This window comes from Peromyscus maniculatus, chromosome 22 (genome assembly GCF_049852395.1).
Source record: "Peromyscus maniculatus bairdii isolate BWxNUB_F1_BW_parent chromosome 22, HU_Pman_BW_mat_3.1, whole genome shotgun sequence".
NCBI classification, from domain to species: Eukaryota; Metazoa; Chordata; class Mammalia; order Rodentia; family Cricetidae; genus Peromyscus; species Peromyscus maniculatus.
Genome location: NC_134873.1, coordinates 12,552,544 through 12,692,409, shown reverse-complemented (window position 1 = coordinate 12,692,409; position 139,866 = coordinate 12,552,544). Strand labels below are relative to the sequence as shown.

The 139,866-nt window shown below is 39.6% G+C and overlaps 3 protein-coding genes, 1 long non-coding RNA gene and 1 pseudogene across 12 annotated transcripts; 3 read left to right on the top strand and 2 right to left on the bottom strand.

Annotated features, from left to right (window-relative positions):
* Positions 1–19,648: 19,648 nt before the first annotated feature.
* Positions 19,649–34,433, top strand: LOC102921798 (uncharacterized). Of its 2 annotated transcripts, none has more exons than XM_076559086.1 (4): positions 19,649–19,852; positions 30,476–30,602; positions 30,811–30,868; positions 31,857–33,224. In XM_076559086.1, the coding sequence occupies exons 1-4, from the start codon at positions 19,835–19,837 to the stop codon at positions 33,106–33,108; spliced, it is 1,455 nt and encodes a 484-aa protein (XP_076415201.1). In that variant the 5' UTR covers positions 19,649–19,834; the 3' UTR covers positions 33,109–33,224. The 2 variants fall into 2 exon arrangements, with proteins under 2 accessions (XP_076415201.1, XP_006991362.2); XM_006991300.4 differs by lacking the exon at positions 19,649–19,852 and adding an exon at positions 20,224–20,391 and having other exon boundaries at positions 31,857–34,433.
* A 16,136-nt stretch (positions 34,434–50,569) lies between these two features.
* Positions 50,570–52,391, top strand: LOC143270169 (uncharacterized). Of its 4 annotated transcripts, none has more exons than XM_076559084.1 (3): positions 50,573–51,581; positions 51,988–52,125; positions 52,176–52,391. In XM_076559084.1, the coding sequence occupies exons 1-3, from the start codon at positions 51,220–51,222 to the stop codon at positions 52,213–52,215; spliced, it is 540 nt and encodes a 179-aa protein (XP_076415199.1). In that variant the 5' UTR covers positions 50,573–51,219; the 3' UTR covers positions 52,216–52,391. The 4 variants fall into 4 exon arrangements, 2 of the variants coding, with proteins under 2 accessions (XP_076415199.1, XP_076415200.1); XM_076559085.1 differs by having other exon boundaries at positions 50,582–51,671; positions 51,962–52,125; XR_013047157.1 differs by having other exon boundaries at positions 50,570–51,616; positions 51,988–52,391.
* A 120-nt stretch (positions 52,392–52,511) lies between these two features.
* On the bottom strand, positions 52,512–110,769 carry LOC102920979 (uncharacterized). 4 transcript variants are annotated; one of them, XM_076559081.1, is made up of 5 exons: positions 92,471–92,625; positions 65,023–65,106; positions 61,786–61,912; positions 61,508–61,565; positions 52,512–60,688 (listed from the first exon to the last, which is right to left on the bottom strand). In XM_076559081.1, exons 2-5 carry the CDS (start codon positions 65,023–65,025, stop codon positions 59,287–59,289), a joined length of 1,590 nt encoding a protein of 529 aa, XP_076415196.1. In that variant the 5' UTR covers positions 65,026–65,106; positions 92,471–92,625; the 3' UTR covers positions 52,512–59,286. The 4 variants fall into 4 exon arrangements, with proteins under 4 accessions (XP_076415196.1, XP_076415198.1, XP_006991361.2 ...); XM_076559083.1 differs by lacking the exons at positions 65,023–65,106; positions 92,471–92,625 and adding an exon at positions 110,684–110,769; XM_006991299.4 differs by lacking the exon at positions 65,023–65,106 and having other exon boundaries at positions 92,471–92,614.
* An 11,240-nt stretch (positions 110,770–122,009) lies between these two features.
* On the top strand, positions 122,010–123,381 carry LOC102927871 (serine/threonine-protein kinase STK11 pseudogene; annotated as a pseudogene). Its single transcript, XR_013047155.1, has 2 exons — positions 122,010–123,062; positions 123,166–123,381. The product of XR_013047155.1 is annotated as a serine/threonine-protein kinase STK11 pseudogene (transcript).
* A 7,022-nt stretch (positions 123,382–130,403) lies between these two features.
* LOC121824994 (uncharacterized) lies at positions 130,404–138,794 on the bottom strand. The gene is made up of 3 exons (XR_006067015.2): positions 133,086–138,794; positions 132,612–132,698; positions 130,404–130,583 (listed from the first exon to the last, which is right to left on the bottom strand). It is a non-coding gene; the product is annotated as an uncharacterized LOC121824994 (long non-coding RNA).
* Positions 138,795–139,866: the final 1,072 nt, after the last annotated feature.

Genomic DNA, 139,866 nt, shown 5'->3' with positions numbered 1-139,866 from the left:
TTCACAATATTCATTGTAACAGTCTATTAGAATGGGAGAGTTTTTCAATTTCTAGTGTCTTTTTCAGTCTGTTTATTGAGATACTAAAAGTTTTATTGTAGAAGTCTTTTACCTCCTTCACTGGGTTTATTACTAGGTATTTTGAGGCAATTATGAATTAGAGTGTATCTGTGATTTCTTTCTCAACATGTCTGTTGTTGATGTATAGAAAGACTTTTTGTAAGTTCATTTAATTTCCTACCACATAGTATTTCTTTTTTTTGTATTTATATATTTTTTAAAAAGTTTTTTATTTTACATGCCAAACCTACTTCCCCTTTCCTCCCCTGCTCCTGCCCACCCCAACTCTCCCCATCCCACCCCCCATCCACTCCTCTGAGAGGGTAAGGCCTCCCTTGGGGAGTCAAAAAAGTCTGGCATACTAAGTTGAGGGAGGACCAATTATCCCTCCCCTCTGTTTGAAGGCTGAACAAGGTATCCCACCCTAGGGGATATGTTCCAAAAAGCCATTTCATGCACCTGGGATAAGTCCTGGTCCCACTGCCAGGGCCTGCCCCAAACAGATCTAGCCACATAACTGTCATCCACATTCAAAGGGCTTAGTTTGGTCCCATGCATGTTTCCCAGATGACAGGTCAGAGTCCATGAGTTCCCACCAGCTTGGGTTAGATGTCACTGTGGTTTTCCCCATTATGATCTTGACTTCATTTGCTCCTGTGATCCCTTATCCCTTTTTTAAACTGAAGTCTAGGAGCTCAGCCCAGTGCTTGGTTGTGGATCACTGCATCTGCTTCCATCAGTTACTGGATAGAGTTTCTATGGTGACAATTAGGGTAGTCACTAATCTGATTATAAGAGAAATTCAGGCACCCTCTCCATTGTTGCTAGGAGTCTTAGCTGGTGTCATCCTTTTGGATTCCTGGGGATTTACCTAGCACCAGCTTTCTCCTTAACACCCTCATGGTTCCCTCTACAAAGATATTTCTTTCATTGCTTTCTCTCCGTCCGTCCCTCCACTCGGCCATCTCAGTCCCTCCTGTTCCTATCCCCATCCCTTCTCTTCTACACTCCCTCCCAATTTAGCCAGAAGATCTTAACTACTTTCCCTTCCTGGGCCCCTCCATGTGTGTCCCTCGTAGGGTCCTCCTTTTTACTTCTCTGGGGTTGTGGATTGTAGCCTGGTTATCTTTTGCTATGCATCTAATATCCATTTAAGAGTGAGTACATACCCTGTTTGTCTTTCTGGGTCTGGGTTACCTCACTCAGGATGATTCTTTCTAGTTCCATCCATTTGCCTACAAATTTCATGATGTCATTTTTTTGTTTTTTGTTTTTGTTGTTGTTGTTTTGTTTTGTTTTTTAACCACCGAGTAATACTCCTTAGTGTAAATGTACCACATTTTCCTTATCCATTCTTTGGTTGAGGGACATATAGGTTATTTCCATGTTCTGGCTATTACAAATAATTCTGCTATGAACATGGCTGAGCAAATGACCTTGTGGTATGATTGAGCATCTTTTGGATACATGCCCAATAGTGGTATTGCTGGGTCTTGAGAGAGGTTGATTCCCAATTTTCTGATAAACCGCCATACTGATTTCCAGAGTGGATGTACAAGTTTACATTCCCACCAGCAGTGAGTAGTACTTTACTTACTCCACATCCTCTCCAACATAAGCTGTCATCAGTGGTGTTTATCTTAGCCATTCTGGCAGGTGTAAGAAGGTATCCCAGTGTAATTTTGATTTGCATTTCTCTGACGGCTAAGAATGTTGAGTAATTTCTTAAATGTCTTTTGGCCATTTGGTATTTTGATGTCTGGTTTTTTGAGTTCTTTATATATATTGGAGATCAGCCCTCTGTCAGATGTGGGGTTGGTAAAGTTCTTTTCCCTTTCTGTAGGCTGCCATTTTGTCTGATTGACCACATCTTTTGACTTACAGAAGCTTCTCAGTTTCAGGAGCTCCCATACATTAATTGTTTTTCTCAATGTCTGTGCTACTGGTGTTATATTTAGGAAGTGGTCTCCTGTGCCAATGCATTTGAGGCTACTTCCCACTTTCTCTTCTGTCAGGTTCAGTGTAGCTGGATTTATGTTGAGGTCTTTGATCCATTTGGACTTGAGTTTTGTGCATGGGGATAGATATGAATCTATTTGCATTTTTCTAAATGTCGACATTATTTCTAAATGTCTAATTATGCCAGCACCATTTATTGAAGATGCTTTCTTTTTTCATTGAATAATTGTAACTTCTTTGTCAAAATTCAGGTGTTCATAGATGTTTGGATTAATGTCAGAAACTTTGATTCCATTTTATTGATCCACATGTCTGTCTGTTTTTATGCCAATACCAAGCTGTTTTTATTATTATAGCTCTGTAGGAGAGCTTGAGGTCAGGGATGGTGATGCCTCCGGAAGTTCCTTTATTGTACAGAATTGTTTTGGCTATCCTGGGTTTTTTGTTATTCCTTATGAAGTTGAGTCTTGTTCTTTTGAGGTCTAGAATTGTGTTGGGATTTTGATGGAGATTACAATGAATCTGTAGATTACTTTTGTTAAGATTGCCATTTTTACTATGTTTATGCTATGTATCTAAGAGAATGGAAGTTCTTTCCATGTTCTGACATCCTCAATTATTTTCTTTAATGACTTAAATTTTTTGTCATACAGGTCTTTCACTTGTTTGGTTAGAGTTACTCCAAGATATTTTATGTTATTTGTGACTATTGTAAAGGATGATGTTTCTCTGATTTCTTTCTTATCTCATTTATCATTTGTATATAGGAGGGTTACTGATTTTTTGTTGTTGTTGTTAATCTTGTATCCTGCCACGTTACTGAAGCTGTTTATCAGTTGTAGGAGTTCCCTGGTAGAATTTTTGTGGTCACTTATGTATACTTTCATATCATCTGTAAATAATGAAAGTTTGACTTCCTCCTTTCCAATTTGTATCCCCTTCATCTCCTTTTGTTGTCTTATTGCTCTAACTAGAACTTTGGGTACTATACTAAATAGACATCAAGAGAGTGGAGAGCTTTGTCTTGTTTCTGATTTTAGTGGAATCACTTTAAGTTTCTCTCTATTTAGTTTGATGTTGATGGTTAGCTTGCTGTATGTTGCCTTTATTATGTTTAGGTATGTTCCTCATACCCCTAATCTTTCCAAGACCTTTATCATGAAAAGATGTTGGATTCTGTTGAAGACTTTTTCAGCATCTAGTGAGATGATCATGTGGTTTTTCTTTCAGTTTGTTTATATGGTGGATTACATTTACAGATTTTTGTATGTTGAACCATCCCTGCATCTCTGGGATGAAGGCTACTTGATTATGGTAGATAATTTTTCTGATGTGTTCTTGGATTTGGTTTGTCAATATTTTATTGAGTATTTTTGCTTCAATGTTCATGAGGGAGATTGGTCTGTAATTCTCTTTCTTTGTTGCTTCTTTGTGTGGTTTGGATATCATAGTAACTGCAGCCTCATAAAAGGAGTTTGGCAATGTTCCTTCTGTTTCTATTGTGTGGAACAATTTGAGGAGTATTGGTATTAGCTCTTCTTTGAAAATTCTTGTAGAATTGTGCACTAAAACCATCTGGCCCTGGGCTTTTTTCTTTTTTCTTGTTGGGAGACTTTTGATAACTGCTTCTATTTCCTTAGAGGTTATAGGTCTATTTAAATTGTTTATCTGGTCTTGATTTAATTTTGGTATGTGGTACCTGTCCAGAAAATTGTCCATTTCTTTTATATTTTCTGATTTTGTAGCATACAAGTTTTTGAAGTATGACCTAATTTCCTCATTGTCTCTTTTTATGTCTCTTTTTTTGTTTCTGATTTTGTCAGTTTGGATAGCCTCTCTCTGCCTTTTGGTTAGTTTGGATAAGGGTTTGTCTATCTTGATGATTTTCTCAAAGAACTAACTCTTTGTTTAATTGATTCTTTATATTTTTTTCTTTTGTTTCTATTTTGTTGATTTCAGCCCTCAGTTTGATTATTTTCTGTCACCTACTCCTCCTGGGTGAGTTTGCTTCTTTTTGGTCTAGAGCTTTCAGATGTGCTTTTAAGTTGCTAGTGTGAGATTTCTTCAAGTTCTTTATGTAGGCACTTAGTGCTATGAACTTTCCTCTTAGCACTGCTTTCATAGTGTCCTATATGTTTGGATATGTTGTGCATTCATATTCAGTGAATTCTAGGAAGTCTTTAATTTCTTTCATTTTTTTTCCTTGAACCAGTGGTGATTCAGTTGAGTGTTGTTCAATTTCCACGAGTTTGTAGGCTTTCTGCCATTAGTGTTGCTTTTGAATTCTAACTTTAAGCCATGGTGATCTGATAAGACACAGAAGGTTATTCCAATCTGTTGAGATTTGCTTTGTTGTCAGTGTGTGGTCAGTTTTAGAAAAGGTTCCATGAGGTGCTAAGAAGAAGGTATATTCTTTTGTATTTGGGTGGAATGTTGTATAGATGTCTTTTAAGTCCATTTGAGTCATATCATGTGCTAGTTCCCTTATTTCTCTGTTAAGTTTCTGTCTGGCACACCTATCCAGTGGTGAGAGTGGAGTGTTGAAGTCTCCCAGTATTAGTGTGTGGGGTTTGATGTGTGACTTAAGCTTAAGAAAATTTAGCTTACAAACTTACTTAAATTTTGTATTTGGAGCCTAGATGTTCAGTATTGAGACTTCATCTTGTATTTTTCCTGTGATGAATATGGAATATCCTTTTCCATCTCTTTTATTGACTTTTGTTTGAAGTCTATTTTGTTAAAAATGAGGGTAGCTACACCAGCTTATTTCTTATGACAATTTGATTGGAAAATCTTTTCCCAATCCTTTACTCTGAGGTGATGTCTGTCTTTGACATTGAGGTGTGTTTCTTATATGCAGCAGAAGGATTTTCTTTTTTCCTACCCATTCTGTTAGCCTGTATCTTTTTATAGGTGAGATGAGTCCAGTAATATTAAGAGATATGAATGACCAGTGATTGTTAATTCCTATTATTTTTGTTTTTGTTGGTGGTGGTGATAGTGTTTGTGTGTTTCCCTTCTTTGGGGTTTGTTGGTGTGAGATTATCTATTACCTGCACTTTCTTGGGTACAGACAACTTCTCTGGGTTGGTGTTTTCTTTCTAATACTTTCTGTAGGGCTGGATTTATGGTTAAGTATTGTTTAAATTTGGTTTTGTCATGGAATATCTTGTTTTCTCCATTTGTGGCGATTAAAAGCTTTGCTGGGTATAGTAGTCTGGGCTGGTACCAGTGGTCTCTTAGTGTTGGCAGAACATCTTTACAGAACCTTCTGGTTTTCAGAGTCTCCATTTAGAAATCGGGTGTAATTCTGATAGGTCTGCCTTTATATGCTACTTGGCTGTTTTCTTTTTTAGCTCTTAATATTCTTTCTTTATTCTGTATAATGTTTTGATTATTATGTAGTGATGGGACTTTTTTTTTTTTTGGTCCAGTCTATTTGGTATTGTGTATGCTTCTTGTATCTTCAGAGGCATGTTTTTCTTTAGGTTGGAAAAGTTTTCTTCTATGATTTTGTTGAATATGTTTTCTGTGCCTTTGAGCTGGAATTCTTCTCCGTCTATTCTTGTTATTCTTAGATTTGGTGTTTTCATGGTGTCCCAGAATTCCTGGATGTTTTGTGTTAAGAATTTATTGGATTTGCATGCCCAGGCCCTGGGTGGAGCTCTGGGAGTCCAATTGGTGAGAAAGAGGAGGGTTTATATGAGCGAGAATTGTTGAGACCAAGGTTGGATAAAGCACAGGGACAAATAGCCAAATGAATGGAAACACATGAACTATGAACCAATGGCTGAGGGGCCCCCAACTGGATCAGGCCCTCTGAATAGGTGAGACAGTTGATTGGCTTGATCTGTTTGGGAGGCATCCAGGCAGTGGGACCGAGTCCTGTGCTCAGTACATGAGTTGACTGTTTGGAACCTGGGCCTTATGCAGGGACGCTTGGCTCAGCCTGGGAGGAGAAGACTGGACCTGCCTGGACTGAGTCTACCAGGTTGATCTCAATCTTGGGGGAGTCTTTGCCCTGGAGGAGATGGGAATGGGGGGTGGGCTGGGAGGAAGGGGATGGGGAGGGGGGAGGACAAGGGAATCTGTGGCTGATATGTAGAATTATATTGTAAAATAAGAAAAGAATTTGTTGGATTTGACATTTTCTTTGACTGATGAAACTATTTCCTTCATCCTATTTTCAATACCTGAGATTCTCTCTTTTATCTCTTGTATTCTGTTGGTTATGCTTGCATCTGTAGTTCCTGTTCATTTATCCACATTTTCCAATTCCAGAATTCTCTCATTTTAAGTTTTCTTTATTGCCTCTATTTAAATTATCAAGTCTTGGACTATTTCCTTCACCTGTTTGATTGTATTATTTCCTGGCTTTCTTGAAGGAATTTATTGATTTCTTTCAAATTTTTTTTAAATCTTTTCCTCAATTTCATTATGGGAATTTTTCATTTCCTCTTTAAGGGTTTCCATCATCATCACAAAGTTATTTTCAAAGTTGTTTTCTCCTGCTTCCTCTGCATTGGGATGTTCCAGTCTTGCTGTTGTAGAACCACTAGATTCTGGTGGTGTCATGTTGCTCTTTGTGTTGTTGATTGTATTCTTACACTGCTGTTTACCCATCTGGGTTTGGGATAGTTATAGATATAGGTGTTACTTCTTGTGGTGTCTTTGTTGGATGGGTCTTTTATTCCTTTGTTGTCTGTCTCCTTTATTCCTTTTGGTCTGAATGGCTAAGGGTTCTGGTGATTGGCGGATTGTCAGGTTCAGTAGCATTGTCTCAGCTGAGGTTTGTTGGGATTTAGATGCCTAGATCCAGTTTATTGACCAGTTCTTCTGGCTGGTACAGGCTTTACTTATGCCTATGGGTTCTGTTCTTCCAACTTGTATAGGTTTTGCCTGTGCCTGTTCTTCCAGTTGGTGTGAGTAATGCTTGTGCCTCTAGGGTGTGCCAATGTTGCGGGGGAGGTTTGGCCATGGGGAAGATGATGGGTTCCATGGGTTTGGGTGGTGGAGTGGGTGTTGTAGGTTAAAGAATTCAATGGGTGGCAGTGGTGGTGGAGCAGCCTGCCCTCAGGACTCTTGCCTGCTGCCTGGCTGCTGGATCTGAGATGGAGGGGCACAAGATGTGTTCTGGGGCTTAGGACCTAGAGATTGGGGCAGTTTAACTGTGAAAACAGTCACTTACCTCTTCTTCTAATTGGTGCAGGTGGTGCTTGTACCTCTAGGGGTTGCTGATGTTGTGGGGGATGTTTGGCCTGGGGGATGATGACAAGTCTGGTGGGTTTGTGTGGCACCATGGATCTTGTAGGTTACAGAGTCCAATGGGTGGTGGTTGTGGTGGAGCAGCCTGCCTGCAGGACTCTTACCTGCTGGCTGGCTGCTGGGACTGAAATTCTAAGTATATTTTCATTGAAAAATAAAAAGAAACAAACAGGGAATAAAAAAACCACTGTAATGAGAAATAATGCAAACACCACAACTTACAATCTTTTGTAGACATGTATGATGGTGGTTATACTTATGCACCCAGAATCAGCATGTGAGGAAAATCAATTAAAGAGAGACAACTAACCCTCTTAAAATATTTATATACTTGCTTTAATCTATGGAAAGGATTTAATCAAAGGCATGGTTGAAATTTTGCAATCTTGAGGTATATGTGCCTTCATATGTTGCATTCTGTATAAATCATGTATTTAGAAAATGTGTTGTATAAAAGAAATATCTTAATCTTTCATAGTAAGGACAAACTTTTCTACCTTGTAAATTTGTTTACTTTCTTTTTTTGGTTTTTTCGAGACAGGGTTTCTCTGTGTAATTTTCTCTGTAATTTCTCTGTGCCTGTCCTGGATCTTGCTCTGTAGACCTGGCTGACTTCGAACTCACTGAGATCCACCTGGCTCTGCTTCCGAGTGCTGGGATTAAGGGCGCTTGCTGTGGGATGTTCTGTATGTCCTGTGGGAACCTGTTCTTGGGTTCCTCGTGGCTTTACCCAGCAGGTCCGCATAGAGGATGATTAGGACCACGGGCCTGAGTGTAGGTGTCTGAGATGGTCTGCACTTGGCTGTGCTGGGGGATGGTCTGTATGTCAAATTGCTCTGATTGGCCAATAAATAAAACACTGACTGTCCAGTGGCTAGGCAGGAAGTATAGGTGGGACTAACAGAGAGGAGAAATAAAAGAACAGGAAGGCAGAAGGGGTCACTGCCAGCCGCCACCCTGACAAGCAGCATGAAAAGATGCCGGTAAGCCACGAGCCACGTGGCAAGGTATAGATTTATAGAAATGGATTAATTTAAGCTATAAGAACAGTTAGCAAGAAACCTGCCATGGCCATACAGTTTGTAAGCAATATAAGTCTCTGTGTTTACTTGGTTGGGTCTGAGCGGCTGTGGGACTGGAGGGGGGGACAGAGATTTGTCCTGACTGTGGGCAAGGCAGGAAAACTCTAGCTACAGGCATGTGCTACTACTGCCCAGCTTATTTACTTTCTTTTATGATTTTTTAACATGTTAAATCATTCTGACAAGCCACTATCCTCTTATATGTAGCAGAGAAGCCAGGGGGTAAAAGATGATGTAACTGTAAATATGTTTTCACACACACACACACACACACACAAACACACACACACACACACACACACACACACACACACACACACACACACACACACACTAGTGCCTGAGCTGCTATGACTAGAGAGCAGAGGAAGAATAATTTGTTGTGAAGTAAAGAAGTTATGAAGTGAAGCAGTCTTCCTCCAGCACCCAGGTTTCTTGAGTCTGTTAGGTCATATGAAACAACTGTGACACTTGGAGTGACAGACGATCTCTGTTTTAGTCACTGTTCTATTGCTGTGAAGAGACACCATGACCATGGCAACTCGTATATTTTTGGTTGTGAGCCTAGCCTTTAACGGCTGAGCCATCTCTCCAGCCCGACCATGGCAACTCTTATAAAACACAGCATATAATTGGGACTTGCTTACAGTTTCAGAAGTTTAGTACATTATTCTTCAAGTTTCCTCTGAGTTCTGCATCCAGAACAGCTTCAAGGATGCTGGCTGAGGTGATCCAGTCTCACAGACTACGCTAGTCTTACAGACTATTCTAGCCAGGTTTTGAGACAAGCCCTGCACTTTCCCATTACACAGAGACTGAACAACAAATCGTACCGCTACCTCTCTCAGGACTTGAGAATTAACCCCAATTTTCCTTTTCTGGATCCCCTAAAGATGCTGTCACCCCCTGACAGCAGAAATTTTAAGACATGATGCCCACACTCCCAAGAGGTGGTGTGTGTGGTTTTGGCCTTTCAATGGATTCTGGATATTTGTCATTGCTTAGGGTGGTTGGTTACAAGCTGATATTGGTAATGGTCAGGAAAAAGGTAAACAAAGGAGATTAGATTCAGTGTTCTTGTTTTGAAAAGAAAAATGGGGAATGCAGTATGATAGGATAAAAGGGTAGATTATTGAATCTACTCTAAAAAGAAAAAAGGGGATATAGAAATGATAAGATAAAACAATAGATTATGGAATCTACTTTTAAAAAGCAACTACTTGTTTTAAATATTTTACACTGATATGGATTTTTGTATAGTGATACAAAGTTGAGGGGTTTTTTTTAGAACATATTGTACTTACATTTCTAATCTTGTTCAAAGTATTGTACTTATATATCTCATTTAAAAATATAATGCAAATTTCTAGTCTCTGAAAGTTATTATTACCATCTAATTAGGATAATAATGAAATCTAGGTTAGTAGTTACTCACCTATTACAATTAAACGTGTAGTCATGTTATGTATGTTTTCAAGGTCAAACAGATATATTTTAGGTAGACAGGTAGTCTTCAAATACTTCAGAGATCTACACAATATGGCATTTAAGATATTTTATTAACATAGATTCTTTTTTATGATAATCAGATATGTCTGAGACTTCAGAGAACATGATGGGCACTGACAAAACTCCATATGGAGTTTACTTTCTTTGTGGCAAAATCAGCCACTGGGCAAGAAATGCCCCTGCTTGACAGCTGAAAGTATGCTGTCCAAATGGGGCAAGCAGGACACAAAGGAAAGGACTACCAAATTTTGCCAGTCCTTTTTTTAACATAGGACAGCTCTTCAGAAAATCCTGCTTCACAGATAAGTCTGCCAGATATTCTAGGTCTATAGGCCAACATGGATGCCTCAATGTTGTAGAGGAACCTCGGGTGACTGTCCAGGCAGCCAGCTGTTTCTGTCATTTCTCATATTTTTTGGAAGTCACTTGCTTGCACTTCCTGTTTACTTAGACAATATTATTTCCTTCTTGGGTCTCTGAGGGAGTTGAAGACTAGATAGTTATAGTATTACTTGTTACCGATTCAGAAAAGAAACTCACTATGAGGTATAAAGAGTATAGGGTTGAGAAACATTAAAAGATAATTATGATAATGTAATTTAGGATAGAAGATGAATTAGGTACAACACTTTGGACTCACCAAACTAGGGTAAATAATGGAGTATTTTCTCTGAATTTGTCAATTGTTAACGGACTGGACATTGTTAATGTAATTCTTGACTATATATTGTATATAGTTATTATACTTAATGTATATAATTTTTCTTATATTAGTTATAACCTTTTTTATTTTAGACAAAAAAGGGGAAATATGGTGATATTTTGTACTCCAACAAATAAGGCTTGCTTGAAGATCACAGGGCAGAGGTAGCCAGAAGAGGCCAGGCAGTGGTAGCACTCACCTTTAATCCCAGAACCAGGGAGGTGGAGACAGGAAGTGATATGGTTGGGCGAAGAGAGGAAGTGATAAGGTGGGGTGGAGACAGGAACTCGGCCCATTCAGTCTGAGGATTCATAGAGATAGGATCTCATCGCCTCCTCCTTGGCCTCAGGATTTTGGTAAAGGTGAGAAATGCTCTGCTTCTCTGATCTTTCAGTTTTCACCTTGATATCTGACTACAGGTTTTTATTATTAAGACCAATTAGAATTCATGCTACATCTGATGCCCAATGTGTGGCATGAATTCATGAAAAAGCTGCTTTCCTGTGGCTTTGCACAGGCTGGAGCTGTACATTGCTGGAGTCACTACTATACGCCGGGTGTTTGGGAACAGGTAGGTGAGAGAGAAATGTTCCATACTGCCATGCTGGAGTCCAGCTCCAGATGAGAGCAGGGTCTGAGGATGGGTGGATGCAGGAGTGGTGATGGAGGAATAAGACATGAGACACTTTTTGTTTGCAATGGAGGAATAAAACACGGGATACTTCTAGTTTCATTTTAGGAGAGGTGGACAGAGAGGAAACACATGGGAGTCATCCCCAGTGGGACAGGTCCCAGCAGAGGATGTAAGGAGTCAGAGGGGGAAGGAAGTGAGCCAGGTCATGGTGGTTGGGAGAATCTTGCAGCCTAACTGAGTAGCAGCCAGAGTGTTTATTTATACAGAATTTAGTAAACATGGATATATCCATGATGTTTCAAAACATAGCTCATATCATTTTTGGTTTTGGACATGTGTTTCCCTTCCTTTTGCTCATCTTTTAGTCGTTACTAGTAAATTATGACAGAACAGAGTTATCATTTCTAATCATTTTCCCTCAAGTTTTGACATGATTAATAAACAGAGTTATTCTTACTCATTAACCCCATAACCCAATTTTTAAGAATCTAGAGGAGTATGACAGCCTGCTCTCAAGCTGGTTGTTTTGGTTGCTTCAAGCACACTAGACCCAAACAAAATCTTCAAGCCACCCTGAGCATTTTGCCATGTCTCAAGCAGTGTGTTATTAACTCTTAGTACTCAGAGTGCCCAGGAAAAATCTTCAGGCCAAAACTGCTGCAGTTATTATTCAAATTCTGGCATAATACAATGTTCACATTTATATCTTTATAGAATTTATCTATATGTCTAATACTGGCATCATGTTGTTCCTTCATCATACGTCACCATAGTGGCTCTGCATGAGCGAACATTTCTATACTTTTATCATCTTTCCACTCCATACTTTGCTCATCAATATGTCTCCATGTAGGACAGAGTTGTATGTCACATAATTGTCTGAGTATACAGTGGGAAGAGGCTTGTAATCTGAACTGTGGACAACTTCTCTCGCCCAACAAATCTTGTTGACCTTTTGAGTTTACTTTGGTTTGAATATCTTGTTCCTGTGTAAGTACAGGGACAGATGTTTTAAGAATGTCTCATAGATCATGAAGAGACCTCTGGCTTCTTTATGTGTCACAACCTCCAAGGCGTAAGGAAGACCTTCAAGTAGATAAGGATATCTCCCCAAAAGTGGGGGAATAGTATGTTCAGGAATGTTCTAGGGAAGCTTAGAAGCAGCATTCCTGGGAGAAGGTATAAATGATTCATAAGAAATTTTCCATCAATCCAATATCCCTAAATTGTACAAATATTAAAAGTGCCCCAAGTATGTAACAGGTGGAGATGAAAACAAAAAGTGTCATGGCAGCCATCATGTGGTTCAGCTTTGCTGGATCTTTGTCAAGCAACTGTGTTGGATTTATGACTTCTGCCATTCCATTCAGCTATGGCTGTGCCAGTTCCACCTACAATATCATGGTGGGAAGCATGGTGGCCTACAGGCAAACATGGTGCTGGAAGAAGTATCTGAGAGTTCTATATCTGGATCCACAGACAGCAGGAAAAGCCAGACACTAGGTTTGGCTTGAGCTTTTGAAACCTCAAAGCCCATTCCCAGTGGCACACTTCGTCCAATAAGATCACACCAATTCCAACAAGGACACACCTCCTAATCTTTCTCAAGTATTGCCATTCCCTGTTGACTAAGAATATAAATATATGAGGCTATGCAGGCCATTCTTATTCAATCCATCACAACCTCCAAGGCAAATAGAATTCCACATGAAAATTTTTATCTAATGGTCAACTTTCTCTGGCCAAGTTTTCTATGCCTTTTTCAAAAATCGGTCAAGGTGTCCTTAGTTCATGGCCTTTCACATCTGAGTATTTTGCCCTCCACATGCCTTACCCTGTTAATTCAGCACCATACAAAAGTATTAGCAAAAGCAGTAATGTCACATTCAATGAATCCACCTCATTTCTGTGTTTTCTTTAGCAATTTTTCTTCCATTGATTCCAAGCCTAGGTCTTGCTTATGTATTTCCATTTCACCTTGTTGTGTTCAGAATGGAGTACAAGTTGTATTCCATTACACAACCTTATTACATGGATTCTCTATAGTTATGGGAATATCTGCAAAGAATAAAGCATACTCTTTTTATAAAGAAATAAACATGATTATTTTCCTTTAACTTGATCAAGGAAGTTGAAGCAGATTATATGATACTGTCTCTTAATCTTGCAGATGTAAAGTGGCCAATTAACAGCTCTCACCAAGCACCATTGCTGCCAATATATGTGTGAATGCCATAATAATTCATGAGGAAACATGTTAAAAACATGGAACAAACCACTGAAAACGGTAAAATTGTCTGAGAATCAAAACATGAAGCAAATACATATTTGTATGCAATTATCTGAGAAAAGTGAAGGCTTTACAATAATAGAGAAGACATCTAAATTCTAATTCTGACATTCCTGCTCCAAACTAAGTGGCAGATGACAAAGACAATACTTGTCACTTTAGAATCTGATGAGGGATTCTGAAGTCACTGCATTCAATGGTGTGATCTCTTGTCACAGAAGTACAGCCCAACATCAAGAATTCCATGAAGTGCTTTGCAAATCTTGTACTTAAAAAAAAAAAAAAAAAAACCTTACTACAGAGCTAACATGGAATGTATTTAAAGGTTGAAGAATAACAGGCATGGCAGAGAAAGCTGAATAAAATTCAAGCATCAAATATGGAGACTAAAAAGAAAATTCTCTTTTCATTTGAGAGAAGAAAGGGAGTCAGCCAGAAGATAAAATTAAAAAAGAAATCTGGCAAGAGAAGAAAAGGAATACCTAATAGAAAACAAAAGGGCCAAATATAGATGAATCCATTCTTACCCTAGGCCATGTGGATCCTGAATATTGAAAAAGAATATATATGAAAAGTTATTTACTTGAGCTGAAGTTTTATATTAGAAGGTGGCATTTTCAAATCCCCAGTGAGTAAAATTCACTTGGGAGAAATCTAGTAATCATTGTATTCCCATCACAGTGTAATGGTACTTTTTCAATTAAGCAGAAAGACCTGTCAAAGGTGCAGACAAGAGTTGGAGTCTGTAGAAAATTGGAGATAAAAATTCAAGAGAAAGCACAGAAAATATATTCAACAAAATCATAGAAGAACACTTTCCTAACCTAAAGAAAAAAATACCTATGAAGATACAAGAAGCTTACAGAACACAAAATAGGCTGGATCCAAAACAAAGTCCCCTTGCCACATAATAATCAAAACACTAAACACACAGAACAAAGGAAAAATATTAAGAGCCTCAAAGGAAAAAGACCAAGTAACATATAAAGGCAAACCCATCAGAATAACACCAGACTTCTCAATAGAGACTATGAAAGCTAGAAGATCATGGACAAACCTCATGTAGACACTAAGAGACCACGGATGCCAACCCAGACTATTATACCCAGCAAAACTCTCAATCACCATAGGCGGAGTAAACAAAATATTCCAGGATAAAACCAGATTTAATCAATACCTGTCTACAAACCTAGCCCTACAGAAAGCACTAGAAGGGAAAATCCAACCCAAAGAAGCTAAACACATCCATGAAAAATCAAACAATAGATAATCCCACAACAACATACACCACAGAAGGACAACACAACACAACCACAAAAAAAAACCAGAAATTAACAATCACTGGTCATTAATATCCATCAATATCAATTGTCTCAACTCACCTATAAAAAGACAAAGACTAACAGAATAGATAAGAAAACAGGACCCATCCATCTGCCACATATGAGAAACACACCTTAACTTCAAAGACAGACACTACCTCCGAGTAAAGGGCTGGGAAAAGGCTTTCCAAGCAAATGGAAGTAAGAAACAAGCTGGTGTAGCTATCCTAATATCTAATAAAATAGACTTCAAACTAATATCAATCAAAAGAGATCAGGATGTACATTACATATTTATCACAGGAAAAATCTACCAAGATGAAGTCTGGATTCTAAACATTTATGCTCCAAATACAAAAGCACCCACATTCATAAAAGAAACACTACTAAAGTTTAAAACGCACATCAAACCCCATACATTGGTAGTGGGAGATTTTAACACACCACTCTCACCAAAAGACAGATCTATCAGACTGAAACTTAACAAAGAAATAAAGGACCTAACAGATGTTATGACTCAAATGGACTTAATAGATATCTACAGAACATTCCATCCTAACACAAAAGAATATACCTTCTTCTCAGCACCCCATGGAACCTTCTCAAAAATTGACCACATGCTTGGACACAAAACAAATCTCAACAGATACAAAAAAATTGGAATAACCTCCTGTATCTTTTCAGACCACCATGCCTTAAAGTTAGACCTCAACAACAACAAAAATTATAGAAAACTCACAAACTCATGGAAACTGAATAATGCCCACCTGAAACATCAATGGGTCAAGGAAGAAATAAAGAAATTAAAGATTTCCTAGAATTCAATGAAAATGAAAGTACAATATACCCAAACTTATGGGACACTATGAAAGCAGTGCTAAGAGGAAAATTCATAGCTCTAAATGCACACATAAAGAAGATGGAGCAATCCCATACCAATTAATTAACAGCACAACTGAAAGCTCTAGAACAAAAAGAAACAAACTCACCCAGGAGAAATAGACGCCAGGAAATAATCAAATTGAGGGCTGAAATCAATGAAATAGAAAACGAGAGAACAATACAAAAAAATCAATGAAACAAAGAGTTGGTTCTTTGAAAAAATCAACAAGATAGACAAACCCCTAGCCAAATTAACCAAAAGGCAAAGAGAGAGCACCCAAATTCACAAAATCAGAAATGAAAAGGGAGACATAACAACAGACAACGAGGAAATCCAGAAAACAAAAATGGAAAACCACGAAGAAATGGACAATTTTCTGGATAAATACCACATACCAAAATTAAAGACCAGATAAACCATTTAAACCATTTAAATAGACCAATAACCCCTAAAGAAATTGAAACAGTCATCAAAAGTCTCCCAACCAAAAAAAAAAAAGCCCAAGACCAGATGGTTTCAGTGCAGAATTCTACCAGACTTTCAAAGAACTAATACCAATACTCTTTAAAGTGTTCCACACAATAGAAACAGAAGGAACACTACCAAACTCTTTTTATGAGGCTACAATTACCCTGATACCCAAACCACACAAAGATGCAACAAAGAAAGAGAACTACAGACCAATCTCCCTCGTGAACATTGATGCAAAAATACTCAATAAAATATTGGCAAACCGAATCCAAGAATACATCAAAACAATTATCCATCACGACCAAGTAGGATTCATCCCAGGGATGCAAGGATGGTTCATCATATGAAAATGTGTCGATGTAATACACCATATAAACAAACTGAAAGAAAAAAACCACATGATCATCTCCTTAGATGCTGAAAAAGCCTTTGACAAAATCCAACACCCCTTCATGATAAAGGTCTTAGAAAGATCAGGAATACAAGGAACATTTCTAAACATAATAAAGGCAATTTATAGTAAGCCAACAGTAAACATCAAATTAAATGAACAGAAACTCAAAGCAATACCACTAAATACAGGAACAAGACAAGGCTGTCCACTCTCCCCATATTTATTCAATATAGTACTAGAAGTTCTAGCTAGAGCAATAAGACAACAAAAGGAGATTAAAGGGATACAAATTGGAACGGAAGAAGTCAAACTTTCACTATTTGCAGATGATATGATAGTATACATAAGTGACCCCAAAAACTCTACCAGGGAACTCCTACAGCTGATAAACTCCTTCAGTAAAGTGGCAGAATACAAGATCAACTCAAAAACATCAGTAGCCCTCCTATACACAAATGATAAAAGGGCTGAGAAAGAAGTCAGAGAAACATCACCCTTTACAATAGCCACAAATAATATAAAATACCTTGGGATAACACTAACTAAACAAGTGAAGGACATTTTTGATAAGAACTTTAAATCTCTAAAGAAAGAAATTGAAGAAGATATCAGAAAATGGAAGGGTCTCCCATGCTCATGGATAGGTAGGATTAACATAGTAAAAATGGCAGTCTTACCAAAAGCAATCTACAGATTCAATGCAATCCCCATCAAATTACTCCAGAGGCAGTGCCAGGAAACTATTGTGTTTGAGGCTGACTTGACTACATAGAAAGATATGGTTCCAAGGAAAAATATAGTGTTGACCTTTGCTCTTTAAGAATTTGTGAACAGAAAAGCAGTGACTATTCATCAGGAGGTCAAGGACAATATACAGTCACATAAGATTTTGCAATACTGTTGTTTTTAAGCTTTTGAAAAAATGCTGTCTATGCCACAGTGAACAAAATTAAATATCAGACATTGTAGAATTTGAAATAGTTGAATATCCTTAATGTAATTTATTGAATATTGATTTCAACTTAAGTATAAAAGTAATATTTGCTTGGCACATATCTTATATTAAAAGTCAAAAGATGACTTTATAAAATGACCCAAATATGTTGCATGAAAATATTTCTCAATAAAATGTTTTAAAATACTTTGTACACAAAGGAATGCTTTTTTTGTAATGAATCACTATAAAAGGTCTGACATTGCTAAATATTTCACCATTTTAACAATATTACAGAGCTGAGATCCTCCAATTTGGGATGCCCAAGCTTCCCATCTTTCTCATTTTCCTGAATACTGTTATTATAGTCATGCAAATCATACATAGTACTAATTATTCATTCTGACAGGATGTGCCAGCGAATTCATAGTTAGTCTTAATAAATCTTTGCAATGTTAGTTGTCCTTTTCTTTATTATGTACAACCCCCCCAACAATGCATTTCTTTGAGAGGTTTCATTCATTATATCACAGACCTTGATACTAACATTTTTATTTCTTCTGTAAGTAGTATGTCAGCAATATTTAGGTGGCAAACACTTTTGAAAGTTTGTTCCCTTAATCATGCACAAGAAGTGTTAAACATTGTGATTATAATTTCTTCTTTTCCTTGATTTTCTGGAGTAATTCAGGAAACCTGCTTTCAGGGTTGGATATTTTGTCATTTCCTTGGTGTTGTTTATGAGTAGCATATTTTAAGATTGCTGGTGGTGGTGGTGGTGGTGGTGGTGGTGGTGTGTGTGTGTGTGTATCACCTCGGTTGTGTGAGTTTTGGGACAATTTGCAGGACATAGTTCTCTCCTTTGTTTCTTATGAGCTATATACTCCAGGCTATATATGGTGTCACATAACTATAATCCAATCCTTTAGAATTTGAGACAAGAAGTTTTTCACAAATTTGAAGACAGTCTGGTCCACATACCAAGTTCCAGTCCAGGTATGGTACACACATAATAGAATCTTGTCTCACAAATAAAAAAAAAAATTAAAAATCACTCAAAATCTAATTAGCCAAATTATCTGCCCATATTTTAAAACATATTAATGGCTTTCCTTGTGACATATGAATTGATCATATGTCACCTCTCAACCACTATTTTATTCTTCCCTCTCTCATGCCTAGACTCCTACATCCTCATGTCTTTCTCTAACAGTCCCTCTATTACTCCTGTTTTGACTTTTTCATTTCCACCTTGTGCTTTTCACCTTGATTGAAAGTATGTGGTAGCTTTTTGGAGTTTAACCAATAATATGAATGGGGATTACATTGTTCCTCGAAGGTGTAGAAAGAAAGATTTCATAAAGTAGGAAATGGGAGATGTCCTAGTAAGCTCCCAGAGGTAAACTGTTAGAACAATGTCTCTGACTCATCAATAGTGAATGGCCAGTCTGGTGGTCTCTGTCAGCAGCTAATGTGATCGTGACTCTTGGGAATGTTTGTACTTGTGAAAGTAGGCTTTCTTCTGAATCTTGGGCATAGAAACCTCTTTTTGAAGAATTTTAAGTGTTCCCTTTCATACCTCTTGAATCCTCTGTAGACCATTGCTGCAATGTAACCGTACACACACACACACACACACACACACACACACACACACACCTCACATTGAGTAATTGTATCCTTCTTGGTGTGTTTTAATTTTTTTGCCTACAAATGAATAGAATGAAACATATGATGTGAGAAAGCCTTGGGCAACTTCCTGGCAACAGAAAAGCAAAATTCACTTCAAATGGGATATATTTACTCTGAGGTTAAATATAAGTGACCATGGCCTAGAAATACAGAATTTAGATTATCCCACTTTTTATATTCTAACACGAATATTCTGTTTTATAGTAACAGAATAAAGAAATTATAAAATCAAGACACTTTTTAAAAAGTACATAGTTAACATTAGGTAGACAAGTTACATAGCAAAAGAGGAAACCTTTGGAGCAGGCTTCAGATGCTTTCAGATCATGTTCTTGTCTTTTTGGTTGGTTAGAAAACTGGTGCTGTGTACATTCCAAAGGAAACTACTGTTCTATTGTACATTCCAAATGATTTACATAATAGTCATGAAGTTGTTAGGTCAGTTGTTCTGAGGGCTAAGAAGGGCCCAAGGGGCTTGCAACATACCAAACTCTCTCCAATCCCTGATGTTCTGATCAGTGAATCAGCCTTACAAAAGGTTCAGCGTTGGCTCACATGCATCATCCTTGAGCTTGCAAACCAGGCTTCCTGATCTTGTGTCCAGATTGACCAGACTGTGTCTCCTACCCTGTCGTCATGCGTTTCGTTCCTAAGGTACTGAATCTGGTTGCTCCCCCAATCAAACTCTTGGCACTAACTGTAAGTAGGAGAACCCATTGTGACCCACAAAATACACCAGGGAAGCTGATCTAAAATCCCTGAACATGTTTTCCTTAAATGCATGGTTACCCCAGGTTAGATCAGGTTTATTCATCCTTGCTGCAACCTGTCGTTTAGCTGTAACTCTGCAAGGAAGGGGTGTTTTCCAGGTTATAAGATGCTTCCCCACCCCACAACCCCACCAACACCCTACAACCCCCCAATCCCAACTTCCCCAACGCCCCCCCACCCCCCACCCCACCCCTTCCACCGCCGGTATCATTTGCCAATCAGGGACTCGCCAATCAGGGACGTTGTTATGACTTTGCATTAACTGTCCAATGAGAAGCAGGAATATTCGGAAGGTGCAGCCGTTACTGCCATGTTTGAGTCCCCAGAAGCCGTTGAGAGGTTCCCTGACCTTGTTGACTATGCTTCCAGCTGATGTTAGGCCCCTTGGGGGGGACACCTGGATGCATCAGAAGCAGGACATGGTGAGTGCCTCCTGGGCCCCTGGAGTCCTTAGTGGCGGGCTTGTGACTCTGCTGCGGCTCTGGCAGAATGTGGCGCCGCCGCCCTGACGCCGCCCTGGAGCTGTGCAACTGATTCTGAGGTGAAGGCTCCCGCGCTGTCTCCCCGCCTGCTCCTGAAGTGTGTGCAGAGCAAGCAGCAGGGAGCCTGGGATCCTGTCCTGTCGCTGTGAAACTGTTTCACTCTTGTCCCGGTCCTATCGGGATGCGTCGGGGCGGCGAACTTGAGCGGCTGCAGACCCTGCAGCGCGGGCGGGTTAGTGCTGCTCAGACTCCAGACTGTGCTGTGAAGGGCGCCTGGATGACGAGTGCTGTTTTCCTGTCCTTGCATTCCCATTTGATCTGCTTTAGCTTACCCCGTGATCCCTCTGGGATTTTAATTTTTTTTTTCTGTATTGTTGAAATTTTTATCCATATATACAATGAAATATGATCATATTCACCCCTATTCCTCCTTCCAACAACTCATATACGGGATCCCAACACGTGCCTCTTCTAAATTCATTATTATTATTATTATTATTATTATTATTATTATTATTTAATAATCCAGCAATTAGTGCTGCCAGTATGTTCTTGGGTGTTTAAAAAGGGAGTCCTATGAGTGGCTTTTTCCTCTAAACAGAATGGTTCTCCAGAAAACTGTTATTTGCCAATAACTACTCAGTAAGTGGTGGGCCTGTCCAGTACCTCCCAATCTATGCCAGATCTTGTGCAGGTAACCACAGCTGCTGTGAGCTCATCAGTACAATTGCTCTGCCACGTCCAGAAGACAACATTTCCCGGTATTCTGGCTCTTACATTTCTTCTGCCTCCTTTTCTGAGATGTTCCTTGAACAGTGGTGGAAGAGGCTGGGGTTAGGTACAGTTGCCCGATTCAGGACTGAGCATTTGGCCTCTTATTGTCAGCGTTTTTGACCTTTTATGTATCTCTTTGTTGACTGCTGCCTGAATGAAAAAAAAAAAAAAAAAAAAAAAAAAAAAAAAAAAGAGCTAAAAAGGAAGGGGCATGACTGCCCCTATGGTGGAGGAGAAAGTTTATTGTAGATAAAAGGGAGAGCATAGCCAGAGTTAGAGACATCTGGGAGAGTCCGGAGTGGTTGTGACCATGTGTCATGTGAGGAGAGGGGAACCATTGCAGCAGCCAGAAGGCAAAAAGTACAAAAGGGCAGGGAGCCATAATGGTTGGATCATATAGGAAAGTGCAGCCCAGCCCCTGGGCGGGAGAGTTCAGGATAGAGATTGGGTATGCAAGCCATGAGGGACTGAGGGACGCTGAGAGCCTGGCTGCAAGGTTTGTTTTGGTATGTTAAATAGGCACCTCAGCCATTTGTCCCGGGGATTGAGACAATGCCTACCTACTACCTGCCCCTGAGTCATGACAGGAAGCCTCACTGGTGGTAGTATTTCCAGGTCAAAGCTGGAACAGCTACCCACTATACTTGGTCATCACACATTCAAAGGCAGTCAGTTCCAGGTAAGTCAGTACTACATAGTCAGTAGTCAGACCCTGTCTCCAAACAGATAAACAAACAACAAAAAGAAGAATGGATTCTTTTATCTATTGAGTAACATGAATCCATTTTATCTATGTTATAGTTTAACTCTCAAGGGTTTTTTTTTTTTATATTAATTTTTAGTTTAGATAACCTGCCTAGAACTGAATGTGGAATATTACGTTACTGGGAAGAGATGTATCTTTATTTTTTTCTTCATTTTACATACCAACCAAAGTCCCCACTCCCTCTCCTCTTCTTGCCCCCCCCCCCACCTCCCCACTCCCATCCACTCCTCAGAGAGGGTAAGACCTCCCATGGGGAGTCAGCAAGGTCTGGCATTTTAAGCTGAGGCAGGACCAAGCCCTTCCCCACTGTGTCAAGGTTGAGCAATGTATCCCTCCATTGGAATAGACTCCAAAAAGCCGGTTTATGCACTAGGGATAAATCCTGGTCCCACTGCCAGTGGCCCTACCAAGTGCCTAAGCCACATAACTGTTGCCCACATTCAGAGGGCCTAATTCAGTCCCATGTATGTTCCCCATCTGTCAGTCCACAGTCAGTGAACTCCCACTGAGTCAACTATCTCTGTGGGTTTCCCCATCATGATCTTGACACTGCCCCCTCACCCCCCCCCATAATCTCTCCTCCCTCTCTTCTACCGGACTCCAGGAGCAAGGCCCAGTGCTTAGCTGTGGATCCCTGTATGTGCTTGCATCAGTTATTTGATGAAGGTTCTATGATGACAATTAGGGAAGTCATCAATCTGATTACAGGAGAAGGCCAGTTCATGTACCCTCTCCACTATTGCTCAGAGTCTTAGCTGGTGTCATCCTTGTGGGTTCCTGGGAATTTCTGTGGCACCAGGTTTCTTCCTAACCCCATAATGGCTTCCTCTATCAAGATAATCTCCTTCCTTGCTTTCCTATGGTGATCCATGCATATCCCTCTTAGGGTCCTCCTTGTTATCTAGCTTCTCTGGGGTTGTGGTTTGTAGCCTGGTTATCATTTGCTTTATGTCTAATATCCACTTATGAATGAGTACATATCAAGTTTGTCTTTCTGGGTCTGGCTTACCTCACTTAGGATGTTTTTTTTTTTTTTTTTTTTTTTTCTAGTTCCATCCATTTGCCTGCAGTTTTCTTGATGTCATTGTTTTTTGTTTTTGTTTTTGTTTTTTAAAGATTTATTTATTTATTATGTATACAGAGGAGGGCACCAGATCTCATTACAGATGGTTGTGAGCCACCATGTGGTTGCTGGGAATTGAACTCAGGACCTCTGGAAGAGCAGTCAGTGCTCTTAACCTCTGGGCCATCTTTCCAGCCCAATGTCATTGTTTTTTATAGCTGAGTAATATTCCATTGTGGAAATGTACCATATTCTCTCTATCGCTTCTTTCACTGAAGGGCATCTAGGTTGTTTAATGCCTCTATGAACATAGTTGAGCAAGTATACTTGTGATATAACCTTTGGGTATATGCCCAAAAATGGTATTGCTAGGTCTTGAGGTAGATTGATTCCCAATTTTCTGAGAAACTGCCATACCGATTTCCAAAGTGGCTGTACAAGTTTGCACTCCCACAAACAGTGGAGGAGTGTTCTTGCTCCACATCCTCCCCAACATAAGCTATCACCAGTGTTTTTGATCTTAGCCATTCTGACAGATGTAAGATGGTATCTCGGAGTTTTGATTTGCATTTCCCTGATGGCTAAGGATGTTAAGTGATTCCTGAAAGGTCTCTCAGCCATTTGAGATTCTGCTGTTAAGAATTCTCTGTTTAGATCTGTACCCCATTTTTTAATTGGAACATTTAAGTATTTTGATGTCTAGTTTCTTGAGTTCTTTATATATTTTGAAGATCAGCCCTCTGTCAGATGTGGGGTTGGTGAAGATCTTTTCCCATTCAGTAGGCTGACTTTTGTTTTATTGCCTGTGTCCTTTGCTTTACAGAAGCTTCTCAGTTTCCGGAGGTCCCATTTATTACTTGTTGTTCTCAGTGTCCATACTACTGGTGTTATATTTAGAAAGTGGTCTCCCGTGCCAATCTATTTAAGGCTACTTCCTACTTTCTCTTCTATCAGGTTTAGTGTAGTGTATCAGGTTTAGTGTAGTGTGAAGGTCTTTGATCCACTTGGACTTGAGTTTTGTGCAGGGTGACAGATAGAGATCTATTTGCATTCTTCTACATGTCAACATCCAGTTATGCCAGCACCATTTATTGAAGATGCTTTCTTTTTTTCCATTGTACAATTTTGGCTTCTTTGTCAAAATTCAGGTGTTCATAGGTGTGTGGATTAATGTCAGGATCTTCAGTTTGATTCCATTGATTCACATATCTGTTTTTATGCCAATACCAAGCCATTTTTATTACTATAGCTCTATAGTAGAGCTTGAAGTTAGGGTTGGTGATGCCTCTGGAAGTTCCTTAATTGTCCAGGGTTGTTTTGTCTACTGTGGGATTTCGTGTTTTTTTTTTTTTTTTTTTTTTATATATAAAATTGAGTATTGTTCTTTTGAGGCCTGTGAAGGATTGTGTTGGAATTTTGATGTGTTCTTTTGAGGCCTGTGAAGGATTGTGTTGGGATTTTCATGGGGATTGCACTGAATCTGTGGACGGCTTTTGGTAAGATTGCCTTTTTTATTTTGTTGATCCTATCTGTTTAAGAGCATGGGAGATCTTTCCATTTCTGATATCTTCTTCAGTTTCTTTCTTCAAAGACTTAAAGTTCTTGTCAAACAGTTCTTTCACTTGTTTGGTTAGAATTACCCCAAGATATTTTATGTTATTTGTGGCTATTGTAAAGGGGGTTGTTTCTTTGATTTCTTTCTCAGCCCATTTCTCATTTGTATATAGGGGGGCTACTGCTTTTTTTTTTTTTCTTAATCTTGTATACCGCTACATTACTGATGGTGTTTATCAGCTGTAGTAGTTCCCTAGTAGAATTTTTGGGGTCACTTATATATACGATCATAACACCTGCAAATAGTGAAAGTTTGACTTCTTCCTTTCCAATTTGTATCCCTTGATCTCCTTTTGTTGTCTTATTGCTCTTACTAGAACTTTGGGTACTATATTGAATAGATATCCAGAGAGTGGAGTGCCTTGTCTTGTTGCTGTTCTTAGTGGAATCACTAAGTTTCTCTCCATTTAGTTTGATGTTGTCTGTTGGCTTGTTGTATATTGTCTTTATTATGCTTAGGTATGTTCCTTGTATCCCTGATCTCTCCAAGACCTTTATCATGAAGGGATGTGGGATTTTGTTGAAGGCTTTTTCAGCATCTAATGAGATGATCATTATGGTTTTTTTTCTTTCAGTTTGTTTATATAGTGGATTACATTTACAAATTTTCATATGTTGAACCATCCCTGCATCACTGGGATAAAGCCTTCTAGATCATGGTGGATAATTTTTCTGATGTGTTCTTGGATTTGGTTTGTCAATATTTTATTGAGTATTTTTGCATCAATGTTCATGAGGGAGATTGGTCTATAATTTTATTTCTTTGTGTGGTTTGGATATCATGGTAACTGTAGCCTCATAAAAAGAGTTTGGCAATGTTCCTCCTGTTTATTTTGCATGAAAGAATTTGAGGAATATTGATATTGGTTCTTCTTTAAAATTTTGGTAGAATTCTGTGTTGAAACCATCTGGTCCTATGCTTTTTTGTTTGGGAGACTTTAAATGATTGCTTCTATTTCCTTGGGTGTTATAGGTCTATTTAAATTACCTAGTATTTCTTTAATTTTGGTAAGTGGTACTTATCCAGATAATTGTGCAATTCTTTTAGATTTTCCAATTTTGTGGAATACAGTTTTTTGAAGTTTGACCTAATGATTCTCTGGATTTCCTTGGAGTCTGTTGTTATGTCCCCCTTTTCATTTCCGATTTTTGTTAATGTGGATATTCTCTCTCTCCCTTTTGATTAGTTTGGGTAAGGGTTTGTCTTATTTTGTTGGTTTTCCCCAAGAACCAACTCTTTGTTTCACTGATTCTTTGTATTGTTCTCTTTGTTTCTATTTTTATTGATTTCTACCATCAGTTTGATTATTTCCTGTCACCTACTCCTCCTGGGTTAGTTTGCTTCTTTTTATTCTAGGGCTTTCAGGTGTGCTGTTAAGTTCCTAGTGTGAGATTTCTCTAAATTCTTTATGTAGGCACTTAGTGCTATGAATTTCCTCTTAGCACTGCTTTCATAGTGTCCCATAAGTTTGGGTATGTTGAGCCTTCATTTTCATTGAATTCTAGGAAGTCTTTAATTTCTTTATTTCTTCCTTGAGCCAGTGGTGATTCAGTTGAGTGTTGTTCCGTTTCCATGAGATTGTAGGCTTTCTTTAATTTGTGTTGTTGTTGAATTTTAAGCCATGGTGATTTGGCAAGATACAAGGGCTTATTCCAATATTTTTTGTATCTGTTGAGATTTGCTGTGTGACTGAGTATGTGGTCAGTTTTAGAGAAGGTTCTATGAGGTGCTGAGAAGAAGGTATAATCTTTTGTGTTTGGGTGGAATATTGATGTCTGTTAAGTCCTTTGAGGAGGCAGAGGCAGGAGGATTTCTGTGAGATCCAGACCAGGCTGAGCTACAGAGTGAGTTCCAGGAAAAACTCCTATGGTTATATTTTATTTGTGCTGAAATGTGATTTTATTTGTATGTTAATAAATAAAGTTGCCTGGGGATCAGAGGTCATAGCCAATAAGCAGAAGTCTGGCAGTGGTAGCACACGCCCTTAATCTGATCACATGCCAGAGTCTGTGTGTTCAAGGACACAGCCAGCATGGTGACACACACTTTAATCCAAGTACCAACCATAGAGACTTGGAGATCTGTATAGACAGGCAGTGATGAAGAAGTCATGTGGTTGGGTTTAGAACCAATGAGAAGGCAGAACAGAAAGTCAATAAAAAGTCACACAGGAAGTAGGTCTCTTTTTTCCTCAGGGGAAGGACAGCAGCTGGTGTTAAGATAAGGTGGTCTTACCTCTTGGCTACTGCTCAATCTCTGGGCTTTTAACTATTTGACTCTGTGTTTTTTATTTAATAAGACCATTTAGAATTACATCTACAGGTGCCAAAGCTAAAAAGGAGTAGCTGATGTCTGTATGGTTATAATGCTGGACTGACTGACTCTGCCCTACTCTTCTCTTCCTGCTTTCCTGTTTTATCCTTGTAACTTTTCACTCAACAATGTGCTGTTGTTGTTTGGGGTTTTTGCTGTCTTCTTTTTTGAGACAGGGTCTCACTATGTAACCCTGGCTAGGCCTGGAATTCACCATGTGGATCAGACTGCTCTTGAACTTAGAGGAATCCACCTGCCTCTGCTTTCTAAGTGCAGGGATTAAAGATGTGTGCCACTGCATCCAAACTATAGTTATTGTAGCTTTACCTTGGAACCTTTAAAGAGTGACTGTTGAAGGTATTATCATTAAAAGCATCCTATCTTCTTTTCTTTGTCATGACTCACATATACTAATACCTGAGTTAGGATTAACTTATCTCCCAGTTTGAATTAGTTGACATGTTGTTAAGACATTTCCAATGTAACTCTAGAGATGTTTAAAAAAAATAGTACTCACTATGCTAAGTATAAACACAAAATACATTCTCTGTCATTAGAGAAAAATGTGACTGGATGTATATTGCATTAAGGTTTATGAAAGGATCTGTACTGGCTCAAGGCCAAGTTCTCAGAACTAAGAAGATGTATTAGCTCCAGAGAAAGAGGGCAGAACGAGATAAAGATAGGAGATAGAGGAGGGGGGAGATGGGGGAGGGAGCAAGGGAGAGGGAGCAGGGGTGTTTGTCCTGGTGTTGCTTCATTTTGCTCTTTACTTTTTGGGAGGCCTGCCACCCAGCTCTAAAATAAATATATAGAGGCTTGTTCGTTCTTATAAATGTCCTGCCTTAGCTTGGTTCATTTATAGCCCGCTTTTCTTAACTTAAATTATCTTGTCTACCTTATGCCTCTGGATTTTACTTTTTCCTATTCCTGTATACCTTTCTTCTTACTCCATAGCTTGCTGTGTAGCTGGCTGGCAGCCCCCTGGTGTCCTCCTCTCCTTCTCCTTTTTCTGTCTCCCCCATCTCTCTTCCCAGATTTCTCTTATTAATTCTCTCTGCCCACCCGCCCCACCTATCCTTTCTCCTGCCTAGCTGTTGGCCATTTAGCTCTTTATTAGACCTTTAGTAGTCAGGTGTTTTAGACAGGCAAAGTAACACAGCTTCATGGAGTTAAACAAATATAACATATAAGAATGCAACACATCCTCGCATCATTAATCAAATATTGTACAACATAAATGAATGTAATGCATCTTCAACTAATATTCTACACTAGTCCCAGAGGACAAAGAACTGCCTCTGGATAGAGAGGAGACAGACATGACCCATAGGCAGATGGCAGTTTATAAAGGTAAAAGGGGAGACCCTGTGTTAGGATGAGGTGTTTAATTTTGATTGGGCATGTTAATTAGGTGAGCCAAAGAGGGCTTTTGATTGCTGGATGTCAATACGTCGATAGGAGGAGAACCTTGGTAGTCAACCTCAGGAGGAGGAAGTGGTCAAATAAGGGAACAGAACTTGATGGCTTGCTTGAGGAATGTAATCTAAATGGTTTTTAGCAAGACAGAGGGAATGGGAATGAAGGGCAAGGCCTGCCAGAGCCATGTTTGCCATGCTTTGTCTGGCTAGAGTCCCTTCATTTATATTATAGGAAATGAGAATAATGTGAATTGGGTGATCCTTTTTGTATAAAGTATTGGTGTTCAGTGGTTCTCAAAACTACACATTTACTTGTCAGTTCCTCACTCAGGGCACCGATCTTACTTCCTGTGTTTTACGCGGTATTTTCAGCTGTGTGTTCACTTACTTGTGTTTTGTGTACATTGCATGTGCTGCAGATACTGTTGTTTTGTCGCCTTTCACTTCCTTCACTTGTTTACATCCAAAGGTTGTTGGTTAACTGGCTTTCAAAGTTTTTTGTTTTGTTTTTGTTGTTGTTTTATTTTTTTCATCTTTAAAAACATTTTTTTGACAATCTAGTTATGAGACAAGGGTAGCATGAAGCTGGTTATACATACAGTCTAGAGTGGATTTTATTGTGCCTGTGTCAGCCTCACTGTTTTGTAATTACCTTGAAGCTACTACATGTACCACATGGCTCTATTTTCATCTTCCCCATTTCTTATGAAATTTGATTGTTGTCCACGAAACAGAGGAGATTATAGCACATGCTTCCAAGTAGATACCAAGTTGCTGCTACCACTTTATACAGCAAACAGATTCATTGCTGATCAAGATCTCCTCTCTTGTTAATGAGATTTCTGTTTGTATTTCATGTCGTTGAAGTCTACCCTACTTTCCTCTGTTCTGTTCATCTTATCTTTATGGAGTAGTTCCCTGAGAAAAAAGCTTATCATATTATTTCTTATTTTTCTTGTTTTTGCTATCCAGCCCAGGCAGCCTTTGAATTCAAAGTCTTCCTTCCCCCTTCTTGTGAGTCTGGTAATACAGATATATGCCTCCATGTCTGGGTCAAGCTATCATTTTCTTATTCCTAGTATTTTTGTGGTGTCAGATATTTATTGTTGCACACAGATTTTAATAAGTAGTTCTTGTTAACAATGGGAAAGTTTTGTGGGAATTACAGAATTTGATGCAGCCGTGATAGCATCTGTTTTGTGACATTGATCTCTGAGAACACTGCCATTGTTCCTGTGCTGTCATTGTCCACTGACATTATTGAAAATAATCTGTAGTGTTCATATTTGAGGACAGAGAATTACCCTTTGTCTTATTTAGTATTAAGTCAAGGTTGGACTATGAGAAACTACCTGTTTTGAATTAATACTCTTTTATAAGAAACTTCTATAAAGACAATCTTCCTAATGATGTCACTCTTAATGAGCAAGCACATCGTGAAAGGATATGCTCAGTGATCTCTGAGTAACAAATTTATTAGTAGGTATTTCCTATTATCTTTGAGACCAGTGATAAGAGATTTTTCATGTAAATTTTCTTTCAGGTTTTTATATTATAAAAACTATGTTTCACTGTTTAAGAAATATGTTGAGAATGATAATGATAATAGTTTATGGAATATTATTTTATGTTGTCATAAACTGCTGGGTAGCAGTGAGCACCTCTTTATAGTTAAGCTGTTTTCACCCATTTTATGTGAAATTCTCAGGCTTTAGAATCCAATGAAGTTTCCTAACAGACATTTATAACTGTACATGCTCAGCAGAGCTGATGTTTACTGTGGGTTCTAAGTTATAGAAACTTGTGGTGTAAGATACAAAGAATAGTTGAAACCAGCATCACAATAAAGCACTATGATCTGTATTTCCTTTATTATTTTGGCATACACTACCCTTAGAATTGTGTGACAAGATGAGAGGATAATTAATTAGTTTGTGCCAGCCATGATATAAAGTGAATAATAAGAAAGCATGGAGGGAACTTATCAAGTGACTAATGTAGCTCCAGTGGTTTTGTTTTTTTTTTTTAATCTTCTAGTAACTGCATTTTAATAATGCTGTGATTTATTTTAGGAGCCAGTGACCTTTGAGGATGTGGCTGTGAAGTTCACCCTAGGAGAGTGGGCTCTGTTGGATTCTTCTCAAAAGAAGCTCTACACAGATGTGATGATGGAAACATTTATGAACCTGATCTCCATAGGTAACAACAACAACCAAACAGTATAATTTCATTATTCAATTGGAGAAAAACTTTTTTAGTCATCCGTGTAATTATGTGACTTGAAATATTGAAAGAGAGCATCATGGTAAATATAGCATGCCTGCTCACATTATACAAGAGAAGCTGGAAAGTAATAACGTGTGTATAAGTTTGAATAACATAATGATTTCTTGCTTTTAATTTCTAGGGAAAACAGAGGAAGAAAATATTGATGTAGACTACCGAAAACAACAGAGAAATCTGAGGTAATTTACACTTACAGAAAAGGGAATTTGCATCAGATATTAAAGAGGGAGAGCAAATCTGAGAAATGAGGAAGCTATTCCAATAGATAAAAATGTAAATTGACTTAATTTCAGATTTTCTGTAAAACTTCACTCAGCTTGAGAATTCATGAATGGATGATCCTGTCTCTCATGTAGTACTCATGTGGATTTTGTAGCTTATACCTGTTACTGCACTATTGATGGAGTAGAAACAAAATGTGGTACAACCTTTAGCTAAGACATTTCCTAGTGGTTCCTTACATAAAACTGCCTGTTGTCTACCAAAGTATTTGATGTATTTTTAGCAAGTTACCTTTGGACCTCATAAGGTTTGTGTGTAAAGTAAAGGTGAATTGGGGGTTTAGAATGAGACCCATCTTCGATAAATTGCCTGAAGGATATTCAGTTATTTAAAATTTGAGAATGTCTGATTCATGTTATATTGCATAAGGAATATTCAGCTTGGTTAACTGTGTCATAGACAATGTTTTTTTTTCCTAAGTATTTTTATTTTACATGCATTGGTGTTTTGCCTGCATGTATGTCTGTGTGAGGATTCTGGATCCCCTGGAACTTGAGTTACAGACAGTTGTGAGCTGCCATGTGGATGCTGGGAATTGAACCAGGGTCTTCTGGAACAACAGCCAGTGGTCTTAACCACTAATCCATCTCTCCAGCCCTTTCAATGTTTATCGAAATAGTACTACAGAACCTTTTATGGTTATATGCTGTCCTCAGCCCTTGCTGAATGCTTAGTTCTTTTATGTTCATAAATTCTAGTGGAAATCAACTCAGTACATTTTTTCCTCTCAAGACAGGGTCTCTGTGGCCTAGTTTGCCCTTAGCTTGTTCACTTCCTGCCACTGCCTCCAGAATACTACACTAACAGGCAGAGACTACAGAATCTATCATCTAGTACTTATCTAGTTATAAAATAAGAATAATGCCTCTCCCTTTTTTTTTTCAGAATTCAGGTTATTGAACGATTCTGTGGCTATGAACATGGTAGTCAGTGTGGAAAGACCCACCAACAGATACCAGAGAATACTGTTAATGCAGACAATCATCCTGCAGTCATAGTTTATGAAAGCAGTATGTATGTAAAAGACATCAATGCTCACTCATCCTCCGATATGCTTGTTAGAAGTCAAACCAAAGAGAAACTGTATGGGTGTCAGGAACACGTGGAGAAGGCTATTAAATATGAAAAATGTTGGAAAGATTTCATTTATTCTGAGTCCTTTCAAATACTCAAGAGTGCTCCTGGTACAGAGAACGTCTGTGAAAATAAACAGTCTAATGAATCTTATAGTAATCTCACATCTCATAAAGATTTTGAAGGAACTCTCACTGGAGATGAGCCATGTGAATATAAGCAATTCGAGAAAACCTTAAAGGAAGAAAGTTATGTTCAAATATGTGAATCCAGAATCCATGCTGGAGAAAAGCCATTTACATGTAAGCAATGCGGAGAAACCTTCATTAATTCCAGCCACTTGACCAAACATCAGAAAATTCACACAAGAGAGAAAACTTACCCATGTAGGCATTGTGGTGAAACTTTCATGTATTCCATGGCCCGTCAAAATCATGAAAAAACACACAAAAGGGAGCATAGTTACATATGTAAACATTGTGGGAAAGTATGTATTCATTCTTACCATCTTCTCCAGCACGAAAGACGTCATACTCGAGAGAAACGTTATGCATGTAATCAATGTGGCAAAGCATTCAGACGGTCCTCAAACCTTCACAAACATGAAAGAATTCACAGTAAAGAGAAACTTTATACATGTAAGCAATGTGGGAAGGCCTTCATCAGTGCAGGCAACTGTTACAACCACGAAAGAATTCACTCTGCAGAGAAAACCTATGTTTGCAAGCAGTGTGGAAAAGCATTTACATTTTCCTCGTACCTTCGAAAACATGCAAGAATTCACACTGGAGAGAGACCCTATACATGTAAATATTGTGGGAAAACCTTCACCCATTCTAGTGCTTATTACAGGCATGAGAAAATTCACACTAGAGAGAAACCATATGTATGTGTGGAGTGTGGGCAAGCATTTACTTTTTCCAAATCCCTCCAAATACATGAAAGAACTCACACTACTAGAGAGAAATTCTACAAGTGTAATCAGTGTGGGAAGGAATTTGTGTATTTCTCATACCTTCGAAGACATGAAAGATCTCACCATCAAAAGAAACCCAATGGGTAGAATTTAAATTGTGTAAACCATGTGTAACTGTAATCAACTTGCTTTTGAAAATATTTATTTGTCACACTTATTTATTGGCTTATTTATTTATTTATTTATTTATTTATTTATTTACTTATATATATTTGCATGAGGTATTGGGCAAGAATATACCCATGCTCCAATATAAATGTGGAGATCAGCAGACAACTTGCTGGAATCAGTTTTCTTCCCATGGTGTGAGTCCCAGGGATGGCGCTCAGGTTCTCAAGCTTGGCAACAACTTTCTTTCCCTTCCAGGTCATCCCACCAGGCTTTGTCTTGCTTTTCCTATGAGTGAGGTTTCTTATAGAAGTTTTATATTTTGTACTTTTCTGTATATACTTTCTCCAAAAACAAATAGAGAGATTGGGCTTAAGAGGTAGCTCAGTGGTCACAAATACTTTGCTGGGCTTGCAGAAGACCTGAGTTCAATTTACAACACCCACATGGTAGCTCACAGCTAACTCCAGCTGCAGGTGATCCAGTGCCCTCTTCTGGTCTTTGAATGTTGCACACACATACAGGCAAAATACACACATATACCTTTAAATAAAAAGATGGAGATATACTGGGGATAATATAAAATTAGCAAAAGTGGGGGCTAGAGAGATGGCTCAGAGGTTAAGAGCACTGGCTATTCTTCCAGAGGTCTTGAGTTCAATTCCCAGCAACCACATGGTGATTCATAACCCTCTGTAATGAGACCTGGTGCAGGCATACATGCAGGCAGAATATACATAAAAGTAAATAAAATTTAAAAAAATAGCAAAAGTGTAATTTTCCCCATATGTGCAAGTGTACATAGGATGAACACCTACTCTTGCATCGGGCATCATAATGTTTGCCTTTTATTCCAACATTGAGGGGAATAGACTCTGGAAAATTGCAACCCTGAATATAGGGGGCATGAATACAATTTGTGAAACATAAGAAAAACCAGTTGAAACCAAATTAAATTGTCATTTATAAAAATATGAGAGATCCAGGTGTGATGGCATACATGTCTAATTGCACCACTTGGGAGGCAGAGGCAGGCAGATCTGTCTGAAGTCCAGGCCAGTGAGGGATACTCAGACCCTGTCTCAAAAAAGAAAAAGAAAGTGGGGACCCATAACAAAGCTAGTTCAAGGTTCAGTCTGAGCTACATGAAACTCAGAAAAGAAAAAGGATGTTGTGATTTTCTTATGTAATTGAATCTTATAAAAGCAAAAAATGTGAATATCTTGAGCACATAAATTTATGTAAATAAAATATTCCTGAAAACAACCTGAAAGAAATTAAGTAAAAGTTATGCATGTTTACAGTATTTGCCTATTCTTACTCAACACTTCCTGACTTTACATTATTTCTTTTTTCATTGAAAATATAATTTAGTGAACAATTTTAGTATTATTGCACATGCCTGTTATCCCTGCTGCTCAAAGAGGTAAGTAAACTTGAGCTCACATTTGAAGACTGTGAAGACACCACCTTAAGGACCAAAAACATAAACTGTTTGAATTGTGGTGACGAAACTTTGCCAAATCAATTGCATTTCAGTCAGTAAACAAGTATTCTTTTATGGGTATTGTTTTTAAATCATGAGGTGGTGCTTTACCCTTTACTGTAGAGCTGTATTGGATTAATTGAATTGAAATGCATTTATTATCTGGTACTTGCAAATACTTTTTTAAATTGCAGTTATGTGTTGTGCACATATATGTTTGATCATGAGTGTTCTAGGTGTACATTTGGATGTCAGAGGACAACTCTCCTTACCACATGAGTCCTGAAGATGGAACTTAGATTGTCAGGCTTATGGGCATGCTGTTGAACCATCTCACCAGCCCTTTAAGTAGTTTTTGAATAGTTGTTTTTGATATGAAATTGAAAATATCAATGTTAATTAGTATTTTCTGGCTGTCGTTATACAGTAGATTCTTTTTAAAAAAATGTTCTCATTAGTTCGTTGGCAGTTTCCATATATTTGAGTAGGCACTCCAGTTTTCTCAACTTAGATTCTATACTTATATTTTGTGGTATTTTCTCCAAATAAGAATGTTTTTGCATTTTGTTATTCATGTGTGTGTGATATGTGTGTGTTTATTGCAAATGTACAAGAGTGGAGGTCAGAAGACAACCTTCAAGAGTTGGTACTTTGACAGGCTGTAGTGTCAAGTGATTTACTTCCTGAGCCCTGCACCAACTCCAAATAAGATTTTTTATTTTTTTTATTGTTTTTTTTATATGCTGTAACTAATTACATCCCATAATCAGTTATAATTAAGCATTGTGGCTATTACTAGTATTAAGGAATGTTGCAAACTGAGATGGGTCAACAGTTAAAAGAGCATATATTGATGTTGCATAGTTTCTGAGTTTAGTTTCCAGGACCCACATCCAGCAGTTCACAGCCACCTGAAGCTGCTGCTCTGTTAGATCCAACACAGCTGACCTCCAAGGTTATCTCCACTCACATGCATATACCCACACAAACACACACATACACACAAATAAATTGTTCACAATCGAGTGTAGTTTGGTTTTGTTATTGTTGAACAGTATTTTGTTATCATTTATTCAACTGAGGGGTTGAATTAAATTCCATCCTTTTAAATAATTTTCTCACCTGGCTGTAGTAATGTAGTGAGAGGACGTAATTCGTGTGTGCAATCTCATTTTAAAGATGCCAATTGCAGGACGTGGTGGCACATACCTTTAATCCCAGCACTCCGCAGATCTCTGAGTTCAAGTCCTGCCTAGTCTACATAAGACGTTCCAGAAGATTGGCTTTTATAGGAGTGCAGTCCTAGATGTGGGCACTTGCTTTTCTCCTTTACGCAGTGCTTCATAAAATATTTTGGGCTCTGTTTTCCATCGCTACCAGTACATCTTAGCATCACAAGATTTACAAGGTACATTGAAATAAATTATGGTAAAATATAAGTGAGATGTGTGTTTAATACAGCCAAACTAGTGAACATTAATCCCTAGCCTACACTGTTAATAATGCTTTAATCACTTGTAAAGTTGGTAAAAAAAAAAATGTTGATTTTTAAATAAACTATTCATTGTGTGTAATCTGTATAGTACCAGTTTTGTGCATGTGAGCACATGATTATCACACAATAGAGATCACTAATCCTATCCATACTCATCAGAGAGTACAATTCAGTATATTGTTGCCCAACAAATAAATCTAGCTTTAAAAGGCCCAGCTTTCCTTGCCTTTTTATTCTTTTTTACCCCCTTTTATTAAAAATAGGTTCTTCTCTCATACAATATATCCTGATTGCAGTTCCCCTTCTCCTCCTCTTCCCTGTTACTTCCCACCTCCCCTCCCCTTCCCTCCAGATCCACTACCTTCTCATTAGGAAAGAATCGTTTTCTAAGAGATAGCAATCTAACAAGACAAAATCATCACATCCAGGCTGAGCATGGCAACCCAACAGAAAGAAAAGAGCCCCAAGGTCAAGCACACAAATCAGAAGCCCATTTGTTCACACACTCAGAAGTCCCATAAAAATACTAAGCTGGAAGCTATAATATATGCAAGTACCTGTTGCAGACCATGTCCCTGCTACTTCAGTCTCTGAGTTCATATGAGCTTTGTTCAGTTGATTTAGTGGGTCTTGTTCTGATGATCTCCATCAGCTCTGGCTGTAACACTGTGTTTCCTCATCCTCTGGGTTCTCTCCTGAGCGCTGAGGGGAGGGTATTAATGGAGACATCCTATTTAGAGCTGTGTGTTCCAAAGTCTGTTTATGTAATGTCTGGCTGTGAGTTTCTGGGTTTTTGTTTTTTTCTAAGACAGCTTCTCACTATGCAGTCTTGGCTGGCTTTGACCTCTTTGTCTAGATCAGACTGTCCTTGAGCTCACAAATATGCCTGTCCCTACATCCCTGGTGCTGGTACTAAAGGTGTGGGCTACCACACCCATCCTTTCTTTGTACTTCTGTTTTTCAACTATCAGCAAAACATACAAACATGCCAAGTCAGACCTAGGCAAGTCATTTTTCTTAGGTCAGTAGAAATATATAAATCTATTTACATAGATGCATACCATCTTTGTCTCATTTATGACTAAATTAAAAAGTTTGAGTTTTCCTGGTATAAGTTGAGTGATGGCCAGCACCACTTATATTAGATACTAGTTTTCAATCATCTCTCATGTGTCAACATGGTAGATAAGGAACATTCTGAACTACACATACAAAATGGAGGCATTCTTTGCTCTGTATATATAGTTCTGAGAGTAATGGTTATAGTTCATTGTTGATAATTTGGTGAGAAAAATGAGGTCATCAGCAAACATTAAATATTTATGAGATGCAAGTGAAAGAACAGTTTTCAAACACATACCCAATATGCTGAGCCTTGGCTTTAATCCCCATTACTGCCAAAAGAACAAAAAGCCAAGAATATACTAAAAGTTGGTAATAAAGTAAATTTTGCAGATATGATTTCCTTGGAAGCAAATTGCACTTCATTTGTCTCTAGATAGCTTCCTTTTTTTATTTGCTAGTATAAACTTACTACAAAAAAGCAGCATCAAATGGCAGGATAAATTGTCTGTGTTTGTTTTCTGGAGGTCTCCTTAAATTCTGTACTCCTTTAGGAGTCTTCCCATATTGTGTATGAAGAGAATTACAAAAATCATTGTTCTCAAAATGATTTGAAAATCACAGTAGTTTTAGTTCTTGAGGATTGGTATGAGGAGGAAGGATGGTCTTTACATTCATTGGCTATTTGCAGTTCATTTTCAAGAACTATGTTCATTTCATTAGCTCATTTTTGGGTTCTCTGGTTTCTTGGTAGTTTCTTTAGTTCTTTACATATTCTACACTTAGTTTCTTGTCAATTGTGTGGTGAGCAAAGGTTCCCATTCTGTTTTATCGCTCAGTTCCTTTTGCTACACAGCAACTTTTTTTTATTTCTGGCAATCCTATGTCAAGTCTTGGCATTGTCCCCTTTAATATTTAGAATCTTCAGAATGTACTTGCCTCTGCCAACTTCAAAGTATTTTCCTTGATCTTTTCATCTTATGCTTTTCGAGTTTCAGGTCTTGTCAAGGTGTCTCATCCATCTACAACTGATTTTTCTATAGAATGACAAATAGCATTCTATTTTCATTCTTCTAAATGTGAATTTGCACTAGAGCCCAGTTTGTGGAGTAGGCTATTTTTCTGTATTTTTTGAGTGATATCTTTGATAAAAATTAGGTGGCTGGTTGCATAGATTTACAACTGGGTATTCTATTGCATTTATTTACATGTCTGTATTTATGCCAGTACCCTACTGTTTTACCACTGGCTCTGTGAAATAACTCAAAATCAGATATTATTTGTTATAATATGCAATATTACAGTTATAAATTATTATAATACATAATATTATAGTAACCAACATTATTTTTTTAAATCAGGATTGCTTTGGTTATTTATGGTCCTTTGTGCTTCCATATGAATTTTTTATCCCCCCAACTGTAAATAATGTCTTTAGAATTTTGAACGGATTGTATAGAACATATTCATTGCTTTTGAATTGCTCTTTTTTTTTTTTTTTTTAGGTTTTTTGTTTTGTGTTTTTGTTTATTCCAGATAGGGTTTCTCTGTGTACCCCTGGCTGTCCTGTAACTTGCTCTGTAGACCAGGCTGGCCTCTACCTTATGAATACTGGGAGTAAAAGTGTGCATCACCACCACCCACTGAATCACTTTTATTTTTTACATTAATTCTGCCAATCCATAACTATGGAAAGTCTTTCCAATAACTTGTAGCGTTGTCTTTATTTTTTTTTCAGTGTTTTAAAATTCTCATTGTAGCTGTGTTTTTATGACTCCTAAGAGTAAAGTTTTTAGGATTTTTCTGGTAGACTTTTTAGGATTTTTTTATTATTGATGTTTTCTGTAAGTAAGGATATTTTGACTTCTTCCTGTTTGTATTCATTTTTATTTATTTTTCTTTATAATTACTCCACCTAAATCATACACACTAGATTGAACTAACAATGAAAACATTGGATCCAATTTTCTTTTTCTTAAATTTAATTGAAATTCTTGGAGTTATTGCCCATGCATCACAATATTCACTAAATGTTTTTTTTATAGTGCCTTTATTATAATGAGGTTGGTTCCTTTGATTTCTAGTTTATGGCTTTTATCATGAAGAGATAATTGGATTTTGTGATGTGATTTTCATCCTTTGGTTCGTTTGTAATGTGTTTCATTTATGTTGAGGCATCCTTACATCCCTGGACTAAAGCCAACCTTATCATGGTTAATTGTATTTTTGATGTGTGGAATTTCTGATTTGTTTTTGATTTTTTGAAACAGGGTTTTTCTGTGTAGCCTTGGCTGTCCTGGAACTTAGTCTGTCGACCAGGCTGGTCTTGGACTCACAGAGATCCACCTGCCTCTGTCTCCTTAGTGCAGAGATTAAAGGCATGCTCCACTACCGCCAAGCTGGTGTGTGAATTCTATCTGCAGTATTTTATTCACTATTTTATATCTGTATTCTTCATAGATATTGACCTATGGTCCAAAAATGGAGTCTCCTCAAAAAAGGAGAATTCTGAGTGCTTGTGAAAAAACTCCAAGAAAACAAGACAAAAGTCTTTTGACATCAGTTTCTTAAAAACACAGAATTTTTCTTGGAATGTGTGTTCATGACCCTTCCAGATGTGGTGGATAGGAGTGAGTTTACTTCAAATTATTCATTACAACTGGCTATTGTTATTTGTTTATAAGCCTCCATGGAAAAACATGTTTTTGCCATGGGTGGCTTATCTACCACAAGGAGCTTGCCCTTGTGTTTGTACACTTTACACACGTGAGTCCTGTTAGCCCTCGGAGTGAAAATTGGCTGATGCTCAGAAAAAAGTTGACTATTGCATGAGACTTTAGTCTGTCTGAATTTTAGGCTCCATTCTCCCAGGTTGATACTGTCAACTGGAGCACTAAATAGTCGTAATTTTTTTTTTTTTTGTTAAGTCTTTATCCAGTTTAAAATCAAGGCAATACTGAGTTTATAAATAGGATTTGTAGCATCCTACCACTTATATTTCATGAAATAGTTTGTGTAGCATTTAGCTAATACTTCTTTAAAGATTTCTTAGAATTCAGAATGAGCCAGAATCTGTCCTATCCCCACCCTTGGAAGTTTTTATGCTATAATCTCAGTGTCATTGATTGTTATAGATGTATTTAGATTGTTTCTCTCAGTTTAATTTGGTGGGTCATATGTATCTAGAAATTAAATTATTTTAAGGGTTTCCAATTCAGTGGAATATGTTTTTAAGGTATTTCATAAGGATTTTCTGAATTTTGTTAGTGTCTGTTCATTCTTCTTTTTACCTATATACAACTTGAGTGTTCTATTTAGGTTAGTTTGGCTAAGAGTTTGTTGAACTTGTTTAAGTCTTGGCAACACCAACACTGTTGTACCAATATTTGGTGTCTAGTTTATTTGTTCCCTACCTTTCTTTAATTTCTTTAAAAATTATTTTATCTTTCTCCATCAACCTCTCTCCTCCACTCTGTGTGTGTGAGTGTGTGTGCGTGTATGTATGTACCCACACACTACAGGGATAAAAATCTGTTGTTTGAACTTTTAACATGCTGTGTATAGGTTTTTTTTCCCCATGGAGGTTCCTGCATTCTTGGATTATTCTTGAGATTTCATCTAATTCATTCGGTTAATCCCATTGAGTGAGAGTCAAGACCCATTACCCAAATGAAAGTCAATTAAGCAAGCTTTATTTTACTATACACAGGACTGGCTCTCTAAAGCAGCATTTGGGAGAACAGTGTGGGTGAACTTTTCATGCCTCATTACAGAGGGGGAAAAGGTGCACACTGGGAATTTCCAGGGGAATTTTGGTAATTCCATAGACTTGGCAAGTGAATTAGAGAAGTAAACAGCAGATACGATTATTTGATAGATCATCTTGGCAGAACATCTCAAGATTGTTGGGAGAATACCTTATCAGGGCAGAGTTCAGGGTCCAGTCAAATACCATAGAGTTTGAAACACATCAAATTCCAGAAATAGGTTCAAGGCCCCTCGAGTTTTGCAGTAAATAGAAATGAATTTATTTTGACCTTTTAACAAGATGGCTTCTAATCTTAAGATTAAAAGGCTGGTCAGTCAACTCTCATTGGAATCATTTACTTTGGATTTGATACTTCACAAAGTGGTCATTCTGCCTCAGATTTTCATGTTTCTTTTATTTATTCATTAGGAGTTTCACATCTCCGTTTATTTTGTTGGTTGGATTTTTCTTTCCATACCTGTTGTATTCTTTCAGTTAAGGTATTTGCAATATTCAAAGGGAGCTAGGCTGTAGAAATTTTAGGTTATGTTCTTCCTCACTGGACAGAGAAAATATTAATTCAGAAATGACACAGCAGCTAACTATAATATTAAAAAAATATTCTCAGCCGGGCGTGGTGGCGCACGCCTTTAATCCCAGCACTCGGGAGGCAGAGCCAGGCGGATCTCTGTGAGTTCGAGGCCAGCCTGGGCTACCAAGTGAGCTCCAGGAAAGGCGCAAAGCTACACAGAGAAACCCTGTCTCGAAAAACCAAAAAAAAAAAAAAAAAAAAAAAAGAAAAAAAAAAAAAATATTCTCTTCAACTTTTAATATCTATTATGGGATCAGCTAAGTAGGGTATGATGTGTATGAAATAAGAGTTTCTAAAGTTGCTTGATGGTGGTGGCACATGCCTTTAATCTGAGCACTCAGAAGGCAGAGAGATGTGGATCTTTGAGTTCCAGGCCATGCTGGTCCACAGAGCAAGTTCCAGGATAAACAGGACTATGAAGAAAAATCCTGTCTTGAAAAAATTGATAGATTAAAAGCACAGGAGGGGAGAGAAAATGAGAGGGAAAATACTTAGTTTTTGCATAGAAGGAATAGAGTATACAATGGCATGGTTGTAGAAACATACATAATATAAAGAACAACCTAGTTTAGCAACACAAAAACTACTGCAAGACTATACAGAGATATTTATGCAAGATTAAGTATTTCATTTTTATAGTCAGTATTTCTTCTTAGATGGGGTAGATTTTCATTCCTTTCTCTCCTGGTGCCATCATAGAAAACACTGTTGAAAGAGTAGTGAGTAGTGCAGTTTGAACCCATAACACCAGATTTGTGAGTATGCAGGGTCCCAATGAAGACTGATCTTTCGCACAACTGTGCCAAAATCTGCTTTCTCCATTTTCACACTGTGGTTTTATTGTCAAATTCAAATGTTTTTGTCTATAGTATTTGCAGATCTTACATCTCTGTCCATGGTATATCTAAGACTTGCTTTAATCTACAGGGTTGTAGTATATATATGCTTTCATTTTCTTGTTAGCTGTTCCTGAGGTATTCATTTCATAGAGGTGGAGAAAGCAGGGTTTTGTTTTGTTTTGTTTTTGGCAATTATGCTGACTGTAGCAAAAGCCACACAGTGGTAGAAATTATCTGCTTTAGGATCATCCTCACACATCAGCCTTCATCTTCACCGTCTGTGCTAGTCCTATGCCTTAGATGCCCAAGGTGTGTCAGGCCCCCAGTCACATTTTCACTGGCTAATGGACCTCTTGCTAGATATTTTTGCAGCTCATCATTTAGGTTTCCATGGCAATGCCTGTTCAATGTAGCCCAAAATATACAATGCAGCCAGCTTAGCTTTTTCTCCTAGAAATAGGGTTGTTTATTATCCTCATTGTTTTCTTTTGTTGAGTTGTACTTATGGATCTTCTCTGATCCTCCATCTTACATGGAAGTCTCAACTCCCCAGTGTTCCATTTTCATTGCAACAATTGTGGTCTCCATCCTTTATATCATTCTGCATGAGCAGCTTCCTGAAGTTTTCACACAAATGTGAATGAATTTGCATTATACAAAGCAATGAAGGAAGTGAGTGGGACCGACATCTTCTTAGTCTTTGGATAAAGAGACTCAGATGGTGAAGACATTTGCTCTTCTGGGTCAGGTCAGAAATTTTAAGCCTGAACCCTCTATATGATTTTTATCTAGACTCAGTTCCCCACTGCTGTTGAGTGATAGTCAAATACCATTGTAAACCATCAGGACTTTGGGAAGAGTAAAAAAACAGATGTGCAAATAATAACTAGCATGTTAAAGTTATTCACCAATTAGTTCCTAAATATATAATTCTTCATTGTCTACACTGGATAAAGAGTTCAACCTTTGGCATACTTATGGGAAGAGTATTCTATGTACTCAATCTACATACTGAGAACCAGATCATAAAACAATCACAAAAAATCACAGGGATAATTGAATTCATTCCCTTGTCTAGGGATATGTTAAATGTCTTGGAGAAGCAGATCCATGAGAATGCTATGGTAGGAACTTTTAATTTTTATTTATTATTTGAAAATTTCACACATGTATACAGTGTTTCTTGATCATATCCACACTTCACATCCCTCTCCAGCTGACTCCCACTGGACCCTCCAAATAACATTTCCATAATTCAAGCCATCCTTTCATGCTTATTTTAACCTGCTGAGTCCAACTAGTAGGTAAATGGCTGTGGTGTCATTCACTGGGGCCCTTGGAACCTATCAGTGGACACACTCCTAAAGAAAAATGACTCTTCTTTCCCCACAACCCATCAACTCCCAACAGCTCCTCAACCATAGGAGGCCTGTCCCAATCTATGATGGAATGTTTATCTAGTTCAGTTCTGAACTTAACTTGTATAGGTAACTGCAGTTGCTTTGAGTTAATGTATACAACAGCCATGTTATGCCCTAAACATTTTGCAGGATCCCCCACCCACACTTTCTGGTGTTCTTGAGCAATGTAAAACCAAACCAAAACATAACCAAGAGAGGAGTATTTATTTGACTTAGTAAGGTGTTGCTATGAAATATTAGTAGTAAGGGCTCAGTAACGTCCAAGTGTTGTAAAGTATGTGATAGAGGTGCTCCTGCTCAAAGCAATATTTTCCCAGGGGGAAGTCAGAGTTTTCTTACCAACAGAATTTAGGCAGCACTTTAAGAGGAATTTATTAGATTGATTTATACAATCTTCATGGAAAATACAACAGTGCTATTTACAGGCTGGAGAGATTTCTAAACAAGTATATGCTCAGACCCTATGTAAGAACCCTCAGATCAAAAGAAAGAGATACAAAAGCAATCTCAACCTAAGGCCTGGAAGTCCCTTGAAGAGTTGCTAGTTTAAGCAAAGGATGAAGATGGATTCTGATGTTTTCAGATATTGGCAGGGGAAAAAAGATGTAACAGTTAAAAAAAAATCCTCAAAGCCGTCTCGGCTCTTCTGCTACTTGTTCATTTCAGCAACCCTGCCCATTGTAGTTTTGCTCATATACAGGCCAGGAATTCCCAACCTCACTTCAAGGATCCTCATGTCAATTTCTTCTGTATATTTGCTCAGAGACACATTGTGAAATGGGGTTGACATTAAAAGTGACTTTCAATCCAACCATACTTATAGTCAAGATTAAGGTTGGAAGTCAAAGGCCAACATCTGGGAGTCAGGTCTTTCTTCTTGTTTTCCTCCTCCATCTTCTTCCTCCTCCTTTTCCTTCTTCATTTTTTGCTTTTGGTTTTTCAAGACAGGGTTTCTCTGTGTATCCCTGGTGTCCTAGAACTCACTCTGTAGACCAAGTTGGCCTCAAACTCAGGTATCCCCCTGCCTCTGTCTTCAAGTGCTGGGATTAAAGGCATGCACGACCACCACCCAGCTCAGGTCTCTTCTTCTACTATGAGTTCAGATTATCAGGCTTGTGTGGCAATGGCTTTTACACTCTGATCCATCTCACTGGCCCATAAATACTTTTTAAAACTTTTTTCTTTTGTAATTACACTAGATGTCTATTGGTCTGGTGGCTGAATCACATTAATATGCCTTATTGCATTTGAACCCCTTTGCAATGAATGGAGTTATCTCTCCAAGTCTTTTTATTTTCAATTTTCAACCTTAGAGTTGACCAACTTTGTCTTTTCTTTGGAGTTGTTGTTTCTATGTCTCAGGGTTTTATTTTTATTTTTTTAATTCATTTTACATACCAACCAGAGTTCTCCCATGTCTCAAGTTAAAAAAAAATTAGCTTTTTAAAAAAATGTGCATCTATGAGGACATTGGATCTGCTAGAGTTGGAGTTATAGGTTATTGTGAGCCACCCACACCCTAGGTACTGGGAGTTGAACTCAGCAAGTGTTCCTTATTGTTGAGCCATCTCTGAAGGCCCATAGCTCAGTTATTATCTTGAATGTGCACATGTGCATGCATGTGGTAGCCAAAGGACAACCTATGCTGTCAGCCAATCAGGTGTGGTCCACATTTTTGTTGTTGTTGTGACAGGGTCTCTCACTGGCTCAGAGCTCAAGAAATAGGGTAGGATAGCTGGCCAGAGTATCAGGGATCCCTCTGTCGCCAGCTCCCCAGCATTGGGTTATAAGGTTGTGTCATTATGACCAGCCTTTCCTTTTTCATTTAGGTTCTGTTGATAGGACCCAGTTCTTCCTCTGCACACTTTAGTGACTCAGTCCCTAATATTTGTGGTTGCATTATTTTTCTCCTATAATTCCTTTAAAACCTATTTTTAACAATAATACTTCAATTTTGATTGTTATGTAAAAATGGTTCTGATGGCAATACAGTGATAAAGTCATGTTCACAGCTTTCAGAGCTAGGTAAAACTCCTACTAGCTGCAGAATTCACTAGAAAGAAATAAACTAGGGGATTTTTTCAGTACTGGTGTGGGAAATCAAATACATTGACATTGTACCCGCTTGGCAGCAAATGACTTACTTATCCATGTGCCACAACACACACACACACACACACACACACACACACACACACACACACACACACCACAGAGAGAGAGAGAGAGAGAGAGAGAGAGAGAGAGAGAGAGAGAGAGAAGATGAAATATAAGAAAAAGAACAAATGAAAGAACATAGGTACTGGAGAGAGATGGCTCAAATGCCATGTGGGTTCCCAGTACCCACACGGTAGTTAATAGCTATCAGTAACCTTAGTCCCAGGGGATCTGATATCCTCTTCTGGATTCCAGATGCACCAGGCACACAAAGTGCAGACATACAAACAAGCAAAGCACCCATATACATGAAATGAAGTGTTTTAAAAGATGGATTGATGGATGGAGAAAACATATCCTAACAAGTCACTGAAAATATATAAAATGTCTTAGGAACCTGTAGATGGTGTTTAGATCAGCCATTCTCAAACTGTGGATAATGACTTCTTTGGGGGTCAAACGACATTTTCCCAGGGGTCACAGATCAGATGTCCTGTATGTCAGATATTTACACTACAATTCACAACAGTAACAGAATTAAAGTTATGGAGTAGCAACAATAATTTTATGGTTGGTGGGTCACCAAACAGAAGAACTATATTGAAAAGTTGCAGCATTAGAAAGATTGTGAACCACTGAATTGAACTTCTGAAACTTCTGCTTCACAATATCCTAGGAAACTAGGTCAAATATTTAAAAAAAAAATTCAAGAAAAATTTTAAATTAGTAGAGATTTTGCTTCTCATTATACAATAATATGAATTAATGTGGAAATCATTATTTCCTTTAAAATTATAACTCAATCTTTGAAAATCTTTTTTAGCTAAATAGCTTATGTAGACATGACAGCTATCATTATTTATTGCTTAAACTCAGGTTCTCATGAGGAGAGCATCTGCTAATAAAACTTACACTAGAATTAGACACATGGTCACATCATTACAGAAGCAGGTTTGTACAAGATCTAACACATGAATAAAGAACTCAGGCTTCTGAAACAAGATAATCCCAGACAGCATTAATTCCATCTTTTCTCTCCAATAAAGTACCACTGTTCTTTCAGTGTACATTGGAATTCCTGTTATACTGGCTCAGAAGTATTAATGTTATTTTTTTCTATTATTAAAAACTGTTTTTTAGAGGCTGGAGAGATGGGTCAGCAGTTAAGAGCACTGGCTGCTATTCCAGAGGTCCTAAGTTCAACTTCCAGCAACCACCTGGTAGCTCATGACCATCTATGATGGGATTTGAGGCCTTCTTCCGGCTTGCAGGTATATATGCAAATAGGGTACCCATATACATAAAATATATAAATAAAGAATATGGCACTAAAGAAAGAAACTGTAAGAAGGTAGTAAATAATTAAAGTTTTGTGTCAAATTTTCCTGTTTCTTTACATGGACAGTGGGTACAGATTTCAAACAGGGGACTGGACAGATGTATCAGCGTGCAAAGGCATGAGACCTACATGGTGTTATCAGTTAATGTAAGGAACAGAGGCTGGCTAAAGAAACTCAGCAAGATCAGAGCCATCTCTGCCCCTGGCACACTGACTTGTGAAACCAACCAATCACAGAGCAGGAAAGTAGTACCCTGGCCCCCGGAGACCATAACTAGGGGGAAAAAACACAGCCTGGGTTTGGGGCCTGAGCCAGAGAAGGAACACTTTATTCCCAAACCCAGAACCAAGGAAACATGCCCTGACTCTGAAACCAGTACCAAAGAAACACTCTTGATCCCTAGAATGAGAGTCAGTGAAAGAAATGTGCCATGGCCTTAGGATTAGAGCCAAAAAGCTAAGAAAGTCCAGTGAAATAAACATATTTTGGCTCTAGGATCAGGGCCATCTCTGCCCCTAGCCCACAAAAGTGACCAATTTCTGACCAGAAAAAAACTAATTAATCTCTGGTTGACTCTGCCCCCAAGAGATCGTATATAAACTGCCCTGTCTGGTCAGTTGTGGGTTTTCTCTCCACCCTGGTAGAGGCAGCCACTCTCCTGGACTCCTCCTTCCCAAATAAATCTCTTCCTCAAAAGAGTTTTGGATGTGAAGATCTTCTTCACTGGCACAGAGAAGAACCTTACTGAGACATCCCATAGTGGACTGAGCATGGGGGAGCTGAACAGAAAAACCTTGCTGAGATGTCCTTCAGGGGACTGGGCAAGGGGGAGCCGAAAAAGTAACACTTTTCTCCAGAGCCAGAGGAAATTGCTAAATTTCTGCAGGGGTTTCCCCTTTTGCAGAGTGAAGCAAAAAGAAACATCTTAGGCCAGAGAAGAAACAGAGCTCTGCTAGGAAGCCCCCTTACGCTCAGCTGTAGCAGTTCTCCAGCAGGAGAAGGATTGCTATATCCTGCAGAGAGACTATACCCCATGACACCGGGTATAGCCTGATTCCTGAACAGTCAGGATACCCTTCTCTGCCGAGCTGTTCTAGCAGCTCCAGGCCTGACTCTCCTGAGCAGTCAGAATACCTTCCCTTCCAGAGCTGAGCTGTCCTAGCAGCTCCAGACCCAACTCTCCTGAGCTGTCAGAATACCTTTGAAAGACCCCCGCTCCATTATGAGGACATGGGGCTTTGGGCCAATGAAATGCTCCCCCACCCTATAACTTAGCCTAAGAAACGCCATTCTAAAGGAATCAGAAAAACAGGAGTTCACAGCCGTAGCCAGCCACCCGGCCTTGACAGAGATAACTATGGCCAGCCATCCAGCCTTGAGAGAGATAACTGTGGTCGGCGGCCTTGGGAGAAAAACAGTTGAGTCGAATCAGGATATTTTATGGCTGGCCCCCTGGCCTTGAGGAATAAGCAGCTGGCCTGGGCAAGGCCAAATCAGCCACACACATACGACCCCAAGTTCACCCTGGCCTTCTTTAAAACAACCAATAGGGACCCTGTAACTATGCTTCTCGCTTCTGTAACTGCGCCTCTGCCCCTGGGATCCCATAAAAAGTCCCCCTTGCCCTAGGAAGGCGCGCAAGTCCTCCAAGAGACTTCGCCCCAGGTACCTGGTCTAAATAAACCCTCTTGCTTTTGCATCTGATCTGTGGTTTCGGTGTGTTCCTTGGGTTTGGGGTCTCTCCCGGAGGAAGATCTCCCCTGGGGGTCTTTCATTTGGTGGCCCGTACGGGGATTGAGACCCCTCCCTGGGACCATCGACCCACCATCAGGAGGTAAGCCGGCCGGCCTTGGTTTATGTCATCCCTGTCCTGTCTGAGTGTTGTCTGTTTGTCTGAATGTTGAATGTTGTTTGTTTGTCTGCGCGCCTGATAATCTGTCTGTGTCAGTGGATCTGAAAGGGGGGGCCGACGGGCCCGGACTTCGCCACTGCGAACCTGGAAGACGTTCCACGGTTCTTCTGAAGACCCCTCTGGGGCACGGTTTTTCTGAAGTCCCCTCTGGGGCATGGTCTGAAGACCCCTCTGGGGCACGGTCTGAAGTCCCCTCTGGGGCACGGTTTTTTGGGGCCACTCACGTATCCGAAGGATACATTGTGTTGGTTGGAGAAGAGGGGGCTGGACCCTCGCAGTCTCCTTCTGAGGTTTTGCTTTCGGTTTGGAACCGAAGCCGCGCAGCGCGTGTTAATTTTATTTGTATTGGTCTGTCGTTCCTTGTTTTCTGTTTAACCGTTCTCCTCCTAGAAACAGTCATAGGAAGCCGGATCGGCGGATCTCTCCCGCTCCCTGTTCCTCCCGACCCCTCCACCAGCGTGTCGTTTCCTCTCCCCGCGTTCTGCCGCTCTGGCAGCAGCGGCGGAGGCGGGCGCCGGTGCGCCCCGTGCCTCCTCCCGTCCGCGCAGCCGCGGCGCGGTTGCGGGGTGTCCGGGGCGGCGCTGGGGGGGGCCTCCCCCCTCGCCACTCCCGCTCTCCCGAGCGGGCGGAGGGTCAGGGCCGAGCCGGGTCTTCCCCTGCCGGGTCCGCCCCCCCGGGCCGTGGTTTTCTGCGCGGCCGGCGCCTAGCAGCCGACTTAGAACTGGTGCGGACCAGGGGAATCCGATCGCGAAGGCCCGCGGCGGCGCAGGCGGGCGCGGGATGTGGCGGGGGCGCGCAGGCGGGGCTGGGGATGGGGTCGGCGGGGGACTGCCCCCTGGCCGGCGACCCGCGCCGAGCGCACTTCCACCGCGGAGCGCACTTCCACCGCAGCGGTGTGCCGCGACCGGCTCCGGCCCGATGTGGGAAAGGTGACTCGGGGGCGGCGTCACCCGTGGACGCCGAGTCACCCCGCCCCGAGTGTTACAGCCCCCCCCCCCCGACAGCGCCGGAGGGACCGGCAGCCCCCGCCGCGCCTCCGAACAGCTTCTACAGCGGGAGCGGGAGGATGAGGCGCCAGTCGCCTACAAAGAAGGCGGGACAAACCAGCCAAAGACAGCGAGCCTTCCTGGAGGCTCGGAAGCAGGTTCCAGGAGACAATAAAAGACCCACCCAATTGCCTAATGCAGCCTTTCCCCTCACCCGCGCGAACTGGGACTCCGCGACCCCGAAGGTAGGGAACACCTACGTCTCTATTGCCAGTTGCTCTTAGCGGGTCTCCGAGGGGCTCTAGACCCCCTACCGATTCGGCTCAGGTTACCAGGAAAAGACGCCGGCAGCGTTTTTAAAAAGACTTAGAAAGACACGGAGGGAAAAAAAAAAATAAAAATAAAAAAAAAAGTCCTGGCCATTATAATGTCTCAGGGACAGGTCAGAGAGGGAGTTAGGACGGGAGATCAAAAAAAAAAAAAAAGACACTGCTTGACAAAGACCAGTGTGCTTACTGTAAACAGAGAAGACATTGGGCTCGTGACTGATCAAAGAAGCCTCAAGGGTCTCGGAGACCTAAGCCAAGGGCCACGGACCTCCTCAATCTGGAGGATTGGGGAGGTCAAGGCCAGGAGCCCCCCCCCCAGCCTAGGATAACTCTCAAGATTGGGGGACAGCCAGTGACCTTCCTAGTGGACACCGGGGCTCAACATTCAGTCCTGACCCATACCGGAGGCTCTCTCAGTGACCGCACAGCTTTGGTCCAGGGGGCCACAGGTAGCAGGAGGTATCGAAGGACCACCGAGAAAAAGGTTCAGCTGGCATCTAGACAGGACCCAAAGGGACCCCCCTACAAGTCCTAGCCCTTTAAACTGTTCGTGGACGAGAACTCAGGCTTTACAAAAGAAATGCTGGTACAGAGACTGGGGCCATGGAAGCCCGGTAGCTGCAGGATGGCCCCCCTGTCTGCGCGTGGTAGCCGCCATTGCTGTTTTGCTCAAGGATGCAGGGAAACTGACTTTGAGACAGCCATTAACTGTGTTATCCTCCCATGCGGTGGAAGCTCTGGTCCAGCAGCCCCCAGATCGAGTGGTATTCAGACCAGTTGTCTCCCTCAACCCCGCAACCCTGCTGCCTGGTTCACGGATGGGAGCAGCTTCCTCCAAGAAGGAGAACGCAGGGCCGGAGCAGCCGTCACCACCGAATCGGAGATAGTTTGGACCTCACCACTGCCACCTGGAACATCGGCCCAAAAGGCAGAGCTGATCGTGCTGACCCAGGCCCTCCGGATGGCGGAAGCCCGGAGGACCAGGAACTAACAAAGAAAATGGGGGCGGAATGGAGCCCCGAGCGACAAGCTTACATCATAGATGGACAGAGGCCTTGCCTACCAAGAAAAAGACCGCTAACGTGGTAACCAAGAAACTCCTAGATAACATCTTTCCCAGGTATGAAATACCCCAGATATTGGGGTCAGACAATGGGCCCGCCTTCGTCTCCCAGGTAAGTCAGAAGGTGGCCAGGCTACTGGGGATCGATTGAAAACTTCATTGTACATACCACCCCCAGAGCTCAGGACAGGTAGAACGTACAAATAAAACCATTAAGGAGACTTTAACCAAATTAACGCTTGCAACTGGCACTAGAGATTGGGTGCTCCTACTCCCCCTAGCCCTTTACCGAGCCCGGAATACTCCTGGGCCTCATGGCCTAACCCCGTTTGAGATCATGTATGGGGCTCCCCCACCAACTGTAAATTTCCTTCACCCTGATATCTCCTCTTTTGCCACTAGCCCTACCCTAGAGGCGCACCTCCAAGCCCTCCAATTGATGCAAAAGACGGTGTAAAAACCCCTGCCTGCCGGGAGCAACTGAACCGCCCGGTGGTGCCTCACCCATTCAAGATTGGGGACTCTGTCTGGGTCCGACGCCATCAATCCAGGAACCTAGAGCCGAGGTAAAAAAAGACCATACACCATCCTGTTAACTACTCCCACCGCACTCAAGGTTGACGGGACAGCGGCTTGGGTCCACGCGTCGCATGTAAAGGCTGCCAAGGAACCCGACGAAGCTGAGGGCACCGAGACATCTAGTTCAACGCTCTCCAAACTCACTAAAGATAAGACTCACCTGGGGGTCCCCTTGATCCCCCTAATAGTCCTCCTGACATTAGGAGGGGCATCACCAGAGAGCCTGTTTCCCTGACGCTGGCCCTGTTACTGGGAGGAATTACCATGGGCGGAATAGCTGCCGGGGTAGATATAGGGACCACAGCCCTTATAGAGATCGGCCAATTCAGACAGCTCCAAGTAGCCATGCTCAACAGAGATAGTTTAAAAGATGGTTCCAAAGGTCACCATGGTTTACGACCCTTGTCTCCACCATTATGGGCCCCCTAATCATCCTCCTGCTCATTTTATTGTTTGGGTCATACATCCTCAACAGATTGGTGCAATTCATCAAAAATAGGGTTTCTGTTGCCCAGGCTTTGATCCTAACCCAGCAATATCAGAGGCTCAGACAGTCAGAGATAGAGCTAACCCCTTATTCTCCATCCTAAAATGAAAGATTCCATTTGGTACAAAAGAAAATGGGGGAATGAAAGACCCCCACTCCATTATGAGGACATGGGGCTTTGGGCCAATGAAATGCTCCCCCCCCTATAACTTAGCCTAAGAAACGCCATTCTAAAGGAATCAGAAAAACAGGAGTTCACAGCCGTAGCCAGCCACCCGGCCTTGACAGAGATAACTATGGCCAGCCATCCAGCCTTGAGAGAGATAACTGTGGTCGGCGGCCTTGGGAGAAAAACAGTTGAGTCGAATCAGGATATTTTATGGCTGGCCCCCTGGCCTTGAGGAATAAGCAGCTGGCCTGGGCAAGGCCAAATCAGCCACACACATACGACCCCAAGTTCACCCTGGCCTTCTTTAAAACAACCAATAGGGACCCTGTAACTATGCTTCTCGCTTCTGTAACCGCACCTCTGTCCCTGGGATCCCATAAAAAGTCCCCCTTGCCCTAGGAAAGCGCGCAAGTCCTCCAAGAGACTTCGCCCCAGGTACCTGGTCTAAATAAACCCTCTTGCTTTTGCATCTGATCTGTGGTTTCGGTGTGTTCCTTGGGTTTGGGGTCTCTCCCAGAGAAAGATCTCCCCTGGGGGTCTTTCACCTTCCCTTCCAGAGCTGTTGTCTCACTGCAGCTCCAGCTATCAGAGCTGTCTTAGCAGCTCCAGGCCTGACTCTCCTGAGCAGTCAGAATACATTCCCTTCCAGGGCTGAGCTGTCCTAGCAGCTCCAGACCCGACTCTCCTGAGCTGTCAGAATACCTTCCCTTCGAGAGCTGTTGTCTCACTGCAGCTCCAGCTATCAGAGCTGTCTTAGCAGCTCAAGGTATCCAGAATACCTTGCCCACTAGGGTTGAGCTGTCTTATCACAGCTCCAGTTGTCAGAGCTGCTCTTCCAGCTTGAGGTATCCCGGATAATCCCAGGGCTGAGCTGTCTCATTTCAGCTCCAGCCTTCAGAGCTGTCCTAGCAGCTCAAGGTGTTGCCTGACTCTCCAAGTAGTCAGGAAACCATTCCCCAAGAGTTGCAAAAATTCACCTCAAAGAATTGCAACAAACTCACATTTTTGTGCCAAAACCCAGGACCAAACCCCCAGAGTTGCAACACAATTACTTACAGTTAACAACTCCAGCTTTCCACTGGCTTCCACCGACATCCTGGCATATGCTTCTCCCCCCCCACACACACACACAAATTAATAAGTATAAAAACAAAGATCACAAAAGGTGCCTGGTATAATGGCACACACCTGTAATCCCAATACTCAGGAGGCAGAGTCAGGTGGATCTTTGAGTTTGAGGCCAGCCTAGTGTACATAGACTTCCAGGGCAGCCAGGGCTAATTGCAAAAAGTTGACAAGATATCCTATGACTACATAAAAAACCTTTTTCTTTTCTTTTTCTTTTTTTTTTCTTTGAGAACATCTTCTTACATATCCTGGCTGGCTTAGAACTTGATATGTAGACCAGGCATGCAAACGCCAGAGGCTTTCCTATGTCATAACAGCAAAAATTCTGTAAAAGAAATCAGGAAAACAATCACATTCACAAAAGACACATGAGGGTGTAGAGAGATGGGTAACAGCATTTGTTACTCTTGCAATGGACACAAGTTCTCAAACTCAGAGATCCACCTGCCTCTGCCAGATGGCTAACAACTGTCTTTAACTCCAGCTCAAGGCTGTCTGACCCCTCTGACCTCTATAAAAACCTTCACTTCTGTACATAAGCCCACACTGAGACATGTTAAAAAATTATCATCTTCAACTACAAAACCCTGCTGAAATAAACCTACACAAGGAAGTAAAGCTGAAAAATTTAAAGGTTGAAGCAAAGTGTTAAAGTCAATACTACATGCTGGAAGACCTCTCATGCTTATGAGTTGACAGAATTAGTGTTGTGAAAATGTGTCTATAAGAAATCTACAAATTCCATGTATCTGTATCAAAATTCTAATCACATTCTTCACAGTAATAGAGAAAAAAATCTGAAAGTTATATGAAATCAAGGCCACAGAAAATTAAAAAAACTTTCAGGAAAAAGCAGCATACTGGAACATGCAAAGCAATGGAACAGAACAGAGGACTTGGATGTAAATCCACATGGCTACAGCAACCTGATTTCGACAGATACCACAAATATATAATAGAGAAAAGATTCCTATTCCTATTCTACAAACTGGTACTTAAATAACTGCACATCTACACTTAGAAGCTAGAAACTCTTATCTTGCTTTCTAAATTAATCTACAACCCAAAACTCCAAAACTCTTACAAGAAACAGAAGGAAACACTTCAAGGTAGGCACAGAAAATACACTCTTTAAAAGACTCAGAGCAGAGCCATCAAATATTCTAGACTGGCCTGGGTGCTGGAGGGGCCTAGGGAGAGTCCAGTCTGTCTCCACTTCCTTTTGGTGTGGATGACTGAATTTGCATTTGGTCCACTAATTCAGCTCCAGGTGAGCTTGACAAATCTTTTCCAACCTGGAAAATGTGGAAAGTAACCTATTTGTTTTTTGTTAAATCTTGTGTGCATACACACAAACACACACCCCAACTACTCAGGAAATAAAGGCAAGTATTAAAATACAGAATTTCATTAAAAAGTTGCAGTATAAGAAAAGAAACAATTTAGTGAAAAGCTTACAGAGTAGAAGAAAATCTTTGTTGATACAGGATCCATCTATATGTATAGCCAACAGTGGACTAATATGTATGCAAGCAATTAAATTCATAAGCAAACAACTAATTACTGGGCTGGAGAAACAGCTCAAGGGTTAGGAGCACTTTTGGCTCTTGCAGAGGACTCAGGTTCAATTCTCAGCACACATGGTAACTCATACCACCTGCGACTCAAGTTCCAGGGAATCTCATGACCTCTTCTGGCTTCTGTGGGCTCGCTCCTCCATACATGTGGTGGCCATGAACTCTCTTTCACATGCACACAAGGAAATGAAATGAACAACAAATAAGGAAATGAAATGAACAACAAATAAATACCAAGAATTCAAAGAACACCTAAAACAAAAGGGCTGATAAAATAAATAGCATTCTAAGCAGGGCTCCAACTAATCAGCAATGTATGAAAGTTACTTCCTCCACATACCAACTCTCAAAAACTAAAATTACTTTCTAATGTGGAATTCAACATTTATATACATACTGTTCTATGTAATTCTTTCACCCAGTTTATTATATATAAAAAGAATCTCCCAAAAGCGTAGAAAATTTAGAGAGACCAACAGAAAGGAAATGATGAGGCAATGTACCCAACTACTTTTTAAAAATGCATTATCCGAAATGAAAAAAAGTTATCTGATAAAACAAATGAAGTATAAGTTTGCTCTGAGTAAATCATATTTACAAATTTTAATTTCATTAACAACCTTTATTTTGATCTTTGCTTTCTCTTCTTGTTCTGGCAGTGGTGAGGATCAAAGCCAAAGTAAAAAGGTTGGACAAATGTTCTAAAACTGAATTCTAACCCTAGCTCTACTTCCTTCTCATAACAATTTGTTCAATATTTGCATATCACTTCAGCCTTTTCAAATTATCAACACCAGGCATTGCAACAATAAGTTTTTCCATAACAGTGTAGAGACCCAAGGTACCTCCATATTGCATGCTTAATTCTGAAAGTTCCTAATCTACCATGCAGACATGTGAACTATATTTAAAAAGTACAGTCTAATACATATTTTTGGAGAATCACAAACTTGTTTGAAGTGATAGTGCTGTCTGTGTCCATTACTAGGCATCTACTGGCAAAACTCATATACACATACTTCTAGTTTTATAAACATAAAGGAGATTAGGAGATTTTAAGACACCTGACTGAATGGACTTATGTATTTGCATTGACATAAGAAAGATAATGCACTTATGACATGAGCTTTTTTTTTAAAAAAATTAATAATAACATGACAAGGGGAAAGCAAAAGAGCAAAGATCAATGGCATACACTCTTAAAGCCTAATCCCATGCTGGTAGCAAATATGCTGAACTATATTTTCTGGTATCATGATTAGGGGCAGCAGCAGTGATGTACTGTGAGGATCATGTATACAAATACACAAAATTAGCAAGCACTCCATAGCCCATTACACTCAAATAAAATAAACATGGTTTGATGATTTTAACGAATTTTACACTAAGTAACTATGGCAATGTAACAGTGTAGGCTAAGAGTTAATGTTCACCAGTTTGGATGTATTAAATATAAATCTTCATTTTTTTCCCACTTGTCATTATTTAAAAGGATACAATCTATGGACTCAAAGAAGCACTGGTATTAGTGGAAAACAGAGTTCAATATATTGTAATGAAATACTTAGTAGATAACAAGTAAAACGGGGCAAAGCAATGCCTAGAAAAGTGACGCTTGCAAAAGTAGGAAATTCTCCTCAGTAACTAGGATATATTAATAGTAACATTCTGGAAATCTGCCTGAAAATTCAAAGATAATCTGAATCATGCCACCCTTTAAAGATAAGATTAACTTGTACTTATGAATTACTACTTCCTTTCACTTTATCACAACCTTCCAGGTGAGACCATTATTACAATCACAAAAGATAGAACTATATTCAACCACAAAGCACCTTTAACAAATAGAAACGCCAAACTACATTAAAGTGTATTCAGTCCATTTAAAACAAATATCAAGTAGGTTAGAAATTGCATCTAATGAGGAATAACACTGTCATTAATTTTAATTGAAAAGATTCACTAGAATTCATTATATTTTATTGAGATAAATGGTATGATTTTGCTCATTTTTGGCCAGAGAACAATTTACAGCAGCCTAGTACACTTCTTGTTTTGACGAACAAAGAAAAACTTACAATAAAAGTTGAACCATGTAAGCATAAAATAAATTTTACATGTTAAAAACCAGTTTCAAACTGATGAATACGAAAATGGATTTTAACTTATGAAGATACACAATTTTAAACTGGGTGTGGCAAATCTTCGTGAATTCAAGGCCAGCCTGGTCTACAAAGTGAGTTCCAAGACAGACAGGGCTGTTAAACAGAGAAACCCTGTCTCAAAAAGCCAAAAACAAAGCAAAACAAACAAAAAACATATACAATTTTAAACTATGTTGAATATGAAGATGCCTTCTGAGTAAATGGGAAAGATAATATTCTTTAATCTATTTATTGGAAAAATGTACAAAAGTCAGCCAGGCAGTGGTGTCACACACAACTTTAATCCTAGCACTTGGGAGGCAGAGGCAGGCAGATCTCTGTGAGTTTGAGGACAGCCTGGTTTCCATCTTGAGTTCCTGGAAAGACAGAGCTATGTAGAGAGACAATGTGTCAATAAACAAAAGAAAACAATGACAGCTCAAAAATTACACTTGGGGCCAGTGATGAAACTCAAATGAGTAAAAGTGCTTGCTGAGGAAGCATGGCAGGGAAGAAAATCGTGAATGTTGTCCACTGAGCATCACACCCACGCTATGGCAAACATACAAATACACACACACATAAATAAATAAATTCAACATAAAAAACTTTTTGGAAGAAAATAAACTACAAAATATAAAATCTATGTAAGAATGTTACACTGAGAAAAATCTAAGTATGCACCTAAATGTAAGGAAACTGCCAAGCAATTAATAATAATAGTATAAAAAAGAACATGCCATAAAATGACAGCCAGAAAACACTAACAACAGCTATATGTTTTCAACTTCACATGAAACACTGTTACTCAAAATGTACCTAAAAATTAAGCATACTGGATGATTAAAAATGCATCTGAATTTAACAAATCAAAGGAGACTATTATTACTTGATTTAAAAACAGCCATTAAATTGAAATTCAATTGATTTACCAAACGGACTTTCATCACCAAAATTCAAGTAGTTTCTTTATACAGTTGCTATTGATATTCCTTGCAAAGTGTCCTGGAAGTTTTCAACTGTAGGCTAAAGTTCTTGTCCTACCTCAGCTTTGCAGCCATCAAGGAAAGCAGGCAGGTGAAATAATGTCAGTCATTTTACTTGCCAAACCATACTTCAAAAGTTTTTTTTTTAAAGTCAAGAGGTCTTGTATGTGCATAAGAATGGAACAAAAATTAAAATATTTATTAAAATTTTTAGTGTATTTCAGTAATATTCTACAAAAAAAAATGTTCCAGCTCTTCACATTTCTTGCTTATACAATAATCAGCTATATCAGAAAATGTAATAACTCTTATTTGAAACATAAAATTTTCTTTTATATTTTTACAATGACAAATTTTATTTGGTTAGAAATGGTTCTTCTTAAATCTCCCAAACAGTGCTCAAACCCACAATGTAGACTAAGGTTTATTCAATGTTGCAATTCTCTAAAACTCCACTGCCCTAGTATGGGGATAAAAGGCATGCACCAAGCCTAGTACAACAACAGGTTTTATCCTATGTACACTTGCATATGTAAGTAAAAATTACACAACTGCTGATCTCATATTCTCTTGGTTTCTCTCCATACTTCTTTCATTCCTTGCAATAACAGCAAGCTGGCTACAAAGACTCTCACATGATTTACATCAGTATAAGTTCTATCCACTGGATTTCTTCTCATTGTGAGTTCTTTCATGTTGGTGAAGATATGTAGAACATGTGAATGCTTTCCCACATTGCTTACATACATATGGTTTCTCTCCAGTATGGTTTCTTTCATGTATTTGAAGGGATTTTGAAAAAGTGAATGCATGCCCACATTGCACACATACATATGGTTTCTCTCCAGTGTGGATTCTTTCATGATTGTAACAAGCCCTATGTTGGATGAAGGCTTTCCCACATTGCTTACATGAATAAGGTTTCTCTCCAGTATGAATTCTTTCATGTTTGTGAAGGTATGTGGAACATGTAAATGCTTTCCCACACTGCTTACAAACATAAGGTTTCTCTCCAGTGTGAATTCTTTCATGAATGTAACAGGCACTGGAATAGGTGAAAGCTTTCCCACAATGTTTACATGAGTAAGGCTTCTCTCCAGTGTGAATTCTTTCATGGATCAGAAGCTGAGAGGAACGAATGAAGGCTTTTCCACACTGTTTACAAACATAGTGTTTCTCTCCAGTGTGAGTTCGTTCATGATTGTTACGGGTTGTAGGATCACTGAATGCTTTTCCACAATGCTTACATAAATAAGGTTTCTCTCCAGTGTGAATTCTTTCATGTTTACGAAGGTATGAAGAACGTCCAAATACTTTCCCACACTGCTTACATGCATAAAGTTTTTCTCGGCTGTGACTTCTTTCATGTTGAAGAAGGTGGTAAGAATGAATACATGCTTTCCCACATTGCTTACATACATAAGGTCTGTCTCCAGTGTGAGTTCGTTCATGATTATAGCAGGCCCTTGGATGGATGAAAGCTTTTCCACAATACTTACATGCAAAAGTCTTCTCTCTAGTATGAATTTTATGATGTTTGATAAGATGACTGGAATTAATGAAGGTTTCTCCACACTGCTTACATACAAATGGTTTTTCTCCAGTTTGGAGTTTTTCATATGACTGAACATAACTACATGTCATGAGAGCTGTTTCAAACTGCTTATATTCACGGAGACTATGACTTGTCTCATAATCTTGATCAGAAGTGAGACTCCTACAGTGCTCATTAGATAGTTTATTTTCATAGGGTTTCTGTCTGGAAGGATTCTCATAGGTAAGAAAGGACTCAGAATGTGTAAAATCTTTCCAACATTTCTTATGTTTAAAAAGCTTTTCCACATGTTCCTGATATGCATATGGTTTCTCTACAGTTGGACCTCTGAGGTGCACATCTGACTGTGAAAGACCAATGACATCATTTTTACACACACCGTTTTCACATACTATTATTCCAGGAGGCGTGCACTCATTAACAATATGCTCTTGAATCTGTTGAGGGGCTTCTCCATACTGAATACCACGTTCAAATTCATAGAATCCTTTAACCATATGAGTGCTGAAAAAAATGAAAAAAATATTACTATAGTTTTATGGCTAGCCAAGAAAAGTGTTGGAGGCTAGGTATTGTGGTACACACTTGTTATTGCAGTACTTAGAAGGCAAGGGCAAAGGGACAGCAAGTTCGAAGCCAACATAAGCCACATAGAAAGACCTCATCCTATGGGAAAAAAAAAAGTGTTGACTATTGCCACAAGAATTTATGAACCTAAAAGGACTGAACATTGAGCCACAGGCCCTGAGAATAACAATCTTCTTAGTTTCTCTAATATTGTCTCCTAAAATAATCCACACACAATTACAAAAAGAATGGCGAAAAAACACTGCAGACACACAGTAATTTGTTTAGCCCTTGTCGTGCTTTGTTCTTTAAGTATCTCAAGTTACCAAAGTTGAATATTCCTTCTGAAAAATGGTGTGGGTCAGGCTTTATGAAATTGGGACAGCTGAGTATTTTTAATGCAGCTATTGAAGGTAGGTTACAATATATCACAAACACGCTTTTATTCACATACATCTTATATTCAAAGCCTAAAGGCAACATGATAAAAATATATTAGATAATTTTGTGCACAAAGGAAAGGTTTTGTATAATGAAAGAATTAGAAAAATGTCCCATATAGTTTAAGGTTACATGATATTGTGCAAGATTACATTACAGACTTGGGATCCTTTAATTCTGAAGGCTCAAGTTCAATGAAGTTTTAGATTGAATCAATTTATATTTAGCTGTACTTGGATTATTTACTTGGGTCTCAGATTTCCTATTACTCTCAAGTATTTAATGTAAATTCTTTTTGCTTTGAGTGTAAATTACCTCAGATTTCTCCTAATGTTTTGGTAATCCTCTCCAATATGTTCTTCCTCGGCTTTCCCTAAAAAGTAAACCCAAGGAAAGTTATTATTCAATATTACATTAAAAATCATTTCATTCTAGTCCCCTCCCATCCACCACCATGGTATAATTGTAACAAAGTATACAATATTCACCAACATCTTTCCTTTCAATATTTCAAATTATGCAACTACACAGAAGAGCAAGAAACAGTTATTTCTCTGAATGAACAAGGAAAAGAATCACGCTGTATTTTTTACCTATGGAGATCAGGTTGCTAAAGGTTTCCTTCATTACATCTTTGTAGAGCTCCTTTTGATAGGAATCCAACAAAGCCCATTCTCCTAGGGTGAAGTTCACAGCCACATCCTCAAAGGTTACTGGCTCCTAAAATAATCCACATACATTTATGAGATTAATGTTGAGAAAACACTGGAAATAGAGTGACTTGATTCTTTCATTTCATGCTTTGTTCATCTATTCCTTATACATCATGGCTAGCATTACTTTTTACTATTTACAAATAGTAAACACACATTTACTATTCATGCTAACTCTCACAGTGTCACACAATTCTCATGCCAGCATGGAACTGTATGATAAATGAACACCAGAACAGGACCACCTGTTGTGACGTTTGCCTCAACTGTACACTGCATCTTTAGTAATTTAAAACCCACCAGAGTAGACACCAGCTCTAGGAAGCCTGTATAGTTATGAGAAATGTCTATTTGTCAATAGAAGCTGATTATGAAGCCTGGGGACATCCACTGGAATAGAAACAACCAGCTTAACTATAAAGGGGGAATCGCTGACATGCAATGCTTTATAACAACAAAATAGTATTTTATATACTCCTAGTAACTTTCCAACTATTTACCTATTTCTGACATACTAAGAGATTAAAATCCCAATGAAATTTAGATGAATTCTCTCTTATCAAGACTATGAATGTACCAAGCATGGTGGTGCACACCATTAATTCCAACACAGAGGAGGCAGGGGCAGATGGATCTCTGAATTTGAGGCCAGCCTAGTCTACATAGTAAGTTCCAGGACAACTAGAGCTACATATACAGTGAAACCCTGACTCAAAAAGAGAAAAGAAAAAGACCGTGAATGTCAGCCCTAAACAGAACATTTTAATCAGTTCCTTCATGCCCAAGGCTAAAGGAACATCAGAGAAGAGGTGGAAAGAATGTAAGGGCCAGAGGTGGAGAAGAGGAGTGCTATAAAATGCTGACTTCTGGACACAACATGACTATTGTACTTGTGAACTCATGGCATCTATGGTTATCTATACAAGATCAAGCCAGACAAAAATCCTGGCATAAACAGATTCACTTCATGCCTCAACCCTTACTAAGGAGCTAGTGACAGGTGGGAGCTGCTGGGGGAGAGAGAATCACTCTTTTACAATGTAGTCACTGGTAGTTTCCTATGCACCAGTGGATGGTATCATACCCGTGTACACATATAGGCAGTACTAATTAAGCTTAATGGTTTATAAGGAAGAAAAAAAGACATGAAGTTGGGCAAGAGACATGTTATGAGGATATACAGGAAGTCTGAAGTGGAAATGGGGGACAGATATGACATTTTATTATGCACACATGTAAAATTCTCATAGAATAAAAAATATAAACAATCACATTACTCGTCTGATAGATAACATGAAACATCTACTGTCAAAATGTGTTACACCAAGGCCCAGATATGAAAGCTTGCTGCCAAATTTGACAGTCTAAGTTGCATCACTGACCCATATGATGAACGAAAAGAACCAACTTTTGAAAGTTGTCCCGACCCTTATTCTGTTGTGGTACAAGCACATCACAGCCAGCACCAAGACTAAATACAATGAAAAGCAAATCAAACCAAGGAATAACTTTCTGAAAGAGAAATAGCAAGTCCAGGCTCTTTCTGATTTATTTTCTGGAACACTTAGTGAAAATGTGATGTCAATAACATGCAATCTCTTCCAGAAGATAAAAACAGATGAGACTGAGAGTCAGCTCAGTGGTTAAGAGTACTTGTTGGTCTCGCAGAGGAGTCCCCAGCACTCAGCAGCCAGTTCAAAACCACCTGCAATTTCAGCTCCAAGTGTTCTCACCCACTATTCTGACCTCTGCAGGTATCCTTCCCCCGCTCCCTACACACTGCACTGGTTAGTTTGTGGAGTTTTGTTGTTTTGTTTTTGTCAATTTGATACAAGCTAGAGTCATCTGGGAATAGGAAATCTCAACTGAAAAAATGTCTTCATAATACTGGCCTACAGGCAAATATGTGAGACATTTTCTTGATTTATGTTTGATATGGGAGGGTCCAATCCATGGTAGGCAGTATCACTTCTGGGCAAGTGGTCCTGGGTTGTATAATAAAACAGGCTAAATAAGTCATGAAAAGCAAGCCAGTGAATAGCATTCCCTTATGGTCTCTGCTTCAGTTCCTGCCTTGCTTGAGTTTCTACCTTGGCTTCCCTCAATGATGGATTATCATCAGGACGTATAAGTCAAATAAACTGGTTTTTTCCCAAATTGCTTTTGGTAATAGTGTTTACCACAGCAATAGAAAGCAAACTAGGACACACATATACGCAAAAATAAAAAGTGAAAATAAAGCAATATATATATATATATATATATATATATATATATATATATACCAACTTTCATCCTATGAGACCAATACCACTAAAGGAATATGAAGTCATAATACCAAATAGGAGAGAAAAATATAGAAATGTCTTTTGAATAGATTTTAAAATCTTTCCCAAATAACAGATTACATATGAGTATGTATATGTCATATGTATGTGTGATTGTTTGTGTGTGTGTGTGTGTGTAGCCACCAAACATACACCAAAGGCCATGAATATACAGACATACAAATAATCAAATGCCAAAACAAAAACAAAAACAAAAACAAAAACAAAAAACCCATGTCACTGAGCACACATTCTATAATTGCACCAGAGACATCTTCAGGTTCTTACTGGTCAGAAACAGCTTTTTACACACCAACCTTCATTTAATACTAAAGAAGACTCACCACGGGCAGTTTCCTATGCTAATATATGAACATTACAAGTTTTATTGAAGAATGACAATAATGACACAGGGAATCATACTAGTATATGTTCTTTTGTGACATGTACTCAGTGTCATAAATTTGATCTTTAAAGGAACCATCAAGTTCTCTTAATTCCCATGAATCTTTTCAAATCTATATGAACTATGATGACATTTAAATGACTAGAAATATGGAAATAATACCTTGATCAGTACTCACAAGGTTGAGGAAGGAAGACTTTTGAGTTCAAGACCTGCCTGGTTGGTACAGCAAAACAGGAAAAGAAAACATAAAGACAGACTTTGAAGCTATATTATAGTTTTAGTATATTAAAAGATGAATATGAAGAGATCAGAGGAAAGCAATGTGGACATAAGTCAGAAAACTCATTTAATAGAGCAGGCCTTTATCCACAATATCTTTACCATATAAGGTGGTGAAAATTTGGTTTCTACTTGGAATCATGCATAGTATATTCCTCTGGTCCATGCACAATAGTCAAAGTTTACCTAGAAACGAGAAAGATGAAAATAAAACCCTGTGTCATGTCTGGTAGTTTTTATAGAATCAAAAAATGTTGAGCCTGACACAGGAAGACAGTGAGATAATATTCACTGTAGACCAGTGGTTGTCAACCTTCCTAATGCTTCAACCCTTTAATACAGTTCCTCATGTTGTGATGACACAAATCATAAAATTATTATTTTGTTGCCACTTCATAACTGTAATTTTGCTAGTGTTATGAATCATAATGTAAACATCTAATATGCCACCCCTGTGAAAGGGTTTTTTAACCCAAATGGGATCACAACCACAGGTTGAGGACCATTGCTCTAGACTATGTAAGCATCTTTAAACACTGGTCTTATAGTAGAAGTTTGAAAAATAGTCAACTGACCTTTGGATTTAAGAACAGAATTTCCTTATGAGAAAAAAAAAAAAAAAAAAAAAAAACAACCTTCTGTATAGACCATATGGAGATATGTTAATATATGAAAATTAAGTACGGTGAAAGACAACCAAGCAAAAAGCTATCAAGAGCCAATGCAATACCAAAGAATCAAGTGTGCAAATTCACAAATGAATGCATGGCAAAAAGAATAACAACAAAAATATAACTAATCAACTTAAAACATATAGGAACTAAGAGTCATAGCCCTGAGTAAGGAAGTCAACATGCAAATTGTATTTTTTTTAAAAATTGTGTGCACACTTTTGGTGGCCAGAAAAGGGTTTGGGATCTGTGGTGTGACACCAATTCTGAAGAGACATGAACAAATGTCTACTCACCCCAGATAGGAAACTGATGACAGACCAAAGTGAGGATATCATCAGAGTCTAACTTGATAAACCAATGTGTTTTATTGGATTACTTACAGGAATATATGTGAGCAAAAATGCCTAAAAGACCTTAGCATCACTAAAAGTCCATCCCTTACATGGATGATGGCTCAGAAAAGTTGGAAACCTGTAGCACACCACACATGGTACAGGCAGCTCATCAGTATCTTTTCTGGGCACCTATGAGCCTCTAAAAGGCATCCCTGCTGAACTAAGAATATCTTTCTGTGGTCTTTACTGTTTATATAATCTTGGAGAAGAAGGGGCCTATTGAATCTGGTCTGTTTCAGGAAGTTCCTGAGGCTTTAGAGTTGTTTATTTTAATGAGCTTCCCAGTGAGATGAAATGTTTCACCTCTTTTCAGAATATCCTGAGTCTTTTTTGGTTTGTTTGTTTTTCAAGACAGAGTTTCTCTGTAGCTTTGGAACCTGTCCTGGGACTCTCTCTGTCGAGCAGGCTGGCCTTGAACTCACAGAGATCTGCCTGTCTCTGCCTCTCAAATCCTGGGATTAAGGCATAAACCACCACCGCCTGGCCATCCTGGGTCTTAATGAGTTTCCTTCCGTCCAAGATGAAATGTTCTATCTCAGAGGAAATTGCTACACATCAGCATTCCCCTAAGTAACCTGATCTGGGCACTGGGAACCCAACTTGGGTCTTCTGGAAAAGCAGTAAGCACTCTTAACTACAGAGCCATCTATCCAGTACCTAAAGTGTTCTCTATGAGAACTAATGGACAAAAAGAATTTTAGGGAATTCTCAGAAAATCAGTTATTAGAAAATCTTTGAAGTGTGATTTTTTTTTTGAAAATACAAACTGCAGAACACAATATGTTTCATTATGAAATTTTGATACATGCATACTACAGACGTGGATACAAATGTTTGGTGTTCTTTCAGTAAATATATACACATCCACTTAGATGCAAAAAAAAACTTTTCAATTGGTCTCTCAAGCATGCAAAAGAGGTCTTAATCATCATGTTCTAATTTCTTTCTTTCTTTCTTCTTTCTTTCTTTTTCTTTCTTCCTTTCTTTCTTCCTTCCTTCCTTCCTTCCTTCCTTCCTTCCTTCCTTCCTTCCTTCCTTCCTTCCTTCCTTCCTTCCTTCCTTTCTTTCTTTCTTTCTTTCTTTCTTTCTTTCTTTCTTTGTATTCCTCCCTTATTTCCTGCATGTAATAATTCATCAACCTTGTTTACAGGATTTGAAACTGTTTTGGGGTAGGTATAGTCTTTGGGTAAGGCTTTGGGGTTTTTTTGTGTGTAATTTTGTTTTTGTATTTTTTTTTAAGACAGGATCCCACTAAGTAGCAGCATTTGCTATGTGGACGAGGCCCCCTCAATTCATTGCTTCTGATTCCAAGTGCTAGCATAAAGGCTGAAGGCAACCATACCCAGCTATGGGTAACTTTTTGACTGATTTTTAAATTCGCTTTATTGAGTAGTCAATTTTGAAAATTTGTTTACCCCTAAAGATTTTTTATCTCAGTGCTAAGGAGATAAATAAAAACAGTACTTGTTGTATAAGCATAAGGAGAAAATAAAACTGGGTATGGCTCTAGGCACCTGTAACCTTAGCACTGGGGGTGGGGTGGGGCACATTCTGGGGCTCCCCAACCAACCATCAAAGCTGAAACAGCAAGCTCAAGGTACAGTGACAGAAATTGACTTTTAGAACCAAAGAAGAGATGGCACAAACTGACAAACTCCTGTGGTCACACATACATGTTGCTGGAGGGCTTCTCTCCAGCTTCCACCGAGTCCTGCAGTCCCACAATCCATATATAAAATAATCACTCAGATGCTTATATCACTTATAAACTGTATGGCTGTGGCAGGCTTCTTGCTAACTGTTCTTATATCTTAAATTAACCCATTTCTATGAATCTATACCTTGCCACATGGCTGGTGGCTTACCGGTGTCTTTACATGCTGCTTGTCCTGGCCGTGGCTGCAGTGTCTCTCTCCCCTTCTTCCTGTTTCCCCAATTCTCCTCTCTCCTTGTCCCACCTATACTTCCTGCCTGGTCACTGGCCATCAGTGTTTTATTTATATAGAGTGATATCCACAGCACTTCCCCTTTTCTTCTTTTTTTAAAAAGGAAGATTTTAAATTTAACATGGTAAATTACATATAACAAAACAATTATCAAGCATGAATTACAGTTACAATATTAAAGATGTCCTGTCTATCATATTTGTGAGTTTAAGGTTTTATATCTAACTTATCTTTTATCATAACTGAGGAAATTACTACTATCTAGTCTTTAACCACATCAAAGACCTGAGAAGGAACATAATGGTACCTGAGAAATGGTAGATGGATGCAAGCAACTTTCGGAAATCTTGCAAGAGTAGAACAAAACAGCTGGCAGCCTGGACAGTCACCTAATGTTTCTCAGCATTGTTTGTGCACTCAAATTGGCTACAGGCCGAGAGTATATGACAGACCATTTTCAGAAGCAGGAATTCTGAAAGACCATCTTACCCTGTCTTGGCAGAGTACAGTGGTCACTTTCCTTGTGTCCTGCTTGTCCAGAAAGGACAGCATTGTATTCGTACTGTCAGCAGTCAAGGCAAGGGCAGTTCTTTGCCCAGTAGGCCATTTTGTGCCAAGAAGACAAACTTCTAAATGGAAATGTCTTAGAAGCCCAACATTCTCTCTGAATCAAATTGGTGCAGCCAGGAGCAATTGTGTCTCATGTCAACAGAATTCTAAGTTATTTAAATGCCATATTCTCTAGGTCTATGAAATGTTTGAAGATTACCTATCTATCTGAAATATATCTATGTTTACCTAGAAGACTTAACTAACATGGCTAAAAATATGATTATCATAGATGATTAATTATTAATCTATTTTTTAATTATCCATTACAATTTTAAATGAGTTACATAAACATAATACCACAAACAAGAATAGAAATATATATATACAGTATAACAAAATTAACTTCAAGTTTGTATCAATAAACTAAAATTTATACCAATGTAAAACATTTTAAACATAAACTAAAATCTATACCAATGTAAAACATTTTAAACAAGTTGTTCTTTAAAAGTAGGTTCATTAATCTACCCTTTTATCTTATCATCTCTATATCTTCCTATATATCTATATCATATCCCCTTTTCTTTTTTAGAAAGAGATCACATTTATAATCAACCTGTTTTAAATAAAAATATTGGTTTTTCTCTGTCCCACACCAGAGGGCTCTTCTGATTTGGGACACAAGAATCTCTTAACCATTTTTTTTTTAAAGCAATATGTCTGGGTTTAGAGGGGGAGTGAGCCAATTCCACCTCTAAAGCCAGCTTGGTATATTTGGGAATTTGAGCGTAGCATCTCTTACTACTTCCTGATGGATGGGGGCGCTGTATCTTATGGGGGCGCAAAGAAAACTTTAGGCCTATGGGGTAGTCCGTGAGGCTATATTGTGTGAACCAGTTGCCTTGAAACCGCTCTGGATATTAGATCATCTGGGCCATGGTGTCATCAGAGACCTTTCAGGGGGTCTTGGCTGGTGAAACCTGATGTATCTTAATCTGGAACAAATCCACAGCCTCTGGATTTCTGTAAAAACAAAAGCAGAACTTCTTTTCCAAAGCAACATATCCTTAAATCCAAATTTTGAAGTTAAGGTACCTTTAAAATATACATATTGGTTTAATTGAACATCTTTTACGATCAAATGTTTTTTTGCAGTTAAAAATCCCAAAGACAACGCAATCCAGATTGTCTGTGTAATATTCATCTTTACGTGGCTTTTTTATATTAATTTATCTTTTTTTTGTCTCTTTTAAGCCTACATATTGTGAATCTATTGCTTTAAATTGTAGTATTTTAAGACTGAAACGGCACTGTGGCTGCTGGCTCCGCCCATTTCAGCTTCCCAACATGGCAGCTGTACATTGTCTGCCAGTTCTGTGAGTCATCAAGTCTCAGAAATAGTGGGTCTAAGCTTTTATCAAAGCAGCGTGTAGCCCAGAAACCTTTTTTTTTTTTTTTAATAATAATAAAGACTAAATCTACCACAAAGCTTAATGTGCCGCTGGCAGACGCCTCATTTCCGCCATACTGATGGTCAAACGCACACGCCAGGAACCCGCCAGTGTTCAAACCTGTGTTTTGCGGCGTCTAGCTGCCCGTATGAGACAAGAAGCAGGAACCTGGTTTTGGCTCTGTTTAGAATTGGTTATTAAATATTCTCAGGTTTAAGGTGGAAACTCGAGCCATTGGATGCCATTTGTTGCTGGAGGGCTTCTCTCCAGGTTCCACCAAGCCCCACAGTCCCACAATCCACGTATAAAATAATCACTCAGACGCTTACATCACTTATAAACTGTATGGTCGTGGCAGGCTTCTTGCTAACTGTTTTTATATCTTAAATTAACCCATTTCTATGAATCTATACCTTGCCACGTGGCTGGTGGCTTACCGGCGTCTTTACATGCTGCTTGTCCTGGCCGTGGCTGCAGTGTCTCTCTCCCCTTCTTCCTGTTTCCCCAATTCTCCTCTCTCCTTGTCCCACCTATACTTCCTGCCTGGTCACTGGCCATCAGTGTTTTATTTATATAGAGTGATATCCACAGCACATACATGCACAACACACATAAACTACACACCACACATACAGAAATAACTTTTTATTTTATTTTTTTATGAATCTTGCTGGGCTGTGGTAGGCAGCCTTTAAAGGCAGTCAGATATCTCTGAGTTTGAGGCTAACCTGGTCTACATAGTGAGTTCCAGGACAGCCAGGGCTAGAAAAACAAACCAAAAAGTAACCAAAAACAAAATAAAACAATAGCAACAAATTTGTAAAATTAGACATCTTAATTCTTTCTCCAACATCTTATCCAATATATATTTTGATTCAGTGAGTAAACAGTTGTGAACTTTTGGAAAAGTTATACGGACTTCATTTTCACATTTATTGTCAAGTTTTAGATTTGTTTATGCAAATTCTAAGTGTTAAGAGTTCTGCTGAGGGGAGTATGAAGATTGGGTGGGGGTAGTGGCCCCCCTAATGCAAATGTAACAACTTAGAGGGGAAAGGTTTCCTGGCAGTCAGGAGCTAAGAAATACCGAAGTCAAACTGGACAACAAGCCTCACACAGTAGAACTGATGGGAGGGAAAAACTCAGCAGGGTGGCTCGTTGCTCAGATGAGGAGCAGCAAGAACTGAGCAGAAGACAACATTTATATAGTGTTTCTTGGGTGTAGGCTTTCCACAGGGAGCTTTCCAGGGTGGGGATTGGTGGGCTTTCAAGTCCAGAGCTTAACCTCCTGTGTCTAGAGGGGTGGGGTCTGTTCTGTGGGTGGAGCCTGGCAGCTGAAGGTCCTCAGGGGCAGATTCTATGCTCTCTGCTCAACTTGAGGGGCTTGCATACATATGGATAAATTTTTCATATTTATGTAAGCAATTTATTAGTGAGCAATCTTTTCTTGAGGTCTCAGTCTGTAATTCCTTCACTTACATGCTATGGCACACATGCACATATATATATGAACACACACAAATTAAGTAAATGTAATTACTTATTTTTTAAATGATTATTTTATTTTTATTTTATGTGTATTTGTGTTTTGTCTATATGCATATCTATATGAGGGTGTCAAATCCCCTGGAGTTGGAGTTTCAGATAGTTGTGAGCTGCCATGTGGGTACTGGGAATTGAACCTGGGTCCATTGGAAGAGCAGTCAATGCCGTTAACTGTGGTGGTAATCTAATTGTACTGAAATATTATTTTGATTGTATGTTAATAAATAAAGTTGTCCGGGGGTCAGAGCTATTAGAGCCATAGCAAGAGTGTGGCGGTGGTGGCACACGCCTTTAATCCCATAGATATCTGTGTGTTCAGGGATATAGCCAGCATTGGAGACATATGCCTTTAAGACCTAGGGGGCTGTACATTCAGACAGTGACGAGGCAGTCATGTGTTTGGGTTTACAACCAATGAGAAGGCAGAACAACATACTATAAAAAAAAAACGAACAGACAGGAAGTAGCTCTCTTTCGCGAAGCTGGGACAGCAGAAGGAAGGGTGAGATTTTAGCTCTGAGCTCTGACCTCTTGGCTTTCTCCTTTACATTGTTTCTGTGTTTCTTATTTAATAAGACGGTTAGTTACATCAATATCTGGCGCCCAACGTGACAAGAATCCATTAAAAACCGCTTGGCTTGACAGCAGGTCCGCTTTCCCGCAAGGGCGGCAGGCGGCGGCAGGCGGCGGAGGAAGCGGCAGGAAGCGGCCGGCGTCCTAGTCCGAGCTGCCAGCTTCCTAGTCTGAGCTGCCGGCTTCCTAGTCCGGGTGGCAGCTTCTAGCCCGGGCCTAGGTCTGTGAGCAGCTTGCTTAAAGCCGGTGCTACAAACAACTCAGACCTGCCCTGCCGAACAGGGCCCTGCCTGTAAAGCCAACGCATGTGGTCGGAGCTTAAGGAAGCCAGACCCAAGCCTTGACTCGGCACAAGAGGGAACACGTGGCTGGATTTAAGCTTTAGCCGGCTACGCTTTCTTGTGCGTTCTCTCTTCTCTCTCTCTCTCTCTCTCTCTCTCTCTCTCTCTCTCTCTCTCTCTCTCTCTCTGGATTTACACCTGGGACACTAGGTGGCTGCTTTGAAAATACCCTCGGATTTCTACTGTTCTACGCATATTTGGTAAGTCATAACATATCAGATGTTTTAAAGGAAACTATCTAAAAGAGAATTTTTTCCACATTAAAAAACAAATGGGTTTTATGTGTACATTGGAAGAAAATTGGTTTTTGTTTGAAATTTTAGGCAGTCTGATAATGGAACAACTATATAATATTAGTATTGGTGGAATTATGCACCTTATCACTATACTAATCCACATTTTAATATTTAAAAAGATAGTCAATTTAAGTGCCAGGATAACAGCTTTAGAAGAACTTGTTAAACCTGTAAAAATTCAGACAGAAGAAATTAACAGTGAAGTTGTTTCAAGTCGGGATCATAAGGTTGCAGAAAGAAAGCCTGTTTTCACACAGTCACCCTTAATTTATCCTGTAACCGTACAGCAGATGCCTGAACAAATGGCTACACAAAATAATTGGGCTCCAATTGAAATGTTGGATTTAAAAAGGTTTAAGGAGGCAATAGTATCTTATGGCATGCATTCCCCATATGTAAAGCAAATGTTAAACTCTTGGTCAACATATAATAGGATAGTACCACAGGACTGGCGGGACCTTGCACAAGGTGTTCTGGAACCCAGCCAGAGACTTCATTTTCTGACTTGGTTTAAGGAGGAGGCTAAAAACATAGAAAAACAATGGAGGGATAAAGGAATACAAGTTTGTCAGGATCAGCTTATTGGAGAAGGCCAATATGCTTCGGTACAAACACAATGTTTATATGATGTCCAAACCCTAATTTTATGTCAAATGGCAGCCTTGAATGCATGGGACAGAGTTGAGGAACCAGGAAAAAAATCTGAGTCATTTACAAAGGTGATGCAAGGCCCAAAAGAGTCTTTTACAGATTTTTTACAAAGACTGGCTTCAGCAGTAAAGAGAATGGTCTCGGATTCAGAAGCTGGTAAGGCAATAATTGAATCTTTGGCCTTTGAGAATGCGAATGCAGCATGCAAAAGAATAATCAGGCCATTAAGGGCAAGATCTGCACCTATGGAAGATTGGATTAGACAAACAATTAATGTTGAAGCTGATGAGCATGATGATACATGGGTAGGAGAAGTAATTTCAAAAGGTTTGAGGAGTGTTAGATGTTTTGGATGTGGAAAGCAAGGACATTTGAAAAGGGACTGTAGACAGGTCATTCCCAGAAACAATGTTTCTTCAAGGAACAATGGCAGCAGAATGCCCCTTCCTTCTGGAGTATGCAGAAGGTGTGGTAAGGGAAAACACTGGACCAACGAATGTAGATCAACAAAGGACAGACAGGGTAATCCTTTGCCTCAGTCTTCGGGAAACTCCCAGAGGGGCCTCGCGCAGGCCCCCAGTGCAAATCCAGTTCAAACCTTTCCTGCAGCCATAGAGGAAATGCCTGCTCTGGAGAGCGATTAAATAACCAAATGCCTATTGGAATAAATCATGCTGGTCAGGATGATGAAACAGAGAGAATAGAAAATTCAGGAGAAAACATAAAGAAAATTATTTGGCAAACTTCTATTAATGAACAAAGACCAAAATTAACGATAAAAATAAATGGTGTTTTGTTGTCTGGTCTGGTAGACACAGGTGCGGACATTACCATAATTGCACCAGAATTTTGGCATCCAACTTGGCCTCTTCAGGAGGTAAACGTTCAACTGTTAGGAATTGGGACATTATCTCAGGTGAAACAGAGTGCAAGATGACTCGAATGTATAGGTCCAGAAGGACAGAGAGGAAAATTAAAACCATATGTGGCTAACATAACTATGAACCTGTGGGGTCGAGACTTGTTGCAACAATGGAATACTCAGATTAACATCCCTCCAATCTCAGAAACAAATCATAAACTAGCACATGTTACTGAGAGAAATATTAGAAGATATTGTTCTAATGAGTGGTCACCAGCCATCCATATTATACAAGAACAGGGCACAATAACTGATGATCTTCCAAAGACACCAACAGCTCTACCTTTAAAATGGTTAACAGACAAGCCTGTATGGGTCCAGCAATGGCCTTTAACAACAGAGAAACTCCAGGCTTTAGAAGAGCTGGTAGAAGAACAGTTAAATGCTCAGCATATTGAAGAATCAACCAGCCCTTGGAATTCTCCTGTATTTGTTATTAAAAAGAAATCTGGTAAATGGAGAATGGTAACAGACCTTAGAGCAATTAACAAAATAATTCACCCAATGGGCTCTCTACAATCTGGGATGCCTTTGCCTACTCTGTCACCAAAAGGATGGCCTCTCATAGTTATTGATTTAAAAGACTGTTTCTTTTCAATACCCTTACAAGAAAAAGACAAAGAAAGATTTGCTTTTACAGTGCCTACTTATGATAATTCTCAACCGGTTAAAAGATTTCAATGGAGGGTCCTCCCTCAGGGAATGTTGAATAGCCCAACTCTGTGCCAATATTTTGTACAACAGCCATTGGAAGTGGAAGTAAAAAATTTCCTAAATCTATAATTTATCATTATATGGACGATATTTTACTAGCTGACTCAAATGCAGATACTTTAGAAATAATATTTGAAGAAGTAAAGAAAATTTTGCCTTGCTGGGGATTACAAATTGCTCCTGAAAAGATACAAAGAGGACATTCTATTAATTATTTAGGATATAAAATAGAGCTACAAAAAATTAGACCCCAAAAGGTGCAAATTCGGAGAGATAGACTACAGACTCTTAATGACTTTCAAAAGTTATTTGGAGATATTTCTCATCTACGAACTATTGTTGGGGTAAAAAATGATGAACTGACTAATTTGTTCAGAACCTTAGAAGGTGACAAGGACTTAAATAGTCCAAGAGAATTATCACCTGAAGCTGAGAAAGAATTGGCCTTGGTAGAAAAGAAAGTGCATGAAGGACACGTGGATCGTATTGATCCAAAGCTGGATTGCATTTTGGTTATTTTACCTTCTAGGCGTTCTCCTACTGGAATATTAATGCAGAGGGAAGATATTATATTGGAATGGATATTTTTACCAAATAAACCAAATAAAAAATTAAAAACTTATGTGGAAAAAATCTCTGACTTGATTTACAAAGGAAAACTGAGACTTCGTCAATTAGCAGGCATAGACCCAGCAGAAATTGTCGTACCATTAACTAAGGAGGACATTGAAAAATTATGGACAGAAAGTGAACCTTGGCAAAGAGCTTGCAGTAATTTTTTGGGAGAAATTAACAGCAAATATTCCAAAAGCAATAGAATTGAACTTATAAGGAGAGCTGATTGGATCTTGCCTCGAATTGTACGGCAAAAACCCATATTTGGAGTTCGTACATTTTATACAGATGCCAACAAAGAAGGAAAGGCAGGTTACAAATCAGAAAATTTAAGTAAAGTGGTTCAAAGTCTTTATAATTCAGTGCAAAAATCAGAATTGTATGCTATTCTGTTGGTATTAATGGATTTTTCAGAACCTCTCAACATAGTAACTGACTCTCAGTATGCTGAAAGAGTGGTGTTACATATTGAGACTGCAGAATTTATCCCTGATGCTTCAGAATTAACTTCACTATTTATTCAATTACAAGATACAATCAGGAAAAGGAATCATCCTTTATATATAACTCACATTCGATCCCATACTGGTCTGCCAGGCCCTCTAGCACAAGGCAATGATGAGATTGATAAATTATTGATAGGAAATGTGCTGGAGGCCTCAGAATTTCATAAAAAACATCACGTTAATAGTAAAGGTTTAAAAAAGGATTTTTCCATAACCTGGCAACAAGCCAAAGAAATAGTAAAGAAATGTCCTACTTGTTCCTTCTACAATCAGACGCCATTACCAGCAGGATGTAACCCAAAGGGTACTCAGAGAAATGAAATCTGGCAGATGGACGTGTTTCACTTTGCAGAATTTGGAAAATTGAAATATGTACACCACACTATCGATACTTATTTAGGATTTCAATGGGCAACTGCTTTGAGTTCTGAAAAAGCTGATTCTGTAATCACTCATTTGCTAGAAGTTATGGCCATCATGGGTATACCTGCACAAATCAAAACTGACAATGCTCCATCATATGTCTCTGTTAAAATGAAACAGTTTTTTGCTTATTACAATATAAAGCATATTACAGGCATACCACATAATCCTACAGGTCAAGCAGTTATAGAAAGATTAAACAGAACTCTAAAGGATATGCTAAATAAACAGAAATGGGTAACAAAAACCCCCAGAAATAGACTGCATAATGTTCTTCTAACTTTGAATTTTCTGAATGCCAATGAGAAAGGAACAACAGCTGCAGAGAGACATTGGATAATAGAAAAATCTACAGAATTAAATCAGTCTATATACTTTAAGGATGTGCTGACCTCAGAATGGAAACCAGGGTATGTATTACATTGGGGACGAGGTTTTGCATTTGTTTCTACAGGAGAAGATAAGCTGTGGGTACCATCAAAATTGATAAAGGTTCGATTTGAACAAGAGAGACCTCTTAATTAGAGGAGGTGATAGTTCATCAACCAGCATGAACATCCAATTTAAACTAACTGGTATCGATAACACACGCCTTTTCATTTAATCAGATAATAACTTGTCAAAGGGAAACATCCCCAAAATTAGTCTTGGGGAAAGGTTTTTGTTTTTGTCTTTTAGGAGAATGAAGGTTATGGGGGCTGGAGAGATGGCTCAGTGGTTAAGAGCACCGACTGCTCTTCCAGAGGTCCTGAGTTCAATTCCCAGCAACCACATGGTGGCTCACAACCATCTGTAATGAGATCTGGCGCCCAACGTTCATGTTACGAATTCATGAAAAAGCTATTTGCCTGTGGCCTTGTGAGCCCCAGCTCAGGCCCAAGCTACACTCAGGCGGTTGTGGTGGCGCACACCGGTAGGATTTGCTGAAGGAGACAGAGGCAGGAGGATCCCGAGTTTGAGCCGGCCTAGGAGGCTTGGGAGAAGCTTTGGCCTGGATTGAGCCACAAACAGTGGTGGGACCATGGAAACAGTGGCTACTGCTCCACGTTGCCAGCTCCTTCTCATCGTGTTGGTGACTGCGGTGATGCTGCTACCTGGGACGAAAGGTTTACTGCTGCTGTTTCAGAGAAGAATTGCCAGGACCATCGTGTTACAAGAAAGCATCGGCAAAGGTCAGTTTGGAAAAATTTGGCAAGACAAATGGTGGGGAGAAATTGTTGTGAAGATTTTCTGTTCTAGGGAAGAATGTTCATGGTTCCGAGAGACAGACATTTATCAGACTATGATTGCTCCAAACCACAGAGGAGAAAAAAAAAAAAAAAAGTCTGCAGGAAACCATGACCATGCCTAACAGTGACTTTGAAATCTTCAAAAAGATGACAGGATCCTACAACGATGATTCCACTTGGACTATGATAAAGCCATTAAGCCAATTAACACCATGGAAAAATCGACTTTGGACTACAAACTGATCAGAACAATTTCGAGAGGACTAGTTGAGATGATCCAGCCTGGCAGACTACTCAAACAAGGACTTGAAACAAGCCCTGAACTTTCCTTTTATGCAGAGACTGGACAAACGATACAGGACTTGATTAACCCCAACATTTTCTTTTCAAGATTCCCTAAAGATATCTTCACCCCTAGAAAGCAAAGAGAATATAGATATGAGATAGATCATCGAATCTACTCTGAGAAAAAAGATAAAGAAATAATAGGATAAATAGGTAGATCACTGAATCTACACTGAAGAAAAAGGGGAAGATATAAAAATGACAAAAGGTAGACTAATGAATCTATTATGAAAAGAAAAAAGAGAAAATACGGATATGATAAGATAAAAAGGGAGATTATGGAATCTACTTTTAAAAAGGAACTACTTGCTTTAAATAAGATAAGTAATGAAAATTTTTTGGTCTGAGTTTATCAGATGTTACTGGACTGGACATTGTTAATATATATAATGGAGTTTTTTGTCTGGATCTGTCAAATGTTAATGGACTAGACATTGTTAATGTAATCTTGACTGTATATTGCATATACTTATTGAAGATAGTTTTTCTTGTATTAGTTATAAGCTTTTTTAATTTTAGACAAAAAGAGAAGAAATGTGGTGGTATTGTGTATTCTAATAAATTTATCTGGGGTCAGAGAACAGACAGCCACTAGATACAAAGGCTAGAAAATGGTGGCACTCACACCTTTAATCCTAGCATTCCAGAGATAGAAATCCCTCTGGATCTCTGAGTTCAAGGCCACATTGGAAATAGCCAAGCATGGTGACACACGCCTTTAATTCCAGAAAGCAAGCCTTTAATCTCAGGGAGTGGTGGTAGAAAGCAAAAAGATATATAAGGCATGAGGACCAGAAACTAGAAGGTTTGGGCTGGTTAAGCATTCAGGCTTTTGAGCAGCAGTTCAGCTGAGAGCCATTGGGATGAGGACACAGAAGCCTCCAGTCTGAGGAGACAAGACCAGCTGAGGATCCAGCAGAGGTGAGATAGCTGTGGCTTATTCTGTCTCTCTGATCTACCAGCATCGACCCCAATAACTTGCCTCAGGTTTGATTTTATTAATAAGACCTTTTAAGATTCCTGCTACAGTTAACCACTAAGCCACCTCTGAGGCCCGATAATTTATTTAATGTTTAAAAATTCAAAGGTGTAAGGTAAAAGTGCTAACTACTTACAACTGTACATACATCACAATAATATCATATCTCTCATCAGTAACCACCAAGGCGAGAAAAGCATGAAATGATGTATTTCAAACCCTGAAAGTAATGAACTGCACACAGAAATGGCTAAATCCATGAAAGGTATCTTTAAAAACTGGATGAGAAGTTTGTTCCACACATGTATAAACTAAGCAGTTCAGGATAACCAAACTAAACATGACAGAATATAGTTAAAGGGATATGATACACAGGAGAGGAAGGCAGTTTAAACAAGAGCACACAGGAAAGTAACTTTCAGTCCAGTGAGATGCCACTTGCTTTGTAAGCCTGACACCTGAGTTTGATCACTGGAACCCATATGAAAGGAGAAAGAGACTGCCTTTTTGCCTTTACACACAGGTTTGGGCAGGCATGGCACACACACACACACACACACACACACACACACACACACACACACACACACTACACTCCCCCCATACACACAAATGAAAAACAGTGTGCAGCAAACCCTCAAGATGATAAAAAGGGAAACAAACAAGTGGAATATAATACAAACAATGAGAAAAACAACCAATTAAATTCCAAGAATTTAGTAATCATCTTAGTAATGAGCCTAAATGTCCATGGCTTCACTCACCAATAAACACATGCAGACTAACTGGATGACATAAAGTAGATCTCATTACTGATTCCCCAAAACACAGACCTCTTTGGTAAAAAACAGCATGAGTTAAAGAATGGAAGTCCATCTAGCCAGTGAATTGAAACTTAAAACTAGCAGGTATAACGTGATTTAAAATGAGCATCAGACTAAAATTAGTTCAAAACCAAAAAGGACATTACACAATATGGCAAACAATCAAAAAGGTTTAACAAGTGTAAATATACATGTAACAAATGTAGAAGCTCCCAATTAAAACAAAAAACACTAGTGGACATAAAATATCAAATCTGTCCTGATCTCCCTCTCTCTCAACTTTAGATAAATATCCAAACTAAAAGTTAAAAAAGAAACTTCAGAGTTAAACTATATCATAGATAAAATGGGCATCACATATAAAATAATGTTAGTAATATGATATTGAAGACAGACACAGCTGCCAGATGTAGTAGCGCCTGGCTTTAACTTTAACATTCCACAGGCCGAGGCAAGCAGATCGCTAATGAGCTCAAAGCCATCCTGATATAACAAGGACTATTGGAGTCCAGCCCCTTATAGCCTTTCCCTGTGGAGGAATCTAACAACTAGCTAAGGATCTAATCTTAGGGATATCGAAAGAATCTAAGCACAGTGAGCTCTTCCGTTCACTTTATTCTTCTAAAGCAATTCTCTCTACACAGCTTCTTTTCTGCTCTCATACTTAGCTCCTCCCTTGCCTGATTCTCTGTACCTTTCTCTCTGGAGTCTCTGAAGTTTCCAATTTACATACACATACAATCAGCAATTCTCTGGCCAGCAAGGTCACAAAGCTTGAATTCTTTCAGGGTCATATCTTTGAGAAAATCAGTAAGATTGACAAGTCCTCATCTAAATTAAGTAAAAAGCAGAAAGAAGATCCAAATTAATAACATTAGATATGAAAATGAGGACATAACAACAGACACTGAGGAAATCCAGAAAATCATAAGGACATACTTTAAAAACGTGTACTCCATGAGTTGGAACATCTGGAAGTGGATAATTTTCTGGATACATACCACTTACCAAAGTTAAATCAAGATCAGATAAGCAATTTAAATAGGCAAATAACCCCACTGAAATAGAAGATATCATTACCAAAACCACCTAGGCCCTGGTGGTTTTGGGTAAAGAATACCACTAGACCCTAAAAGCAGAATTAATGCCAATGATCCTCCAATTACTCCACAAAATAGAAACAGAAGGAACACTGCCTAATTATTTTTACCAGGCCAGTTACCCTGATACCTAAACTTTATAAAGTCCCAATAAAGAAAGAGAATTACAGACCAATTTCCCCTATGAATATAGATTTAAAAATTCTCAACAAAGCACTTGCTAACCAAATCCAAGAACACATTTAAAAGATCATCCACCATGATTTTGTAGGCTTCATCCCAGAGATGCAGAGATGGTTCAATATACATAAATCAATAAACGTAATACACCATATAAACAAACTGAAAGACAAAAACGACATGATTTCTCATTAGATGCAGAAATGGACTTTGACAAAATCCAACACTCCTTTAGGATAAAAATCCTGGAGAGATTTGAAGGAAAATGCTTTAAAATAATAAAGGCAGTCTACAGCAAGCCCATAGCCAACAATAAATTAAATGGAAAGGAACTCAAAACAACTACACTAAAATCAGGAACATGACAAGATTGTCTACTATCTCCAAACCTATTCAATACAGTAATTGAAGTCTTTAGCTAGAGCAATAAGACAACTAAAGAAGAACAAAGGGATACAAGTTGGAAAGGAAGAAGTCTAAGTATCTCTATTTGCAGACAATATGATATTATATATAAGTAACTCTAAAAATTCCACTAGAGAACTTTTACAGCTGCTAAAGATATTCAGCAAAGTAGGTGGATACAAAATTAACTCACAAAAATCAGCAGTCCTCCTATATACAAATGAAAAAATGGTCTGAGAAAGAAATCAGGGAAACAACACCCTTTACAATAGCCTCAAATAATATAAAATATCTTCTGGTAACTCTAACCAAACAAGTGAAAGACTTGTATGATAAAAACTTTAATTGAAGAAGATATTTGAAGGTCTTATATGCTCATGGATCAGTAGAATTAATAATGGTCATCTTACCAAAAGAAATCTACAGATTCAATGCACTCCCATCAAAATTTCAACACAATTATCTACACATTTTCAAAGGACAATTCTAAACTTCATATGGAAACACAAAAAAAACCAGGATAGTTAAAATAATCCTGACAATAAAAGAAGTGCAGGAGGTCTCACTAGCCCCCAATTTCAAGTTGCACTACAGAGATGCAGCAATAAAAACAGCATGATAATGGGAGAGACTTGCTGATCAATGAAATCACATTGAAGGTCCAGAAATTAAACCCACACACCTATGGACACCTTATTTTTTATAAAGAGGCCACAAATACACATTGAAAAAAGACAGGATCTTCAACAAATAGTGATGGTCAAGCTGGATGGCTACATGTAGAAGAATCCAAACACACTCACAGTTATCACCCTGCACAAAAGTCAATTCCAAATGGATCAAAGACTTCAACCTAAAACCAGATACACTGAACCTGATAGAAAAAAATGTGGGAAATAACCTTGAACTCACTGGCATAGGCAAAAAACAAAAAACAAAAAACAAAAAAAAACCCTTTCTGAATAGACACCATTATTAGCACAGGCACTAAGATCAACAATTAATAAATGGAACCTCATGAAACTGAGAAGCTTCTGGCCAACAAAAAATACCATCATTCAGACAAAACTCTATCCTTGGGTATGGGAAAAGATTTTTTACCAACTCGACATCTGATAGAGGACTAACAATCAAAATATAGAAAGCATTCAAAAAACTAGATATCAAGAAAACAAATAACCCAACTAAAAATCAAATAGAGCTGAAAACAGAGAAAACTAAAAAAACTGAAAAACACTTAAAGAAATGTTCAACATCCTTAGCCATCAGGGAAATGTAAATCAAAACTACTTTGATATTCTATCTTACACCTTAATCATGCTCACTGCTTCTCTATTCATAACAGAAATTCTAAACAACTTAGGTGTACCTCAACAAAAGAATGGAAAAAGAGAATTGTGGTACATTGACAAAATGGAGTATTACTTAACCATTAAATAAAAAAAAGAAACAGAACACCTGCCCAACTCAGCCCTAGCTGCCAGCCATGAGGCAGGGCTCCTGCGGGAAGGCCCCTCCCTCACTAAGACCTCCCAGCAGACCCTGCAATCTACATGCCCTGCCCCCATACCATCTGCCAGCCACTTCTTGAAGCTTGGAAACCAACCCCTACCTCTCATCAAGCCTAGAGAGAGCTCTCATTGGACAACGGGTTGTCATTGGATCAAGAGAAACCTCAGGAGACAGGGAATCTGCCAGCCCTCATTAGACCAAGAGTGGCTTTCTGAGAAGTAGAATCTGCCACCACTCATTGGACCAAGAGAGGCGTCCTGAAACACAGTATCTGTCAGCTCTGACTGGACCAAGAGCCCTGATAAGACCAAGAGTGGATCAGTGAGTCACAGAATCAGCTAGCTTGGGTTGACCCAAGAGAAGCTCCCTGAGACACAGAATCTGCCTGCTCCAATTAGATGAAGAGCTAAGATAGGACCCAGACGGCCCCGCTGAGACACAGACACAACAAGCACAGAGTGGATCAACAGCAACTCGTTCAGACACAGGCAACTCTTATACCCATTACAGGAGAAGATGGGCAGACGTCAAGGCAGAAGTACAACAACATAAAGAGCAATACAGCATCACCAGAACCTAGCCCTCCTCCAACAGCAAGACCTGAACATCACAAGGTAGAAGAAGCAGAAGAAAGCAACCTTCAGAATAGCACCATAAAGATGCAAGAGGCCTTTCAAGAAAAAATGAAAAAGGAAATTGAGGAAAAGACAAACAAAAAAAATGGAAGAAATCAATAAAGAAACTGAGAAAAAGACAAACAAAAAAATGGAAGAAATCTATAAAGAAATAGAGGAAAAGACAAATAAAAAATTGGAAGAAAATAAATCCCTTAAAGAAAATCATGAAAAAGCAATTAAACAGGTGAGGAAAATAGGTCAAGACCTGAAAAAGGGAAGTAGAAACAATAAAGAAGACACAAACAGAGGGAATACTGGAAATAGAAAATCTGAGTAAACAAACAGGAAACACAGATACAAGCATAATCAACAGAATACAAGAGATGGAAGAGAGAATCTCTGGTGTACAGGATACAAAAGAAGAAATAGATGCATCAGTCAAAGAAAATACCAAAGCCAAAAAAGTCATAACACAAAATGTCCAAGAAATCTGGGACACCATGAAAAGACCAAACCTAAGAATCATAGGTATAGAGGAAGGAGAAGAATAGCAACTCAAGGGCACAGAAAATATATTCAACAAGATCATAGAAAAAAACTTTCTCAACTTAAAGAAGGAAATAGCTATGAAGGTACAAGAAGCCTAAAGAACACCAAACAGACTAGATACCCTCCCCCAAGTCTCCTTGCCACATAAAATTTAAACAACTAAACGTACTGAATAAAGAAAGAATATTAAGAGCAGCAAAGGAAAAACACCAAGTGACTTATAAAGGCAAACCCATCAGAATAACACCCAATTTCTCAATGGAGACTTTGAAAGCCAGAAGGACCTGGACAGATGAAATGCAGACACTAAGAGACCATGGATGCCAGCCTAGACTAATATACCCAGAACAACTTTCAATCATCATAGACAGAGTGAACAAGACATTCCAAGACAAAACCAGATTTAAACAATACCTATCCACAAATCCAGCCCTACAGAAAGAACTAGAAGGAAAATTCCAACCTAAGGAAGTCAGATACACCCACAAAAACCACATGCAATAGATAAGCCCACAGCAGTAAACCACAAAGAAGAGAAGTACACACACTACCACCAAAAGATAACAGGAACTAACAATCACTGGTCATTAATATCCCTTAATATCAATGGAGTTAATTCACCTATAAAAAGACATGGGCTAACAGAACGGATATGAAAGCAGGACCCATTTTTCTGCTGCATACAAGAAACACACCTCAATTTCAAAGATAGACACTACCTCAGGATAAAAGGCAGGGAAAAGTCTTTCCAATTAAATGGTCTTAAGAAGCAAGCTTGTGTAGCCACCCTAATATCCAGGAAAATAGACTTCAAACTAAAATCAATCAAAAGAGATCAAGAAGGACATTACATACTCATCACAGGAAAGATTCACGAAGATGAAGTTTCAATTTTGAACATGTATGCCCCAAACACAAAGGCACCCACACGTGTAAAAGAAATATTACTAAAGCTTAAATCACACATAAAACCCCACACATTAATAGTGGGAGACTTTAACACCCCACTCTCACTACTGGACAGATCTGCCAAATCAAAACTTAACACAGAAATAAGGGACTTAACTAATGTTATGACTCAAATGGACTTAATATCTACAGAACATTCCATCCTAACAAAAAAGAATATACCTTTTTCTCAGCACCCCATGAAACCTTCTCTAAAATCGACCACATACTCAGCCACAAAGCAAATCTCAACAGATACAAAAAAACTGAAATAACCTCCTGTGTTCTATCAGACTACCATGGTTTAAAGTTAGATTTCAACAACAACAAAAATTACAGAAAGCGTACAGTATCATGGAAACTGAATAATGCTCAACTGAATCACCAATGGGTCAAGGAAGAAATAAGGATATTAAAGACTTCCTAGAGTTCAAGTGAAAATGAAAGTACAACATACCCAAACTTATGGGACTCTATGAAAGCAGTACTCAGAGGAAAATTCATAGCACTAAATGCCCACATAAGGAAGTTGGAGAAATCTCACACTAGTGACTTAACAGCACACCTGAAAGCTCTAGAACAAAAAGAAGCAAAGTCACCCAGGAGGAAGAGACATCAGGGCATAATCAAATTGAGAGCTGAAATCAATAAAATAGAAACAAAGAGAATACAAAGTATCAATGAAACAAAGAGTTGGTTCTTTGAGAAAAATCAACAAGATAGACAAGCCCTTATCCAAACTAACCAAAAGGCAGAGAGAGCGCATCCAAATAAGCAAAATCAGAAATGAAAAGGGAGACATAACAACTAACAATGAGGAAATCCAGAGAATCAGCAGGTTATATTTCAAAAACCTGTACTCCACAAAATTGGAAAATCTAAAAGGAATGGATAATTTTCTGGAATAGGTACCACATACCTAAGTTAAATCAAGACCAGATAAACTATTTAAATAGTCCAATAACCCCTAAGGAAATAGAAACCATCATTAAAAGTCTCCCAACCAAAAAAAGTCCAGGACCAGATGGTTTCAACACAGAATTCTACCAGATCTTCAAAGGAAAGATAATACCAATACTCTTTAAATTGTTCCACACAATAGAAACAGAAGAAACGTTACCAAACTCCTTCTATGAGGCTACAATTACCCTGATTCCCAAGCCAAACAAAGGTGCAACAAAGAAAGACAACTACAGACCAATCTCCCTCATGAACAATGATGCAAAAATACTCAATAAAATATTGGCAAACAGACTCCAAGAACACATCAAAACAATTATCCACCATGATCAAGTAGGCATCATCCCAGAGATGCAAGGGTGGTTCAACATACGAAAGTCTGTCAATGTAATCCACCATATAAACAAACTGAAAGAAAAAAACCACATGATCATCTCACTAGATGCTGAAAAGGCCTTTGACAAAATCCAACACCCCTTCAAGATAAAGGTCTTGGAGAGATCAGGAATACAGGGAGCGTAGCTAAACATAATAAAGGCAATTTACAGCAAGCCAACAGCCAACATCTAAGTAAATGGAGAGAAACGAAAAGTGATTCCACTGAAATCAGGAACTAAACAAGGCTCTCCACTCTCCTCATATCTATTCAATATAGTACTTGAAGTTCTGGCCAGAGCAATAAGACAACATAAGGAAATCAAGGGGATACAAATTGGAAAGGAAGAAGTCAAGCTTTCACTATTTGCAGATGACATGATAGTATACATAAGTGACCCCAAAAATTCAACCAAGGAACACATACAGCTTATAAACACCTTCAGCAATGTAGCAGGATACAAGATTAACTCAAAAAAATCAGTAGCCTTCCTATATACAAATGACAACTGGGCTAAGAAAGAAATCAGAGATACATCACTCTTTACAATAGCCACAACTGGTATAAAATACTCTAAGTAAACAAGTGAAGAACCTGTATAACAAGAACCTTAAGTCCCTGAAGAAAGAAATTGAAGAAGATGTCAGAAAATGGAAAGTTCTCCCATGCTCATGGATAGGTAGGATTAACATAGTAAAAATGGCAATCTTACCAAAAGCAATCTACAGATTCAATGCAATCCCCATCAAAATACCAACATAATTCTTCACAAACCTGGAAAGAACAATACTCAACTTCATATGGAAAAACAAAAAACCCAGGATAGCCAAAAGAATCCTGTACAATAAAGCAACCTCTGGAGGCATCACGATGCCTGACTTCAAGCTCTACTATAGAGCTACAGTAATAAAAACAGCTTGTTACTGGCATAAAAACCAACATGTGGACCAATGGAACCAAACTGAAGATCCTGACATTAATCCACACACCTATGAACATATGATTTTCGACAAAGAAGCCAAAACTGTACAATGAAAAAAAGAAAGCATCTTCAACAAATTGTGCTAGCATAACTGGATGTCAACATGTAGAAGACTGCAAATAAATCCATATCTATCACCGTGCACAAAACTTAAGTCCAAGTGGATCAAAGACCTCAACATAAATCCAGTTACTCTAAACCTGATAGAAGAGAAAGCAGGAAGTAGTCTTGAATGCATGGACACTGGAGATCACTTTCTAAATATAACACCAGTAGCAGACACTGAGAGAAACAATTAATAAATGGGACCTCTTGAAACTGAGAAGCTTTTGTAGGGCAAAGGACACAGTCAATAAGACAAAACAGCCTACAGAATGGAAAAAGATCTTCACCAACCCCATATCTGACAGAGGGCTATTATCCAGAATATATAAAGAACTCAAAAAATTAGACATCAAAATACCCAACAATCCAATTAAAAAATGGGCTATAGAGCTAAACAGAGAATTCTCAACAGAAGAAGCTCAAATGGCTGAAAGACATTTAAGGAATTGCTCAACATCCTTAATCCTCAGGGAAATGACTCTGAGATACCATCTTATACCCGTCCGAGTGGCTAAGATCAAAAACACTGAAGACAGCTTATGTTAGAGAGGATGTGGAGCAAGGGGAACACTCCTCCACTGTTGGTGGAAATGCAAGCTTGTACAACCACTTTGGAAATCAATATGGCGCTTTCTTAGACAATTGGGAATCAACCTCCCTCAAGACCCAGCTACACCACTCTTGGGCATATACCCAAGGAATGCTCAATCATACCACAAGGACACATGCTCAACTATGTTCATAGCAGCATTATTTGTAATAGCCATAACCTGGAAACAACCTAGATGCCCTTCAACTGAAGAATGGATAAATAAAATGTGGTACATATACACAGTGGAGCACTACTCAGCAGGGAAAAACAATGATATCATGAGGTTTGCAGGCAAATGGATGAAACTAGAAAATGTCATCCTGGGTGAGGTAACCCAGACACAGAAAGACAAACATGGTATGTACTCACTCATAAGTGGATACTAGATGTAAAGCAAATGATAACCAGACTGCAACTCACAACTCCAGGGAGGCTACCTAGTAAAGAGGACCCTAAGAAAGACACAGGGATCATCCAGCAACAGAGAAATGGATGAGATCTACATGAGCAAACTGGGGGTGAAGGAGGGGGTAATGGAGGGCAAGGGTCAGGGGAAAGAGAGCTTAGGGGAGTGGGAGGTCCCAGCTGGAATAGGAACAGAGTGGGAGAACAAGGAAAGAGACACCATGATAAATGAAGACCCCATGGGAATAGGAAGAAGCAGAGTGCTAGAGAGGTCCCCAGAAATCCACAAAGATACTTCCACTATAGACTACTGGCAATGGTCAAGAGAGTGCCTGAGCTGACCTACTCTGGTGATCAGATGGCCGACCACCCTAACTGTCATGATAGAACTCTCATGCAGTGACTGGTGGAAGCTGATGAAGAGATCCACAGCCAAACCCCAGGTGGAGCTCCAGGTGTCTAACCAGCAAGAGAGAGGAGAGAGGAGGGATTATAGGGACCATGATTGGAAAAAGCCCAGGGACAAATAGCCAAACTAGCGGAAACACATGAACTATGAACCAATAGCTGAGGAGCCCCCATTGAAGTGGTCCAGGCCCTCTGGATAAGTGAGACAGTTGAAGAGCCTGAACTGTTTAGGAGGCATCCAGGCAGTGGGACTGGGAACTGTCCTTGGTGCTTGAGCTGGCTTTTTGGAACCTAGGTCCTATGCTGAGACACTTTGCTCAGCCTTGGTGCAGGGAGGAGAGGACTGCACCTCCTGCCTCAACTGAATCTACCAGACTGTGCTGAATCCCCAGGGGAGACCTTGCCTTGGAGGAGGTGGGAATGGGGAGTGGATTGGGGGGAAGGCTGGGGGTTGGGAGGAGGGAGGACAGGGGAATTCATGGCTGATATGTAAAATTAAATTAATTATAAAATAAAAATATTTATAAAAAAAGAAAAAAGAATCAATAAAATTCACAGACAAATGGATGGAACTAGAAAAAAAAAAATATCCTGAGTGAGGTATTCCAGACCCAGAAAGAGATATGTGATCAGCGCCTTGCTTAGCCATCATTAGAGTAGCTTCTTCTGCAGCATATGGGAACAAATAGAGACCCACAGCCAAATATTATTCAGAGAATGAGACCTTGGAACACTCAGCCCTAAATGGAATGCCTCAATAAAATCCCTCCCCCAGAGTTTAGAGAACACGTTGGAAGAGGAGGCAAAAAGAGTATAGAACCCAGTGGGGATGGAGAACACCAAGAAAACAAAACACTCTAAAATCAACCCTAGCAAAGCTCATATAAACTCAGAGACTGAAGCAGCATGCACCAGGTCCTCTGTGCATATATTATGGCTTCCAGTTTAGTGTTTTGTTCTGTGTGTGTGTGTGTGTGTGTGTGTGTGTGTGTGTGTGTGTGTATGTGTGTGTGTGTGAGATAGGGTTTCTTTGATAGTCTTGGCTGTCCTAGAACTAGCTCTGTAGACCAGGCTGGCCTCAAACTCATAGAAATCTACCTGTCTCTGCTTCCTGAATATTGTTATTAAAGACATGCACCACCACCACCCAGCTTTTCTTTCTTTCTTTTTTTTTTAAATGAGATTCCTGAGTGTGTGAATGAGTGGGTCTCTGATCCTTGTGCCTTCTCTTGGCTCTTTTCCTTCTGTTTTTCTTGTCCAACTCAGATGCGTTAATTTTTGTTTATCTTATTTTATTATTATCATTCCTTAGAAACCTATTTGTCTTCTAATGAGAGACAGAAAGGGAGTAGATCCAGATGGAAGAGGAAGCGGGGAGGAACTGAGAGGGGTAGAGGGAGGAGAAATCATAATCAGGATATATTGTATGTGGGAGGAATCTTTTTAATGCAGGTGGGAAAAAAAGACAGTAGCAAGAGGTAAGTTTATACACAAAATAGAAGCTGAAAAAAAAAAGCTATGTGAAGATTACTATATGGAAGAAGCCAGTCTACAAAGGAAGATCAGAAGCCGTTTGCTATCGGGACTTTTACAAAGGAACAGAGCATGCTCAAGAAAAGTTCCTGGTATACACACTAGAGAGAAGCAGACCCTTCTGCAAATGTATCAGCGTGCCATGGATCACATTCCCTCAGCCTTTAGGGGAACCTTCCTTAGCTCACTAGTTAACTCTTATTCTTGAGAGTGCCTTTCCTTTCTCAATAAGCTGTCTATATTCTGTTTCTAACCATGTGTCTCTAGTGCAATCCCTCACTCTAGGAAAAAAGACCCTGGAATCTGGTCCTCTCTAAACTAAGATCCAAGTCTCAACATTTAGAAAGTATGCTTTCCTTAATACCCTGGGCTTCCTCATTGTTTCTCTGATCTCCATATCAAAATTAAAAGGAATGATTTTTTTTATCCTTTTTGTTACCTTATGACAAATGCCAATACTAAAAGCTTGCCTGTCCTGTTGAGTTTTCTTTCCCCCCTCAAACTCTAATTAATTGTCCTCTGTTTCCTTCTAAGTCCATCTTTATTTTATTTTTAAATTAAAGAGACTAAAGAGTCAAAAAAGTAACCTCAGCTTCCAGAGAGACACATTGGGAACTCAGAGACATGTGAAATAAACAACTCAACTTAATGATGCAAACACAAGGTCTTAGGAAAACAGGAATGAGCCAGATTCAAAAGCAAAGACAGCAAGAAATAGAAACTATATGGGGAAAAATGAAATAGAAACTCAAAGTATAATACAGTCAAACTCAATTTCACAGGTGGTTCTTTAAAAAAAAAAAAAAAAAACAGTAAGATAGGCAAAACTCTAGTCCAGCTAATGAAAAGAGAAGGGAGACAGAGATTAATAAAAATGAGTCATAAATTAGAGAGTCCAGTGAAATGCGAAGGACCATTTGCTAATATTTGAACACACACCAAAATAAATAAATAAGAAAGGAAGGTAGGAAGGAAGGAAGGAAGAAAGAAAGAGAAATGAAAAGAAAAAGCATAATGTGTCAAATTAAGTAGTTAAATTCTGAGTCATATACAACATACTAAAATTAAATCGAAGATATAAACAACTTAAGCATATTCATAACAATGAGACCAAAATATACATAACAAAAACTCCCACCTCACAATTCCTTCTGTTTGTTGAAGTCTAGAGCAAAACAAACATTTTTTTTTCTTATACATCTAAACTATTCCTCTCATCTCATGCTTTTTTTTTTTTTCACAGCCAGCAATGCTGGAGGCATTTTCCAAAAATTCCACTTTTGCCTAGGCAATTAACTACCAAGTTGATAGGTGAAAACAAACCATCTTGAAGCAAATTCAAAATTCCCTCTTCCTTGAAAGCCTGGGCGTTTTCTCCCACTCTCAGCCAGAGGAGGCAAACAAATATTCCTTCATTAACACTTAACAAACAGCAAAAGCCAGGATGCGGGACCGGGTTACAGTTGAGAGGTAAAAGGTCTGCCTAGAATGAGCCAGGCCTGAGGTTCAATGCCCAGTACAGCGGTCATCACTGAATTCCCTCCACAGCAGTCTGAACTCTACAGAGCATCCTCAGCACCAACTCGCCTGCGATGCAATGTCTGGGGAGGCGCAGTCTCACCCTGAGAGCTCTGGGGACCAGATGACACAGCTTCAGAAGGGCAGGACAGGGCTGGGCAGGACCGGACCGACGGACCGACCCAGGCTCTCCACTGCCTACTGGGCACTCAATTAAAATGCTCGTGGGTTTGAGGGCGATGGTGACAGCCTCCACCTCAGACTCTGCAGCACAGACAGCTCCAGGGGAACGTCAGGGCGGCGCCGCCACTTTGTGACAAAGCCTCCGCAGTGTCACAAATCCGCCACACACGACTCCAGGAGCCCAGGGTACACTCACCATTTCCTGCTTCGGGCGTGAGCAGGTGTCCTTTCTAAAGAGCCTACAGACTGCAGAACGCACAACCAACCACAACAATCCACCTCCGGCCTCCCTGAAGCTACACAGGACTCAAACAGGGCGGCAATGGCGGCAACCTCTGACTGTCCGCGCTCCTCATTGGACAGTTCGTGCAGGAGAGTAACAGCGTCTCTGATTGGTGAATGGCAGCGACCCGCCTCCTTCAATCGATCGGCACTTCGGTTTTTTTCCTCTTCAAAAGGAGCTCAACTGACAAACTCTGACCACAGAACCCCCTTAACTCTGGCTTCTTTTCCCTGGAGTAAACCCGGACTATCCTGGCTATCATTTTATGTAAAGAGAATATGCTCCGAGAATTTTTTAACACGCACTTGCTTCCTCGTGTACTCAGTGAATTCACACACACACACACACACACACACACACACACACACACACACACACAAAACTTTGTTCTGAACATTCAGGACAAAGCCGATGACATCCCTACCTCCAGCTTTAGGGATAGAGGCTTGCCCAGCTTTTTACGTGGGTTCTGGCCATGCAAAGGCATGTCCTCATGAAGGACGAACTGGCATTTTTATCAACCCATCTCGCCAGCTCTTCTTTAGCTTGTAATATTGGTTGTCACCATGCTGATTTCTGCACAGTGTTTGTGTTTTATAATACCCAGGAATGCTGAATTCAGAATGTACCTTCAAAGTGAATGTCTGTGGTGGTCAATATTAGAGATACGTTTCACCCAACCCCTGGAATAAGTATTTGTGAATTTGATGGTTTATTTTGGTTAGAACTTCGATGTGGCTGTGGATTACATTGCCCCACTTCTGAATATTAAGATGTTGAGAGAGTTTATGGTAGAGGAAGCAATACAAGGCATGGTGATCTCCTAGAGTTAAATTGTTAGGAGTCTCTGTCTCATCACTAGAATATGATCCACTGCCGGAGAAGGTAAAGGGGGCATCCTCATCAGTAATTGATGTAAGCTTTTTATAACTCTTGAATACTTTGTTGATTATTACCCCCGAGTAACTATTTTCTCTGTCCATTGAATAATTGTATTTTCTTGTTGGTGTGTTTTAATTCTCGTGGCAGAAGATGGGTATATTAAAACAAAAGATGTGAGAAAACTTGATTATTTGCCTCATCCCAAACTTTTAAGTTTGCATATCTAGGTCTATGACATGTCTCTGCCTGGGCTGTCCTTATGACCCCTTCTAGATCTAGGGTTATGGAGTAGGACAAATGCAGGTGGATCCATAATGCTTATGGGCCAACAAGTCTCGACAACTAATGAGCTTTGGGTTCAGTGTGAGAGTATGTCTCAAATACAAAGGTGGAGAGCAATTCCTGAAAACATCCTGCATGTATGTACCTCTGGTCTTCACACACATGAACACACAGGAACACATGCACGTACCCACAATAACAAATACATTTAACACACAGCTAACACACCATTCACACACATAAATTTTAAACCAGGTGACTCATGACACTGCCATATGCTTTTCCTACTTTGCAGTACTTTACAGTGATTAAGTGCTAAGTGAACATCACCTCTCTTTAGACTGAAGGTAGGTTATCAGGTTAGGGTCACTGTTAGTCAGGCATTCCAGGTTACTGACTTGTTCCACGTGAACCTTGATAATTTAAAAGGCACAGAGGTGTTGAATACAAGTCTTTAAAGAAAAATCACAAGAGTCCCTAACAGTTTGCTTATAAACAAGATAATGAAAACTTTAACATATTTTACATGAGCCTCCAAACTAGCAAATAATTACTGTTTTAACAATGCAATCACATCTACAAACTATTTTAATGTGAACAAATAGTTATAAAAATAATCACAAGTTAGTATTGCACACTTAGGATCCTGGAACTTGGAAATGTAGAGCAGGGAGATTTTGCATTTGAGGCCACCGTGGGCTGCAGTGAAATGATGAAGAAAGGAAGGAAAGATGGAGGGAAGGGTTAGAAAAGGTTTTTGGGTTTCAAGAAAATAACCACTCAAAGCATTTCAGCAATGCAAAAAGTTTCACTTCTGCAGAAGGATGCACAGCCATGTCAAATCAAGTAGGCAAGCACATACAGTGGAAGTCCTGTTTTTATTTCTAAGTGAAAAGGGGTCCTGTGCCTCACTGTGAGTGAAGTTACACACACACACACACACACACACACACACACACACACACACAAAGACAGAGACAAAGAGAGACAGAGAGAGACAGAGACAGAGAGACAGAGATTGACTAATTCAAAACAGCACAAACAGTAAGCAAAGGACAAAATTTGGGAAGAGGATACATTCTTAAATGTATATTTCAAGAAGTGCTGAGCCTGAAGGAATTCCTTTCACAAGCTTTCTTTACAATTTTTTAAAGGTTTTTCTCAACAAGGTTTCTCCGTATAGCAGCCCTGGCTGTCCTGGAACTTGCTTTGTAGACCAGGTTGGCATCAAAATCACAGAGCTCTGCCTGCCTCTGCCTACAAAATGCTGGGATTAAAGGTATGTACCACCACATTGGGCACAGTTTTGAAAAAGGAGTGGAGAGGATGGGAAACAGATAAAGGCAAAACTGGAAAAAACTCAGACATTGAAGTGCTGCCCTCTATATCTGTTGTCACAAAAGCAGGCCTAGCAGCAGGTCGGGGGGAAGAATTAAAGGAAGAAGGTATTCCTCAAGGTCTTCTCTTTTCTCTCTTCTCATCCTCCTCCCTCACTGGGATCATGATGAGCTTGAAGACATGGGCATCACACCAAATAAAGTGTTTCTTCCCAGCCAGTGGGATTATGGTACCTGAATTAGATAACAGGGAAAGAGCTAGTTCATGGCCATAACATTATGGCGGAACACAAGATTAGGAAAGGTTTTATGCTAGTCTCAACTGAGTATAGTTGAATTAATATAAAGCTCATGCATACATACAAAATTGTTGAGATGCATATATACTTTTTCCACATACAAAAGTGCTAAAAGTAATGCAAGGAATTATTTTCTCCAATGTCAGTACACAAGATATACTGTAGGGGAGAGAATTTTGGACAAAAGTATAAGGATGGTCTCTGTGGGAGTCTGCTGTTAAGCTTCTTGATGTGTAGGATGAGCATGTGGAGTCAATCTGAATATATTTCATTGATAAATATATTTTCAGGGCTGGAGAGATGACTTAGCAGTTGAGAAAATCTATTACAACAATTCCAAGCATCCACATGATGGTTCATCCTAACTACTAACTAACTCATCCTAACCCCAAGAGTTCCATCACCTTAATGTCACATGCACCAAGTACTCACATGGTGCACATACATATATGTAGGTAAAACGTTCATACACATATAATAAAATGATCTTAAAAATTAAAAAGAAGTATACATCTGAAGCCAGGTATGGTTATGTGGATCTGTAGTTCCAGCTGCTTAAGAAACCGAGTCAGTGAGATTGAGTGGACCCCAAGTTTGAAACCAACCTGAACAAATGTTGAAACTATGTCCCAATAAAAATAACAGAAAGTGCATTACTTTTATGTTCTTTCATAACTAATGCCTTCATTCATAACTGTGACTACTGTGTGTACAGCCTACTTCTAAAATCCAATGTAGCATAAAGTAATTTATATGGATCAATAATGTGAAAGGAATGTTGGTGACATGACTCAGTATGTAAAGTTGCCACCAATACAGACAGCTTGAGTCTAATCACCTATACTTACATGGTAGAAGGAGAGAACTGACTTCCAATTGTTCTCCAATTTCTATATGTGTACTATAGGACATGGATATACATTTATACACACACACACAAAATAAAAATATTAATTACAAATACTTTATGTTGGGAATATGTTGGGGAAAGTTGTCAGCATGGTTTACCAACAAGGAAATTCAAACCAAAGTTATACTCAGATTCCATTTCATCCTTGTTACAGTGGCTATTATTTTAAAATGTAGTGATAAGAAATTGTAACCAAGATACAAGAAAAAGGAACAATTATAAATTATTAGTGAGAATAATACAGGCATTATGAAAATAGAGTATGGCAGTTGCTCAATTTAAAAAAAGCTCAAAATTGAACCACCCAACAAACCATCTTTGCTATATAAGCGAAAGAATCAAAACATACATAAGAAATGTGTGCACATTCATGTTTATTGTAGCACTGCTCAATAATAGTTAAGATGTGGAATCATCAATCTCATCAACATATAAACAAATGAAGAGAATATGGTGTATGTACTATACGTGTATAGACAGATACAGACATGCAGGCATGAATACATACATATGTACATTCATACATACATACAATTGACTATTATTTTCCCATAAGGAGAGGAAAAATTTTTAAGAAAATGGATGATACTATGATGTCTCTAAGTGAAATCATCCAGACCAAAAAAAAAAACCTATCTTGTGTTTTTATTAATATGTGGAAAATACAATACAGGAACAATACAACAACAAGAAAAAATCCATGACAGTATTAGAGAGACTATTAGAAAACATTAAGATATTCTGTAGAAGTAAGAAAAGATAAATGAATAAAATAGTAGCTGGAAGGGTGTATATGATAAAACCACAATATGTCATAATGAAATCCATTAATATGTACAATAAATATTCACTGTTAATTTTACTAAATATATTTTAAATATTTTTATTTGTTAGTTTCTTATTTTTGTTCTATCTGGCCTAGAAGTTGGTAGGAAGTCAAAATTGGTCTCAGATTTGTTGGGAATTCTTCTGCCTAAAATCCTGAGTGTTGGGATTATAGGCATGTGCCACAATATCTGGGGAATTTTATTAAATCTTTTAAAGTAAACCTAAAATCCAAACAAAAAAATCTCAGTAATCTAAGCTTTGAAATCACAAAGGCAAAGAAACAAGAGTAATTCTAAATCAAACACAAGAAAATAATAATCATAGAAGATATCTACAAAAAATACATGCCATGTTATCATGAGGAAATCAACAAAATCAAGAGCTTATTGGTTGAAAAGATATTAAAACTGGTGGTTTTTAGATACCAAACTAACCAAAAAGAAAGAAAGCATATAAACTCCAAACATTGGTTTTAAAAAAGTTAAAAAGAGGGAAAGGAAAAAGGAATGAAGAAAGGAGAGAAAGAAAGATAACATCCCTATTCAACCGATAGACATTTTTTTGCTGGATTTTTTATTATTAATTTTTAAAATTTATTTTACATACCAACTACAGTTTCCCCTCCCTTCTCTTCTCCCATTCCCTCCCCCACCTCCTTTCTACCCCTGCCCCATCAACTCCTCAGAAAGGGTGAGACATCCCATGGGAGTCAACAAAGCATGACACATCAAATTGAGGCAGGAAAAAGCTCCTTCCCCCCTGCATCAAGGCTGAGCTAGGCATATCACCATAGGGAATACGTTCCATAAAGCCAGTTCATGTGACAGGAATAGATACTGGTCCCACTGCTAGGGGCCCCACAAACAGACCAAGCTACGCAGCTATTACCCACATGCAGAGTGTTTTGGTCTATCCCATGTAGGCTCCCTAGCTATTGGTCTAGAGTCCATGAGTACCCATGTGCTAGGATCAGCTCTCTCTGTGGGTTTCCCTATCATGATCTTGACCTTGATTGCTCAAAAAATCCCTCTTCCCTCTCTTCAACAGGACTCCCAGTGCTCAGCCTTGGCTGGGGATCCCTGCATCTGCTTCCATCAGCTACTAGATGAAGTTTCTATGATGACAATTAGGGTATTCACCAGTCTGATTACAGGAGAAGGTCAGTTCAGGCACCCACTCCATGATTGCTAGGAGTATTAGCTGGGGTCATACTTATGGATTCCTGGGTGTTTCCTTGGCACCAGGTTTCTCCCTAACCCCATAATGGCGCCCTCTATCAAAATCTCTCTTTTGTTGCTCTCCCTCTCCATCCCTCCCTCAAACTTGGTCATTTCTATTCCTCATGTTCCCATCCCCCATCCCCTCCCTTCTACCACCCCACCCCCAGTTTACCCAGGAGATCTTATCTATTTCTCCTTCCTAGAGTGATCCATGTATCCCTCTTAGTGTCCTCCTTGTCACCTAGTTTTTCTAGGGCTGTGGATTGTAGCCTGGTTATCCTTTGCTTTACATCTTCTATCCATTTATGTGAGTACATACCATGTTTGTCCTTCTGGGTCTGGATTACCTCACTCAGGTTGATGATTTTTTCTAATTCTATTCATTTTGATGTCATTGGTTTTTTTTTTTTTATATCACTGAGTAATACTCCATTATGTAAATGTACCACATTTTCTTTATTCATTCTTTGGTTGAGGGGCATCTAGGTCATTTCCAGGTTCTGGCTATTACAAATAATGCTACTATGAACATAGTTAAGCAAGTGTCCTTGTGGGATGATTGAGTATCCTTTGGATATATGCCCAAAAGCAGTATAGCTGGGTCTTGATGTAGATTGATTCCCAATTTTCTGAGAAACTGCCATACTCATTTCCAAAGTGGCTATACAAGTTTACACTCCCACCAGCAGTGGAGGAATATTCTCCCTACTCCACATCCTCTCCAACATAAGCTGTCTTCAGTGTTTTTTATCTTAGCCATTCTGACAGTTATAAAATGGTATCTCAAAGTCTTTTTTATTTACCTTTTCCTGATGACTAAAGATGTTGAGCAATTCCTTAAATATCTTTTGGCCATTTGAGATTCTTCTGTTGAGAATTCTGTTTAGATCTGTACCCCATGTTTTAATTGGATTACTTGGTATTTTGATGTCTAGTTTCTTGAGTTCTTTATGTATTTTGGAGATCAGCCTTCTGTCAGACATGGGGTTGGTGACAAGCTTTTACCATTCTGTAGAATGCCATTTTGTCTTATTGCTTGTGTCTTTTGCCTTACAGAAGCTTTTCAGTTTCAGGTGGTCCCATTTATTAATTGTCGATCTCAATGGCTGTGGTACTGGTGTTATATTCAGGAAGTCATCTCCTGTGCCAATGCATTCAAGCCTGTTTCCCAGTTTCTCTTCTATCAGGTTCAATGTAACTGGATTTATGTCAAGGTCTTTGGTCCACTTGGCCTTGAGTTTTGTGAGTGGTGATAGGTATGGATCTATTTGCATTCTTCTATGTGCCATCATCCAGTTATCCCCACACTGTTGAAGATGCTCTCTTTTTTCTATTGTGCAATTCTTTGTCAAAAATCATATGTTCATAGGTGTGTGGATTTATGTCAGGTTCTTCAATTCTATTCCATTAATCCACATGCCTGTTTTTATGTCAATACCAAGATGTTTTTATTATTATAGCTCTACAGTAGAGCTTAAGGTTAGGAATGGTGATGCCTCTGGAGATTCCTTTATTATACAGGATATTTGGCTCTCCTGGGTTCTTTGTTTTTTCATATTAATTTGAGTATTGTTCTTTCAAGATCTGTGAAGAATTGTGTTGGGATTTTGATGGGGATTGCATTGAATTTGTGGATTACTTTTTGTAGGATTGCCATTTTTACTATGTTAATCCAACATATGCAAGAACATGGGAAATCTTTCCATTTTCTAAAATCTTCTTCAGTTTCTTTCTTCAAAGATTTAAAGTTCTTGTCATACAGGTCTTTTATTTCTTGATAAGAGTTACCTCCAAGATATTCTATATTATTTGTGGCTATTGTAATGGATGTTGACACAGACATTTTAAAGACCATTAGATAATGCCATTATTACAAGAATTGCATGATCATGAATGCAACTTGGTTGAAGGCCACTAATTTCAAGAAAAACCTGGAAATGCTGACATTAGGATAGGCAATAAAAATAAGCAGATATATGTCAAGGATATTAGAAAATAAACAATGAAGAAAATACATAGGTAAATATTTCTTGCAAGTATAGATTTTTAAATCCTTACAAAAACAACAAATTATGTTATGATTCATAAGCAATGTGAAGATAACCTAATCACTCTATTTCCTGTTTGCTAGTAATGTAATGTGAATCACAGGACTTGGGAAAACTTTGCTTACTATCATAGCTTATGATAAATGGTAATTCAACAAAAATCAAAATGTAAGAATCACAGGTTTCTTAGGTAGGAGGAGAGGGATTCATGGCTCCTCAATGTGCTGTCTGGAACACCCAAACTTATAGAATGTGTATGTGTTCAGCAAACCAGAATTTTCTCACACACCATCAATAATCATGTTCACGTACATTTCTTGTGTGTTCCCATGATTAATTAGTTAATGGGCCCTTGATGATTAACTCAGTCTGCTACCCTTACTAAGGCGCAGGGTATTTTTTCATATCACAATCCATTTTGTAATTGCAAACTAAAAAATAATCTTAAAACTTTACAGCCTTGGAGCTGGAAGGCAATTGTCACCAAGCCATACAACCTAGGTTTGTTCCCTGGGACCCTCAAGGTAGAAAGAACGATTTGATTCCCAAAAGAACACACAAGTACATGCGCACACACACATGCACAGAGAGAGAGAGAGAGAGAGAGAGAGAGAGAGAGAGAGAGAGAGAGAGAGAGAGAGAGAGAGAGAGAGAGAGAGAGAGAGAGAGAGAGAGAGAGAGAGAGAGAGAGAGAGAGAGATTTTAAAAATCACCATTGAACCTGTAAGATTATATTAAATGGGTAGTTTAAATCCAGAGATGAGAAAAATGTAGGAGTATTCAGCCTGGAATAGGGAAAATTGTTTCTAGGATGCTTAAATTTTACTGTAGAAAAGACTGAATGGACCAGTGGTGGGGGAAGTTTGTTAAGAGATCATTTCAAAAGGATAAACAAAACATGTTAATCCTCAAGGCACCTGGTTACACCAATTTTGTGAGACTATGTGGGCATTGATGAATCATGGGAAAAGGGCGAGAGTTTCCATTTGATTACTTGATTCCACAGTCCATTTACCATTTGAAAACAGACCATCCTGTTTTACTTACATTTTAAAGCAATAGTAATTTGAGCCTCCCCTCAAATTATATATATGTGTGTGTATACATATATATATATATATATATATATATATATATATATATATATATATATATATAGTGTGTGTGTGTGTGTGTTCATTAATCTTTTGAAATAGGAGCTCACCATTTGATAAACTGAGATGTGTGAGGTGTTCTGGAGGTGCCCTACATAGAATTATAAGATAAAATGAAACTTCATTCTGGGATTTCCACACACCATATTGTCTCTTCCTACCAGGATTTCTTTCAGATCACTGGGCTTCATGGGCATAGTGAGAGTGAACTATAGGCTTAGGAAGGGTTTTTGGTGGAATGCCTAGAAAACTGCAGTTGTAAAGCAGGGAACAGAGTAAGGCCTTCTGGTGGTTTGAATGTGAATGCTTTGAATGAGCCCCCATAGGCTCATATATTTGAATGCTTAGTTCAAATGCTTAGTGAACTGTTTGGGAACGATTTGGAGGTGTGGTCTTGTTTGAACAGATGTGTCACACTGGGAGAGGGTTTTTCCGAAGCCCACTCCAGCACCCTGCCAACTCTCTCCACCTGCCACTGGGATGTAAAACTCTAAGCTACTGCTCCAGCTGTGGCTGTCTACTTCATACCGTGACGATACTGGCTGGACTACCCCTCAAAATCTCTAAGCAAGCCTCCAATTAAATGCTTTCTTCTAAGAGTAGCCTTGGTTATGATGTCTCTTTACGACCATAGAAGAGCAATGAAGATAGGCCTTAAGCAACTAGTAACTGAGCTACATGCTTACTTCTCTGACAGCAGGAGGCTTTATTCTAGGGGGAGGGGCTCCATTTCTTTCTCAAGACTACCAAACTCCCCCTATCGGACTATCCTGTCAACATGACTTTATTTGCAAGGACTGTCGCAACTTGGGGAAAACCCACTTGTAAGGTGTGCTGATAAGTAATTCAAAGTTTAGTCAGAATAGATTTCACTGTCATCGGGAAAACCATGGGTATAGACTGGAGATGGGAGAGGTGCCTAAGTTCATACAGCACAGAGCATTTCCCTCTGAATTCATCCTGTCTTTACAGTGACAGCAGGATAGGGCCTGTGTGCTGTCTCTGAGAGAGGCTGAATCAAACAGCACATTCCTAGAAAGAGAGAAACTTGAGAAACTTTTGCTACATGTGTGTTTTATTTCTCTTGATCTGTTTGGTCGATCATTTTTTTTTAAAGGTAAAAAGTGAACATTTGGTAAATGTATGTCTGGAATTGCAGGTTAGAAAAATGGCACACCATAGAAGTGTGTTTCATTGCCCTGGGGTGCTTCTCCAGAAAAGAACATATTAATCACTTGTATTTACAAGGATTACAGGGCTTGAGTGAAAAGCACTACCAGCTCTTTGCTTTGGCTTCCAGAGAGTTGGTTTAATCGGAATGTACTTTGTGACAACTGGAAATGTTTGTAAGAGAGAGGCAGCCAGAGATTTAAAAAAAAAAAAATGCTTTTGTGTCCTGCCTGCTGGAGAAAATGATTTGAGTGTCATTTTGAAAAAGATAGGTTGCATTCTAACACACACATTTTAGGCTTTCTCTAGATTCCAGGACAAAACCAAAACCTCTTGAATATTCTAGGGTAATGAGAACGTTATAAAACCATTTCAGGCAATATTTGAAATTATGATAATGAGGTGATTCAAGTGCTGTTACTAGATAACTTCAAGATGGACATTGGTGACTACATTATATAATCTGTGTGTGAATTAGAGAACAATTTTTGGGAGTCAGTTACCTATGTGCCCTGGGAATTGAACTGGTTTCTTAAACTTGATGGTTGAGTACTCTTGCTGGCTCAGTTTTTTGTATTTGTTTTTGTTTTAATTTAGGCTGTATTATAAAATATTTGACACTTTTGTCCTAAGAATATCTTAACATTTTTAAAATTTCGGGGTAATATGTGTTTCTTTGGTTGTTTACCATAAAATGATTTCAAGCAGTGTCTGTAATTATACCAATAAAGTAATTCAAGGTGGCCCTGCTAGATAACTTCAGGATGGAAGTGGTGACTAGACAGACCAATCACAGACTTTGCTGACTCTAGATGAGAGTTTGGGAACTGATCAGAATTGAGCCTCTTTATGGTGGAGCTTTAAAAAAGAACATTTATTTGCATATATTCACCCCCCTCTCTCTTTCTCTCTCTCTCTCTCTCTCTCTCTCTCTCTCTCTCTCTCTCTCTCTCTCTCTCTCTCTCTCTCTCTTTCTCTCTCTCGTGTGTGTGTGTGTGTGTGTGTGTGTGTGTGTGTGTGTGTGTGTGTGTGTCTGTCTGTCTGTCTGTCTGTGTGCATGAAACAACATGCATATGTGTTGCTGGATCCTTATGACTCCCACGGGAGAGAGGGTGAGAAGGAGCATCAACAATACAGATACAGTTGAAGGCAAACAGCAGACTCATTTATTCAATAACAAGGAAGGCCTCATATACCCTCCCAGCACCCAGGCTGTGTCTCAATGTGGAGGCATTGCATGGAGGCATTGATTGGGCAGATCAGGAACTCTAACAGTGATCAGGAACTCTGACAGCACCTGTTGCTAGGCCCTCAGGCAGATTCCAGGTAGGCTCATTAGCAAGTATGTTATGTGCATGCCTTGGCAACTGGTTTGAGCTAATTTCCTCGACCCTATGGGCCTGTCTTACTATACATATGGAAATCAGAGGACAGCTTTTGAGTGTTGATTCTCTCCTTCCTGTATGTGGGTTCTAGGGATCAAACTTTAGGTCACCAGGCATGGTGGCAAGCCCCTTTACCTGTTGAACCTCAACACTGCCAACCCTAAGTGGGCTTCTGAAATACTGGTATGAGGGGGGAAATGGTGTTTTGACACCCCAGAATAAAGTTTCCTGGCTCTCCAGGGTTTTCCTAGGCCATTCTGTGCTACATGTGCAAAAGTAGAGTGGACTTAGCTTAGGAAAATGTTTAATTTTCTGAGTGTGGTTTTACCATTGTGAATACTGGGCAAAGCAAGGCTGCCTCCTTGAGTTGTTTTCCCTTTATTTCTTTTGTAGAAGTATGCCAATAAATACTAACTTACTTCACCATTTTACAATTTGTATTCATATTGGGAGAAGAGTGTGACTTTTTGTTTTTGCTGGAACCTGATTTTGGCTAGAAATGATTAAGTATATGGAAGCAGAATGCTTTTGGAATAAATTATTTCATATTTTTATAGAATATAAGAAATCTAAGGAATTATCATGCTTATGAACAAATAGGGCATGGTCACTTTAGCATATCTTCCGAATCTTATCTTGCTCTATGTTCATAGGTCTCTATAGTTATTTTTGATGGGAGAATTTTGTATATATTATTTTGTATATATCAAGATGAGTTTTACTTGGTTTTGATGTCTTGAATTTTGAAAGAGTTAATATTGCCAGGTAGTGGTGGTACATACCTTTAATCCCAGCACTTAGAAGACAGAGAGGTGGATCTCTGAGTTCAAGGCTTACCTAATCTACAGAATGAGTTCCAGAACAGCCAGGGTTACACAGAGAAATGCTGTCTTGAAAAACAGAAAGCCAACCAACCAAGCAAACAAAAACACCTCAAAACAAAAACTAATATTGTCATTAGTTCTATGTGGAAAAGGTGTGTGTGTGTGTGTGTGTGTGTGTGTGTGTGTGTGTGTGTGTGTGTGTGTGTGTGTAAAGGTATATGTGCTTGTATATGTGTGAGATCTAAAGACAACTTAGGGTGCTGTTCTTCAGGAGCCATCTGTTTTGATTTTGCTTCTCCCACTAGACTGAGACTGGACTGGCCAAATAGGACAGTCTGTGACTTCCCAGTGAGCTCTAGGGATCTGCCCATCTTTAATTACCTACTGTTGAAATTACATGAATGTGACACCATGTCTGGCTCCTTAACATAGGTTCTAGGGGTGGAACTCAGGTTCTCATGCTTACCAAGTAAGCACTTTTCCAGCTGAGCTATTTCTCCAGCCCAAAAGTTTATTTTTTTTAATGTGTGCTGTTTCTTTTATGCAAGCTCTGCTGTGGGATATGCTTCTGTACACTGTGAATATATGTTGATTTCATTGGTTGATAAGTAAAGCCACTTTGGTCCATGGCAAGGCAGGATAAATCCGGGCAGGAAATACAAGCAGCTACAGTAGAAGAAGGGTGGAGTCAGGGAGATGCCTGTCAACTGCCCAAGGAGCAACATGCCAGCAGACCAGTAAAGTCTCAGGCATGTGGCAATACATAGATTAATAAAAGTAGGTTAATTTAAGATGTAAGAGCTAGCTAGTAATAAGCCTGATCATTGACCAAATATTTATAATTAATATAAACCTCTGAGTGGTTATTCAGGAGCAGGTAGATGGGAGAGATTCCTCTGTTTACAAAGCACTTGCAAATATGGTGGCTGGTAAAGACGTATTTCAGGAATGTATAAATTCATTAATTTCCTGTGGCTTAGCTTGCCTTAAATTTTTAATGTTGACTTAATTTTTGGTTTATTTATGCATATATTTGTCACAAATCAAATAAATTATACACATGAACAAAGTGTTGGGGGGGTACATTGAGTACACACACCCTCGTGGATAAAGGAGCTTTATAAATTTGATAAGTTTCAGGGACTTCCTGAGATTCTGGCTTGCTTATTTCCTGAGTCTTAAGCTTCCTGCAGGATGGAAAGTCTCAATCCAGAAGAAATTACTACTGAAAAAAGAAGCCTTCACTAGAAAGTGTGTAAGTGGATGACTACATGTTACTGAATACGGACTGGGAATTTTCACATTTTTCCTAAAGATGCAATAGTGGTCTTCAACACAGATACTGATAAACAAAATGAAATGGGTACCAATCCCTTCTCTTGAATATTTCTAGTTTGGCAGAAATATAAACTAATGAATGCAGGTGCTCATGGAGGTTACACCAAACAGTGCTTTGAACACGGTGATGTTGAAAAACAAGATAGTGTTTTTATTAGAGACAATATGAAATTGGTTGGTGTAGAAATAGGAATGAGTTTTTTCATAAGGTAGTTATGGTAGGTATGTGAGAAGACTTGACTGTGGAAACCCAAGGAAGGAGGGTCATGAGTTTGAGACAAGCCTGAGGTACAAAATAAATCCTGGTATCAAATCAAACAACCCATGAAGTCAAACATTTTATTTTCATGTATATTTTTGCATCTGACTCAATTTGTAAAATGCATAGTTTTGTTCTTCCCTAATTTTCTTTGGAAATCTCCTAGGCTATCTTCAATGATGTTATCATCCAGCTTCTACCTTCCTAATTTTGGAATTAAAAAAAACATTCACTGTAATGCCTGGTGCAACACTTTTTATACCATGTACATTTGTATATTGGGCCCAAATTATACATTTGTAGTACTTATACTCCAAAATATTTATCCCATTCATCCTTCATACCTAAAGTAATTTACTAACAGTCATACAGCACTCCCAATGGAATAATTTCTACCTACTTGGTTTCTTTTCACTGACAGTTCTTTCATGCCTTCAAAGGTTTGGAGAACATGGGAATGTTTTCCTACATATCATAGGGTTTCTCTCCAATGTGATTTCTTCCATGTATTTGAAGGAATTTGCAAAAAATAAATGCTTGTCCACACTGCAAATACATATATGGTTTCTCACCAGCATGAATTTTTTCAGACTGGTATCAAATATTGGGAAAGATGAAGGCTTTTCCACAATGTTTACATGTTTAAGGTTTCTCTCCAGTGTGAATTCTTTCATGTCTTCAAAAGTTTAAGGAAGCTGTAAATGCTTTTCCACATTGATTATATTCATAGGGCTTCTCTCCAGTGTGATTTGAAGATATTTAGAATAAGTGAATGCTTTCCTACAATGCCCACACATATACAATTTCTCTTCAGTGTGATGGTTTCCTCTAGAGTGAGTTTTTTTTTTTTTCAAAGTTTTAGAACATTTATTTAAGTCCCAGTTAGACAGATAGTCCCACATCTTCTGGTAAGTTTCCTTTGTGTCATTTCTGATAACCAGACCTCTAAGACTCTTAATCCATCAGAGAAGATAAAATATGATTGAATCTCAAAAGGATCTCTAGAGGCCATGGATACAAGGCATAGTAGCCCTCCAAGGCCACAGAGGACCTACCTACCTCTGGTAATGTCACGAGATCCTTCCAGACTTCATTAGCTACTGGAAGAATTCCAAAAGCAAATGGCTTGTTAACAGACCCAGAGAGGAGAGCAAATGTTCCTGCACTCAACAAATGTGAGTCCTCACCAGCCTCACTCCCAGGCTTTCTTTTCAATTTAGCAGCAAGGCTTAGTTACTGACAGCCCTTATTCCATGTCCAGTGCTGCTCCCAAAAGGGTCAATGGAAGAACAATTCATGGCATGGCCCACACCTCCAGAGTTACCTCCCAAGGTTCTCATGTCTTTGAGATTTTAAAAGCAGGATGCAGGCCTCAGTTTTTCACTGTTTTCAGACATTTAAACAAAACTTTAAGCAACATATTTGAATGGATTTTAGTTTTTCTCTCTGTGGATGTTTTCTGTCCTCAAGTCTTCTTGCTTTGTGGTACTTCTTTTCTTGGCAAGCCATAGATTTGTAGGTTTTTTTTCCGTTGGGAACCAAATCTTGCTGTATACTGCTGGCTGGCCTAGAACTATGTAAGCCAGGTTACCCTTAAACAATTCTGCCTTTGCACTCAAGAACTGGGTTTCCAAGTCACTCTGTAGGCTTTATCATCACCAACCCTTCTGCTTCTTTAAGTTTCAGTCAGTAGGGGAAGAGAATGTTCAAAGTATGATCTCATTTAATCTTCAAAGCAACACAGCAAAGTACAGGTCCTGGACAGTGAAACAATTTCCCTGCAGACAAAAAAAAGCAAAGGTCTCTGACCTTTGAGTGCTATTCATGTTGTCAGTGGGGAGTTTTCAGCTTGTCACTGCAAAGCCTGGGCTTTTTTCTATGCAATTAGCTGTAATCTGAGAAAGCAGTCTTTTTTTTTTTTTTTTTTTGGTTTTTCGAGACAGGGTTTCTCTGTGTAGCTTTGCGAGCCATTCCTGGATCTCGCTCTGTAGACCAGGCTGGCCTTGATTGAACTCACAAAGATCCTCCTGCCTCTGCCTTCCGAGTGCTGAGATTAAAGGCATGTGCCACCACCTCCCAGGAGAAAGCAGTCTTAAAGGACAGTAGCATGTGAATGTCCTAAATTAAGAAAGAAGTGAGTTCAGTCATTTTTGGTTATTCAGTGTTGATTAACGCCCTGCCCCCCACTCTCAAGTAGTCCAAGCTGGCCTTGAACTTCTGCTCCTACTGCCTTCACTTTCCAGGTGCACCACCACTCCGGGATTATGGGGTGTTGGGGATTAAGCACAGGATTTAGTGCATGCCAGGCAAAGCACTCGACCAGCTGAGACACATCCTCACCCTGATTGCTTCTGAAAAATACTTTTGAGAATGTTAAAGAGTTGAAAGAGAGATGTAGTGTAGGTGCTCTAGTGGATGGCAAGGACTGATGACAGAGTCCCCTTCCTCAGGAAGGCTGATAGGCGACTTCCAGGCTCGGGGGTGCAGTCCTTTGAGCCAGTTTCTGTTGTCCCAGTCACACTGAACTCCTTGGTCACAAGCGTTCCCTGCAAGTCTGCACTGGGGTGGGTCGATGCACCGCCCACACCTCCAGAGCTTCCCAGGACCCAAGTGTTGGGGGATAGGTGGGCTGGGAGCCAGGGTGCGCATTGGGTCTTCCATGGTGAAAACACTTAGGCAGTCTGGACGGTGTCCCTCCCTTACCTGCCAGGATTCTGAGATGGGCCTTGACCCTGTATGCAAAGAGTGGGGCTTTCTGATTAGCTTAGAGTACAAATGCAGGAGACCTGTTCTTCTATTGGGTTTTACATGAATAGCAGAGCACGAAATAGAGTCCTTTGTTTGAATCTCCGTTTGCCTTCTCTGCCGACTGAATTAGCATCCCAGGATTTTTGTCACCACTCTTAAATCTGGGCTTGTTAGTTCAGCCCAACATTCCAGGTCGCTATGCACAGCATGGGGCTTTCAGAGTTTAGCCAATCATATAACGTTGAGATCAGGGAAGATTATGCTAATAAGACTCCGCCTTTTGCGCTGCTCCCACTCTGGAAGAACCACCTGGAGGCAGTGGAGAGCGGTGTTGATTTCCATCACCCCTAGGGAAATAGGATCCCTACTGCTGATCTTTCAGCTCCCCTCACCCAATGCCATGTACGTACCTTCTATGCTAAGTGTCTGTCCTGCATCCCACAAGCGGCTCTATGAATTCTTTCATGACTATAACAGGTATTGAACCGAATGAAGGGGTTTCCACAATGGTTATATGCATTAGGCTTCTCTGCAGTGAGAATTCTTTCATGCCCACGAAGAGATGAGGAACACCTCAATACTTTCCCACATTGCTTGAAGACAAAGGATTTCTCTTCAGTATAAATTCTTTCATGCTTCTAACAGTCTTTAGGACAAATGAAGGTTTTTCCACAATGCTTACATGCATGGGATTTCTCACCACTGAACTCTTTCTTGTCCTTGAAGGAACAGGGAACACCTAAATGCTTTCCCACATTGTTTTCAAACATAGTTTTCTCTCCAGTGTTAATTTTTTTCATGATCATGAAGGATTGAGGAATGTCTAAATGCTTTTCCACGTTAATTATATGTATAATGTTTTCTCCAGTGTGGTGTCTTTTGTGTTGGAGGAGTTAACAATTACTGAATGCTTTCCTACAGTGTTTACACATGCATGCTTTTTCTTTAGTTTGAGTTTCCCCATGGGCCTTAGAATAAATGAAAATGTCATCACAATGTATCACAATGTCTATATGTAAAAGTTTTCTCTCCAATTATTTCATGTTGAATAAGGTGACTGGAATTAATGAAGGCTTTTCCACATTGCTTACACACAAATGATTTTGCACTGCTGTGGACTCTTTCATTTTTGAACATCACTGAATCTCCTGAAAATTGCTTACATTCACGATGTTAACTTCCAATATAAGTTTTCTCACAATCTTGATCAGAATTTAGACTCTACAGGTTCCATTACAGTGTTTATTTTCATAGGGTTTCTTTCATAAAAGATTTCCATGTATTTGAAAGGATTCAGAATAAATCCAACATTTCTGATTTTTAAAAATTTTCTCCACTTGTTCTTGATACTCATATGGTTTCTCTACAGTTTGACCTCCGAGGAGCACATCTGACTGTAAATGACCAATGATGTACCTTGTGGCCTTATGGTTTTCACTTACAGTTACTGCTCTGGAATGTGTTGGTGGGTTTCTCCATGCTGATTACTATCTTCATACTCACAGAGTCTCTCACCCACTTGAGGTCTGCAAAAAATAATTAGTACATTACTGTGGTTTTATGATTAGTCAAGAGAAATGAGGGAGGCTGGTTCAATCTGTTATTACAGTATTTGGGATGCTGTACCAAGAAGACAGCAAGATTGTAGCCAACCTGGATCATATAGAAAGACCATGTTGGGGGGGCAGTGTTGACTTTACTTCTATAAGAATTTATGAGCATAAAAGAGCTGAACATTCAGGGATTCTAATAGTGGCATATAGTCATTTAATCCATAACACTATTGCATTCAGAAATTTAACAAACATTAATTGCCTATATCGCTGTTGAATATTTCCTATGTAAAATGGTGTGGACCGAGGAGTACAGAATTTTAAATAACTGAATATACTTCATGCAATTTGTTGGTACACTCAAACCCTAAAGGTACCTTGATAAAAATAGATTAAATACTATTATGAATGAAGACAAGTATTTGCATAATGAATAATTGGAAAATGTCTTAAATTTTGGAAATATTCACACATTATGGATTTGGGATCCTCAGATTCTGCACATTCAAACTCAATGCACTTTTTCAGAGATTAATTTGAGATTGACTCTCAGACTTGCTATCACTCTCAAAATATTTGATGCAAATTTCCTTCCCTTGAGTGTGAATTACCTCATATTTCTCTTGAGATTTCTTCAATATTTTCTTCTTCTGTTTTTACTAAGTAGTTAACATAAAGAAATCATTGATTTATTTAACATTATGCAGAAAATCATTACATTGTTTATATATTTTTCTATTATATAATGTGGTCAGAAATGGTATATTCACTATCATATTCCTTTTCAATATCTGATTTATTTATTTATTTATTTTAACTTTGAGAAAAGGTCTAACAATGTAGCCCTGGCTAGCCTGGACCTCAAAATGTGGACTAGCTCTGGTGCAGACTAACAAACTCTGCCTGCCTCTGCCTTCTTAGTGCTTGAATTGTGAGTATTACCTGTTGTGGGATATTTGTACACTGGTTTGAAGATGTATTACTATGATTGGTGTAATAAAGAGCTGTATGGTCAATAGAAAACATAAGAAAATTGGGAGGATTTTCAGGGAGAGAAAGGAAGGAGAAGGAATCTAGGTTCACAGACAGTTGCCAGCCAGATGTGGAGGAAACAGGATGAGCACTATAGAGATGAGGTAATGAGTCATAAAGCAGAACATAGATTAAAAGTATGGGTTAAAATGATACCACTCTTAGGCATATACCCAAGGAATGCACAATCATACCACAAGAACACATGCTCAACTATGTTCATAGCAGCATTATTCATAATAGCCAGAACTTGGAAACAACCTAGATGCCCCTCAACTGAAGAATGGATTAAAAAATGTGGTACATGTACACCATGGAATACTACTCAGCAGTTAAAAAAATGACATCATGAAATTTGCAGGCAAATGGATGGAACCAGAAAATATCATCCTGAGTGACGTAACTCAGACTCAGAAAGACAAACATGGTATGTAATCACTCATAAATGGACACTAGATATAAATAAAGCAAAGTATAACAAGACTACATACAACCCACAGCTCCAGAGATGCTAGCTAACAAGAAGGACCCTAAGAGGGATGCATGGATCACCCTGGGAAGGGGAAATAGATGAGATCTCCATGAGTGAACTGGAGGTAAGAGGGGAACAATAGAGGGTAAGGGATGGGGGATGAGAACATAAGGAAATGGGATGGTCGAGCTGGAACAGGGATGGAGTGGGAGAGCAATGATACCATGATGGAGGGAGACATCATGGGAATAGGGAGAAACCTGGTGCTAGGGAAGTCCCCAAGAATCCACAAGTATGACCCCAGCTTTGACTACTAGCAATAATGGAGAGGGTGCCTGAATATGGCATTTAAAATGTTTTCATAACATTTAGTTTTTCATGACAGGGAGGCATATCTCTTCCTGGCAGCACCAATTTATTTCAGGGAAGATGATGGGCATATGGAACCTCCATATAGAGTTTGCTTTCTTAGTGACAAAGTCAGCCACTGGGCAAGAAACTGCCATTGCCTCAACTGTTGACAATATGCTGTCCAAATTGGATAAACAGGGCACAAAAGAAGGCAACAATTCAACATTCCAAAGACAAGGAAAGAGAGACCTTCAAAATTCCTGCTTCACAGAAAAGTCTGTCAGATATTCTAGAACTGTAAGCCAAAGATGGATGTCCCAATGCTGCAGAGGAAACTTTGGTTACTGTCCAGGCAGCCAGATGTCTCTGTTTTTTCTATAGTTTTAGAAGTTGTTTGCTCTGCACTTCCTGTTTACTCAGATAATATTATATCTTTCTTGAGTCTCTGATGGGGTTGAAGATGAGATAGTTATAGTTCGTTTTCTTTTTACCAAAATCAGGAAAAAAAACTTACAAAAGAGATGTAAAGTTTATAATATTGAGAAACATAAACACTTTTGTTTATCTAAGATGTTTTTAGGTCTAAAAAGATTTTTAGGATGGTACAACAAGTTAGAGTAGAAAGTGGTTTAGGTATAAAACTTTAGATTCATCAAGATAGGATGGATAATAGAGTTTTCCTCCAAATATGACAAACACGAATGGACTAGATATTGTCAGTGTAATTCTTACCTGATAATTGTTCTTATTATACCTAGTTTTACTATGTTAGACATAAAACATTTCCTCTTTATTTAGACCAAAAGAGTGAAATGTTGTGGGATATTTGTACACTATGTGAAGATGTATTACTATGATTGGTGTAATAAAGAGATGAATGGCCAATCGCTAGGCAGGAAAGAATTTCCAGAGAGAGAAAGGAAGAGGAGAAGGGATCTAGGTATACAGACAGTCACCATCCAGATGCAGAGGAAGCAGGACAGGCAGTATGGAGATGAGGTAATGAGCCGCACAACAGAACAAAGATTTTAAAAATATGGGCAAATTTAACTTATAAGAAGTAGTTAGGAAGAAGCTGAAGCTAAGGCCGAGTTTTTGTAATTAATAATAAGTCCCCATGTCATTATTTGTGAGCTAGCAGCCCAAACAAAAGTCCCACTACAATTATCCAACACATACAGCTCCCTTCAATATTTTAAATCATGTGTCTATACACATAAGCAAGAATCAGCTGTTCTTTGACTGAATAAAGAAAAGGAATTAGGCTATATTTTTTACTTATGGGGATGAGGTTGCTCAGGATTTCCCTCATCACATCGCTGTGGAGCTCCTTTTGACAAGAATCCATCAGAGCCTAATCACATTCTGTAGAGACCACAGTAACAGAATGTGATTATAGGCTCCTAAAATAAATCCAGAAATGTTTATTATATTGGTGAAAAAATACTGATGCAACAGTCACTTCATGAATTCACTTTATTCTTTATTTTTTTCAAATTTTAACTCTATTATGGCTGGCACAAATTTACTATTTATCCTTACCAAAATGCTATACAATTTTGAGGGTTGTTTGGAACTATAAATTATGGAACATAAATTCATGAACTTTGTTTCAATGCTGACCCAAATTTTACTTTTTACACTGGGTCTTTTCATCTTAAATGAGGTCGAAAAACATGGACAACACAGAGGAAACACAAAAGTCTGAGGAGCCTGTACAGTTAACAGAAAGGTCCTTCAGCAAACTTCATTCACTTCTGAAGTCTGGGGCACGACCAAAATAAACTGGAGGAGAAGAGGGTATCACTGAGGGAAGCCAAGGTGGAAATTCAAGGCAGAAACATGGAGGCAGGAACTGAAGAAGAGGCCATGGAGGAACACTGTTTACTAGCTTTCTCAGTTTGATTTCTTATATAACTAAAAACTACCTGCCCAAGGATGACACTACAAACAGTGGGCTGGGCCCTCACACATCAATCAACCAAGAAAATGCCCCATGGACATGCCCATAGACTACTCTGATGGAGGTAATTTTTCAGCTAAGTTTCTTTCTTTCCAGTAACTGTAATTCATGCCAACAGTTGGGAATCTCCAGCTCAAGCGGGGGAGTGGCATTCCAAACACCTCCCTCAGCATACAAAGTGGCAGCTCCTTCCACTCCAGACCCAACCCCTCAGAAAGCCCACCAAGGGGCACCTCCTCCCCCCGGGCTGCTCAAGAACACACCTACAGGGTATTTAAGACCTGGTCACCAGACCTACCATGTGATTTATTTCCAGACTTTCTGAGAGTCACCTGGGAGTTGCTTTGCTCTCTTTATTATACCTGGTCTTATTAATTCAGCTGGATTTGGCTTATTGCATTGGCAGAGGATACCCAATAACCGGTGATTCAGTTGACTGGGGATCCAATACTTATCACCAACTTGACAAAAACTAACCAGAACATAATGTATATAATATGTCTAATTATAAAGAGGATCTCACTTATATGCAATTGTTTATGGCAAGAATATATAACAGTATTTTGTAAATTTCTGATATTGAAATGGGGACTTTACATGATCAAAAACCAAAGAAAATTTGGATTAAAAAACTTCATTACAAATCAGATAGATAATATGGACCACCTGTCAAAATGTGTTACTTAGGTTACTGTGCAAATCCTCTACATTGCTCCAAGAAACATTATCAAGAAAGTTGTTCTTTGGTTCTTAGAGAATAATATTCATTGGAAACACTTAGATTTTCAGAGACCAATCTTGATTTAATATTAAAGAAGGCTCATTAAGCATAATTCTGTATGCTATTACAAGAACATTACAGTTTTTATTAAAGAATACAAATGGGCAAAGACACAAGGGGAACCATAATGGAAATTCATATTCTTAGAAAGAGTACAATGTTATGCCGGGCGGTGGTGGCACACGCCTTTAATTCCAGCACTTGGGAGGCAGAGCCAGGCGGATCTCTGTGAGTTCGAGGCCAGCCTGGACTACCGAGTGAGTTCCGGGAAAAGACGCAAAGCTACACAGAGAAACCCTGTCTCGGGGAAAAAAAAAAAAAAAGAGTACATTGTTATAAAAAATCTCTCTGACATATGTATAAAGTTCTGTACCTCCCACGATAATTTCAGATGGTTAACAAAATTATTTATCCAAATCTGAAAGGAAAAGATAAATATTTGATGGCACTTGAAAAATTAGGAATATGAAAATGATAGCTTGATTCAAATATGGGCATACACCTATTATATTAGTACTTACAAGGATGAAGAAGGATAATATTGAGTTCAAGGTCTGCCTGGCCAGTATTGCAAGAACCAAAAGGAAAAATACAAAAGATAGACTTTAGAACTATGCTACTCAGGATATTAAAATACAAAGATGTAGTAACAGGTAGAAGAAAGGAGAATGCTTCTCAGTAAGAGGAAACATTAACAGATAATTAATTCATGATAGATGAGGCCTTCCATCAACAGGCCTCTTTACTACACAGAGTGTTGACAAATTGGTATAAACTTGGAGATCATGCATTATATTTGCTTCTATTCCATGGGCAGCAGTCAAAGTTCACATGAAATGGAAAAGATAAAAAATAAGACATTGTGCTACATGTAAGAGTTTGTAATTACAAAGCCTTGAAATAAACATAGGAAGATACAGAGGATGAAATATTCTCTATACTTCATAACTCCATTCAAGCCATGCTGGCTGCATGATGAGACTCCTTGTAAAGTATAAAACTACAGAGCACTTTGAAAAGCAGCCAAATGCCTTCTCAATGAAAGAACAGAACTTCCTAATGAGAGACAAAAATCATCTCTACACAATGTATGGGAAGCATAATATATGAAAATTAAAAACAAACCCTGAAAGACAACCAAACAAGAGACAGTATCAGCACTTCATGTAATACTAAAGCTTTAATGTTCAGAATATCCAAATGAGTGAACACATGGCTGAAAAATATCTGAAACATATCTATCAACATAAAACATATAGGAAATAAAATCCATTGTCCTTGCCGAGCGGTGGTGGCGCACGCCTTTAATCCCAGCACTCGGGAGGCAGAGCCAGGCGGATCTCTGTAAGTTCGAGGCCAGCCTGGACTACCAAGTGAGCCCCAGGAAAGGCGCAAAGCTACACAGAGAAACCCTGTCTCAAAACAAACAAACAAACAAACAAAAAAATCCATTGTCCTAGCTGAAAACAACAAGTTACTTTGAAAACTATGGAAAACAGTTCATGGTGTAGTAACAAAGAACCATTTGACTCACAACATACTTTCATTCATTATTGTTGTTATTTTATTTTATTAGACAGGATCTTTCTGTGTAGCCCTGGCAGGTCTTGAATTCACAAAGATCTGCCTGCCTCTGCTTCTGAGTGCTGAGAGTTAAAATTCCCAAACACAATATAATCCAGACTTTCTGGTTAACCAATAGAATACAAGAGATGGAAGAGAGACTCTCTGGCATAGAGGATACAATAGAGGAAATAAATTCATCAGTCAAAGAAAACACCAAAGCCAAAAAAGTCATAATACAAAACATCCAAGAAATCTGGCACATCATGAAAAGGCTAAACCTTTGACTGCCAAGCTCCTAGGACAACAAAGCTGGTACCATCTCTGCAGGCTCAAGCGGCCACCTATGCAGGATACATGGTCTGTTCAGCAGCTGGGACCCTCCACCCTCCACCCTCCAGTTTCTCAAGATGTCCAAATGAAGGGTCTATCTGTTCTTCTGCCTTGTGCATTCAACTTTGTCAGTACAACCAGGGCAGGTGATAATGATCTATTTTATAATGGACTGTGGGGCTAGGCAAGACTGGAGATACTTATAATCACTCAAAGGCTTAATATTATTTGTAAACTGTATGGCCTATGGCAGACCTCTTGTTAGCTAGATCTTATATTTTAAATTAACCCATTTCTTACAGTGGGGTTGTCTATTGCCTGTGTTTTTGTGGGTGCTTCTGACTTCCTTAAGTTGGAGTTTTTCTTGTAGTGCTTTCTCTAGGGCCAGATTTGTGGATAGGTATTGTTTAAATCTGGTTTTGTCTTGTTCACTCCATCTATGGTGACTGAAAGTTTTGCTAGGTATAGTAGTCTGTGCTGGCATCTGTGGTCTCTTAATGTCTGCATTAGATCTGTCCAGGACCTTTTGACTTTCAGAGTCTCCATTGAGAAGTCAGGTGTTATTCTGATGGGTCTGCCTTTATAAATCACTTTGATGATTTTAATATTCTTTCTTTATTCTGTATGTTTAGTGGTTTAATTATTATGCTGGAGGTACTCAGGAGAGTCACGCTTACTCTGCCAACTCTGGGCTCCATGTTGCCATCAGGTAGCATGCCGCTGGCCCATACACCCTTTTTGTCTGTAAAGGCTAAATTCACCATGCAGTGTGCTACACAGCTTGGAGACACCTCCGAGTACTGAGGTGGGAATCTGCCATGCTATGCTCAAGCCCAAATGCTGTGGTGTCTCTGTACTGTGGAGTCTTTTGTACTGCAGCCTGCATGAGACATGAAAGAGAAAGCTGTTTGGGGCTTCATTGTAGAATGTCTTATTAAGTTCTCTCAGGTGTTAGGTGAAAACTTGAGCCAACACATTGGGCAGCCAAAAGTAGTTGCCTTCTCTGATCCCTCAAGAAACAGATGCCCGAGGGCTCCAGGATGGCAGTTAACCAGATGCTTCTTCACCCACACCTCCCACTGACTGTGAGCCCTACTGTGTACACAAACTGATTGTTAAACCCACTTTTAAGAGAACAATGTAACAATCACCATTACTTTCCTCCGACTTCCCACATAATCAACTTTTACAGCCTAAGCTAATACTTAACTGTAATCTTATTATGTTCTCTTCTATGCCCCCATCCAGAACAATTCATGTGTGTCATTTGCAGAAAATAGCAAACACAGAGATTGAAAACACCCTTCTTAAATGATTATCCACTAGAACTATTGAACACAGTAGCATTGTTGGGTAAACAATGAAGTTTAAAATACTGTTTGTTGTCTGGGTGAGTTGGGGTCAATTGAAGTTACTGGCTTGATCCCTTGTAAGACTCCATGAATGATTTCTGTAAGGTATCCCACTCCTTCCCAATGTGATTCTTTATGGTCGATAAAAGTCAATAAAAGAGAGCACAATAAAAGGGACAGACACTCACATTCACACACAGGGACAGCCACAGGACAGACAGACACAGACAGACATAGGGACAGGCACAGTCTCAGATAAAAAAACAGAGACAGGGACAGACAGATTTCTTCACACAGGCACAGACTCAGAGTCATGCACCAGACAGATGGGAGAAGATAGGGAGCATGAAGTAGAAAATCCAAACCTGGACTTGCTCTTGGTTGAAGGACTCCAAGTAGAAGTGCTTTTGTTTCTTTCCTTAATGCAGCCCTGATGCAGTATTGTGACTCTGAGTTAATGGCTGATGTGTTGATTCCACACAATAGGCTCCATTGTTTTGTCAAAACTACATGGCATCAAGCTGCCTTCTAAATACTCAGGCTTGTACCTGTCCATTAGGGCAACTATCATCCCTCATCAGAGACATTTATTTATTCAGTGGGCTGTGGTGAATGCGCAGACTCACTCCTGGCCAAACTTTAGAGAATGCATAACTATGAATTGCTCAGACCTCAACAGGATGTCTAAATCACACTCTCCAAGGCTCAGGGACTACTTTGGAAGAGGGAGGCAGAGGTTGTAGATGATTTCTGTGAAAAGGTGTCCAGGACCTTCATACACAGCAAGGAGCTCATAAGCCTCACCCCTCAGTGAGGGATTTTGTGCAGTTAATGTGTGCCGGGGGACTGGATGTCGTAAAATTTCTTGTATAATATTAGAGGGACCAGCCTTAATATTATATATCCCAGGGGCTCAGGAGAGAGAACTACAAATGGCGAGGACTATTTTTGGGAAATAGAATCTCAGCACACGGAGCTCTTAGTCCACTCATTTATTCTTCCAAATCTTCTTCATCCTCCCGTGCCCTGGGAGTCCCAGTAAATATACACTTACAAGCAGTCATCCCTTGGCAGTGCAAAGCCAGGCTTCCAGGGTCAAATGGAGGGGTGATAAGAATCACATAGAAGGGCAGTAATTGTTAGTTATCATTTGCAACCCAAAAGGGAAGTGACTAATGGGGAAATGAATTAACTAAAGGCTAAATTCAGGTAACATCTAAGAAGTGAGATTTTATGTGCTCAACTATAATCTTAAATGTGATTGGTAGAAAATGTTAAGAATCTATAAGTTGCTAGGTCAATGGGAGAAAATGAAACTGTCTTTTTTTTTTCCCCCTGTGGCTCCTATCTGTCCAAGCTATCTGCTGTTTTTTTCTGCAGGGTGGAGGAAAGTGTGCTTGCTCGCAAGGCAACCTGTGTACAGCTAGATGCCTCTGATGATAGTTAAAGGAAGATCTAGAACTAGAGGTAAGATTTGGGAAAGGAGAAAGTTAAGCTTAATATGCATATCCACCAGGCCTTCTCAAATGGGTAGTCTGGATGCTTAAGTCTGTTCTTAGAGAGTAGAGAGGTATCTCTGAGAAGATACTTTCCTCCATCTGGGGATGGACCTGGCCAAATGCTGTGAATAACAATAATTACAAGGAGGCTTGAACTGGGGTTCTGGCTGTGCATAGCTGTCAGTGCACAAGGTTATCTAAATATTCTTTTAGTAGAGGGGAAATGGTGCCCAGTAAATGATGGAAAAGCTACAATAGCACACAAGAAACGGCTGATAATCAAAAGCCAAATATCACCAAGGCTCCTTGGGCCTCAGCTTGACCTCTGGAAGGCCCTTGGCTTCTTCCAGGTGTTAGTTTTGTCATCATCAGCTGCAATCCCACTTTGTATATTTTTGCAGTTTGTAGCAAAAATTAAAGGAAAAGGAAACGCAGGTAAGCAACCACACTTGGACTCTGTGGATGTTAAGGACAATATGGCCCTTCGGGGGTGTTTTCACTTGTGTTTGAGCAGTTTGACTATGTGAACCTCAACAAGGCTGGTTTGTGACTTGGAAAATCCACTGAAATGCATTGATGACTAGTCGTTATGTGCAAAGAAAACTCCAGTTCCCAAAACTCCAAGGGCAGGCCCGGATATCCGGAAGTGGGCTCAGCTGGACTCCAGGAGGATTTCTGGGAGGTCGGTCACCTCAACATTCCAGCGCCAACGGCTCTGCGCAGGCGTTAAACGGGATGGCGGCTGCATGTCGGTCTAGGAAAGGGGAGGCGGCTCACCTTTCCTAGAGAGAGGCGCGGGGTGGTGGTCCCGGCTCCAGTCTTTCCTCTGGGACAGCATCTTTCTGCCTGGAGTTCGATTCCCGCCTTGCCGCTCCGGCCTCCTGCGTGTCGCGGCGGCCTGGCGGCGAGGGGGACGCGCCGCCCGGGGTGTTTTTCCCCACACCGGTCTCCTGAAGAGTCCCTGCGCCGACTTCGGTGCCTGCGGCCTGCGGGTGTCCCGGTACCCAGCGTCCCGGTGGAGGCCGCGCCCGGGGCCTCCGCGCTGCGGGTGTCCCGGTACCCAGCGTCCGGGTGGAGGCCGCGCCCCGGGCCTCCGCGCTGCCGCCTTGGGCGCCTGAGCTGGGGCCGAATGGCGACCACGACCTAACGGCCACACGCCGCAATGGCGGACCGCCGCCTCTGTCGGAAGCAGCGTCCCCGGGGACCCGAATTTGGGGGACGTGAGGGTTGGGGCGCATCCGCATCGTTGCTTTTTTCCATTCTTACTTTTATTTTTTTTTTTTTTCCCTCCTTAAATATCTAGAAGAAAGGGGAGGGGGAATCAAAAGTGAAGAATTGGTGCCCACGACCGGGACGTGGACCCGGTTAAGGGGACCGGGAGGGTTGGAAAGGTTGGGTTTTTTTCACCCTTTTTCTTTCTTGAACATTTGGGGTGGGACTCGAACTCGAAAAGAATTGGCTTCCCCGAAGGGGACGAGGACAAAGACTGGGCCAGATGGACGTGGCGGGCCCCAGCCGCTGGGACTGTTCCCCGAGGGCGAGCTGATGTCGGTGGGCATGGACACCTTCATTCCACCGCATCGACTCCACCGAGATGATCTACCAGCCGCGCCGCAAGCGCGCCAAGCTCATCGGCAAGTACCTGATGGGGGACCTGCTCGGGGAGGGCTCGTACGGCAAGGTGAAGGAGGTGCTGGACTCCGAGACCTTGTGCAGCAGGGCAGTCAAGATCCTCAAGAAGAAAAAGCTGCTCAGGACCCCCAACGGCGAGGCCAACGTCAAGAAGGAGATCCAGCTGCTGCAGCGGCTGCAGCACCAGAATGTGATTCAGCTGGTGGACGTGCTGTACAATGAGGAGAAGCAGAAGATATGGTGATGGAGAACTGTGTGTGTGGCATGCAGGAGATGCTGGACAGTGTGCCGGAGAAGCACTTCCCCATGTGCCAGGCCCATGGGTACTTCCGCCAGCTGATTGACGGCCTGGAGTACCTACACAGCCAGGGCATTGTGCCCAAGGACATCAAGCCGGGCAACCTGCTGCTCACCACCAACGGCACGCTCAAGATCTCCTGACCTGGGTGTTGCCGAGGCCCTGCACCGATTCCCTGTGGACGACACCTACTGTACAAGCCAGGGCTCCCCGGCCTTCCAGCCGCCCGAGATCGCCAACGGACTCGACATCTTCTTAGGTTTCAAAGTGGACATCTGGTCAGCTGGAGTCACACTGTACAACATCACCACGGGCCTGTACCCATTCGAGGGAGACAATATCTACAAGCTGTTTGAGAACATGGGGGGGGGGGGACACTTCACCATCCTTTGTGACTGTGGACCACCACTTTCTGACCTGCTCAGCATCGAGGGATGCTGGAGTATGAGCCAGCCAAGAGCTTCTCCATCCGACAGATCAGGCAGCACAGCTGGTTCCGAAAGAAACACCCACTGGCTGAGGCGCTAGTGCCCATCCCCACGAGCCAGACACTAAGGACCGTTGGCGCAGTATGACAGTGGTGCCCTACCTGGAGGACTTGCATGGCCATGCCAATGAGGACGAGGACTTGTTTGACATTGAGGATGGCATCATCCACACCCAGGACTTCACGGTGCCTGGACAGGTCCTAGAAGAGGAAGTAGGTCAGAATAGACAGAGCCGCAGCCTGCCCAAAGCTGTGTGTGTGTGTGTGAATGGCACAGAGCCCCAGCTCAGCAGCAAGGTGAAGTCAGAAGGCCAACCCTGCTTGCAAGGCGTGCTCCAGCAACAAGATCCGCCAGCTCTCGGCCTGCAAGCAGCAGTGATTGGAGCCTGCAGGTGGATGGACACAGGGCCAGGATCGAAAATCCCCGCTTGGTGCTCAGTGGGTGTCTGCTGTGCTCCTGGCTCCGCTCCTTGGGGTCAGAGCTCCTCTGGTTCCATGGGACAAGGTCAGGTGACTGAGGCCGCAACCCTTAGAAGGGTCTGACCCCTCCGGGGTGGCGTGTACCTCCCTGCTGGGGCCGGATGCTGAGTGACCCCTTTTACTTGCAGTGTGTCACCAGGTTCCCTGGGCAGGCGCCCCGGCAAGGCTGCGGTTTTCGGGCCCACCCATCTGGACAATTGGAGGTTGGAGCTGAGGGTGGACCCGCCGCCCCAGAAGCACTTTATGTCGAGACCATTGGCCTGCCTCGCCTGCATGCCACCCCACGAGCCTCGCTGTCTTTGGGTTGGTCCCTTTTTAAAAAAATAATAAACAGGTGGATTTGAGCAGTGGCTGTCAGGATATTTGGAGCAGACGGAGTGCAGGGTGGCCTGCAGAGAAAACCCAGAGCAAGCGAATATGCAGAGACATTTATGATCAACCAGACAACATGACTACCCGACTACCCGAGGGGGGGCGCAGGGCAGAGAGTGGGCGAGAACTCACGGTGACCTGCCCTATATTTTGGCAAAAAATAAAGCTTGGGAAGCTTGAAAGAAAAAAAAAAAGGCAACATTCCTCAAAAACTTGTGAACCTCTACCCAAAGGTGTCATTTCCCTTATGACTGGCAGTAGAGAAAATGGCTGCCTGTGGTGCATATTACCATAATGAGGCCCATGCTAGCCTCCAGGCTCCTTCAGTGTCACAAGTACTTGTTATGCATTTCAAAGTCTATGCTAGTGTCCTAGGTCCTCTCCCCTCCTCCCCTACCCTAAACTCCCTCTAGTTCAGAAGCATCCCTTCTCACACCTTCTCAGTCTCTTTATAAATCTCTCTGTCTTTGTGTCTCTGTCTCCATGTGTCGTCGTCGTCCCCCCGCCCCCCTCTCCTCCTCTGTCTTGTTCTCTCTCTCTGCCTCTGACTGTTACTGCTTCTATCATTAGCCAGGTCCAGTTGGCTGACTATGTTCAGCCAATATCTCCTTCTGCTTTGGACATTCCAGATGACTCTATCTGGTCTATCTCTGGTGTCTATAATAAAAATCCTTCCCCTTAAACATATCACTGAGAGGTCAAGTGATCACTTTGTACAATACCAAGAAACAGCTTAAAATATTTGCATAATGCATTTTAATGGGAAAATATTTCAAACATATACAGAATTCAATATATACTGTGTCTTCTTTCAGAAAATATTTAAGTTAACATTGTCTATTTTTTTTATAAAATCTTCCTGACAGATTGTCACTTGTTTGTGTTCTTCTTTCAGAGAATTAATGATCAGCTTCATCAGCAACTAAAAAGAAAAGAAAGGACTATCAGTTGCATCATCAAGAACATCACTGGTGACATCGTCGGGATCAGCAGTAGCAGTGGCATCATCAGTAGAATCTTATGGAGTGACATTAGTATCATTGTGTTTGAGAAGGTGTGAGAATGTGAAGCCTCATTTTGTTGGTTCTATTCTCAGATGTTGCTTCTGGAATGTTTGTTTCCAGGAAGATGCTATACTTGTAAGTCACAGTGTATACATACAGGAAAATAGAAACCAATATTTAACAGTTATATATCTCTGCTTAGCCATTCAGAAAACATAAGGTTCACATTAGGAGTGAAAGTAATTCCCTCATTCCAGAATAGGAGATAACCGTGGACCTACCATCTTTACTTGGGCACTCTTATTGGACTAAACTGTTATTTTTATGTGATGTATTTTCAATATTATTGGAAAAAAATGAATCAATTTTTTTCTGGTGCTAGGAAATGCCTAAAAGTTCTATATAAAGCCTGAAATTTATTAATCATACATATTATTGCCAAAAAGAATTAGATTTCTAGTACAAAAATCTTCATCTATTTTAAACCATTTCTGTGGTCTCACTTACCTTGTCCAATGTTTTGGTTCCTGGGATCTCTTGAATGATTTCGTCTGCGGAATACTCGATTGATTATGTGTCTTATCCTTGTCATAACTGATACTAATAGTGCCAGGAACCATATTACTGATGTTATCAGGAGCAGCAGCATGTCTTCTGCCAGAGGAGGAATAGATTTAGTAGAGGTGTTCATTGTATAGCTGGTGTGGTCAACTGTATTTACAGAATCAAAAATTGTGTTGCTATCCTGTGTAAGTTCTGGAGTGTCACATGGGACATGAACGAGAAAAGATTCCTGATCAGTAGTGAATCTACTACACTTGTGTTCTGCTCTAAGACAAGCTTCGAGAACTGAGTCAGCGTTTGAAAAGGGCCCATGGTGTCACTAGTGTGGTGACCAGGAGTAGGCTCAGGGTCAGCATATGGTCTCCCCCTTGCATGCCCAGTGCAAATATCTAAAGTAATTGTGGGATCCAGGTCAGTGTTCTGGGCTGAACGCGCATTATTTTTCTGATCAACAGGGTTAACTTTGTTTCCATCACATGTAGATGTTAAATGGACACAAGGGTGGAGAACAGTAATATGGGGCTCATAGGGTATAGGAAGTAAAAATTCTGCCTTTTCTTCAACCTTTAAGGAAATTTTGAGATGTTAGTTTTCATTAACAATTTCACTGATTTTATTCATTTTAAGACTTATCTGTTAATGTCAGGGTCTTGTTTTATAGCCCCCAAATGTTTCTCTTCTTAGTCTAATTTTATCACAACAGCCATTGATATTCAGAAACCTCTGCTTCCTTTCTGAGTAAAAGGCCCAGAGTTTTCAGAAATCTTAAAAGGGGATCTGCTCAGCCTTATACCTTCTTTTCTTCTGCTCTTTACTACCTGACACTGTCATTTTCTGTATAATGGGAAGTTGTAAAAAGAAAAGGACAAGATGTGTCCTTTCCTGTCTTTATGACTGGGATTTTGCATTCTGGCCAGATTAAGAAAATGTGACAATGAGGAGCTTTGGGAACAAAAGGAACCTCTCTCTTCTGCACTGCATTAATGCTTTCCCCATGACCTTTCACAATTGCCCATTAGGTTCCTGGGACAGCAGAACAGTGAGGGTGATTTTGAAACGCATGAGCAAAATGTGTCACTACCCACAGCAGAGGGGAGCTGTGGAGCTGCAAGCAAGGATTCTGGGAGATGCCTTCCAAGTTCTTACTCCTTAACTATGACTATTGTTATACATGGAGGATAGCTATAATGGCCTGCCCCAGCACCTCTCTGAGTGCTTGAGTGAGAACAGCCCCCATGGGCTCATATATTTGAATGCTTGGCCACCAGTTGGTGGAACTATCTGGGGGAGGATTAGGAGGTGTGGCCTTGTCAGAGGAGTTGTGTCATTGTTGGTTCACCTGGAGGTTTCAGAAGACTTGTGCTGTTTCCAGGGAGCTCTCTGCTTCTTGTGTGAGTCAGGTGTAGCTCTCAGCTGCTGCTCCAGCACCATGTCTGCCTGCCTGAACTATGGTGGTGATGGAATTGTATGCATCCATTGGAACCATAAGCCTCACTCTAAACAAACCCTTCCTTCCAGGAGTTGCCTTGGGTATGGCAATAGAAAATAATATAACTATCATCTAATTACAGTATGAATGACATGAACAAAGCCTGAAGGATTCATTGGAAGCACTAAAGGGGTGTTACCCAGTGGATTATGCCAAAAACAGGTGAGGCAATTCCATAATGTTGGCTTAGATAGCATACAAAGAAGACCAGTTGATTTAATCAGGTACATTTAGGAAGTATGAGTTTTGAAAATGCATTTGATGCTGCTTGGCAGATGGGAAACCTCATTGACTTTTTACTCCACAACAAATAATGACTCCAGGTCTTTGTCACTCATTTCATCTTAGTGACACAACTTAGCAGTCTACTTTTACCTTTTGGTATCAGGTTTGAGGAGGCCATTTGCTACTTATGTGAAAAACCCACACATTCCAAAACTTACCCAGCATCATCAACATAACACAGAGATGATTAAGCAAAATAGCTTCAGAAGCATTGTTGGTCAAAGAAAAACAGATGAGGGAGTATACATCTCACATGTGTGTCCAAAGTATTCAAATGAATCATGTGAAAATTTTTGGTTCAGTTGTTTCATTGAGAATGACAGCTTGAACCCATCAAAGCATGTGATACTTGTCAGACTTAAACACATTTCATATTTCACATGTTTCACTCATTGCTTCTTCCTCATTAACTAAGTATGCTTAAGCCAGTTATAAAAAGGGAATGCATAGGCCACATGGTACAAGGATAGTTTTCCAGGACACGTGGCACAAGAAAAACAGAAACACTGAAAATGAGTGAGAAGACCCTAAAGATATTTTCCTGAACTGTGAGTTTTACAACAGGAGTATTAATGAATGTATACAGACCATTTATTTATCAGAGTAGATAATTTCATATGATTCTAAAAATTATTTACCCATGGGGTGTGTGTATGCTTGTGTACATGCAGTTCTATGCTTGTTTCTGCAATGCTAGTATGTGTGTGTGTATGTGAAGGCCAAAGTATAACCTTCAGGAGGGGTTCTCTCTTTTATTAGGTGAGACAGGGTCTTTTACTGTTTCTGCTGATTTGTGTGCTCCACTCGGGCTGGCTTGCAGGTCTCAGAGCTGTTCTACTCTCTCAGCCTCCAATCTGGATCTGGGTGTGCTGGGACTGTGTATGTGAGACACTTGCTACTTGTTGTGTTTTCTGGGATGGAACCCAGGTCATTAGGATTGGAAGGAGAGTATGCTGCCGGTGATCAAGTGTGTGTGGGTTTTTTTTTTTTTCCCTGTGTGTATTAGTGCTAAATATTTTAGGTCAAAGTATAAATCAGAGGGCCAGTGAGAGGACTAATCTGATAAAGGCACTTGCCAGCATGACTGATCACTGGAATTTGATCCCTGTGACTGAAGTGGTGAGAGGAGTGAACTGACTCCTGTAAATTATCCTTTGACCTCCACACTTCTGCTAAGGCACACACGTTTTTTTGCCTTCCCCCATGCACCAAATAAACTGAGACTAGGGTGTCCTTGAACTCACAGAGACCAGCTTACCTCTGCATCATGAGTGCAGGGATTAAGGAGTGCACCAACATGCCCAGCTTCCTATTCATGTCCTTCCTGCCTCTGTGTTCTCTGCATTTCAATGTGTCAAACTGGCAGGCTGATGAGGCCTAGGGTCCAGGAAGTTAGCAAACATCCTGAGGCTGGCTAATTATTTCTACTAATGATGTCTTGGCTTATGCTCTGATCATCTGTATAACAAACATATTCACTCTGGGGTCTGAAAAGATGGCTCAGCAGTGTATAACACTTTTTGCTCTGGCAGAGGACCTGGGTTTCATTCACAGTGCCCACATCTTGGCTGATAACCATCTGGAACTGCAATTCCAGGGTATCAAAAAACATTGTGGATATATGTGGGCAGACCACATACAAGGTACACAGATAATGCATGCAAAACCTTTAAACACATAACATAAAACAAATTTAAACATACACATATGTTGGGTACATGTCTGTTGACATCAGCTACTGCATGATTCTCTATGATTTATTCTCTGCATTTCTATGTGTTCTTGTCTCTCTGATGCAAGTAGCTCACTTTCTGATTTTTGTCTCCATAGTCTAATTTACTATCAGATAACCATTAAAATAGTGGTTCTCAACTTGTGGGTAGTGACCCATTTGGGAATCCTAGGACTCTCTTTTATGGAGGTCACCTAAAACCTTCTGAAAATACAGATATTGACATTATAATTCATAACACTAGCAAAATTACATGAAGTAGCAAGGAAAATAATTTTATGTTGAGGGTCACCACAACATAAGGAAGTGCATCAGATGGTCACAGCATTAGGAAGATTGCAAACTACTGCCTTAGAAGGTGATTAGCTTGTGTGTTCTCAGAAATGAGGGCATGAAGGAGGTGAAGGAATGTTCCAGGCTGGGTTCCTCTTCTCTGACACTATTTGCACTACTGCAGACATAGGAGCACAGAAGAATCATACCTCCCACAAGAAAATATGTTACTTTTCAAATTAGTGGGAATTACCAGTAAATATTTTTTTCTTTGTAGCTATCAGTTATTACCTAGTCAAGAGAAGACAGGTTCATTGCACTTTTGATCTTCTTTAAAGTGGAGATCTCACTACCAAAGAAAAGCTGTTTTTTGCTTTTCTGCAATGGAAAAGTAGAGGATGAACTTTCTTGGTTTTGGAAATTAATTCTTTAGTTTGGTGTTTATGTGAAGTGTGTGTGGGTGCAAAAACCTTTATTGGTTTGATTTTCAAAATAAGCTGAATTCTGAAACAAAATAGGCTGTGCTGTGTTCCTTTAAACTATGTATAAAGATATTAAAAACAGACTTGGAGAAAAGTGTTTTACTCTGAAGAGTTTAATTCAGACTGCTTGAGCTTTGGCTTGTGATAGGTGGATCTGAGTGTCATTGCTGGAAGTACATTCGGGATGACGTTGATCGATCTTTACTTGAGTTTTGCTTCAACCTGTGTGTTGTAGTCAAGCAGTTTGCTGGCAATTGTGTTTTCTGGGCTGGATCCCAGGTCATTATGCCTGCAAGCAGAGTGATCTGCTGGCGCTTGAGTGTAGCTTGAGTTTTTCTCTCCAGGTCCTGCCAAGCCCCAGCAGTCCTGTAGCCCACTTATAAAATAAACATACAGACGCTTATATTATTTAACCTGCTCGGCCATTAGCTCAGGCCTTTCATTGGCTAGCTCTTACTCTTATACTCAGCCCATTTCTGTTAATCTATACATCGTCACATGCTCTGTGGCTTTACCTGTTGCCTTTACATGATGCTCCCTGGACAGGAGGCTGGCATCTCCTCCTCTCTGCCTTCCTGTTCTCTCAATTCTCATCTCTGCTAGTCCTGCCTATACTTCCTGTCTGGCTACTGGCCAATCGGTGTTTTATCTATCAATCATCATCCACAGCACTGGAGTGTTTGTGTGTGGTTACTTTTTGTTTGTTTCTTTTTTTTGTGGTGTGTGGGCATGTGTGTGTATGTATGTGTATATTAATGCTAAAATATTTTCAAAGGATAAATCAGAGGGCCAGTGAGAGGACTAATGTGATAAAAGCACTTGCCAGCATAACTGACAACTGGAATTTGATCCCTGAGACTGAAATGGTGAGAGGAGAGAACCGACTCCTATCAATTATCCTTTGACTACTACTTTATTCTCTGCATTTCTGTGTTCTTGTCTCTCTGATGCAAGTAGCTCACTTTCTAATTTTTGTCTCCATAGTCTAATTTACTATCAGATAACCATTAAAACAGTGGTTCTCAACTTGTGGGTAGTGACTGACCCATTTGGGAATCCTAGGACTCTCTTTCATGGAGGTCACCTAAGACCTTCTGAAAATATAGATGTTGACATTATAATTCATAACACTAGCAAAATTGCAGTTATGAAGTAGCAAGGAAAATAATTTTATGTTGAGGGTCACCACAACATGAGGAAGTGCATCAGATGGTCACAACATTAGGAAGATTGCAAATTACTGCCTTAGAAGGTGATTACCTTGTGGGTTCCCAGAAGTGAGGGTATGAAGGAGGTGAAGGAATGTTCCAGGCTGGGTTCCTCTTCTCTGACACTATTTGCACTACTGTAGACACAGGAACACAGAGGCATCATTCGTCTCAAAAGGATATATGGTACTTTTCAAATTAGTGGGAATTACCAGTAAGTATTTTTTTTCTTTGTAGCTAACAGTTATTACCACTCCAAGAGATGACAGGTTCATTTTAATTTTCATCTTCTTTAAAGTGCAGATCTTAGTACCATCAGAATGTTTTTTGTTTTTTTTTTTCATTTTTTGTTCTTTTGTTTTGTCTTTTCTGCAATTGAACGTTAGAGGATTAACTTTCCTGGTTTGTTTCTGAGATTAATTCTTTTGTTTGGTGTTTATGTGAAGTGTGTATAATCTAAACCTTTTTTTTTTTTTATTTTCAAATTCAGTTGAAATCTGAAACAAAATAGGCTGTGCTGTGTTCCTTTAAACTATGTATAACAATGTTAAAAACATATTTGGAGAAAAATGTTATACTCTGTAAAGATATTTGAGACTGCTTGAGCTTTGGCATGTGATAGGTGGATCTGAGTGTCATTGCTGGAAGTACATTGGGGATTACGTTCAATGATCTTTACCTTGGTTTGGGTTCAATACCTCAGTTGTAGTCAAGCAGTATGCTGGGAATTGTTGTGTTTTGTGGGATGCAATCCAGGTAATTAAGCTTGCAAAGAGTTTTCTGCTGGCCCTGTAGTGTGTGTGTGTGTGTGTGTGTGTGTGTGTGTGTGTGTGTGTGTGTGTGTGTGGTTTTTGGTATTTTGTGTGTGTATGTATGTATGTTTGTGTATATTAATGCTAAAAAATTTCAATCAAAGTATAAATCAGAGGGCCAGTGAGAGGAGTAAGTTGATAAAGGCACTTGCCAGCATGACTAACAACTGGAATTTGATCCCCAAGACTGAAATGGTGAGAGGAGAGAACCGACTCCTATAAGTTATCCTTTGACCTCCACACTTCTGCTAAGGCACACACGTTTTTTTGCCTTCCCCCATGCACCAAATAAATTGAGACCAGGGTGTCCTTGAGCTTACAGAGACCATCCTGCCTCTGCTTCATGAGTGCAGGGATTAGAGGAGTGCACCAATATGCCCAGCCTCCTATTCATGTTCTTCCTGCCTATAAGTTCTCTGCATTTCAATGTGTCAAACTGGCAGGCTGATGAGGCCTAGGGTCCAGGAAGTTAGCAAACATCCTGAGGCTGGCTAATTATTTCTACTAATGATGTCTTGGCTTATGCTCTGATCATCTGCATATCAAACATATTCATTCTGGGGTCCGGAAAGATGGCTCAGCAGTGTATAACCCTTTTTGCTCTGGCATAGGACCTATGTGTGATTCACAGTACCAACATCTTGGCTGACAACCATCTGGACTGCAATTCCAGGGGATCAAATGCCCTTTTGGATATCTGTGGGCAGCACCCATACAAGGTACACAGAGAGAATGCATGGAAAATATTTAAACACACAAAATATGTCAATTTAAAACATATAAGTATGTTGGGTACATTCATGAGTCTTTATTATTTAGTCTCCTCCTTTCTATGAGTTCTTGTCTCTCTGATGCAAGTTGTTCACTTTCTGATTTTTGTCTCCATAGTCTAATTTACTATCACACTCCCCTTAGAACAGTGGTTCTCAACCTGTGGGTTACCTATTTGGGAATCATAGGACTCTCTTTTACAGAGGTGACCTAAGATCTTCTGATTGTACATATATTGACATTATGATTCATAACACTAGCAAAATTACAGTTACGAAGTATCAACCAAAATAATATTATAGTGAGGGTCACTACAACATGAGGAACTGCATCAAATGGTCACAGCATTAGGAAGGTTGAGAACTAGTGCCTTAGAAGGTGAGTAGCTTGTATGTTCTCAAAAGTGAGGGTATGAAGGAGGTGAAGGAATGTTCCAGGCTGGGTTCCTCTTCGCTGACACTATTTGCAATATTGCAGACATAGGAACACAGAGGCATCGTTCCTCTCACAAGCAATTGTTTCATTTCAAATTAGTGGGAATTACCAGTAAGTTTTTTTTTATATGCAGCTATCAGTTATTACCTTTCCCAGAGAAGACAAGTTCATTTCACTTTTCATCTTTTTTAAAGTGCAGATCTTGCTACCGTATGAAGGTTGATTTTCGGTTTTCTGAAATGGAAAGTTAAAAGATTTAATTTCTTTGTTTCATTCTGAAATTAATTCTTTTGTTTGGGTTACAATTTTAAAACTGCTTTATTCCCTACAGTCACAGGGTATTGAATCATAAAAGATAGAAACTCTTACTTAAACTTGAAATATCCTCAAATATGCTCATCTATTTACAAATTACTACTCACTGTGTTTCCAGTCCATTCCTTTATTGGGCCATCACTACCTGAGAGGCCTTATTGCTCACTTACAATTTATAGAAATGATGGTTCACACCAAAAAATGTTTTTCTCTGCCCAAATTTCCATACAAAACTGTGCTAGGTAGACAACTGCTGCATTTTAACAAAATTCATAAGAAAATGAATTTCACAAAGGATCACTTTACCGTAACAACATACGTAGTGTCTTTGTCCTCTGGTATACATGCAGGACCATCAGGTTTTTCAGAGAGCCTTTATGCAATAATGGGTGGGTTTGGTCCTCAGAGCAAGTCTGTTGAAAGATTTGTTATCTGTATATTAAGTGACATTTTTGCATTTATATAATTCAACATTGACCCATGTTTTATAGTTTTCTGTTACTTTTGTGAATTTCAACTTAACTCAATCTATAAAACATTCAGTGAAGACTCACTCTTAGGTCTATTTAAAAATAAAAATTAAAACAGTCAATGGCTTGGGAGATAGCTCAGTCGATAAGAGTATTTGCTGCCACACACAGTAGCCTGAGTTTGAATCCTCAGCAACCACATAAAAGGCTGGGCATGGACACATGCACTTGTAACCCCAGTACTGGCGGGGGGAATTGACAGGTATCATTTGGGCTTGGTGGCTGCTAGCTGCTCCAGGTTCAGTCAGAGACCTTATGTCAAGTAGATAAGCTAGAGAATGACACAAAACACTGATATCCTCCTCTTCCCTTCATGACTGCACAGACACATGCATCACATGCAACATCCACATATTCAGACACACTAGAGGGAGGATGGTGGTTTTCGCACACACTTTGTTCTGATGGTTGCAGTAACTGATGGCTTTGTGTTTGTGTGCTCAAAGCACCTAGTGCTCCTATTTCATTCTTCTTCCTCTACCCCTAAGGCACCATGACCCCTTTCTTGTCAAGAAACTTTTTAGGCATTTCATTGAGTCTCATGCTCTCTCCCAAGAAGTTGGTTTGGTAGAACATGAAATATACTCTATCTCTAAGCATTAAGCTGCCAACAATTGCAGAAGTCACTGCATTTTGGGTGCTTTGAAGTTGTTTTTTCACCACCACCACCACACAGGCATGCACACAGGGACAAGGAAGAGGGGGTCTTCCACATTCTTTGCTTTAATGGCTGCTGTAAGTATATTTTACAGTTGCACATGTATATGACCAGTTCAATTATTACTCCTAGTTCATCCCTCCTCTCCTGAACCTATAGCACACAGTCCCTTCTCTGTTCTCCCAAGAGATGGACTTGGTGGAACAGAAAAGCAACACTTGCCTTTACTCTCTCCAGCCAACATATTTTTGACAGTCTATAGATGGCATTGTATTTGTTGTTGTAGTTACCTGTTTGCTAGTAGACACCAAACCATCACCAATTTTTTCCTTGTAATGTTAAGTCACAGCCTGTTCTAAAACTCATGGGAAGGTAGCACAGTCTCTCCATCTCCTTTCTTTCCTGGCTATGGCTAAGCTCTAGGTGCCTGGGGTTTGTAGTTGGTGAACTCTGATGCAATAGCTTTGCTTTTCTTGCTTCTATGTTGGGCTTCATCCAGTTGTGGGAACCTTCTCTACAGAACCATGTTCAAAGGCTACTGTTGATGGGATCCCCAGCAAAGCCAAAACACTTGAGTCTTAGTTCTTTATACTCATTGTGGATAACTGTCCCTAACCATGATAGCTGTTTCAGGAGTGTGGGTGAACAGATTCACATCTGACCAACACAGCAGCAAGACATTTCAGACAGGACAGGAAAAAAATAGCTTCTAGTAATAGCATTTAATTGTCATGATTGCTCAAAAGCCATTTAAAGCAGCGAGACTGATCAAAGAGACAAGATGACTTTCAAAAACTATGTTGAACATAACATTTTAAAGGAAAAAATATAAGAAGCAGAATGAAAATACTGAAATGATTACAAATTTCACTGTTAAAAATATTAAAGTTGAAACTTTTCAAAGTAAAAACATTAATATGGTTTCCTTAACTAGTAGAAAATCACTAATCAAATCAGATTATGAATAATGAACTGTTGTTTTTAAATGGGAAGCTGAGCCCTGATGCAAACTGTTTTTGTTTTGTTTTGTTTCTTGGTGGGAACAGTCCCTTTTCCAGCTCACACTCACTATGGGTCTCTGAGTTGAAGCCAATCTTCCTCCTATCATTTTAGTGTTCCTTACTTAAGCAATTGTCACTCTCAAGAACAGCACCAAGATTGTAAAAAAGAAGAAACAGTACCTATTGGACTCAACCCCTGAATGTGCATTTGCACCATACTGCATTAAAAACTGTGCCATATGGTGTTTTTCTTCAAATAAGGCAAGTTTATAAGGTGTCAGCCCACACTATAAAGAAAAAAATTACACTTTATAAATCAACATGCTTTTCAGCTGAAAATTTATCACAGATTCTGTAAAATATAAGTCACAAAGGATAGATTTTCCTTCATCCCTTGCTGCAGGTTTACATACACACAGCTGAACCCTTCCTTTTGACAAACCACTGCCCTCTCCAACATTGCCTGTGAGCACAACTCCTCTCCAGAACTCTCCACAAACACTCACTGGTTCCAGGCTTCTTAGCTCCATGGAGATGAGCCTCCATTGGCCCAACCCTATCTCGTGGCATCTAGGTTTGGTGTGCCATTGTTCAATGAGTGAGCTCAAGTGGCCCCTCTGGAGCAGTTTCTCAGTCTGTTTATCCAAACTATTTCTTCCCTAAACTGAGAATTATTATCTCCCAACCTGAACAGCATTTCCTGTGTACAAAGAAAATTTGAACAAGTTTAATAAAAAAAAAAAAATGTCTTCATGGTAGGTTTTCTTCAATGATCAAATTTGCCTGTGTGCCTGTGACCTTTCTTATTTTCCACTCCAGTCTTATCTCTGAGAGACAAACCACATCAATAACTTCTTAATTTCAACAGAAATCTGTTAATTCTACAGACATTTAACTTTAAAATTAATTTATTTTTTTTTTGTGTGTGTATGTGAAGTGTGTGTGGGCCCAAGTCCTTTATTTGTTTAATTTTAAAATTAAGCCCAATTCTGAAACAAAATAGGCTGTGCTGTGTTCCTTTAAACTATGCTTAAAAATGTAAAAAACATATTTGGAGAAAAATGTTTTACTGTGACCAGATTCATTGAGACTGCTTGAGCTTTGGCATGTGATAGGTGGATCTGAGCGTCATTGTTGGAAGTACATTGGGGATGACGTTGAATGGGCTTTACCTCAGTTTTTGCTTCAATATCTGCGTTGTAGTCAAGCAGTTTGCTGGCAATTGTTGTGTTGTCTCTGGAAACGGCATGGTGCAGGGCTGTATTCCCACTTAAATCCCTCAGGTAAGGAGTAGCACCCTGAAACAGTAATATTGTTACACATTCTACATTGCTTCTCTGTGTGGCCTGTTGGTATTGTATAAAGAAAGAGACATTCAATTCAAGAAAGTCAAGATAAATATTTCTAAAATTGCATTGAATAGTTACACTTAGATCAGACAAATTGCTTAGGTTATGCATTTTATCCCTCTCTTTTTGAGAAAGGGTCTTCTTAAGTACCCCAGTCTTACCTAAATTCATACTCTCCCCACCAAAGCTTTCCAAGTGGTAGAATTTCAGGGGTGTGCACCACACCTACATATTAAAGTATCTCATCAATATTAGTTGGTTGTTGTTATAGTGAGGGAGGTTGCTTGTTTGTTTGTTTGTTTGTTTGTTTGTTTTGTTTTTGCTAACTTGACACAGGCTGAAGACTCCTGGAAAGAGGGATCCTCACTTGAGGAATTGCCTCTATCAGATTAGAGTGTAGGAAAGTCTGTGGAGCATTTTCTTGATTGAGGCTGATGTGGGAGGGTACCGCTTCCTAGAGGTGGTTGCACAACTTGGCAGGTAGTCCACAGTAGTATAAGAAAGCTGCAAGCCTTGGAAAAGGACATAGAAAAGCAGCATTGCCCCCATGATCTCTGCTGCAGTTCCTGCCTCTGATTCCTGATTTGAGCTCCTGCCCTGGTTTCCCTTCATGATGGACTGTGATGTGGAATTGTGGGCCAGATAAACATTTCCTTTCTTGAGTTGATTTTGGTTCTATCAGTGTTTTATCACAGCAAAAAAACAAAAACAAAAAAGCAAAAACAAAAACAAAAACAAACCAAAAAACAAAAACAAAACCAACCAACCAAACAAGGACAAGAACTAATCCAATTCATACCAAAACTGCTGCCCAATAGCTACCTTAATCAAGGGTGTATAGCCTTCATCATCCTGGACATCAATAGAGGCCTTTTTGGATAATAGCAATGCTACCACGTCTGGATGATTGTGTGCACAGGCGTAATGGAGTGATGTCTAAAAATTGAAAGGACATTTTAGGAAATTACAAATTACCATATAAAGGCACATTCAATTGTAAATACTAGATAGCAAACTTCATTTCCTTCTGATGTAAGAGAAGTAACTGGAATTTTTATTATTTACTTATTTCTCTACTCAAGTGTTCATTTGCTGTGCTAGGGATATAGTGCATGGCCATCCCATTTAAGATAAGTGCTCTATCAGAAGGTCTATCCTTCTGCATAACAGAACACTCAAAAAACTGAATTCAGCTTGGATTTAAATGCTACTCTAATTGCTGTTATAAACAAGTTACATATTATATATATTAGTATTCAGTAGGTAGGATTTCAGGCCAGTGCCACTGTGCCTACCTTATTCTTTATTTCACATTTTAGCATCACTGACATCTCTGCCATTTATAATTCATGATATTTTATGACTATAATTGGCAATATTATATGTTATATATTAGGCTTTCTATGTGCTCCATAACTGAATTTCCCCATGCACAGGATGGGGATTCAACACTGTAGCTATCTTACATTGTGCTACTGTGATGCTTCAATTCACATCTTCAAGAGCATGGACAAGTGCTTCCAGCACCTGACAGTCAGTGTTTGGTGGATACAATAATGATTAGTCTTCCTACTGATAACAATCATAATATTTCAATGAAGAGAAATAACAGAATTCTACCTACTCTGCAGACATAATTTTTTATTCAAATATGTTTACAACATTTTAAAACTATATTCCCCAAGATGGCCTTGAACTTGGTAATCCTCCCAGTAAGTAGGATTGCAGGTCAGTGCCATTGTGCCTACCTCTTTATTTTACATTTTAGCATTGCTAAAATCTCTGCCATGATGTTTTATGACTATAATTGGCAATATTTTTAACTTTTCTGCTATACAAAATAAAAGGTTATCATGCAGTCACTGTGCCTTACATAAAATGAAATACAATACAATCCACAGGCCCATGGCAATTCTACAGGTCACTTGTATCTATGTAAATTTTAGCTCTTAAGACTATGAAAGGCAAACAGGTTGAAAATAGCAGTAACAACAAACAAAAATCTAAATCCTCAGTCATCAATACTTTGAATTTTTTTTCATTTCTCAATGCTCAAAAGTAAGTAATGTTTCTATATTTGCTGCCAACAGGGACACAACCTAGTCCTCAGACAATAGAGTGTCCATAATAATCCAGACACCAAATGGTAGCAAAGCAGGCCACAGTGCTTTGCCTTGCACCCCCTAAAATGTCCATGGATTCACACTGAAATTGGGTAAATATCTCTATGAGGAGATAATCCACTGTATCATAGCTCCCTTGCTTTGATTTTCAAAAAGCTTTAAGCCAAAAGAAACTAGGGATTCAAATGAGCATGGTTCATTTTGTTCAATATTTAAATTTATAGAATGTAAGGAAAGCTGACTGGGCAGAGAAATATAAAGGTTTTAAGAATGAGAGGGTCTTGAGAGGTAGAAGAATGTGTATGCTGTATAGTAGATATCTAAGTTCCATGTGGGGAATAAATGGATTACAGATTGGACAAATACAGTTGGAAAATTCAGTGTTTCTTTTTTTTTTTTTTTTTTTTTTTTTTTTTTTTTTTTTTTTTTTTTTTTTTTTGGTTTTTTCGAGACAGGGTTTCTCTGCGTAGCTTTGCGCCTTTCCTGGAGCTCACTTGGTAGCCCAGGCTGGCCTCGAACTCACGGAGATCCGCCTGGCTCTGCCTCCCGAGTGCTGGGATTAAAGGCGTGCGCCACCACCGCCCGGCAAATTCAGTGTTTCTAAAGAATGTTTGTTAAGCAAAGAATATTTTGAAAATATAATTTATTGTTTAATTATTTGTATAAAGCTCTCATTTAGAAGACTAAGTAACCACTCAGAACTACAGAGATTTATGGTGGTATTGTGTTCCCAAAATATTGTGTTTGAGACCAAAATGAGCCATCTTAGAAATGCTTTCACCCAAAAACTAAGGCCTAAGATTTCTCCTTTTAGGAATAGGCCATTAGTTACTGAAACCAGTCAGTTCAGATCCCAGAAACGATAAAGTGTAAAAGTACAGAGTCACAAGATAGTCACGAGGTAATGCCTGCCAGACTATGGAATGTCCTCTCCCTGGTTTCCAGGGTAACTGACCACAGAAATGCCCCCACCTGAGGGCAGCCAATGAGAAATGGTGGCGGGCAACCACTCCCTTAGAAGTAATTTCTAGAAGTCCCTAGAAGCGAGCCAATCAGAATTGTATCCATACTAGCACCCCTAAATGATGTAACCTTGTGACTTTTCCCTTTAAAAACTGAGCTTGCAGACAGGTGGGCGCTTCCTCCAGCCTCCACTGCGTTGGATGTATTGGACCAAGTCCCTGCCTAGGCTTGTATTGCTTATGGATATCCAGAATTAAACCTTGCTTTTGCATTCCGGCATGCTCGTCTTTGGTGGTCTCTCTGGGGGTCACGATCTGGGCACAACAGTGTACCCTAATAAATTTATCTGGGGTCAGAGAACAGACAGCCACTAGATACAGAGGCTAGAAAATGGTAGCATTCATGCCTTTAATCCTAGCATTCCAGAGAGAGAAATCCATCTGGGATCTCTGTGAGTTCAAGG

Bases quoted from the DNA above. Each gene is read 5' to 3' on its own strand.
- LOC102921798 (XM_006991300.4), top strand. From the start codon at position 20,239: ATGAGAAGCAGGAATATTCGGAAGGTGCAGCCGTTACTGCCATGTTTG. The intron at 30,603-30,810 runs GTAACAACAACA...TTTAATTTCTAG, and splicing joins TATGAACCTGATCTCCATAG to GGAAAACAGAGGAAGAAAAT. The intron at 30,869-31,856 runs GTAATTTACACT...TTTTTTTTTCAG, and splicing joins AAACAACAGAGAAATCTGAG to AATTCAGGTTATTGAACGAT.
- LOC143270169 (XM_076559084.1), top strand. From the start codon at position 51,220: ATGCGGTGGAAGCTCTGGTCCAGCAGCCCCCAGATCGAGTGGTATTCA. The intron at 51,582-51,987 runs GTAACCAAGAAA...CGCACCTCCAAG, and splicing joins AGAAAAAGACCGCTAACGTG to CCCTCCAATTGATGCAAAAG. The intron at 52,126-52,175 runs GTAAAAAAAGAC...ACCGCACTCAAG, and splicing joins TCCAGGAACCTAGAGCCGAG to GTTGACGGGACAGCGGCTTG.
- LOC102920979 (XM_076559081.1), bottom strand. The intron at 61,566-61,785 runs GTAAAAAATACA...TTTACTTTTTAG, and splicing joins TAGCAACCTGATCTCCATAG to GGAAAGCCGAGGAAGAACAT. The intron at 60,689-61,507 runs GTAATTTACACT...CATTTTTTTCAG, and splicing joins AACATTAGGAGAAATCTGAG to CACTCATATGGTTAAAGGAT.